Source organism: Pinus tabuliformis, chromosome 1_2 (genome assembly GCF_031772625.1).
Source record: "Pinus tabuliformis cultivar Carrire ecotype Pingquan chromosome 1_2, CPIR1, whole genome shotgun sequence".
Taxonomy (NCBI): domain Eukaryota; kingdom Viridiplantae; phylum Streptophyta; class Pinopsida; order Pinales; family Pinaceae; genus Pinus; species Pinus tabuliformis.
In genome coordinates, this window is record NC_142298.1 from 1,229,403,919 (window position 1) to 1,229,548,097 (window position 144,179).

Here is a 144,179-nt window from a genome sequence, read left to right on the forward strand (position 1 = left end):
AGTTTCTACTGCATTTATGGAAACAATCCAAAAGCTACATGGAAATCGAAAGATTATTGTAAGTGAAAAAGATCCCATTTTCATTGGAAGTTTTTGGACAGAATTATTTTCTTGTCTTGGTACTCAGTTAGCTCATAGCTCATCTTATCATCCTCAATCTGATGGGAAAACTGAGATAGTAAACAAATGTTTGGAAGGATATCTTCATTGCTTTGTATCAGATAAACATACACAATGGGTCAAATGGTTGCCTCTAGCTGAATGGTAGTATAACACTTCCTTCCATACAGCAACAAAAATGACCCCATTTATGGCACTTTATGGATATCATCCACCATCCATCACATCATATTTAAGAGGAAATTCTAAGGTTCAAGCAATGGAACATCACATCGAATATCAACAACAAGTCCTCCAACTCTTAAAGGATAACCTCGTGTTGCACATAATAGAATGAAACAATAGGCAGATCAGCATCGTTGCAAAATAAGTTTTGATGTAGGTAATTAGGTATTCCTATGGCTACAACCATATAAACAAATGTCCCTCAAGCAAGCTAAGAAGGATAATAAATTATCACCAAAGTATTATGGTTCATACAAGGTGTTGCAAAAGATTGGTACTATGGCATACAAATTGGAGCTTCCTGCAGCTTCTCGAGTGCACCCAGTTTTGCATGTTTCATGTTTAAAGAAGGTTATAGGTGACAAGCTCCCAGTTCAAACAATATTTCCAGAACTTGACAAGGAAGGAAAAATTATATTGGAACTAGAAGTAGTCACAGAAACAAGAACTCAACAGCTACGAAATCGATCAATTTCGGAGTATCTCATCAAGTGGAAGAACTTATCCGTTGAAGATTCCACATGGGAGGATGAGAATTTTATACAAAAGAATCTAGAACTACTCAAGCGTTGAGGACAACAATTTTTTGAAGGAGAGGGGCATGTTAGGTCCCTATAATACTATTGATTACCCCATTACTATTGTAGTTGTATCCCTTATTAATATTGTTGTGCCCCTACTGTCCCCATATTGTTATTACTGTGCCCCATAGAATCCCTCTATTGTTATTTTTGTGGCTTTATATTATTATTGTTAGGTCGGCTGGGTTATATTGTGGCTCCTTAGACTCCTATATATAGAAAGGAGGTTTTGTCATTTGAATCATCCAAGAATTGTTCATTTGTGTAATGTAAAGGAGGTTTCCCCCTCGAAGAGGCTGAATTCTAAGGCGTTCAACTATCTTTTCTATCTTTTGTGAGCTGGTTTCATAACACTTGAGTCTTTAAGAAATTCCTCATTCTTTCTTCCCATATATTAACATTTCCATTGAACCATGGAGCCTTCTCAAACTGATTGTCTTCTATTCAATGTTAGAGGGAGACACATCTTTAAGAGGATTGGAGAATTTCTTCCTTGGCTTCACCAATTGTGTTCTAAAGATCAACCTTCAAGCTGTTAGGCTTTGAGTGAATGCACTGGCTCTGATACCAATTGTTGGAAATACTAAGGGGGGATGAATCAGTATTCCTTTTCAATTATTATTTTTACTAGTTAAATCATTTATATTTGGAACACGAAAATTAACAATAGGAATAAATGATTTTATTAATATAATATTTACAATAAAAAAAGTACAAGGCTCCAATCTGTTGCGAAGAACCAACTTGGACCTTTTGTGACACTCCAACCTCCAGGGCACCAACCCTATCTTGTCAAGGCACCAACCTTGGATTTAGGAGCACCAAATCCAAGGACACCAATCCTTCCAATTCTGGGGCAGCAACCCCAAGGGATCCAGCCTTATCTTGTTAAGGCATGTTTGACAGTAATTCTCTACTCCCAAAATCTTCTTTACTGAATTCTGTCAATTTACAGCTTCACTATAGTCTCCATGCTACAGCATCAATGACAACATGTTGTCATATGGAGGAGTCTTCACAACTCTTCATATTGTCCACACAGAGTCTGCAAAGTTACCTCATGTTGATATCAAATAGCCATCAGTATCTCCAATAATGTCTCCACACAACTTTAGTGTGTCTACAATTAACTGCACTAAGCTCTCCACAAAGACCTGTTACACAAAAATATCGTCGCCGTGATTATTTGCAGTAAGTATGGGTGTATCATCACTTTTACTGTCCTCCTAAGCAAGTCTCAGACCTCAGCTCTTCAAGTCAAGCTTTGAAATGGAGAGAAAGACATTGAAAATCAATAAAACTCTGGTTCCACACTTTCTCTCAATAAATGAGTGCAAGGTTGAGGCTCAACATACCCCCACTACGAGGGTGTTGCATGTCCTCATGCAACCAAAATTTTATCATAATATTTCAGTTCACATGTTCAGATGCCTCTGCCAAGACATCTAACCTTCTCCTTTTCCTTCCTGTTGCCACATTTGTTCTTGGTTTCTTAACCAAGCATCTGAATTTCAAATTGACCAAGTCTCTTCTCAACTTCCTGCATTTCCTCTTCAATTTCTTGTTCTTTCTTTGCCAAAGACCCAGATGAAGCATTGTATTATCGTGGATCATCTTGTCCACGTTTCTTTGTTCTTTCAGTGTTTCATTTTCCTGTTTGATGTGACGGTTTAGGACCTCAAGCTCAAATACTTCTTGCTTCAAAGATTGAACTTGTTGTTCAAGGGGCAAGACAGTACTAGGGCCAGCAACAGATTGCTCTAATGTTTCCAAATAATCATATTCTTCCTGCTGGACAGGGTCAATGTCAGGTGTTTGTCTTGGTCTAAATTCAAATCCTTGAAAATTGCTCTCTCTCTCTTGCTGGTCAGGACTTTCCTCTCTTGGAGGACTTAGCTCAACAGCTAGCTGAATTGGAGTTTTCTCAGGTGTGCCCAAATCAATGAAATGAGACTGTTTTCCTTTAATCACACTCTTCTTCTGTATGAGTCTACTGCTTCTCCTTATTTGTAGGCTTGTACTTTTTGGTTCTTGTTGCTTTTGCTTTTGTTTCTTTTTGGAGCTGGCAGTTTCATGAAGCTGAGCAAGCCTATGAGCTAATGTTTGGGTATCTTCCTCACTTGAAGGTTTAGGTGAAGGGTATGACTCTTGCAAAATTGCTTTTCCTTTATCCTCCTTTTGTCTTTTTGTTCTGCTCCCCTTTTTCTTTTCCTTTTGAATAGTTCCTTGAACAGTTTCTTGGGCAATTTCTTGGAGAGTTTTTGTAACAGTTTCTTGGGCAGTTTCTTCAATTTCTTCAGCAGTATCTTGGGCAGCAGTCTCTTCTTGTGTGACTATTCCTTTCCCTTTTCTTCTATTTCTTTTTGGCACCCTAGGAGAGCTACTAGAGGCTTCTGCTGCTTCTTGAAAATGGTTTCTAACAAGGAATTTCTCCCATGTATCCTTTATGATTTTCAACTGCTCCTCAATCAAGATTTTAATGAGTCCATGGTGATATAGGTGGGGCTCAATGTTTCCCACATGTTTCTGAACAGTGGCACTCATTTTTTTCAACCTAGCTAGCAAGAAATAAGGAAGATTGATGGTATGTTCACCCATAAAATGCATCATTATCTTTGTGTGATAAACATACATTACACCCAATCTGCCTTCACATGTTAAAAATTTCTGAACTAGCAAAAGTAAGGCAGTCCATTCCTTTTTAATGACACTTACAGGTATTCCTTTGGTGAAAATAGTGGTATCCATACATGGATTTTTCAACATGTTCTTCCACTCCTGGCCTTCAACAGTTTGATTCTTGAACCAACGTTCCCCAGTACGAGGCAAAGCAGTTGCTTGAGCCAGGCTGCTCTCGGTGATAGTGAATTGTAGGTCTCCAATTTCTACAGCATTTGTTTTTCCATCAAACAACCGAGCAAAGGCCTTGGTGACTTCCTTGTGATATCCTTTGAACTTCTGAATGAATTTTAACCACTTGGCCTTCTGCAGGGGCACTCTTCGTTTGTGGGTAACCGTCTAAAAACTTAGAACCTTCAGACTCTGCTCTTAATAACTTGCCCATTTCGGTTACCAGCTCTTCTGTTGATCTGTCAGCGTTGTTCGAATACGGAAGAGAGAGAGCTTATATGGGAAAAACAGTGCTCAACAGTGGGTATTACGGCTACAGCAAAATGGTCAGCAGTGGTTTTACGGCTACAGCAGAATGGTCGTGATGCAATTACGAAGCTGGTGGTCAGGGTTTTGAGCGGAGAGGTGAGGAACAGAACAGAGTATGTTCACGGTGAAACAACGTGATGAATGAAACCAGAAGTGAAAATGGTGAGGGCGTAAATAAAAATGCGAGGTTGAGGTTTATGCATGCGGGAAGCAGAGTTATGGGTAGAGGATACAACGGCCGAATCCCTGAACGTCGGGTGGCTGTGTACACTTGGCTGCGGAATAACCAATTGGAGAACCGTGGTACAACAGTACACGTCACTCTGGTACGAAGAATTTATTAGAGAGAGCAGGCCGTATTAAGTTCAAATCACAACGATTAGGGAACCGTTAAGAAGGCAGTGAGGTGGATTACGCAGCGTAATGGTTGAGGATTATGAGGAGTGGACGGGGATCTTGTTAATCATTACATTACATGCCTCCTACCACAATCTGAAAAACCATACATAAATGATATGACTGTTAGTTAGAAATTTTGAAAATACCTTCGTATAATTGCATTTTGATCCCTAACCTTTGATTTATTGTTGCCTGCATATATGCCATGTGTACTTGCTCTTTCAATGATGCTGGTGCTTTTGACTGCAGATTTTTTTTTTGAAACAGAATTTGTTTTCGTTGTAGGAACAGAGTGTATTAGCTGCGGAATCTTGATGTCAGCTGCGGAATTGGCTCCTAGCTGTGGAAATTGCAGCAACACTTTTCTGCCTGCACAAAGAGGATTAAAACAACTTGATTGAATGGAATAGTCCTGAGAGGGACTTTATTGATGAAAATGAGATGGAATGGATGGACTGAAAGAAAATGAGGTGGAATGAAAATGATGACATGGATGAGATGGATGGAAAGCAAAAGAGAAAATATAAAGCGTCAGGTGACCCTGTTTTTCACTTCATATTTTCTGCATAAGACTGCCAATCCAAGATTGGTTTTCAGGCTTATACGAGAGATTTTTTTTTTTTTTCCTTTTTTCCTATTTTTTTTTTTTCTTTTTTTTTTCTTTTTTTGCTTAACTGAAAGAAACAAAGATCAGGCTGGTGGAGGAGAAGAATTCTTCTCCACTAGCCTCATTGCAGAATCTTCTTGGAATAACTTAACAAATTCCTCCCTTGAGAGTGGCTTATGATAGACTTTCAATCTATGGCCATTCACAATGAGAGGAGTCTGAAGCTCATCAATGGTCTTTACTCGAACTGCTCCATTTTTAAAGACTTCATCAATCTCATATGGCCCAAGCCAATGAGTTTGAAATTTTCCTTTGAAGTCCTTAAACTTGGAATCAAACAATAGTGCCCAATCTCCTTTCTGAAACTTTCTTTCTTTGATGTGTCGATCATGCCATTTACTTCTTTGGTGCTGAACTAGATCGGTCCTTAGAATTGCATCTTGTCTCATTTCATCTAGCTCATTTAGCTGGTCCATTCTGTGTCTTTGAGCTTCCGATAGGCTCATCCCCAATTGAACTGCCATCTTGAAGGTCTTGATTTGGAACTCAATGGGGAGCAGGACTTCCTTCCCATAAACAAGTCCATAGGGAGAATGTCCTGTTGTGTTTCTCCATGTAGTTCTATAGGCCCATAAGGCTTCAGGAAGCCTTTCCGCCCAATTTATTCTATGAAGATGAACAATCTTGGTGATAATTCCTTCAAGGACTTTATTGGTAGATTCCACTTGACCATTTGATTGCGGATGGTATGGAGTAGATGTTCTATGCTTGATCTTGTATTCCTCCATCAGCTTCTCCATCAATTTAGATGTAAATTGGCTTCCTTGATCTGTCACAATTTCTCTTGGGACACCAAAACGAGTAAAAATATCCTCAAAAAGAAATTGAACAACTGAATTTTCAGTGGCAGAAGGCAATGCCTTGGCTTCTACCCACTTAGTAACATAATCAGTTCAAACCAATATATACTTCTTTTGCTTAGATGGTGGATTAATAGGTCCAACGTAATCTAGAGCCCATTTCTCAAAGGGTTCGATGCATACCTGTGGCTGTAGTGGCATTTCATTTGAAGGAGTTAGTCTCCCAACTCTTTGGCAGTTGTAACACCTTCTAACATATTGCTTTGCATCTTTAAGGAGAGAAGGCCAATAATATCCTAAAGAAAGGATTTTATAGGCTGTCCTCTTGTCAGCAAAGTGTCCGCCGCATGGTTCATCATGACATGCCTTAAGGATGTCAGGCATTTCATCTTCCCGAACACATCTTCTGATCATACAATCTGGCCCTGTTTTGAACAATTCATTAGAAATCCAAGAATAATGTGAACTCTCCTGAATGATTTTCCTTTTCTCATTAGGAAATAAGTATGGAGGTAGCTTCCCTGTAACTAGATAATTAGCAATATCTACATACCAAGGAGTCTTGGTAGTTACTGCAAACAAGTATTCATCTGGAAACTTATCCTCTACAAGAGAATCTTCGTTAGTGTTTTGGATTCTAGACAAGAAATCAGCTACTGTGTTTTGTTTTCCTGGTCTATCTAACACAGTAATGTTGAATTCTTGTAAAAGTAAAAGCCATCTTGTAACTCTTCCATTAGTAATAGGTTTGTTCATGAGATATCTAATTGCAGAGTGATCAGTATGGAGAAAAGTTTCATAGCTGGTTATGTAGTGTCTAAACTTGTTGATTGCATGAACAACGGCTAAGAATTCTTTTTCAGTCACAGTGTAATTTAACTCAGTGGGAGTCAAATTTTTACTGGTGTAATAAATGGCATAAGGGACCAAATCTTTTTGTCCCAAAACAGCTCCTAGAGCTGTATCTGAAGCATCAGTAGAAATGTGAAAATGGAGTTTCCAATTCGGCCCTCTCAAAATGGGTGCTTCAGATATTCTAGTCTTTAAAGTTTCAAAGGCAGACTGACATTCAGGATCCCATTTGAACTCACAGTCTTTGGTAAGTAATTTGAAAAGAGGAGATGCTATCTTAGTGAAGTTTTCAATAAATCTTCTGTAATAACCAGTAAACCCAAGAAAACTTCTAACATCTCTTTGGCAATTTGGAACAGGTAACTTGGAGATGACTTCTACTTTGGATCTATCAACTTTAATTCCATCTCCTGAAATATGATGTCCTAAAACAATTCCTTCAGTAAACATCATAAAACACTTTTCATGACTTAATGAAAGATTTGTTTCTTTACATCTAATTAGAACTTTTTCCAAATTTCCTAATGCTTCTTCAAATGTATTACCATATACTGTGAAATCATCCATGTAGACCTCTACACAATCATGAATTAGATCTGAAAAAATTCCTAGCACAGCCCTTTGAAATGTAGCGGGTGCATTGCATAATCCAAAAGGAAGTACTCGGTAAGCAAAAGTTCCCCAAGGACAAGTAAATGTGGTTTTGTCTTGGTCTTCAGGTGCTACCTGAATTTGATTGTAACCACTAAAACCATCCAAAAATGAGAAAAACTTTTTACCTGCTAAAGTATCTAAAACTTGATCAATAAAAGGCAAAGGAAAGTGATCCTTCAAGGTAGCTTTGTTTAATTCTCTGTAATCAATGCAAACCCTCCTTTTACCGTTCTTTTTTGGTACTATGACCAAGGGAGAAACCCATTGGCTATCTGAAATAGGGTAAATGAAGTTTACATTGAGTAACTTCTGGAGCTCTTCTTTCACTATCTCCCTAAGATTTGGATTCATCCTCCTTTGAGGTTGTCTGATTGGTCTACTGTTTTCCTCAATGTAAATGTGATGAACGCAAGTCTTAGGGTCTATTCCTTTCATGTCGGTATACTCCCATGCAAAAGCAGTAGAATGTCTTTGTAAGACTTTGGTTAGCTCTTCCTGTTGGAATTTTTCCAAGTTTTTGTTAATGTTTAATGTTTTTCCTGGAAAGATTTCAATGGAAGAACTACCAAATTCTTCCATAGAGAAAAGAGACATTTGTCTAGATGATAGACACTCTATGTCAGAATCCAACTGAAATTGTGTAGAGTCATATTCTGAAGATGGTTCAAAATTTTCTAATGTATTCAGAATCTGACTGTCTTCACTAATCTCAGAAATGGTAAAGACAGGTTGTATAGTGTCTTCATCATCAACCCACTCATTATCTCCTATTTCTGTAATTGCTCTCACTGGAGGATACAAATTGAACTTCTTTGTTGAATTGCCATCAGAAATATACATGTCCCCGGACCTACAACTTATGAAAGCATTAGCTGTGGCCAGCCAAGGTCTTCCTAGAATAAGAGGATGCCCTCCTAGATTGTTCTTGGGAGTTAAAATCATAAAATCAACTGGATATTCCCAAGAGTATAGGGAGACTAGAATGTCTTCCAATACACCATCAGGTTTAATGATCGATCTATCTGCAAGCTGCAGTAAAGTAGGTGTAAAGAGAAGGTTAGGAAGTTTTAACTGGTCCATGGTCTGTCTACTCATAATGTTGATAGCAACCCCTAAGTCAATCAAAGTATTTGGTATTTCTACCCCATTGATATGTGTTTTGACAATTGGACTACCAAGGTCTACATATTTCTGCATGGTAATCTTTCCCATCATAATGTCTGCAATTTTTCCTACCAGGTGGATCTTTCTGGTATCTCTTGGTTTCCTTCCTGGTCTCTTAAGGCTCAACTCCTTTATTTTTTTTGCTAGAATGGGAATCTCCTTAATGGCTTGTAACAAGGGAATCTTGATACAAACATTCTTCAATTCATCTAGAAAATTATAGTCGGGCAACCAAATTTGTTTTTCCACTCCTTTATCGATTTGTAATCTTTCAGGAAAAGGAGGTGTGGCTAAAGATGTAGGTTGATCAACTATGGGAGTTGTGGGGGTTGATTCTTTTTCTTTTTCTTTTTGAATGTTTGGGCGTTGAAGGGATACTTCAGAACCCTTATTAGCTCTAAGAGATTCTTCCTCAGAAGTTCTTGGTTGTTGGACATTTATAGAAGGTTGATCTAAGATTTTACCTGATCTGAGTTGTACTTCATTGAGAGGAACAATCATATAGGTAGGGAATGGTTGACCTTCCATCATGTAAGCATTTTGAGGGTTCCTATTATTGGGGTTTGGCAATGGCTGAGATGGACGTTGATTTGGCTTTTGTTGGGATTGTAGCAAAAGTTGAGAATTTTGATTTTGTGGAGGAGGTTGTTGTTGTTGAGGGAATGGCAATGATAGTTGTTGACTTTGATTTGGAAGTTGTGGAGCTTGCTGGTTCTGAAAAGATGGAGGATATTGATAGAATTGAGCAAATCTCCCTTAAAGATTTTGCATGCTTTGCATCCATGCTTGAAAAGGATTTTGAGGTTGAGGCCAAGGTTGTTGCCAAGGATTCCAATTTGGTTGGGGTTGAAAATTCATAGAGTTGTTAAACCCTTGAGTTTGTTGCCCCTGCCATGGTCTCCTTGCAACAAAACAGAGAGATTCAAGTGTATTTGGATCTTCTTGAAAGACTGCTTTGAGTCCAGGGATTGAAGGACAGTCCTTGGTCTCATGAGTTTCTGAGCAAATTACACATGTTTCTGCAACGTGTGCATCCAAGGGACATTCCCTTAAAGCATGTTTCTTTCTACATTTCGGGCAAAAGATGGCCAAAGCTTCGGCTTCTGTTTTCTGTTTATTATGGATCTTAAGGGTGTCTAATTGTTCACTAAGACTCCCTAAGATGTCAGTTTTGAATTCATCAAGCATATTGCCAATCTCAGCCCTACTTACTGTTCCAGTTGCAGATTTATTTTCTCTGAGGAGGGAAGGATCTCTAGGCCCTTTTTGAGTTTTTGATTTTCCCCTGGAGAGATGGATACATAGCTCTGCTATATCATTGAGTGAAAGTTGAGATATATCTCCTTTCCCCATCATGTTCAAGATGTCTATCCATTCATCTCTAATGGCTTTTAGTAGGAGGGCTTTCAAGGTCTCCTCATCCAAGTTACTCATCTTTGCTCTTTTCAGGTTATATTGAAATCTTTCAAGTAAATCTTCTAAACTCTCATCTTCTTTTTTTACCATTTTAAATACCTCGTCCTTGTGATTAGTAGGAATACAATAGTCCAGGTACCTATCCAAAAATGTTTGTTTCATTTCATCCCAAGACCTGAGTAACCCCATAAACCATTTCATAGCTTGATCTTTCAATGTTGAAGGGAACAATTTGAGTTTTTGAGAGTCATCTAGATAGTCATAAGTTCGACACACGACTTCAAACTCAAATAGAAATGTTTCAGGGTCCTTAGTTCTTAACCCATGGCAGTTTGGGAGGACAGATGGTGATATGTTTTTCATAGTGGCTCGAGAATCCTCATCAACGATAGGAATCATCATCAATGGTACTAAGCCGTTGAGCATAGAAGATATTCTCATGATGTCAAGTTCTATTCCCAATCCTCAACCTCAAGGTGGCCAGTTACCGCCTGGGGGGCAGCCTCAATTATCGCCTGGGGGGCTACCTCAAGGTACCCAATTTGCATCTTGGGGGCAACCTCAAGGACAGTACATACCTACGGGACAATACGTTCATCAAGGTCAACCCTAGGCTCAATATGTACCCCAAGGTCAACCCCAGTATCAATTTATACCTCAAGGTCAACCCCAGTATCAGTACATGCCTCAAGGGTATCAACCCCAAGGTCAGTACTCGAACCAAGGTTTCGAACCACCCTCCGGTCAATCATATGTTCAAGGAATATGAAATTTACCTTTGAATTATCAATCCTACCCTAAACCCAGTTATGGTCCTCAATATTCTCAACCTGTTATGGGTCCGTACCCAGGAATGAATGTAGTGTGGGATCCACCGCAAACTCAACAGGTGTTGTAGCCAAATCTACAGTTGTCATCTCAAACTGGACAACCCTTAGTTTCTGGTACACCCCAGTAAACTATCCAGTCTAATATTCAAACTTTTGTACCTTCGGTAGTTTCTCAGCCTGGGCCTAGAACGCCTCGTACTCTGCCTCAAGCGACTGCTGCAACTGCCACAACATTTGTTCAATCTACCCCACCTACTTCTGGAGTATCGACAGCTCCGTTTTCTATTGTTCTTGTATCTACTCCTCAGACATCTTTACCGTCGTCTGGATCTACGATTCAAACTTCGGTTCAGATGCCTCTAGGACAACCTGGTTCAAGTACGGTTGTCACAAGTCAATCACAATTTACTTATCAACCGTACCAGGGACAGTACCAATTCGGTCCGGCTGTGCAACAACCAGTCTATCAGTATCAACCATACCCTGGGTACACTTATCAACAACCTCAACAACCCCAGTACGGTCTGATTAATCCTGGCTTTCCGGGAGGATACAATATCCCAAATGCAATTCCTATTCCTAGTTATCCTGGATATCCTCCTCCTGGGGATGGTCTCATGACCCAGAGTTTTAGGGACCATAATCGTCAGTTACCATTTATCGCAACTTTGGACTTGCCTGACTTGTCGCGCCTAACGAACAATCCCATTAATTATCTTCCGTTTTGGTTGCCAATGCCGAATAAGTTTCCTAGTGACATTACTAACTTCGAAAGTAAATCAGGAGAGGACTCGTTGAACCATGTGATGACTTATCACCTCTGGTGTGCATCTAACTCCATTTCAGATGATTCAATCCGTCTAAGACTTTTCCAGCGCACTCTATTTGGTCTTGCGGCCAAGTGGTACATTGAGTTACCGCGAGGCACTTTTTATAATTTTAGTCAATTAGCTACCTTGTTTTTAACTCATTTTCAATTACGAGTCCGATATGACAATGGCATGGAATTGTTAACTTCGTTAAAGCAATCGACGTCCACTTACATTTCAGATCATATTCATGAATGGAGACGTTGACGACATTTAGTGAAGGTTTTTATTCCGATCAGATTTTGGCTGAATGGTTTGTAAAGTCTTTGTTGCCATAGATCACTGAATATGTAGCTAAAGTCGGAGTTGTTACTGAGGAGCAAGCAATTTCTCAAGCACAGTACCTTGACTTGGGCTATACTCAGTCAAGTACGTTACACGAGAAAAACCGCGATCTTCCCAAGAAAAATCAAATCACTGCATCTCCTTCGGGATCTCATGCTACCGATGGTATGATTGGTACGGTTAACACTAAGAGTAAGAAGAAGTCTTCCAATAATTCTTCTCCTATCATAACCTTGCCTGATTCCCCGACAGGAGATTCTTCCGCGGAGATTTCCACCGATATTCATGTTGTAGAGTCATCTACAGCCAAATCAAAATCCGGTTGGAAGAAGAAAGGAAAGAAGAAGAATAAAACGGACAAAAATTCAAAGGAGAAACATGAAAAATCAGAATCCAATGATGAAAAACACAAACCTCATTATCCTTGTCTCATTTGTGACGATGAACATTTTACAAGAGACTGCCCTCATCGTGCAAAGGTTGGGAAGATTGTCAAAGATTCCCAAACGCCTGCTGTTTTGAAGGATCCTTTTCCAGCTCAAGACAGTAAGATGATAGGTTCTTCCTCGAGTGCCAATGAAGAACCCATACTGATGATGTCCCATGTTAGGATTGTGACTCAATCGCATGATTATGGTAGTAAAATTCATGTTGATGGTAAAGAAGCAGAATCTTCTCATTCTAATCCATCAACCTCATCTCCCGGTTCCAGTCCACTACAGATCGAGAAACCTAATCCAGACTTGGTAATCAAACCGCCCGCCAAGGGTATACTTCGAAAGTCAGCTTTCAATCCACATGCGAGAGTGGCTTAGAACTATAACATTGTTGAGGATTTAGCTGTTTCGCCCTCAGCAATATCAGCTTTGGAAGTGCTGCAATCATGTCGAGCACAGCGTAAATTATTGTTGTCGGCTATAGGAGCTTTTGACATTCAAGACTTGAACCTAATAATTTTCGATCTAGAAAATAGTACACCGTGCATACCTCATCAAATGGCTTTCCAGATTCCAGTGATAGTAAGAAACATGCCTATTCATCGGACTGTGATTGATGAGGGAGCCTCAACGTATGTCGATCCAGTGTTGGAGATCTCTTGGTTCTCCCTCACTAAATCAATCCTCGACGATTCTAAAGGCCTTTGATGGCTGTGGGTTTCATCCTTTTGGCATTCTATAGGATTTTCCTATAGGGGTTGAAGGAAAAACCATTAATCTAGATGTGGAGGTGGTTGATGCCCCTTCAGATTACAACCTTCTCTTGGGTCAAAGTTGGTCCTACGCTATTACAGCGATCGTTTCATTGGTCTTTCGGGTTATAAAATTTCCTCATAATGGAAAGATCGTAACAATAGACTAGCTAGCTTACTTTTCATTCGACCCAGCATCTTCAGAAAGTATTCAGCATGTCGGTAAAACGAATATCCCGTATAAGGATGTTCGAGTAGGACTAGATAAAGATGCCAGTTTATTGGGAACTTTTCCTTTTCCTCCGATCACCGCATCGTCTTCATTTGCAACCATTCATATGATCACTTCAGACACCATTGTTCATGATGATCCTTGGACCATTCCTTCTGAATCTAAGATAGACTCATTTGGTGATGTCATGCCTTTGAGTCCATATGAAATTGCGTATGAGGCCGTGCAATCCTTCACCGACCCATCTTCAACCGAAATTGACTTCATGAATGTGGTCTGTGAGGAATCACTTTTCACATCAAGCTCGGATTTAATCACATTTTCTGAGCTTTTTCACTCTGATGAGAAAATTCATGAAATCCTATGTGTAGATGATTTACCATGGGAAGATCTCCATCACAGATCTTCGTTTTTACCCGAGAATGATCGTTTTGAAAATGATTTTTCATCAATTTTTACGACTGAATATGTCAAGGAACCTCAGAATCCAATGAAACATCCTGATTCGAAGTTAAATTTGGGAAACATATCTCGAACTATTCTTATTGACATTTCGGTTAAGCCTGGAATTGTTGAGAACATTCATATAGGTGCCTCGTGTACAGATAGCGAAATTCAAATATATAAGGCCCTATTTCAAGAATTCCTCGACGTGTTTGCTTGGTCCTATGAGGAAATGCCAGGAATTGATCCCACGATTGTTGTTCATGAGATCAAGACTTACCCGGAAGCTAAACCCATCCGACAACGTTTGCGTCAGATTCACCCAAGAAAAGATGATGTAATTAAAGCAGAAGTTGAAAAATTACTCAAAGCAGGTTTCATTTATCCGATCCCGTTAATGGATTGGGTATCGAATATTGTTCTGGTTAACAAAAAGCAAGGGACAATAAGAATATATATCTATTATAGGGACATTAATCGAGCCTATCCAAAGGACAATTACCCAACTCCCTATATCGATCAAATCATTGATGATTGTGCCGGTAGTGAAATATTCTCCTTCATGGATGGCTTTTCCGGATACAATCAAATCAATATTCTACCTGCCGATCAACCGAAAACGGCTTTCATTTGTCCATGGGGGACATTTGCTTATTGCAAGTTACCTTTTGGACTCAAGAATGCCAGAGCAACTTTTCAAAGGGCTATGTTTTATGCGTTTCCCTCTCATTCATTACATCGAGCTGATCACCTCGTCCATTTACGAGCAATCTTTATGAGGTGTAGGCATTATCGGATTCGGTTGAATCCACACAAATGTGTCTCCTGTATAGAGACAGGTTGATTGCTAGGTTTTGTAGTTTCGAAAGCCAGCATTCACGTCGATCCCTCGAAGGTCGAAGCTATTGTCAAATTGCCTCCTCCTTCGAGTCTTCGCCAACTCCAAAGTTTGCAAGGGAAAGCAAACTTTTTACAACGATTCATTCCTAACTACGCCGAGGTTAGAAAGGGTTTTACCTGGTTGTTGAAACAGAATATTCCATTCTATTGGGATGAGATAGCTTAGAAATCTTTTGATGCACTCAAACACGCGTTGACCCATGCACCGTTATTGCATCCTCCCAACTACAACCAGGATTACTTCTTCTATCTCGCCGCCTCTCATTCCACCATTGGAATGATCTTAGTTCAGGAAGATGAATTCGGAACTGAACATGTGATATATTACCTTAGTCGAACTTTAAATCCAACTGAGCTAAAGTACTCACATGTGGAGAAATTGGCATTGGCAGTTGTTCAAGTTGTCCAACGTTTTCATCACTACATTTTACTATGTAAAACTACAGTAATTTCGGATTGCAACCCTATGATCTACATTTTGACCAAACAATTTCTAGGGGGCAAGTACTCTAAATGGATTGTTATCCTGCAGGAGTTCGACTTGGAATTTGAGAAATCTAAGTCTAAGAAATCTTTAGTTTTTGCGGAGTTAATGTGTGATTTCCCGCATACTGATACGGAAACTGTGGTGGAGGAGCCCATTGCGGATGAATCCTTGTTTCTAATCAGCACTTTAGATCCGTGGTATGGGGATATCATCGTTTATCTCCAGACCCAATCCTTTCGGCCAGAAATTTCAAGGTCAGAACGTCGGAAAATACAATTCCAGTCCCAACAATTCAGGATTATTGGAGATACTCTTTATCGTCGTGGGGCGGACTCTGTTTTTCAACGTTGTTTAACTCATGAGGAAGCTGAAAGAGTTCTAAATGACTGTCACTCTGGATTGTGTGGCGGTCATATGTCTGGGTATGCCACAGCCGAAAAGATATTGCGCACTGGCTATTTCTGGCCGTCTTTGTTTAAAGATTGTATTACTGCGGTCCGAAAATGCCACAACTACCAAATTTTTGATCGAAAGATGCGCACTCCACCCGCTCCTCTCCACCCTATAATTTTCGTTGGTCCTTTTTCCAAATGGGGTATCAACTTTATTACATGTAACCCTCACTTGGCCAGGGGGCATGCATATATCATCCTTGCGGTAGATTATTTTACCAAGTGGGCCAAGGTGATGCCTACATTTGAGTCAGACGGCAAGACAACTGCAATTTTCGTGTTCAATCATATATTTGCTAGGTTTGGTGTCCCACAAGCGATAATCACTGATCATGGGCGTCATTTTCGAAACGTTATGATGACCGAACTTACAGGCCAGCTTGGTTTGCGTCACGATAGTTCAACCCCTTATTATCGACAAGCTAATGGTTTGGTTGAATCCATCAACAAAGTTTTAGTCATCATGATCCGATGAATCTTTGGGATTCATCGGTCGAATTGGCATAACATGCTATTTTCAGCACTTTGGGCATATCGTACCTCAGTAAAAACATCAACAGGGTTCACTCCTTTCGAACTAGTTTATGGTCTGGAAGCTGTGTTACCCATTGAATGCGAAATCCCGTCATTACAAATGACCATCGAGTTACTTCCAGCCACTTCCGAAGAGGAAAAGCGTTTGTTATACTTGGCTCAATTAGATGAGAATCGACGTGATGCTGCATTGGCGACTAGACTCACGCAAAACGTATGAAAGCTCAGTATGATCGAAATGTGACTGTTATGAAACCAACTCAAGAAAAGATAGAAAAGATAGGTCAACGCCTTAGAATTCAGCCTCTTCGAGGGGGCAACCTCCTTTACATTACATAAATGAACAATTCTTGGATGATACAAATGAAAAGACCTCCTTTCTATATATAGGAGTCTAAGGGGTTATAACATAATCAGAGCCAACATAACAATAATAATGTAAGGGCATAATAATAACAATAGTGGGCTTCTATGGGGCACAATAGTGACAATATGGGCACTACATGGGTACATCAATATAATAAGTGGGTTATACTAATAGCAATAAGGGGTTACACTAGTAGTATAGGGGCCTAACATGCCCCTCCCCTTCAAAAAGCGTTGTCCTCAATGCTTGAGTAGTTCTTGATGCTTCTGTATAAAATTCTTGTCCTCCCATGTGGAATCTTCAGTGGGTAAGTTCTTCCACTTGATGAGATACTCTGAAATTGATCGATTTTGTAGCTGTCGAGTTCTTGTTTCTGTGATTTCTCCAGGTTCCAATATGATTTTTCCTTCCTCTTCAATTTCTGGCAATATTGTTTGAATTGGGATCTTTTGCAACTTTTGAATAAGTGGCCATACTTCTTCGTCCTTCTTCCATTCATCCCTTGCTTCATTTATCCAATCTCGTTGGATAATATAAATAGCACAAAACAATGCTTCCACATCCTCATCCTTTAAGAGTCTTCCCGTTCGGTAGGGTCGCCATTTTTTAAGTGCATGTAGTATTGCCAACATTTCCTTCTCATAAATAGCTTGCTTGAGATGTAGCAGTAAAAATACCCAATCACCTACATCAAAACATTTTTCACTACAATGTTTATCTACCTATTGTTTCATTTGATTTTGCACCGAAGTGGCGTTATCCTTTAAAAGTTGGAGAACTTGTTGTTGATGCTCGATGTGATCTTTCATTGCTTGAACCTTTTTATTCTTGATATGTCCTTCTATCTCTAGAGTTTTAGGAGTGGTAATTTCTTCCAATCCTTTACAAGATATGGTCGGATTCATTTCTTGATGCTCGATGTGATCTTTCACTTCTTGAACATTTTTCTTCTTGATATGTCCTTCTATCTTGATAGTTTGAGGAGTGGTAATTTCAAACAATGAATTACAAGATATGGTTGGATTCATTTCTTCTTTCTCGATGTGATCTTTCACTTCTTGCACATTTTTCTTCTTGATATGTCCTTCTATCTTGAGAGTTTGAGGAGTGGTAATTCTTGCCAATGCTTTACAAGATATGGTCTGATTCATTTCTTCTTTCTCTGGGGTGGGGTCCTAGCGTATATCTTCTTCTTTTGATGTTTCTTGATCCTTTTCTTCCTCCTCGTCATATTCTATGTAAAATAATTTCTTCTCAGCACACTTATGACCTTTAGTGCATTTTCTATCACAATTGTAACAAAGCCTTTTTTCTCTTTTTTCTTCCAATTGTTGTGGTGTAACCCTTGTAGGTTGTGGAACACTTCCATCTTTACAGTTGTGAGGGGTACGCTTCCTGGTTTCCATAATTTTTCTTTCCACTATGTCACAAAGCCCTTTTACTCTTTCCAATTGTTGTGGTGTTTCTCTAAAGAAGGTGTTTCTCTTTGTATCCTCATAATGTGCTATTATTTCCTCCGTGAAAATTGACGATGTAACAAGTTTTTTACGAGAACAAAGCCCTTTGTACCATAAAAGTTGATCTGGTTCTAAATATGAAGATGCAATACATACCTTTTGTAATAGTTGTAAACCATGTAGATCAAAATATTGCTCCATCTGAAGTATCCAATTTACCGGATCCTTTCCATCAAACTTCCTCATCTTGCTTTTTCTTGATTTTAGGAGCTCGACCTTGAAATGACTATAACTTTGTACTTTAAGATCTTTGAGTTCTAAAATGGCAACCTATAGTGGCCCTCTGTGTCCTCTTTCCAATGCCACTAGTCTGATCCAAATTGGATTCTCTAAGAAATAGTTATGCACAATCTCCCAAGATGACCTGATTATAGACCTTTCCAGAACGGCGAACTTGTATGAAGTGCCACGTGTCACTGTTTTGACCTTTGGATCTGAAAAAGATACAAAAAAACTACAATCCGTCCTCTTTCTGTACCTTCTTACAAAATTTCAATCTGATCCCCAGAGAGAAAGTTATGACGAGTTTCCCCAGGTCACCTATTTTGAATGTAATTGAGGAGTCTGCAAAAAGACCAACTTCCTCAGATCATATCTCCGCAAAAATCGCGCAAAACGCTCTGAAATTTGGACCCAAGGTTCAGCGCAACTTCTTCTCAAATGGGTTTTTCGTGTGACTTCTGAAACATCACAGAAAAAAAGTTATAGTGAAAATGCCACGATGACCTGTTTGGAGCAGCGAAACCCTAGAATCGAAAGCTCTGATACCAAATGTTATGAAACCAGCTCAAGAAAAGATAGAAAAGATAGATCAACACCTTAGAATTCAGCCTCTTCGAGGGGGAAACCTCCTTTACATTACATAAATGAACAATTCTCGGATGATACAAATTAAAAGACCTCCTTTCTATATATAGGAGTCTAAGGGGTTATAACATAATCAGAGCCAACATAACAATAATAATGTAAGGGCATAATAATAACAATAGTGGGCTTCTATGGGGCACAATAGTAACAATATGGGCACTACATGGGTACATCAATATAATAAGTGGGTTATACTAATAACAATAAGGGGTTACACTAGTAGTATAGGGGCCTAACAGTGACCCCTCGAAATTTTTCGGAAGGAGATCTAGTCTTAGTTTACGATCAAGCTAATGATAAATTAGGCACTGGAAAATTCGTTCCTATGTGGCATGGTACCTATGTTTTCAAGCGAAAGCTAGCAAAAAGGGCCTATGAATTGGTAGACTTTGACGGGGACTTTTTACGTAAACCCAAAAATGTTCTTTACCTGAAGAGGTATTACGCTTAAAGAATGGGTATGGAGATTTTTAGTAGATTTTTAGTTAGGATATCTTTTCTTTCTAGCTGGTGTGTTTTAGTTTAAAAAGTGTGCTTAGCTTAGAGAGTGTTTTTCGTCATTATTCCCACTTATCTTGGTTTTACTCTTGATATTGCAGATGTCGATGCCTCTCCAAACATACATTGGTTTCGCTGATGGTGCTTGTCGTAATACATGGAACATTTCTTCCGCAGCCTGGGTTATCTATTCGCCCTCTAACGAGTTAATATCTATGCATGGGGTAAGCCTCGGTCAAACAACGAACAACATTGCCGAGTATAGTGTAGTGATTGAGTTATTATCTGAATCTATTTCATTTGGGATTCGGAGTTTGATAGTGAGGTTAGATTCTGAACTCATTGTATTACAGCTTAATAGAGTGTATTACATTAGAAATCCAGTGTTATTAAGATTATTTTTGAGAGTGCGTCTCTTGGAACGTGAATTTGATTATATTGAATATCAACATATTCCAAGATCTTTAAATACATTAGCAGATGCAATTGCTTCTCGAATGTTAAGTAGACATTTGCAATAATCATACATGTAAATTTAAAACCATTCCATAACATGATTTACAAGATAAGCCGGTAATAGTGATATATATATATATATATATATATATATATATATATATATATATATATATATATATATATATATAGGAGTGTGTCAAAAAATACATCGTCCTCGATCATAGGTTAAAAAACACCTTATGATTGGCAAAAATGATAAGTGCAAAAAACAAAAATGTCATATGTGCCCGCAATAGGCGATCATCCTATCACTGGTGATGATCTCGATAAGAAACCACTGCACGGGCCACCTTGCAAAGGAACCTCCTAAAAGGTCCTAGGACCCCAATCACACAGCGCTGAAGTCGACGAGGAATGTCATCTATAGTGGTCTCCGGAATATCCCCTGTCAAGCGCTCGAGATGACCCTCCAACTCGGCCAAAACCTCTGTTGATTCGTCCTGTGGGGCGCGGCTGCAACTAGCTGTTTCCTCTCATAAGGCCGGAGAGCGACTGGTCCCTGTGGACCCACAACTGCATTTGAAACTTTTACTATCAGTTTTGGGACGATGGAAAAATAATAAAAAAAGTTAAAGTAGGAAAAATGTTGAAAATGGTTTTACCTGAGTCATCCCATTGCTCTCCTGGTGGAAGAGCCATGTCTGGGTCACCACGAAAATCTACCCCAGCGTAAGGGAAATCCTGAATAGAAAAAACCTGGTTTTCCAACCATTGGAAACACTCAGGTTTGAATCGAGAAACCTTTGTCCCCTTGTACGGATGACGGGCCATAACTGTGACCCATCGCATCAGTTTGGGCTCTCGAGGAAACCCAACTCCAATAGTAAGGTGATGCGGGATAAACATGGGAACCCTCTCCATACCAAAGCTGACAACCAAAGCCCCATAACCAAAGGTCTTTAGTTGTCCGTTCTTGGCTCTGGTCAGTTGGCCTTTCACATTGGCCAATACAGCATCGCACCAGTTGAAGATGGTGCCTCGAAAGCAATCAACTGCCATACGCATCTGGGATCCAGTGGCAACATGCAATGCAGCACTCCCGCAAAGTTTGGTGACAGTAAACGCGATCACCATGAGTTCAAGAAGGGATATGGTTTTTATGTCTATCCCTTTGTCTCTAGCCTGGCTGTTGCAGAACTCTAGCTGGAGGCTATCGACAGACTGTCCAGCTGGCCTAGCCCCGAATAGAGTCAATTCTTCACCTCTCTTAGGCAAACCAGTCAAGAAATATATATTTGCCAGCTCAATTTCGAGCTGGTGGCCACTAATGAAGAAGCACTAGTCCTGTATGCTCCATCTGTCAACCAACCACTATAAGAAATCCAGCTGGGCCCTCATGCCAGGAATGGCCTAGAATTTGTACAAGACGCAGACCTTCAATGCATCGATTGAAGGTTGGTGATTCAATGCGGCAGCATCCACGTCCTCATGCTCTCATTCACACCAATCTAGCATGATGTACTCTCTGCATCAAGTAAAAAGATAAATCAGAATGCTAGAAATTAATTTGTTTGGGTCAAATTTGAGAATTTTTGGGTTAAAAACCCTTGCAGCGGGGACCGCACCCTGTGGGTTAGACATATTGCGTGGGTCCGCACCTTGCCTACATGGAAGGTGTGGACCCCTGACTTTTTCCACATTGATAAAAAGTCAGGGTCTACGGGCTGGCATTGGTACACCTACGGGGCCCCACGCGTGGGTTTTAAGCCTAAAAACCCTCCAAAAAATAAAATGAAAGCCTAAAACAAGAAATGAAACAACTAGAAATGAAGAGTGGGATGATGTGGATTACCTGGAGAAGACAGTGCTCGATTCCGACGGTTGGATTTTCCGCAATCTTCACGGGAAGTTTTCTGAACAAAAGCACTATTTTCTCACCCAAAACTCAAACGGTAAAAATGAATTGACGAAGGCCCTTTTTATAAGTTTTTTGAGTAAATAAATTGAAAATTTGTTTATGTTTCACTTTGGAAAGGTGTTTTTGCAACATTTTTATTCATTTCAAACAGGTATGAGTAATGTTTACGTTTTTGTTCAGGATAACGGATTATTCAGGCAAAATCTATCATTTTCGATGAAAAAATATTTAGATTCATCTTTAACCTCTTTTCTGATTCCTAAAATATGAAAAGATTGCCGAGTTTTTCTTTTAAACTCATTAAAACGGAACTAAAAGACGGTCCACTTACAACTCTTTTCTGACCGTAAAAACATGAAACGAATTCTGGATTTTTTTCGTTTCAAATTCGATATTGGTTATAAAATGACATGTCGTTGATCGCTTTTTTACTTTTTCGGATCAAGGACACTAATTATGAAAAGTACTCCTTGGTCGTAAAGATCAAGCGGTTCTCTCAAGTATTATTTAATACCTTTTTGGGCTTGGGAGACACAAATTTACGAAAAAGGTCAACCCTGGAGTCTTCTTAAGTTTTTTCAAACTCTCTAAAATTGAAAAACATCGAGTTTCTCCTATACTGCACTCGTTAAAATTTCACAGTAAAGGACCTGTTCAATTACAAACAGGAACGAACCACTCCTTCTTAGGGTTCGAATTTAAACAAAGTTGGACTCATCTTAAGGATGAGCTTATAATCAAGCAAATGTTATCCTCCTCAAGCTTGTCAAAAATAAAGAGGTACTTGCCAGAAATGGTGGGGGAAAAGAGAGAAAAATGAGCCTGTTTGTCATACTTTATAACCACTCTTGAACACGACACTTTTATTCACCGGGGTTGGGAAATCCTTCGCCTAACATTTGATCAAACCACATTGAAAGTCTTCAGCCGGTTTCTAGGTATTAACTTTGGGTCAATTGTCACCAAGCCATCTGTCGTGTCGTTATGTGCTCAAGAGGTCATTGCCAATAAGCCATTCATCTGCAAAATATCTGTCATCCATCTTGACCATCCCTGAGTCAGTCCTTGCGACTAAATTTCTTCAACCTGATCTATGATTTCGTGTTGTGGGCTTGCCTGCAACGAATCGCTTTCGATCGACTTCAGTTCATTACCTAGAAGATGATCTAGAAATCGTCAGTACCTTGGGATCTGCATGCCTCAATGGCAGGCTTCTCGCCTTTGACAACAGGTTGTATCATTGACCTTTGATCAAAGGATTCCGTGATATGTTCGACATCAACACATTTATTCACATCTCATGGATTGTACTGGGTACTTTGAGAGCCATTGACATCACTGCTGGTTTCTCTCACACTTGTTAACAATTTACATCATTGACTGGTAATCAAGTGGTTTCTACCATGTTCGACTCCAACACATTCATTCGCATGGATAGAATCGTACTGTTTCGGGAAGTAGAAATGAAGACCCTGGATCTAGTTTCCACAATCCAGGCTGCCACGAATTTTGTATTCATTATATAATGGAATATTCATAAACAGATGGCTGTGCCCATACTGTGTCCACATGAGTCTATACTTGTGATGTATTACAATATCATTCCTGTGTCAGAGTAGTAGTTAGTTTTCTAATTCAATTTTGATCTGAGTATGGGAATGCCTACCTCAGCGATGATATGATCTCATATATATATCTTGAATTGAATGTTTTTATAGGTTCCGACCGGGCTCTCCACAAGATGATCCTCGAAATGATAAAGTACTTCACTCTTCCTAAATGATAAATGAAATCCTCATCTACTATAGACTTCACACTTTAGGGGGAAATTTGTTACACAAAAATATCGTCGCCATGATTATTTGCAGTCAGTATGGGTCTATCATCACTTGTACTCTCCCCCTAAGCAAGTCTCAGACCTCAGATCTTCAAGTCAAGCTTTGAAATTGAGAGAAAGACATTGAAAATCAATAAAACTCTAGTTCCGCACTTTCTCTCACTGTTACCTGTAGTCCCGCACCTTCTGTTTACAAAAACTGCAGACCTACCCGCTCTCTCCCTAAAGGTGTCGGTGAGGACCCCTGTAAAAGTCAAAAAGGCACAAGTTTATTCTAAAAAAAACTCACTTTGGGTTAATTCTATATGATTCTAGAAGGAATTTTGATGTGGATTGGCTGCTCTTAGGTGGTTCATGCATCCCAAAATAAAAGGAGATAATCCCTTGATGACAGGAGCTATCCCTTTGAAGGAGGGCTTTATCCCTTTGAAGGAGGACCTAGTAACTTCCCTCCATTGCACTATAAATTCAGGCATTAGGCTAGTTGTTGAGGAGGTTAGAAGCTGAACATTTTTTAGGGTAAATTCTGGTGAAATTAAGACTTCCTAGTTGAGCTTAAGAGGAGAGATCACATACCTTTTTGGCTTCATTGGGAATAGATTGAAACTTGTCAAAGTAGAGGAGACTTCTTGTTGGATCCTTGGAGGAGCTTGTACAGCGTCAAGGCACAGGTTGTAAAGTTCTTCTTGATTTGAATTAATACAATCAAACTCATTTTTCTCAACAAATTGTCTCATGTCGTTTGTTTCATGAATTCCTTGACTTTCATGTTAAATATGTTTTATGATATTGGCTTTTCAGGTGCTGTTTAATTTGTTTGCTTGTTTGTGTTTGCAGATTCGCGACAAAGGAGCTCATTTGTATCAAAGGAGTGAAGGCTTCCACAAACTTGCGTTGGACCTAAGGTAGGACTAAAAAACTTGTTTGCCCTTGTTTATAAAAGCATATTTAGAAAAATATAGTGTGTGATTGTTTTGCTTGTCATTAGGTCTTTTTTAGATTCTAGGAAGGTCTATCTTGTCCACAAGATCAACTTATTCTGTGTGACTGTTATAGACATTTTTGTGCCTTACAACATTGAGCATGAAATGTCCATAATCTAAGGGATCCAAAGTCCCTAAACATGTTGTTCCTACCCCTAGAGGAACAAGGCTAACAAACCACAACAATTCACAGAAGTTCTCCACCATAAACTGCTCAAAAACAAGTCAATTCAGGATCATGTCAATGGCTCCACTGACTATCTGCGCTGAATGTCAAAGCCAACACTGGCTACCTGCGCTGAATGTCAAAGCCAACACTGGCTACTTGCACTGAGCGAGAGTGGACATGTGGCAAGCTCATTTCTCAAGGTGTCAAAACCCAGGAAGCTTCCAAAATGACACTTGCCTCAGGGAATTCGACTGGTGATGAGTAAGAGGTTCCAAATCTCCAAGTGGAAGCAAGAACCTCCAAGTGGAATCAAGAACTGACAGAGGGAGAGGACACTAGTCAGATCTCAAGCTGACTCATCCTCTCTCCAAACATCTATATATGGATCTCTCCTCCATGAGATCTAGAGGCTGGAATTTTGTTGTTGCAAAGAATTGTTGTTGCTTTGAGACTGGAATCATTGGGTGCTTAATGCTTTGAAGGGAGGTGAAGATATGAATTCCATTTTGCTGGGAAGGAGATGCTGGAGTGGAGCCCTCTGGGTTGTATCTCTTCCTAAACCTTGTTATTCATCAATAAAGCTATCTTGGTTTCTCCTATATACTGATGTATCTTTGATGTATGATTGCATTAGTATGTTTAGTTTACTTCTAATCCTGAACTAGTTATGTTTATGAATCTATGTCTTTGTGTAGTGTTCTTCTCTTGTAATCTTGCAGAGACCTGTTGAAGCCGGGCGAGCAAGAAGACAAGTAGCTGTGAACTCCCAAAGAGAAGAGGAACCGGATCGAGGGACAAACGGAAGACACCGGTTAGTCCATCCATCTCTCTTCATTCTTAATTCATAAAGGAAGAATACTAGAATAGCTGTCTCTGTTTGTTGCTAAGGCACAGTCACACCCTAGGTGGATAGGATCGTCCTGCATAGGCATTTCTCCCCACAACAAATTGGCGACTCTGCTGGGGAGATTTGTTTTAGTCATTTTATTTGTGTCTCTATCATTGTTTGTTTCATACTCAACAGCAACAATCGAACTGCTTCTGCTATTCTCAGTTGCAAAGTAGACAGTTGCTGCCTTGATCCAATCACTGGATTTGTCTATGATCTGAACAATGGACTCACAAATGATTTGATGATCCTTTGTGATAGATATTAGTACCCCCTCAAAGCATCCCTTTGATTATACCTTGCTTGTTGCTTTTATTTGGCCTGAAACCCTTGATTAATTAGCAATCTGTGACCCAGAACCCAGTGAGAAACTCTCGTTTCTCCTTCAGCGTGACCACTGTGAAGGCATTCTGCATTTCAACGCAGGTCCCATGAAGGCTACCTGCGCTGAATGTCAAAACCCCAGTGTTGAGGTTACGTTGATCCAGTTTTTCCTTGTGCAGCTGGGGTTCTCTGCTCTCTGTTGCCCTATTTTGATATCTGATTTTTGCAGCCTGTAACCAGCATAGGTACCAGTCTGATAACTCCTTTTCTCTGCTTAAATTCCGCCTCCTTTTGTACAAAAATACTGTGAGTGTTTTTATGTGTTTGTGGCGTCATTTACAGTTTTCCTTTGCGTGAGTGAAATAATCATCCTGTAGCCCTTGACTCAGATCTGTTGATTGTGATCTTAGGAGAGAGTTCATTGGCTGTTTACAGTTCATTATACATTTGCTTTTGCTTATTGGTTTGAGTTTGTCTCTTTTAAGTGTCGAAAAAAGTGTTCATTTCGAAAGTCACAAAGTGTTGTAATCTCTTCTACCCTTTCTCATTTCGAAAAAGTAAACTTGTTTGTATTTGTCATTTGAAAGCAAATTCAAAGTTGTACAAAAAGCTTTCTTTGTAGGCATCAATACTAAGAAAGCGGAAAACAAACATCTTAGACGTCATTTAGGAATTGTATCATACATCTCATGGTGATCCAGAAAGGCAAACTTCTAAAAAGATCAACATAAAATAAACTGAATTAACTTAACAACGCTTTGCAACATAATGCACAACATAGAGGTCTAGGCTAGAGACGTGTTCCGGCGTCGTTAAGCCTGGTGACTGTCGATCTCGTGGAAGGTGGGTGATTCCTCCTGAGGGACGATAGCGCCAGTACGGATTGTGCTCCCACGTACCGTCATGTATATATTGGGAGACCCCTATAGGAATATAACCTTTATCCTTAGGAAGTCGTGTCGACCGCCCTACTGATCGCAATGCACTGAACACAGCATTCAGGAAGATTGACCGCCCGTACCTTATAAAGTATTCTGCGGTTTTGCGAAAAGTTTGGCACACCCTCTGCCTAGAACTCCAGAGCAGTTTCTTTTGGCCTTTTTCAGACTCTATAACAAAAAAAGTCCATCCGAGCATTTGTCACTTCGGGCTCGTTAAAACATCGAAGGAGACTAGAGTCATCTTTAGCTTTTTCTCGACTCTTTAAAATCGAAAAAGCAAGTTGTGTCTAAAGCTTCGTTAACAATTTATTTTAAACGGAACAATCACCCTTTATTCCCGCGTTGATCTTTAAGTTGAAAAGATGGAGCCCACCAACCAAGGAATTCCCCTTGGTTGAAATCCTAGTCCCTTCTCCTCTTGGGGAGATGTTGGTGCACCCCACATGGCCACTTTGTCACTTCTAGGATTGACAATTGGCCTGCCGGTCTGGCTCTTTTCAACCAATGTCATTCAGAACACCACTATTCCTGAACAGTCGAGTCAACAGTTAGACCAGACCAGAGTTGCCCACCAGCCTTCGACTTCGTATAATTCTTCCTCTCCTCCTTCCTCTTCTCTTGACGGAACTGGTAGAACAAAAAACCGAGTTCCTAAGGAGAAGAAGAAGAAGAAGAAAGAGAAGAAGAAGAAGGAGCCAAAGGCGACTGGGGGCAAACAAGTGTCGTCTGACAAAAATCCACACACAGCACTGACCAGGCCTAAATCGCCATGCGTCATATGCAAGGGAGACCACTTCCACAGAGATTGTCCCTGCATCCCTCGGATACTAAGGGACTGGTCTCCCCATTTGTACAATTCGGTAGCGTCGACCTCTGATAGCCATGTTGACTGCTCATCGTCAACTAGCGGGAGTGAAGCCCCAGGATAGAGAGGGAAAGCTAAGTTTCCCTGCAGACTGTGTGAAGGCGATCATGCCATCCACCATTGTCCCTTCTTAGACGAGGCAAAAAGAGTTCTGGAAGATCGCCCGATTTTATGAGCGCAACTTCCTCCTGGATATCAAAGACTCCTGCCAAGTCCTTCGCTAGTTAAGAACCCGGCTGGCCTGCTCAGTTGGTCAGCCGAAGCGCCTATCATTGAAGATGAACCGTCTGAATCCATACCTGACGAAATTCAAAAGGTTGAGGCGGCAGTTGACCCGGTTTTGCCTTCAGAGGCTCTATCTTCGAATGATACTATCACAGAGGAGAATAAAGAAGACACCGTCCAAATTCTCTTCATCAACACTGACTCTGATGAACAAGGGGGTAATGCCCCCATTCCTTTATCGCAGGAAGGAAGTTCGTCAGATCGATACCCGGCCGTCTATTCGGTCCCACCACCAAGCAACCTAGTTATCTCGTTCGACTGGAACCAATTAGGCAGACCCCGGTTGCCAGCCAGTATACCATTCAGAATTATCGTTCAAATATACAGAATGGTAATGGCTGGCACAATTATTGATGAAGGGGCATTTGTGAGTATCCTTTCCTCTATTTCTTGGAAAGCGCTTGGTTCACCAGCGCTTTTGCCTGAAATGAGAAATCTATCAGGCTTTGATAAAGGAACCAGTCGACCTTTAGGGATCCTCCCCAATGTGCCCGTAACATTGAAAGGGAAGATCGTTCAAATGAACGTGATGGTCAGGCAAGGACCCTTGGATTATAACCTACTCCTTGGACGAGACTATATATATCACATGGGAGCCATCGTCTCCTCACTCTTTAGAGTAATGTTTTTTCCGCATGAAGGAAGAGTGGTCAAGCTCGTGGACCAACTTTCATTCCCCGAATCACGCATCGCAAATAGTCATGTACCATCCCTAAATGGTCTCTTAACACAAGAAGTGTCTCAACCCATGGTCCGTCCTCCTGATGAGCGCGAGTAATCCGGGAGGATATGACTGGAACCCAGGGGACCTGCATCCTGGTTTGCTTCGGCAGGAAAACTTTGGGTATAGGGTAGGTTTCCGCGGGAGAATATGACTAGTCCGTACCCCGTCCGGCACGGAAGAGGGGTTGTTCTAGAATAAGATTCTTTTGTCAAAGTTATGTGTTTGGCACTCGTTGTCACTCACCTTTGTCTATTTCGGTAGACATCGCCGAAGAAGTGTTTTATTCGTGGCCGCGAATGGAGCAATCTTTGGTAACCTGAAAGAGGTAGGCCTTTCCTGCTTAAACAAATGTTTTGGCGGACGAAGTAAGGGTAACCTTGAAATCATACTTTATGCCTGGGGGCATGCAAACCTTTTGGAGTGCAAGCAAGGGGCGGTTATTTATTTTTTAAATTTTTAGGTCCTCCCTTTAAACCTGTAGGTCTAACCCTTTAAACTCGTAGGATTAGTCGTTTCCAAACTTGCATAACGAAAGGATTCGGAGCAAAGCTTTGTAAGATCTAAACTCCATAAAAAATAGCATCTTCAATGAGACATTCTTATCATATGACTGGGTAATCGAGCAGTTTTAGCACACAGTTCATGCTCGTTAAAAAATAAACGCAAGATCCGAACAGTTTTAGCGCATAGTTCATGCTCGTTAAAAAATAAACATAAGATTGAGCAGTGTTTTTCCGCGTTCAAGCTCGTTAAAAAATGAACTATGTTCTGGTAAATAACCACTATGAATGTAACCTTATCAGCCATTAAAGCCTTGGCCGTGTTTGCACCGTCACCTCCACTTTTCATTTGGCCGATCGTCCACTTCCATATGATTATTTACCCGTTTTGAGGAACAGATGCGAAGAGTGATTTCACCTAGCCATCCTTGTGACACTGCCGTGATTGGAAAATTCCAACCTGCACCTGGAATCAGCTGCTAACCCTATTTATCACTCGTTCCTCAAAAGACGAGTCTTCTTTAAGCTCTTTTCAACTGACTCGTAAAATATGAAAAGATTGCCGAGTTTTGGCCTTCCAGCTCGTTAAAGCGACCGGAAGTGCTATCCCTCCTCTAGATTTTAATCTTTTTGGACCTGAGGGATTATTGCACAAAAAGATCGAGCGCTTGTTTTGTTTGGCTTGCTAAAACTATCGAAAACTCATCCCTTCTGTATTGTTTTATACTTTTTCGGACTTAAGGGATTAGATGACGAAAAAGGACTTTTGGAGTTAACTTTATGTACCTTTTCAGACTCTCTAAAAATGAAAAGGACCGAGTTATCTTTGTCGTTAGACTCGTTAAAATCACTAAATAGCGACAAACTTGTCTTTAGACGAGAATGAGTTTCACTATCGCTAGGCTCGTTAAAACATAGCGATGGGCTTGCCCGAAGGGCAGGTTATAGAACAAGCATATTTTATCCTCCTCAAGCTTGACAAAAATAAAGAGGTACTGGTCAGCAATGACTGGGGAAAAATTGGGAGAAACTCAAGAAAACTTTGATGGTAGCAAGTCGCTCTTGAACATGACACTTTTCCTCCGTACCACAATCAGGTTGGGTTGTTTCATTCACCAGTCACATCACCATGGTCTCGCCATACCATCATTAATTGGGGTAATGCTACCGATCCATCGCATCAGTGTCGCCATATGTTCAAGAGAAGTCGTTCAGAAAGAGTCGACCGTGTCCCATCCACTGCCATACATTATCCTTCATCCGTTCATGACCGCCACCCTCAATCATATGTCACAGATCATTTTCACCTCCATCAAAATCATTAGCTCCATCCGTGTCACTGATGTGGGATTCATTAAGGCCCTCCTTTGACGGATCGCTTCTTGTCGACATCAGCTCATTATCCAAGAAGTTGATCTAGGAACAACCCCTTCAGTACTTTGAAGCTTGCATGCCTCAATGGCAAGTTTCTCACTTCCGGCGACAGGTATACATCAATGACCTTCGACCAGAAGATTTTGCGTGGTGTTCGACACCAAGTCCTTTATTCACACCACGTGAATTGTATTGCAGTACCTTGAGGGTCATTATCATTATCGGTGATTCCTCTCGCGCTTGTTAACGGTTTACCTCATTGACCGGTAATCAAGCGATGTCTTTCCATGTTCGACTTCAGAACAATTCTCACATGGATCGACTTGTACTTAGAGTGAAGATCGAACGAGTTTGAAGACCCCGGATCTAGTTTCATCCATCCGGGCTGCGATATATATTAAGGAAAGATAAACACATTTGACATGTACATCATTGCAGCAGATGATCATCCTACTCAAAGGATGATAATTTCATCAAAATTATCAGTCTACCATCAGACGGTTGTTTGTTCTATGTACAGAAAATGAATTTATAAAGTTGAGCATGGGAATGCCCGCCTCAGCTAGATCATGAAAGAAGTATGAAAAATAATGTATTGTATTGTATCTTATTATAGGTCTCCTCCCAGCATTGGATGAACTTCGGACCCTCCTGGATAAAGCATTTCACCCGATAAACGGCCTCATACTTTAGGGGGCAACTGTTATAGACATTTTTGTGCCTTACAGCATTGAGCATGAAATGTCCATAATCTAAGGGATCCAAAGTCCCTAAACATGTTTTTCCTACCCCTAGAGGAACAAGGCTAACAAACCACAACAATTCATAGAAGTTATCCACCAGAAACTGCTTAGAAACAAGTCAATTCACGATCATGTCAATGGCTCTGCTGACTATCTACGCTGAATGTCAAAGCCAACACTGGATACCTGCGCTGAATGTCAAAGCCAACACTGGCTACCTGCGCTGAGCGAGAGTGGACATGTGGCAAGCTCATTTCTCAAGGTGTCAAAACCCAGGAAGCTTCCAAAATGACACTTGCCTCAGGGAATTCGACTGGTGATGAGTAAGAGGTTGTGATGAGTAAGAGGTTCCAAATCTCCAAGTGGAAGCAAGAACCTCCAAGTGGAATCAAGAACTGACAGAGGGAGAGGACACTAGTGAGATCTCAAGATGACTCATCCTCTCTCCAAACATCTATATATGGATCTCTCCTCCATGAGATCTAGAGGCTGGAATTTTGTTATTGCAAAGAATTGTTGTTGCTTTGAGATTGGAATCATTGGGTGCTTAATGCTTTGAAGGGAGGTGAAGATAGGAATTCCATTTTGATGGGAAGGAGATGCTAGATTGGAGCCCTCTGGGTTGTATCTCTTCCTGAACCTTGTTATTCATCAATAAATCTATCTTGGTTTCTCCTATATACTGATGTATCTTTGATGTATGATTGCATTAGTATGTTTAGTTTACTTCTAATCCTGAACTAGTTATGTTTATGAATCTATGTCTTTGTGTAGTGTTCTTCTCTTGTAATCTTGCAGAGACCTGTTGAAGCCGGGTGAGCAGGAAGACAAGTAGCTGTGAACTCCCAAAGAGAAGAGGAACCGGATCGAGGGACAAACGGAAGACACCAGTTAGTCCATCCATCTCTCTTCATTCTTAATTCATAAAGGAAGAATACTAGAATAGTTGTCTCTGTTTGTTGCTAAGGCACTGTCACACCTTAGGTGGATAGGATCATCCTGCATAAGCATTTTTCCCCACAACAGTGACAAGACCAAATCTCTATTCCAAGCCTCTGTTCTCACTATCATGGTAAATGCTTCTGGCATGACTGCTTCTCACTATTCTTGCTGTTGCAATCTCTTCCTTCCCAGAAAAAAAATCACATACGCTTCAATGCGCGGGCTGGCTACTACTCCCTTCAAGTGATGTCAGATGAAACTTTAGTTTTCCCTTCACAAAATTGTTCTTCAAGTTGTGTTATAAACCTGATGAATTTATCATTGGTATGAGCCTTTCAAAGGTTAACTCGATCAATAAAGTTTCCCGTCCTTTGGCTTCCTCCCATCCTGCTGGACCTTTGGCTTCCTCTTGTGTTTTTGGACCTACCACTTGCTCTCTTTCTTCCAGTTCACCTATTTTGAACTTTCCTTGTTCTCTGTTATAGATTCTTGATACACATGAACTTTGGTTTCCTTTTTCGCTCACTTGATCTTCGGCTTCCTCTGCTCTCGCTCGACCTTTTGGTTTCCTTATTTGATCTCTTGATCTTCGGCTGCCTCTACACTCACTCGAATTTCTTCACTCACTTGATCTTTGGCTTCCTGATCTTCGACTTCCCCTGTCTCTTTGAGTTCACCAATACTCAAAAGAAACGTTCATTTGGAAGAGAGGCCAAATTACAATAGTGTTGCATATTAAAATTATATCAGAGAGGCCCTTTTCAATATTCATACAATAGACTCATTATTTATGGAGGATTTCATAGGAAAGGCTATACCCACAGGGAGGTCCCACATGCCAAATGGGAAGGTCAATCTGCAAGGTGGAGGATCATGGAATCTTCCAGAAACTTCTCCTGTGACACTTGCCTCTCTGCATTCACCTAGGGATGAGTAAAAGATCATAAATCTCCAAGTGGAGTCAAGAACTATCAAAGAGAGGACACTAATCAAATCTCAAAAGCTGACTCACCCCCTTTGCAAACATCTATATATGGATCCCTCATCCCAGAGATCCGGAGGCTGGAATTTTGTATCTTGTAAGGAAGTGTTGCTGGTTTCTTGGTGTAACATCATAGTGTTGGGTGATCTAAGCTTTTCATGAGGTGAAGAAGGGCTTTCTTGCTGAGAGGATGACACTGGGTCAGAACAATTGGTCGTAATCCTCTTTGCTATTCTTGATTATTAATAAATCTATTCAAGTTTTCCTCCACATTCTTGTACGATTGATGATATATGAATTTGTGTGGTCAATATATATCTGGTCCTATATTATTTATGATAGTAGATCTCTGTTCTTGGATAGTGTTATGCTGCTTTGATTCTACAGGTACTCTTTGAAGCTGGGTAAACGAAGAAGAAAGTGGCAAAGTTCTATGAGAAGGGAGAGGAATCAAGAAAGGAACCAAGCGCAGGACAGAGGTTGGTCTCCTTCTTTCTCTTCTTATCTACTTCTCATAAAGGAAAATGAAAGTGGCTTTAGTTTGTTTGTTTCTAAGGTAGATACCAGCCTTAGTGGGACTAGCAGCTCTGCATAGACACTAGATTTCCCAATAACAAAATGGCGACTCCACTGGGGAGAAAATAGATTGTTTGTCTGTCTATATTTGTTTGCTTTATAAACTTACAGACGGAGCCTGAAGTCAAGCTAGCGTGCCTTCGAACTGCATTTTCTATGCAAGTGCAAAGTAGATCAATGCTGCTTCAATCTATCTCCAGGTTTTGTTTATGAACTGAACAATTGATTTACAAACTCTCTAATTGCCCTTGTGGTGGCTCTAGTAACCTCCTTAGATCTACCCCTATGATTTATTTACTGATTACCACTTGCTCGACCTAAATCCCTGAACTGAGCTACAAACTATGACCAGGAACCCATTTGAAGTCTCGTCCCTAGACCATCGCATTGTCTCTTCTTTGGAATCTGGATGCATCGCACTTCCCATGTGTAGTAGGTGCACTGTATCTCACTTTCCCTGTGTTTCAGGTGCATTGATCAGACAAGACCTCTTCTGCTCTTAGATTTTGGCTTCTGTGTTCACTCTTTTCAGCTCTATTAAGGAGTTTTGTTGTCTGTAGTCAGTATACTTCTATTGGAACCCCCTTCCTTACCATTATTCTACCTCCATTGTGCAAAGAACTGTAAATGTTTTATGTATTGTGATCCATTTTCATTTCTCTTTTACAAAGAAGTAGCGTAATTGAATTGTCATTTCTTGATTTGGAAGTGTCACAAGTGTCGTTTTCAATCATAGAAGAGAATCCAATTGTTCTTGATAGTCGATTACACTGTTACTCTTGTATTTGATTTGAATTAGTAGTTTTTCAAGTGTTGAAAGCAAGTTTTCAATTCCAAATTGCGAAGTGTCATCATTATCTTCATTTTGTCTTGAAAATAAACTTGTTAGTAATGTTGCTTTGAAAAATAATTCAGATTTGCTCTTAACTTTCTTTTTATCATTCACACATTAATAAGGATGAAAACAAATACATGCATGTGAATTTGCATTTATACTGTTTGTTGGTTTGATTTAGGACAGTGCATATAGTGTGTGCTCTCTGCTCTATGTTGAAAGAATATCATCTCTCTTTCCTTAGTAGCTAGGATTTTCATTGCAAAAAGAAGATTAAACAATTGTTTATCATCTTAGATTGCATTTTAGGAATTGTACATCTACATCACGCGGTGAACCTGAAAGCCAAATTTCTTAAGCAAGATCAACTGTAAAATAAATTTAATGAATCTAAAAATGCTTTGGAACCGAATGCACAACATTTAGAAGTCTAGGCTAGAGACATATTCCGGCATCGTAAAGCCTGGTAACTATTGTTTTCATTGCTGGTTGGGTGATTCCTCCACTTTGAGACGATAAGTGCTAGTACGGACTTGTGCTCCCACGTACCGTCGAGTATATATTTGGAGACCACAATAGGCTTTATCCTTTATCCATAGGAAGCCGTGTCTGCCACCCTATTGATCGCAATGCACTGAACACAGCATACGGGAAGATTGACTACCGTACCGTAAAAAGTATTATGTAGCTTTGTGATTGGTTTGGTAATCTCTCTGTCTAGATTTTCAGAGCAGTCTCTTTCGTTCCTTTTCAGACTGCTTAAAGGAAAAGGTCCATCTGAGCACTTGTCACTTCAAGCTAATTAAAAATAGAAGGTGACTAGAGTCATCTTTTGTTTTTTCTCGACTCTTAAAAATTGAAAAAGCAAGTTGTGTCAAAGCATCTAAAATTAATTTAATTCATAAACATATTTCCCCTTGATTTTTAGTTGATCGAGTAATCCATAATCGTGGAAGAAAGTCAATTGAAACCCCGTCGTTCGCGGAGACTTACGAGTCAACTGTCTTTGTCTCTAGAATCAAAACTGTTACGGACGAAGCGAACTCATTTAACCAGTTCCAAATCCGTTGGTAAAGTTAGAACAAGTGTTCCAACACCATCAGAAACTCCGGTTACTCCAACCATTTCTGGTATCCCTACCTTTACAGAAGAAGTTCCGCTACCACCAAAGGACAGTAGAGTTGATCCTAGTGTGAAGGTAAACACTTGTATTACTGAACTAGCTCCACCTACAGCTGATTCAGAAGGTGTTATTCCCCAAACATCTGTTGTTGTAGATTCTATACCTTCTTCGGCACCAAAAATATTTTACGGACCTGACGGTCTTCCTCTTCCACCTAGTCTGGTTTCTATAGAAGAGATTGTGGAGGATCCTCCATCTAGTACTCCATCGCAATTTGGAGTTGGGATTACTCTATATCCTTATTCTTCAGAAATTAGTCTACCGTTATCAGAAGCTCCTGTAGAATCGCTAGGAAATCTTTTGGATAGACTAGAAATGTCTGAACAACCGTCGACATCTAGGACTGTGTCATTCGACACAACAACGGCAGAACTTCCTGTTGTCACTCCAACAATGTTCGTCGACATACCATATGTCCCAACTAGCTCTCAATCGCTAAATGGGGCCCACTCAGGGGCTATTTCGATAGTATGGTCCGTTCCAGTTTGTTCATCCGGAATAATATCCGAGAACTCTTATGTTGAGTCTCATCAAATTGATCCTTCACGGTGTCAATTTGGGCAGTCCATTCCTCAAAGAAAAACAATTCCTTTGAGTACCGGATTATCGCCGTATGGGGGGCAATATACCCTTTCATTTCCTCCTCCAGGAGGACAACCATACGAGAGTTCACAAAAAAATTCAGGTTATGTTGGAATTACATCTAGCGGTTGGGTGCCAATATTGCCTCAACAACCAAGAGTTGTATATTCAATGCAACAATGTTTACCTATTTCAACCATACCAACTAAGCCGGCTATTGTGACGATGTCACAAGTACAAGCGTTTCCTGTTGTGTGCCAACCTCAGGTTTCTCAAGTTGTAATGCAACAGCCTCTTGTCCCTGCGACTCAACCACAATCGCCAACTAGTGGAATGACACAGGCCCAAACGGGTACAATTACCCCTCATCTTGGTCAAATGGCCAGTATTAGATAACAACACATGGCTTCACAACCATCGCTGGTGCAATACCAACAACCGAAATTCCAACAAGTATACCAAGGATTTGAGCAACAAATCTTTGTGAATAATGGGCAGCAGTATATTCAAAACGGTCAAAATCAACCATTCTACAATGGTTATGCCCATCATCCTTACCAAACTTCCCAGCATCAAATGCATTATGTCAGTATGCAAAGACCAACTGCTCAGGAAATTCCATCATATCCTGGGTATGCTTCGCCGAACCTGAATCAACAGTTACCCTTCGTGGCAACTTTAGAGTTACCAGATCTAAATCGGCTAACGAACGATCCAATTGCTTATGCCCCTTGGTGGCCAGTGATTCTACATAAACTTCCATTAGATATTCCTAAATTTAATGGAAATCCAGGTGAAGACTCGTCGAATCATGTGATGACCTTTCATCTGTGGTTTTCATCAAACACCCTAAATGATGATTCGATTAGACTTCGCCTTTTTCAGAGAACGTTAACTGGTCTGGCAGCAAAATGGTATATCGAATTACCAAGAGCTTCATTTGATAACTTCAGTGCCCTAGCCACAACCTTTTTAACCCATTTTTAGTTACCCATAAGGTATGAAACGGGAACAGAACTCCTTGCCAATTTCAAGAAAATGACGGCCACTCACATATTCGATCATATTCATGAGTGGCGACATCGTCGTAGAATGGTAAAAATGTATGTTCCTGATCAGATTTTAGCTTCATGGTTTATTAATTCATTATTACCTTCCATTACAAAAGATGTGGCAAAGGGAGGAGTTGTCACTGAAGAGCAAGTTATTGCTCGTGCACAATATTTAGACTTGATTTATACTCAGTCTGGTACGCTCTACGATAAAATCCCTGATGCTCCTAGGCTGGGATTTTCCGTTCCTCCTCCTAAATTGAACAATGAATCTCATGACAACGATGGCGTGATTGGTATGACAGACACGAAATCGAAAAAGGCCACATCTAAAAAGGCCCATAAGGTTTCTAGTCAAAATTCAAAAGAAGAACTTATCGCCTCGGAAGTAAATTCCGTCTCAACTGATAAAGGCAAAGAAACCAAGAAACCAGGAGGCAAGAAGAAAAACAAAGGGAAGAAGAAGAAACAGGAGGGATCATCACCTGAAAAATCTTCTGCAAACCCTTCTGGAGATAAGAAACCAAATCGTCCATGTCTTATATGTGATAAGGATCATTGGACAAGAGATTGTCCATATAAAGCTGAGCTTAGAAAATTCTTCAAGAATTCGAAAACCTCGGCAGTATGAACTGATCCATTTCCAAATCCGGGAACAAATCTGGTTGCCAATGATAATGCTTCCCCATCCCAAGTGCTGATGTTGTCGGTTTCGAAACAACCAAATGATTCTTTGATAACGACAAGGAATAAAGATTACAGGAATCCACAACTGTCAAACAACAAGGATAAAGATTAACCTAGTAGTTCGATAACAACTTCGACAGAAGTTGCAGCACCCATCATTCCAGAGCTAACAATAAAACCACCAAAGGGAGTAGTACACAAGTCGACATTTAATCCTCATGCCAAAGCAGCATAGCATTATAATATAGTGGGAGATCTGGCCCAATCACCATCCGCTATGTCGACACTTGAGGTATTGCAAAATTGCCCCTCCCAAAAGCAGGCTTTATTATCAGCAATAGGTGGGATTGACCCAAAGGATTCTAATCTTGTGTCCTTTAATCACAAAGGATATGATCCTCAGTTACCAACTCAACTAGCTTTCCTCATTCAAGTGAAAGCCCTCAACAAAACTGTTCGTCAAACAATTATTGATGAGGGGGCATCTACATGTATTATGTCGATGAGTTGCTGGAAAAATTTAGGATCTCCAACCTTGTCGCGATCTTCGACGACATTAAAAGCATTTGATGGACGAACATATACCCCATATGGGATTCTAAGTAACTTGCAAGTTGAACTGGGGGGGAAATAGTAGAAATAGATGTTGAAGTAATCAATGGAAACCTTGATTACAACGTCCTACTGGGAAGGCCCTGGCTATATGCTATGGCTGCGGTTGTGTCGACCTACTTTAGGAAGGTTGCATTTCCTTTTCAAGGAGGAATTACAATCGTCGAACAACAAACATTTCTCCCCAATAGTTCCCAAGTTACGGGAAGCATTCTGATGATCCATGGAAGCCCCCATTCGCTTCAAAATATCGGAGTAGGCCTACTAAAAGACCCTATATTAATGGTAACTTTTTCTCTCCCACCTCCAATCAATATGGCAGAAGTGGTGACAGTAGGAACCTGCAATATGATATCTTCCATAGAAAAGATATTAGAAAACGATATTAACATGGATCATATGCAGGTATTGCCTCCAAGTTCAATAGAAATATTGTAGCAATAAATGTTTTTGGCATGGGAGGCAAAACCAGATCAACGGTCATCAAGTGTTTGGATAGATAGGTCTAAGGAATATAGCACCCCTTCGGATCCTTGGTCGCAAGTGCATTTCACCGACGAAGGAATTGTTCAGTCAATGAAAATTGATGGTGCACCATGGGAAAATTACCACCATCGTTCCCATCTTCCAGATTGTCAAGAAGATACTCCTCATGACCTTCATCATCCTTCAGTTTTTTATTTCCTATCAAATACTGTAAACACGGTGGATTACGAGTGAAACTTGTCCAATATTGAAGAGGCTATCGCCATAGATATCTCGACCAAAATAGATGTTGTAGAGAATATTTATGTTGGCAAATGTTGTTCTCCTTCAGAACTGGAAATATATAATGCTCTTTTTCGCAAATTCAGAGATGTCTTTGCTTGGTCATATGATGAAATGCCAGGCATTGACTCGAGCATAGTTGAACACGAAATAAAGATGTATCCAGATGTCAAACCAGTACGACAACGGCTACTGCAGGTACACCCCAAGATAGTCGCTGCCATCAAGGCAGAAGTTGAAAAACTTCTCCATGCTGGTTTTATTTACCCGGTTCCTCTAACCGATTGGGTATCAAACATTGTTCCTGTAATGAAAAAACAAGGAACGATTAGAGTGTGTGTCGATTATAGGGATGTAAATCAAGCTTGTCCAAAAGACAACTACCCTACACCCTTTATTGACCAGATAATTGATGAATGCACTGGATGTGAAATCTTTTCATTTATGGATGGATTCTACGGGTATAATAAAATACATATCTGCCCACAGGACCAGTCAAAGACTACATTTGTTTGTCTGTGGGGCACATTTGCATATCGAAAATTACCCTTTGGTTTAAAGAACGCAGTGTCAACATTTCAGAGGGCAGTGAATTATGCCTTCCATGACATCAAAAATATCGTTCAACCACATCTCGACGACGTTCTGGCTCATTTGCAAAAGCGGACCGATCATCCGTAGCATTTGAGAGCAATATTTCTAAGTTGCCGACACTACAAGATACGACTCAATCCACACAAATGTGTGTTCTGTGTCAGTTCTAGTCATTTTCTTGGCTTTGTAGTCTCGAAGGATGGGATCCATCTCGACCCCTGTAAGGTTCAGGTAATCATAAATTTGCCTCCACATTCAAATTTTCTTCAGATTCAGAAACTCCAAGGGAAAGCAAACTTTCTAAGGAGGTTCATTCCAAATTACGCCGAACTTGCTAAAGGTTATACACATCTATTGAAAAAGGATGTGCCCTTCGTCCAGCATCAGGTCGTGCAAGCTTCCTTTGATGCTTTAAAAGAATCCCTAATGAAAGCATCATTAATGTACGCTCCTGATTATCAAAAATACTTTAACCTGTATCTGGTTGTAGCGGATACAACCATCGCAATGGTTTTAGTTCAAGAAGACAACGGAATTGAACACCGTATATATTATTTGAGTAGAAACTTAAACGATACATAAATTAAGTATTCCTATGTTGAAACGCTAGCTCTCGCAGCTGTTCAAGAGATACAAAGATTTTGACACTATGTCCTCTTTTGAAAAACTACCATTTTATCATATTGCAACCCCATGACTTATATATTGTCGCGACAGTTGTTGGGGGGAAAATATTCAAAATGGATAACAATTCTTCAAGAGTTTGATCTGGAATTTGTAAAATCCAAATCAAATAAATCCCTGGTTTTCGCAGAATTACTATGCGATCTCCCATCATCGTCCAACGATGAAACATCCGCAGAAATTAGCGTGGATGAATCTTTATTTCTGATCTCTTCAAGCAATCCATGGTATGGAGATATAATCATATATCTCCAAACAGAAAAATATAGTTCTGATACCTCTCTCTCAGAAAAAAAACGTATTTGATACCAATCAAAAGACTACATGATCGTTGGTGATACACTTTACCGTCGTGGTGTCAAAACAGTTCTAAGGAGGTGCCTCACCCATGAGGAGGCCGAAAAAGTCCTGAATGATTGCCATTCAGGCGCATGTGGGGAGCATCAATCTGGTTATGCTATGGCACAAAAAAATTTACGAGCAGGATACTTCTTGCCAACAATGTTCAAAGATTGCATAACCATAGTCAGAAGTTTCCATGCATGTCAAATTTTCGATAGCAAAATCAGAAAACCACCCGCACCCCTGCAACCGATAGTTGCTGTTGGGCCATTCGCCAAATGGGACATTGATTTCATGACATGTAACACCACCTCGACCGGGGGGCATGGATATAACATAGTCGCAGTAGACTATTTCACCAAATGGACGGAGGCGATGCCTACATTAGATAACACCGGTGAAACAGCTGCCCTTTTCTTTTTCAATCATGTAGTCACCAGATTCAGCGTTCCACAGGCTATAGTCACAGATCATGGATCGCATTTTCGCAATCACATGATGGTTGAATTGGCTGCCAAATTGGAGTTGTACCATGACAGCTCTACTCCATGTTACCCGCAGACCAATGGACAAGTTGAAGCAAGCAACAAAGTCCTAAAGTGGATGCTGCAAAGGATGATTGGAGTCCACAAAAGCAGTTGGCACCTGATCCTATACTCAGCCTTGTGGGCATACCGAAAATCGATAAGGAATGTAACCGGGTTTACACCTTTTCAACTGGTGTATGGCCTAGAAGCAATCTTATCAGTTCAGTGTAAAATCTCGTCCCTCAAAGTCGCAGTCGACCTTCTCCCCGGAACTTCAGAAGAGGAGGCATGTTTCTTGGAACTAATCCAATCAGATGAAACCTATCGTGATTCCGCTTTGGCTAACGAAGCCCATAAGAAACTAGTCAAGGCGTAGTTTGACAAAAATTTCAAACCCCGTGTCTTCTCAGAAGGTGACTTGGTCTTACTTTACGACCAAGAATCTGATAAATTCGGAGCAGGTAAGTTCAAGTCTTCGTGGATGGGCCCCTATATTGTTAATCGTGTATTAGCAAAAGTAGCCTATGAGTTAATGGATTATGACGGGATTCCACTGGCACCACCCCGTAACAGTTTGTACCTTAAGTGTTACTACGCATGATTCAGTGTGGTAACCCATATGCTTTTGTTACATTTTTGTTTTCGCTAAGGATAATTGTTTTGGTCAAGTAATCCACTTTTTACATTTATCGCAGATGTCAAACCTATTGGAATCTTTTGTTGGATATGTCGACGGAGCGAGTCGTAGTTCGCAGAACCTATCTTTTGCGGCCTGGCCCATTTTTGATCCAAGCGGCGAGTTAGTAAGTTTCAGAGGGGTATGTACTGGTCGGTCAACAAATAACATTGCTGAATATAGCGCGTTGATAGAACTTCTCTATGATGCCATCACACATGGCATAAGACGACTTGTCGTCAGGCTAGATTCACAGCTCATCATCCTACAACTCATTGGTATCTACTCCGTACGAAATCCAGCAATCTATCACATGTTCCTAAGGGTCAAGATTTTGGAAAGGCAATTTGATTTTATTCAATATCAGCATATTTCCAAAAACGTAAACACATAACAGACTCATTGGCAAATTATGTGTTAGATAGACATTTGCAACATTTATAAAAAAGAAGCATTTCATCAGTATTTGCATCAGGAAACCAAAATAAAGCTCCGAAAATAAAATATGTATACATACATATATATATATATATATCTATATATATATCTATATATATATATATATATATATATATATATATATATATAACTGTTTATGGTTTACACATGATGTTTTGTAACCAAGACAAAATTGGTCAGATGACCCAAAACTAAAAATCTATGGGGCACCGTAGCCTAATGATGTTGGTGATAACAAGTCACCACCTGTGCAATCATGCATAAAAGCCTAGTCCATCGACTCGGCACGCCAGTAGTATGTCACTACAACCTCAGAGGAAGCTAGTCAGTCCTCACGTCCGGAATACCAAGAGTGAGGCCTTTGACCTGGTCCTGCAATGCTGAAAGAGTCTCGACCACATCAAGGTCTCGAAGGATAGCCCTTCCCACAGCCTCTCCTGCTGGAGCGGTAGCTGGCACTCCCAGGCATACTACTGATCAAACTGGTCCAACATATGCATGAGCACATGAGTTTTGATTAGTCCCGATAGAAGAAAGTACAAGAACATTATAAAAGAAACTATAAATAGAGATATGGTTAGAGGATTTACCGATGACACCCCACTACTCGCCAGCCGGCAGTACCAAATCCGGATCACCCTAGAAATTCATACCAGCATATGGATACTTGGAAAAAAACATCTCCTGACGATTGAACCACTCGAAAAAGGTATCAGAAAAGGAAACCTAGGACTGACCAGCATGTCTGGCCATAAGGTTGACCCATCTCTGCATCTGTGGCTCAGTCGGTGGAGGTAAACTAAGTGAAACATAATGCGGTTGCATCAGCGAGATATTTGCCAAGGCGAAAGTAGTCAAGATAGAACCATATCCAAAGTTCTTCAATCTTCTATTTTTCACCTTGGTCAGTTTTTCCTTCATCACAGAGAGTACTGCATCACACCAGTTGAACACCTTTGGTTCAAGGCATTCCAAGGCATACTACATATAAGACCTGTTGGCCACATGAAGAGCCACACTACCAGCCAGTCTAAAAAAAGTGAATAGAATGGTCCTTAGGGACCTGTCAGTGACATTTCGGATATTGATCTTGACATCCTTACTCGCCTGAGATCCATCTCTACAATACCTACGAATGTAATCTCTCACAGATTCACCCCCACGGGCCGAACCTGATAATGAGATAGGGGCACCCCGCCTCGATAAGCCGGTCAAAAAATAGATGTCCATGACAGTCAAGGGGATGGACTTGCCCCTAATCTGGAACACTTGGGTGGTAGGATCCCGTGCATCGAGAAAATATTGCAACAAGTTGATTTGTTGCCTCATGCTAGAGATGCGGAAAAACTTGAACAGGCCACAGTTCCACAGTACATTTACCATAACCGGATGATGTAAAGCAAGCATGTCCTCTTCTTCATGCTCACGTTCTCGCCATGTAACAGGAATTTTTCTCCAATGAATATCTAAAACAAACAAGAGAAGAGTCAAGATCCTGATTTAGTGAAAAAACAGGCAAAAATTTCCATGAAAAACTATGCATAAATTCCCCTCTTTGCGCCCATCACACCCCCAACAATGTTCTAGGTGGGATGCATGCTGACTGGCCAATGGCCAAGCTAGCATGCATCACACCTTTCGATATAGAAGAGGTGCGATGGAGCCAGGGCGAGTTTTTCAAACCCTAGAGGCTCAGAAAAGCCACCAAACATGCTCAGAATTCAAAAAGGAAAGGATGAAACTGAAGAGCTTAGGTTTAGCTCCTACCTGGTCCAGACGGTGTCGAGAATCGTCCATAGAATCTCTTGGAATCAGCTAGTGAAAATCAAGGGGGAAAGCACCTCCAAAGCTCCAACAAACCAAAGTTCAAATGAAATGGTAAAATGAGAGGTAAAAAACCACTTTTAAATTACTTTTCACGCAATTCAAGTAAAATATTAGTGTTTTGACTCATTTTTCAAGCATATGTTATTCGTTTCTAACTAGTTTGATGAAGCAATTGAAGAAGTAGTACAACTGTTGAAGGAACAAAAGTTGTCAATGGTAAAATCAAGATAATCAATGACCATTATATTGAGCAGTTTTAATGCAGAATTCAAGCTCGTTAAAAAATAAACATAAGCAATGAGAAAATGTTCCCCCAAAGTTTAGGTTCACTAAAAATGAACCAATTTCCAGTAAATAGCCATCGTGAATGTATTATCATCAGCCTTTGAAGCCTTGGTCGTGTTCTCATCATCACCTCCACTCTGTATTGGCCGATCATTCACCTCCATTTGATTGTTTACCCTTTTTGAGGAATAGCTACGAAGAGTGATCCTGTTAGCCATCCTTATGACACTGCCGTGATTGGAAAATTCCAAACCTTACCTAGAATTAGCTGCTACCCAAATTTATCACTCGTTCCTAAAAACACAAGTCTCCTTTAAGCTCTTTTCAACTGACTCGTAAAATATGAAAAGATTACCGAGTAATTGGTCTCTCCAGCTCGTTAAAGTGACCGGAAGTGCTATCCCTCTAGATTTTAATCTTTTTGGACTTGAGGGATTATTACACAAAAAGATCGAGCGCTTATTTTGTTTGGCTCATTAAAAGTACCGAAAATTCATCCCTTTTGTATTGTTTTATACTTTTTCAGACTCAAGGGATTATATGAAGAAAAAGGATTATTGGAGTTTTCTTTACATCCCTTTTCAGACTCTCTAAAATTGAAGAGGACCGAGTTATCTTTGTCGTTAAACTCGTTAAAACTGAATAGCGACAAACTTGTCCATACAGACAAGAACAAGTTTCACTATCGCTAGTCTCGTTAAAACATAGTGATGGGTTTGCCCGAAGGGAAAATTATAGAACAAGCATATGTTATCCTCCTCAAGCTTGAAAAAAATAAAGAGGTACTAGTCAGCAATGACTGGGGAAAAATTGGGAAGAAAAATTGAAGAAACTTTATTGATAGGAAGTCACTCTTGAACATGACACTTTCACTCCACATCCGGGTCGGGTTGGGTTGTTCCGTTCACTGGTCATATCACCATAGTTCCGTCACACCATCCATATTTGGGGTTAATGCTACCAATCCATCATGTCAGTGTCGCCGGTATGTTCAAGAGGAGTCGCTCAAAGAATTCACTTGTGTCTCATCCACTGCAATACATTTATGCTCCATTCTTTCATGACCGCCACCCTGAACCTTATGTCATCAGATCGTTTTCGCCTCCATTAAAATCATTTGCTCCATTCCATGTCATTGATGTGGGATTCACTAAGGCCCTCCTATGACGGATCGCTTCTTGTCGAAATCAGCTCATTATCCAAGAAGTTGATCTAGGAACAACCCTTTTAGTACTTTGAAGCTTGCATGCCTCAATGGCAAGTTTCTCATTCTGACGATAGGTTTACATCAATGGCCTTCGACCAAAAGATTTTGCATGGTGTTTGACGCCAAGTCCCTTATTCACACCACGTGAATTGTACTGTAGCACCTAGAGGGTCATCATCATTATCGGTGATTCCTCTCATGCCTATTAATAGCTTACATCATTGGCTGGTAATCAGGCAATGTCTTTCCATGTTCGACTCCAGAACATCTCTCACATGGATCGACTTGTACTTTGAGTGAAGATCGAACGAGATTAAAGACCCCGGATCTAATTTCATCCATCCGAGCTGCAATATATATTCAGGAAAATAAAGACATCAAATGTACATCATTACTGCACATATCACCATCCAATCCAAGGGATGATGGCTCTACCAGAATCATTAGTTTGCACCCAGGCGATTGTCTGTCTTATGTACATGAAAATGGATTTATAAAGATGAGCATGGGAATGCTCGTCTTAGCTAGATCATGAAAATATTATGAAGATAATGTATTGTATTGTATCTTATTACAGATCGCCTTCCAGCTTGAAAAAAACTTTGGATCCTCATGATAAAGCATTTCACCTGACATCAAAAGATTAACGACCTCATGCTTTAGGGGGTAACTATTATAGAAATTTTTGGGCACTGAAACCACAATCATAAATGTCCATAAACCAAGGGCTCTTAAGTCCCTAAAAGTGTTGTTCCAACCCCTAAAAGAACAAGGTCAACTGATTACATCATCTCCCAAAAGTTCTCCATGAAAAACTACTCAGAACTGGTCAAAATTGGACCATCTCACCTGCTCCATGGTCAAAGTGCGCTGCATGCCACCTAAATGCACATGGGAGGTGTGATGCATATTGAAAAGCCCTTCTATGGGGTGCGATGGGTGAGAGTGGACAAATTGCAAGGTCAATCTGCAAGGTGGAGGATCATGAAATCTTCCAGAAACTTCTCCTGTGACACTTGCCTCTCTGCATTCGCCCAGGGATGAGTAAGAGATCATCAATCTCCAAGTGGAATCAAGAACTATCAGAAAGGACACTAATCAAATCTCAAAAGCTGACTCACCCCCCTTGCAAAAATCTCTATATGGATCACTCATCCTAGAGATCCGGAGGCTGGAATTTTGTATCTTGTAAGGAAGTGCTGCTGTTTTCTTGGTGTAACATCATAGTGTTGGGTGATCTAAGCTTTTCATGAAGTGAAGAAGGGCTTTCTTACTGAGAGGATGACACTGGGTCAGATCAATTGGTTGTAATCCTCTTTTCTATTCTTGATTATTAATAAAGCTATTCAAGTTTTCCTCCACATTCTCCTACGATTGATGATATATGCATTTGTGTGGTCAATATATATCTGGTCCTATATTGTTTATGATAGTAGATCTCTGTTCTTGGATAGTGTTATGCTGCTTTGATTCTACAGGTACTCTTTGAAGATGGGTAAATGAGGAAGCAAGTGGCAAAGGTCTATCAGAAGGGAGATGAATCAAGCAAGGAACCAAGCGCAAGACAGAGGTTGGTCTCCTTCTTTCCCCTCTTATCTACTTCTCATAAAGGAAAACGAAAGTGGTTTTAGTTTGTTTGTTTCTAAGGTAGCTACTAGCCTTAGTGGGACTAGCAGCTTTGCATAGACACTAGATTTCCCGATAACAAAGAGCCTCACCTGCCACTCTCCTTCTGGGGGCTTCTTTTTGGCCTTCTTACGTTGAAAATTTGAAGCAAAATGTCCTTGCTCGTGACAATGAAAGTACTTGACTTTTGACATGTCATTCTTCTTGCCTCTATGACAAGAATATGATCTCGAATTGGACACCTTCCCTTTCCCTTTCTTTTCCTTACCCACTAAGGCAAAATTTTCCTCAACATCGATCTTTGATGAGGATCTATCTCTAGTTTTCCTCCAAATCTCTTCTTATACCAAATCTGACCACATCCATTCCCAATCTAGCAACTTATCCCTCCCATAGGCAAAGTCTTGATAACTGTGTGAACTATTGGGAAGTCTTAAAAGGGCTAGGCTCACCATATCGTAATGGCAACAGTAATCCCAACACTTCCAAGCTCATCATGACAATGACTGAAATTGGTCAGTTATTTCACAATTGCATCACCCTTCTCCATCATGATCTTCTGAGTTTTCCCTTTAGTACCAACTTCCTATGGTCACTTCTATTCTAAAACAGTTCTGTCAATTCCTTCTACATTGAGTATGGAGTTTCCTTGCCTTAGAGACTCGAGACAATGTGATCTCAAACTCCCTTAAGGATAATCCTCCTCACCTTTTCCACACACTTTCTTCATTCGACCAGATATTTAACATCGGATGTTGAAGGCTTAGGAATGTCTTGATCAATGAATTCCTTGAGGCCATTGTTTTTCATCACTGCTTCCATCCTACCCTTACATGTTATTTAATTCGAGTTGCCTTCCATGGCATATTCAAGTCTGAAACCGTAGAAAGCCATATTTCCAAATCTGAAGTATGAACTACAAATTCGATTTTCACCTACATAACAAACTTGAAATCTCCTCTTATATATTGTGTTCTGCTCCGATATCATGTAGATGTTTCTGTAGATTCAAGAGCTCATGTGATATACTAAAACATAGGACAAGAATCTACTCTACTCTTCTCAGCGGAGACCAAAAATTATCGATGAAAACAATAAGAAGAAAGAGGAAGAATATTAATCTCACATAACATAACATTTCTCTAGGGATAGAAACTATTCAAAACCATAACTATCTATATTGCATTAACCAAAATATCTAAGAAGAAAATACAATTCTTGTTCTCACTAGAACAATTCCTACACAAGTACAATCTATCTCTCTGCCTCACAAGCTTGCTCTAGCCAACACTTAGCCAATTTTTCTACCTGCTAAGAATACTTCCTTGCACAATTCCTAGGGGAATTAGCTCATATTTAATTGGGAAATCCTTCGACCATAAATGTGCAATCCAAAATTAGGTCCTCAACTGATTGCATGCACCATATGTACAACTTAGAAAATCATACAACTGATAGTACACTATCCATACACTCTAGTCTAAACTGAGTCTTCCTTTGGTATGACGTGCATGAGTTATTTATGAGTGAATATTTAGTTAACTGGTGTGGTACTAGGGACGCACTGGTGCACTATCCACTACTAGACCTCTACTAGTTCCTCCAATAGTTAGGATTAGTTTAACTGACTATACGTTAGTTAGACTAAGTTATCTAATTACAAATCCAATGAACTCAATCCAGTCTCCTAAAATTTAGGGATCACTCTACATGACTCCAGATAGACTTCCAACTCAATTTTCCTAAGTCAATTAAGTAAATTTAACTTAATTAACTATTACGAGTTGCTATGAGAATAAAATTTCAATTTTAATTCAAGGACAAATTAAATTGGATTTTCATGTTTCTATTTTCAACATGATGAACCAAAGATCCTTAAGTGTGCCACATCTACTTTCTTATCTGAGAAATCTTATTCTGGTGTACTCATCCTAAGAATTTGATGAGGAATTATGTTCTGCAGAGAAACAGTTATGTTGCATGCTTTCGACCACAAGTGCAATGGTCGGCCTTAATCATGTAACGTCACATGTGCAGCTCTCACAATAATCATTTTCTTGCTTTTTTCCACCCCATTCTATTATGGGTTATGAGATGTTATTAACTCATATCAAATTCCTTCTTATGAACATAATTTTCTTGAATTCATTCGACACATATTATCCACCATTATCACTTCTAAGATCTTTAACTTTCCATCCATTATCCTTCTCGACAAGTGTTGTAAATTCACAAAATTTAACAAACGTCTGATCTTTCTTCTACATGAAGAAAATCCAGCACTTATGAGAAAAATTCTCAAAAAATATCACATAATACATGTTCTTGGGCGTGGAGGCTGTCTATAGCGGTCCACACACATTTGAGTGAACTCTATCAAGGATCACTTCCGCTTGACTGTCTTTACCATAAAGGAATCCTAGGTGTAGTGCCCCAATGTACACCCTTTGCATGTGTCTCTTTGCTCTAGTGTACCCTTGGGAAGTCCTATAGAAATTTTTTACATGATCTTCAAAGCTCTATGGTGCATTGTGACCCTATCTTCTTCTCACAACTCATTCATGTCTCAATTCTACAACTTCTCTGCTTTCGTTCTGAAAGAAACAAAATCTTCTACATCCAATTTGTAGAGGTTCTTCGCCCCAATCATGATCCACTTCACTTGTCTTCAGGCTATGTGACAAAGCAAATTCTTTCCCTTACTAAATATTACAACCTAGCCAATTTCCTCCAACATGGCAACTGAAACAAAATTCTTCTTCAAACTAGGAACATACATGACATATTTTAATGTGAGAGGATAACCAAACTCCCATTTGAAGGTAATAGTATTGATGCTATTTATGTTATACCTCCCATCATCTCCCATCTCGATGTGCATCTGGAGGTTCTTCTCCTCCAAGTCATTGAAGAAGCCTTTGTTTCTGGTCACATGGAATGAGGCTCCACTATCAAGGTACCACACACTACCCAACACCAACATCACCATGCAAGTGATGAGGGTGAAATCCAACTCGAATTTTTAAGCAAGAGCTTCAGCTACTACTCCTCCTGATGGCTTCTTACCGATCCTTTTGTGCAGACACTTTGTGGCATAGTGTCTCAACTCATGACAATGAAAACATTTAATCTTCAACAAGTGCTTCTCCTTGTCGCCCTTACTAGAATCTGATTTGGAATAGGATGACTTCCCCTTCCCTTCTTTTGCCATTCCAGGTAAGGCACAATTCTCCTCATCGTCATGCTTCGATGAGTGATCTGGGTTCGAGTGTGACAAAGGACCCTCCCAAGACCTTTTACTTTTGTGATGTGTTAAATTGCATTTTTAAAGGAACATAAATGAATACATTTTCATGTTGTAAACAAGAGAAACAAGACAATCATCAGCACATGAAAACATAAGTCATTGATAACAGAGTTCGTCCAGGAGGGACTACGTCTCCGGGCCTCAGTGTCAAGATGGTGTAGTTCGTTGCATTTAGTGTTGTCGATAGTGATGATGTACATAAGAGGTGATGTTTCTATCATAGAAGAAAAATTCCCTCATGCAGTACTAGCTCCAAGAGATGTTCCACTATAGGAACTCTCAGTCCAAAGGACTCCTATCAATATGACACAAACTCATGCATGATGATCAAGAGCATCCTGCCAACATGGCATAAAATGGATCTCAATGCAAACATGTATGACGAAAACATGAGTATCCCATTAACATAAAACAAAGTGATCTCAAAACACAACATGACAAATCGTGAAAATAAGTACATCACATAGATGATTTCGCATCACATCAAGCAAGAATCATGAAAATGAGTAAGAACCAGGATCCCACATCAAACATAAAACAGGGATCTGTGAAGTGCAATTCATATCAAAAGAAGTACGTGAACATACTTCATATACGTCACATCCTGGGGTCATCTGAGGAAGTGGATGTCAAACTGCTGAAGTTGTTCGGACCATCGATCTCACGGCATCGAATCGCATGGAAATGACTGTTGCTCATGAATGGTGACACTTGCACTCCACTTAGAAAAGTGGCCAAAAAATAGAATGAGGAAATGGAAAATATGAATGCACCATAAAAATTTTGGCATTGAATAGTGTCAAATCGACTGTCAAATTTCTGAATTCTAAGAGAGAATCTAGGGCTCAAGGATTCTTTTAGATCCCCCTACATTCCTCAAAGATTCCGACCTCCGGGTCCTCTACAAATTGGCTACTTAGATAAAGTAATTGACTGCGCCATTAGGTTCGTGTCACTGAGAGGTGTAAGATCGACATAAATATTGTCCAATTTGGACACTGCAAAAATTTCACCCTCCTGGAAATTTTGCTCAATCATGGTTCCACCTGGATAAAAATTAATTAAAAATTAACTCTCCCTCATTTTCCGTGCCTACTCCTGGTTCCTCCATCTCCTTGGCGCACTAAAAAAATGAGTATATATATATAAAATTTTGGGTAGATTCATCAAGAAAGTCATTTGGCATTGTGGTTACAAATCCGAATTTGGTGGAGCTCGGTGGTCAAACCCTGCCTCCTCCATGTTTAAACTTTTTCTTGTTTTAAGAAAACTGCATTGATGTGTTTTTTGGGCAGGGTCGGCTCTGCATTTGGTGGCTCTCCCCTTAACTCCCATGATGATTTGTATTATTGGTTGGCGCATTTATTTTAGAAGGTTTGGCATTCAAGCGTGGTTCAAGGGGCTGCCTGGTGGGGGCCGACCCACGCGTGCTAGGCGGGTTCAATCCCTGCTGGCCCTGCATCAAATTTTGTGACATACTATTAGTGTTTGAGCGTGTGGAGAGCCGTGGGGTGGTGGGGGTGGTGGCCCACCACCCGCCTTTATCTATATCTATATATATATATATAGATATATATATATATATATATATATATATATATATATATATATATATATATATATATATATATATATATATATATATATATATATATATATATATATATAGATATATATATATATATCTATATATATATATATATATTATTTTTTAATAATAATAACGCATTTTCGAAAAATTCAAAATTTGGCTGAAGGAGTCAAATTAAATAGGCCATAAATTCACTTGGAATCTAGCCCAAGTTGGCCGGGTTTTTTCCAAATTGCAGCCTCCTTAAGCCTGTCCAATTAGCAAAAGTCAATCAAAAACTTGACTGCCTATATCTTCCTCATCTGGACTCGGATTGAAAAACACTTTGATTTTTTACCCTTCTTCTGCATGTGTCTGGAGCCCCCTGGATCAATCCTCACCACTGAGGAGATTTTGGTCCTCCAAAAGCATGAAAAATAACTCGCAACTTCTTTGTACCTTGTCTGGATCACAAGCATCCTAAAAGGCCTCACTTCCATATCTGTCACCTTTGTTCTTCAAAGTCTTAAGCAATGAGCCAACACCTACAACCTTTGCAACCTGTAGTACATTTTTTTTCAAATTACTTGCTTGACTTACATGACCAACTAATGACCCAATCATCCCATACTTACCATGAGTTTACAACACATACTCGGTGGTCAAGTTTACATCGAAATGGAAACAATATCCCAGCTACGAAAACAAGGCCAACACATCACTATTGCTTCAACAAATAATGGAAAAACACATCATCACTACAACACACGATGTACAAAGATAAGGCCAAACACTATTTTTTCTTTGACAAGTGATGGAAACATGACATCACTTTCATAGTTTATCATGCAACACAAAACAAGACCAGACATCATTGTTGCTTAACAAGTGATAGAAACACATCATCACTTTTACATTTTAAAATGTGACAAATGTTTTACAAAAACACGACCATGACAAGATAACATCTCCAGAAACCAATTTTCACTTATAAATGTGAATGGGTCACCTCCTTGTGGTGGTTTCGCTTATTGAACAACTGCTTCATCAGGTTCAGGCACCGACACTTTTTCTTTAAGGAATTGCTCTAGATGGAGCCTCCAACATGTGTCTCTTTAATGGCCACTTCTGTCGCAATGACAACAATAGGTCTTCTTCTTCTAGATCCTCTTAACATGTTTCTTCACATGCTGTTGAGAGGGTCTCTCATGCCTCATCCTTTTGTGTGCTACCATTCTTTTCCAAAGCTTAGAAAATGTATGGCTATGTAATCCACAAAAGGTACATGTTTTTCGATGCCATGTTTTATGCTCATCATTAAAACAATGATTATAATCGAAACGAACATTTGAATGTCGAGAGTGATTATACCTTTCCCTGCTATCTCTGGTGTAAGTACAGTGATGAGACCTTGCCTCAACTCTTTCCTTGCAATGGAAACAATGGGATGATGGGGATGTGCTCCCATCATTCTCTTTCCTTGATGATTTCAAAAATGTCTCAAAAGAATTTGACACCTTCAAGCATTCTCCTTTGGTGTTTCTCAAGCTTGAAAATTAAGGTCTCTGCACAACCTCCAATGGTTCAGTTCTGCCTTGGTTATTAACACCAAGTTATTCTTCCTTCTCATGCTTCATCCTTCCAAGGAGCCTCATGTTTTTCCCTATAATTGGGATCTCCACATCTACAACAGAAACCATACTATGTGACGATGAAACTGAAAGGAAATCAACATCTTTTACCTCCTCTGTTGATTTGGAAAGATCTAATGAGGGCCTCTCATAATCTCTTGTTGGTGGTTTGCTAGCTATCTCAGCGCATTCCCCAACTTCCTTTCTGACATACCCAACTCCTATCTGATAAGGTAATTCCTCCACTTTGATGGGGTTGACAATGCCTTGCCCATTAATGCCCAAGAATTTTCCTTCATACCCATTCTCTTCAATATTTTGGAGCCAATTCCTGTGGTATGATTTTCAAAAAATAGCGAAATCATCATCAAGACACATACATGAATTCATAGAATTACTTTTTACCTCACATGGGCCACGTTGCATCTTTTCCAAGACCTTGTCCTTTTCTTGTAGCTGTTGTAGCAAACTATGTTTCTCCTCTTTCTCTTCATGTAGACACGTCTTCAACTCAACATTCTCTATTTGAAGGTTTTGGTTGTTGTACTTCAGTTCTTCCAGGGCCTCTTCTGTGGCTTGCAAATGAAGTTGCAATTGCTCCTTTTCCTCTGTCTATTTCTGTAGAGTTTTGTACATTATTTCCATCCTTTTGGAAAATTTGAGCATGGTCTCGTACATCACTTTTTCATCCTTTGTCGTTGCACGTTCCATTGTGCACGCTTGCAATTCACATCCACACAAAGACCGCTCTGATACCACTTGATCTGGGTCTGGGTGTGACGAAGGACCCTTCCAAGACCTTTTACTTTCATGATGTGTTAAATTGCATTTTTAAAGGAACATAAATGAATACATCTGCATGATGTAAAGAAGAGGAACAAGACAATCATCAACACATGAAAACATAAGCCGTTGATAACGAAGTTTGTTTAGGAGGGACTACTTCTCCAAGCCCCAGTGTCAAGATGGTGTAGGCCACTACATTAAGTGTTGTCAATAGTGATGATGTACATAAGAGGTGATGTCGCTATCATACAAGGAAAATTCCCTCATGCAGGAGTGGCTCCAAGATATTTTCTGTTACAGGAACTCTCAGTCAAAAGGACCCCTATCAGTATGACACAAACTCATGCATGATGATCAAAAGCTTCTCGCCAACATGGCATAAAATGGATCTCAATGCAAACATGTATAATGACAACATGAGTACTATATCAACATACAACAAAGGTATCTCAAAACAAAACATGATGAATCATGACAACAAGTACATCACATAGATGATTCCGCATCACATCAAGCAAGAATCATGAAAATGAGTAAGAACCAGGATCCCACATCAAACATCAAATAGGGATCTGTGCAGCATAATGCATAGCAAAAGAAGTACATGAACATACTTCTTATACCTCACATCCTGGGCCATCTGAAGAAGTGGATGTCAAACTGCTGAAGTTGTTCTGACCATCGATCTCACAACATTGAATCACATGGAAATGGTTGCTCGCTCATGAACGCTAATACCTACACTCCACCTAGAAATGTGGCAAAAAAATAGAATGACCAAATGAAAAATATAAATGCACCATCAGATTTGTGGCGTCGAATAGTGCATAATTGACTGTCAATTTTCTAAATTCTGAGAAAGTGAGAATGTGGGGCTAATGAATCTTTTAGATTCCCCCTAGATTCCTTAAAGATTTCCTCCTCCGAGTCCTCTACAATCGGCTGTTCAGATCAAGAAATTGACTACTCCATCAGTTTTATGTCGCTAAGAGGTGTAAGATCGACATAAAGTTTGTCCAATTTGGACACTGCGAAAATTTCACTTTCCTAGATATTTTGCTAAATCATGGTTCCACCTGCATAAAAATTAATTAAAAATTAACTCTACATCATTTTACGTGCCCTCTCCTGGTTCCTCCATCTCCTTGGCACACTAACTAAATGAGTATGTATATAAAGTTTTAGGCAGATTCATCAAGAAAGTAGTTTGGCATTGTGGTTACAAATTCAAATTTGGTGGAGGAGGTCAAGTGGTCAAACCCTGCCTCCTCCATGTTTAAAATTTTTCTTGTTTTAAGAAAACCGCATTGATGTATTTTTTGGGTGGTGTCGGATCTGCATTGGGTGGCCCACCCCTTAACTCCTGCGGCGATTTGTATTATTGGTTGGCGCATTTATTTTATAAGGTTTGGCATTCAAACGTGGTTCATGGGGCTGCCTGGTGGGGGCCGGCCCACGTGGCCCGGGAGAGTTCAATCCCCGCTGGCCCCACATCAGTTTTTGTGCCATACGGATAGTGTTTGAGGGTGTGGAGAGGCGTGTGGTGGCCCACCACCCCCCTTTATATATATATATATATATATATATATATATATATATATATATATATATATTTAATTTTTTAATAATAATAATGCATTTTCGAAAACTTCGAAATTTGGTCAAATGAGTCAAATTAAACAGTCCACAAATTCGCCTAGAATCTCGCCCAGGTTGGCTAGAATCCAATGGCCGGGTTTTGTCCAAATTGTGGCCTCATTAAGCCTATCTAGTTAGCAAAAGTCCATGAAAACTTTGACCACCTCTATCTTCCTCATCCGTACTCAGATTGACAAACTGTTCACACCACCACGATTAAGATGATGAGATATTTAACATGAACTTGGTTTGAGCATAATCCAAACACTTTGATTTTTGAGCCTTCCTGAGTCCTCCTGGACTTCTACATGTGTCTGGAGCCACCTAGATCAATGAGGATCCATATTTGGTGTTCTTCTAAATCCCTTCTTGTACCAAATCAAATTACAACCACTCCCACTTTGGTATCTTTTCTCTCCCATTAACTAAGTCTTAGTAACTGTGCCAGCTCTTGGGAAGGCCTAGAAGTGATATGCTCACCATATCGCCTTTAGAAACTATAACGTTGACACTTCCAAGCTCATCCTGACATTGGGTGAACTTGGTCAAATACTTCAGTATTGTGTCACCCTTCTCCATCTTGATCTTTCTGAGCCTGTCCTTCGGTTCCAACTTCATGTGGTCGTTGTTTTTTTGAAACAAGTATGTGAAGGCCTTCAACATTTCAAATGGATTTTCTTTACTATGGAGGTTTGAGACAATATGATCTCAAACTCGTTCTAGGATAATCCTTCTACCCTTTCCCACACACTTTCTCCATTCTTCTAGATCTCGAGCATCAACTGGCTTAGGAATATCCTTGTCTATGAACTCCTTAAGCCTATTGTCTTCCACCACTTCCTCCATCCCATCCTTCCAAGAAATATAGTTCGAACTACCATCAAGGGCATACTTGAGTCTAAATTTGTAGAATGACATCTTGCAGGGTCTAAAGTATGATACTGTAAATTCCATTCTCTTGAAAAAGACAAACTTGTATTCTCCTCTTCTATAGTGATTTCAATTGAGATACCATGTACAAACTACTTGTAGATTCAAACTGTAGATTGTAATATGATAAAACAATTAACTTGAACCTACTCTACTCATCAGTGAAAACAATAAACGATCGATTAAATCACAAAGCATATAAGAGAAATAATTCAATCACACATAACACAATGATTTTATGGGGAAAGCCACAGCTAAAAACCCTCACTATCTATATATTTCAATAATCAGAAAATTTGAGAAGATTACAATGTTTTTATCAAGCCTGAGTAACCTCTGCACTATCTCTATCTATCTCACTGCTTCCTAGATAAGCTCAAGATAATACTTAGCCAATTGTGTTGCCTGCCAAGCTCCTATTTTCTTGTCTTGTTCCCTTGGGAATCATGCCATATTTAATTGGTAAATTCTACAATTATGAGTTGTGCAATCCTCATAGGCCTCGCTCTGATTGCATGCACCACATATATAATTCAAATGCTTATACAAATAATAGTGCATCATCCCTGAACTCCAATATCAACTAAGTAACTCTAATATCTGACATGCATGATTTATTTATGATTGAATCATCCATTAACTGGTTGAACACATGAAGCATCACCCCACTATCTGACCTCCTACTAGTTCCCCCATAAGTTGGAACTATTTTAAACAAATTTAACTAAGTTAAACTAAATTAATTAATTACAACTCAAAATAAACTCAACCGGGGTTCCTATAAAGTAGGAGACACTCGACATGACTCAAGTTAGACCCTCAACTCAAATTAACTAAGCCAACTATGTCAAAATAACTTAGTTAACTATTACAAGTTGTCATGGGACGTGGGATTACAATTTAATTCCTAATTTAATTCAAGGACAATATAAAATTAGGTTTTTCTTGTTTCATCTTCAACAACTAATATTTCTTTTCTAAATACCACATATCAACCATGTATTTATAATCAGAGGAATTTCACTTCTCCTTATAGTGGGTTTTACTATTGATATTTATGTTTGTATTGAATATATTTTTGTTATTGTTATTTTATTTATTTTCGTGTAATGCTATGAGAAAACATATCTCCCAAACTAAGTTTCACCTCTTTGTGTAAAAGTTAAATTTGAAACATTATATTTATTAATGATTTGTGTAAATTCATTTTAAATTCAAATTTATCAAATTTTGACAAATTTATTTTTTTGATAGATTTAATTTTTTAATGTGTATATTTCTCTCTCTCCCCCTCTCCCCCTCCCACCCCCTCGCTCGCTCTCTCACTCTCTTACTCTCTCTCGCTCTCTCTCTCTCTCTCTCTGTCTCTCTCTCTCTTGACATGACTCAAGTTAGACCCTCAACTCGAACTAACTAAGCCAACTATGTTAAAATAACTTAGTTAACTATTACAAGTTGTCATGAGATGTGGAATTACAATTTAATTCATAATTTAATTCAAGGACAATATAAAATTATGATTTTCTTGTTTCATCTTCAACAACTAATATTTCTTTTCTAAATACCACATATCAACCATGTGTTTATAATCAGAGGAATTTCAGATCTCCTTATAATGGGTTTTACTATTGATATTTATGTTTGTATTGAATATATTTTTGTTATTATTATTTTATTTCTTTTAATGTAATCCTATGAGAAAACTTCTCTCCCAAACTAAGTTTCACCTCTTTGTGTAAATGTTAAATTTGAAACATTATATTTATTAATGTTTTGTGTAAATTCATTTTAAATTCAAATTTATCAAATTTTGACAGATTTAATTTTTAATGTGTAGATTTCTCTCCCTCCCTCTCCCTCCCTCCCTCCCTCCCCATCTGCCTCCCCCTCCCTCCCTCCCTCCCTCCCTCTGCCTCCCCCTCCCTCCCTCCCTCTGCCTCCCCCTCCCTCCCTCCCTCTGCCTCCCCCTCCTTCCCTCCCTCCCTCTCTCCCTCCCTCCCTCCCTCCCTCCCTCCCTCTCTCTCTCTCTCTCTCTCTCTCTCTCTCTCTCTCTCTCTCTCTCTCTCCTCTCTCTCTCCCACTCTCTCCCTCTCTCCCTCTCCCGCCTCCCCCCCCCCCCCCCCCCCCCGCTCTCTCTCTCTCTCTCTCTCTCTCTCTCTCTCTAGATATATATATATATATATAATTTACAACATCTCTGAAAGAAACACCTCAATAGAGGACAACCTTTTTGTCAACCAATAGAATAAAATAAATATTTTTCTAATTTTCTTAGTAACCTCTAGTTCAATCTCCTTAAGAAAACATTTTTTCTCTTTCCATGACGACCTCACAATCAGAAGAAAATGTTTTTGAAAAAGTACCTCAATACAGGCCAACCTTTTTTTCAACTAATAGAAAAAACCAAACAATTCTCTAAATTAATTATCAACTAATATAAAAAATGAATTATTTTTCAAATTTTCTTAGTTCAAACTAATTATGAAAACATTTTTTTCTCCTTCTGTGACTAGCGCATAATCAAAACAAAATGTTTTTTGCTACTATTATTTTCATGTAGTAAAATTACTATGTAGTTCACATATCGAGAGAACTTAACACCTTTGAATAGAAATTGTGATTTAACAATTGGGACTTAATTAAGCTAACCCTCGAAACTCTTCTATTCCTAGTTCTACATATATTTTTTCTACTTTAAACTTTACTTGTATGTTACAAAATTTCCTCATCCATGTTACATTTTAATATTTTTAAATGTAATATAATGTGAAAATATCTCCCATTAAGGCTATCTTGGTTGAACCCAATTTTTTATTATTGTTTATGATCATATGGGGCCATTTGAACAAGTCTATATATGTAGGTACAATTAAAAATAAACACCACTACTTTTGAGCAACTAGAATTTTATACTGGAGGAATGTTAAGCACCTTTTTTTGTGAAAGTTTTGTCAGTGATATAAATGAAGAAATTTGTGCTCACATATTAATGTCTCACCCTAAGATGTGGCTTGATTATACTCATAGAGCCAAGGAAGCATAATAGGTGGTCATCACTTGAATTAAATAATTATTTTTAATTCCCCATTCCCACTTCACTAATCCCATTGTTCACTTTCCTCCTCTTAGGATCCACAAATTACAAAAATGGGAAATTGTTGAGTGACAACTTAAAGGCCTTTTCTACAATTGTGATGAAAAAATACTTTGTGAGGCACAAAAACAAGGAGCATAAACCCTTTTTGTGTCAAATTTCAAGGGCATTGTTCATGACAAGGGTGATGTCAAACTTTCACAATGGTTTCCTTATCCAAATAATGGTATTTGTAACACCCTCCATCCATATTTACCCAAGCTAACTGGTCCAATGTGGTAAACATATGACGAAGAGTTACTATGATTTTATTCAACTCACCATGTATAGTTATGGAAGTAGAAATGACAAAACAAAACCAATCTAACCTTTCTCAGGAGCTAAAGAACCTTCAAGAGACAACCAACCCTTCTTAATGCCCAACCTTAAGACAAATTTTCATTTTGATGAGCTAGACCCATAGTGTTGGCTTGAGGGGCTTAGGACCAGGTTCAAAGTTAGTTATGCTAACCAACAAAATTGTATAGCACCAGCCCTTTTGGCAACAACACGCTCGCACAGACTATAGTCTCACTTGAGGTGATATTGGGGGATGCTAGAACTAGGTTTTTGCATCCAAAAGGATTATATAGTGTGGTTGTAATTGTAGAAAATACTGTAGATTCACAAGCTCATGTAATCTACTAAAACAAGACAAAATAATTTGCTTCTACTCTTTATAGCGGAAGCCCATAAAAATTGAGCAAACAATAATCAATAGAGGAAGAGAATCAAAGGCACATAACACAATAAATATGCAGGGAAATCCATAGCTTAAAGCCCCACTATGTGTTTTTTATTAATTAGGAAAATTAAGATGAAATTACAATTCTTGTTCTCTCTAGAACAATCCCAACACTCAGCAAATTCAATCTCCAACTCATAAGCAAGCTCAAGCCCAAATCTTAGCCTCTTCATAAGATCTCCAAGGCTCTATTCCAATTTGTAATTCCTATGAAGGATGCCTAGTATTTAAATGGAAATAAAGCCTCTAACGATAGCACAATACCTAAAGGATCAGTTTCTGATTGCATGCACTGTCAGTGCAACTCATAAAAATCTAAAATAAATAGTACATTGTCCCTACACTCTAGTCTCAATTGGGCCTTTCTAAAAATCAACATGCATGATTTTCGGATGGTGTAATCTTCAGCTAACTGTTAGGATTCTGGACACCACATATCTCCACAATGGTATGATATTGTCCACTTTGGGCCTAAGCCCTCATGGATTTGCTTTTGGAATTACCCCAAAAGGCCTCATACCAATGGAGATATTTGTCCATCCTTATATACCCATGATCCTCCCCACTTCTAGTCAATGTGGGACTATTTGGTCGTATACCCAACAATCCTCCCCTCGAACAAAGGACCATCAAGCCTCCCCTCAAACGATTATCCATCCGTCCACTCTCTACCAACCAGGATTCTCTGCTCCAATGCGTTGGAAGCACACGCCTTACATGGAAGCACCACCTACCTCGAGAGCTTGCTCTATCCCAGGTCAACTCCTCTTCACCGTGTTGGGACCAGGACACGTCCATGAAGAATCTGGAGCACACCGCCTGTCTAACCGAGCTCATCCACGAATCCCATCGTGATATTACCGGGGCCCACCACCTTCGTTCGGTATTTCGAGGATTCATCCACTTGGCTAACTTCGGGGCATGGCTCTGATACCACTTGTTAGGACTCTGGACACCACATATCTCCACAATGGTATGATATTGTCCACTTTGGGCCTAAGCCCTCATGGATTTGCTTTTGGACTTACCCCAAAAGGCCTCATACCAATGGAGATATTTGTCCATCCTTATATACCCATGATCCTCCCCACTTCTAGTCAATGTGGGACTATTTGGTCGTATACCCAACACTAACTAGAGTAGCACTAATTAGGTCATTAGTGTCCCAAATGACTATTTACTCACTATTAGTTCTTGAAACTTATTGGAACTAATTTAACTAGACTTAACTCAATAGACTGAGTTAACTAATTACAGCTCATTCATAACTCATCCTGAACTCCTATAAATTAGGGAGAACATATACATGTCTTCTAAAACACTTCCAATTCAAATTTCCTAAATTAATTAAGTTAATTAAACTTAATTAAATATTTTCAAATTTCTATGAGAAAAGAATTCTATTTTAATTCACAGTTTAATTCAAGGACCAATTAAACTAGAATTTCTTGTTGCCATTTCTCAACACTACCTCTCAACAAGAAAGGGATTATCCACTACCCTGATATTGTCTCTGTGAAACTCAAATTTACATCTTGGCAATGCCTTTGTCTAGATGCCAACATCTTGCTCCTCTATGGGAATATAATCTAACAACATGGTCTACCTCAATACACAATCTCTGAGATGATGATACCAGATATCTATATGCTTGGAACGATCATGAAAAACTGGATTTTTAGAGAGTTTGATACAACTTTGATTATCGCAATAAATCATTGTCGAATCCATCTACTAACCAAACAAGCCAACTACGATCTTCCTCATCCAGATAGCCTCACATGATGCTAGACTTGCAATCATGTACTATCCCTCTTCCGAAATGAGTGCAATCGTTCTTTGTTTCCTGTTGTACCAAGAAACTGTAGCCAGTCTAATACTAAAGATCCATCCTGATGTTCTCTTCCTGTATGATGGACTCCCCAAACAATATGCATGGGTGAAGCCTTGAAGCTTCACTCCCTATGTCCATCTATACCACAACTCAAACTGAGTAGTGCCTTTGTGGTATCTTAGTACATGCTTTTCATCCTTCTAATACATCTTGGTAGGCCTAACGATCTCTTAGTTAAGCTGGTTAACTACATAACACATATCTGTTCATGTGTTCACCAAATACATGAGTGAACCTACAAGTTTCTTGTAAAAAGTAGCTTCCACTACTTCTCCTGAAGTAGCATCCTCCTTCCTCCAGTTACTAGCTAGAGGAGTCTCCATGAGTTTACTTCTCTCCATGTGGAATCTCCTGAGTATCTCATTGTCATACTTGCCTTGAGAAACAAACAACTCCCCATCTCCCTCCCATACCTCCATGCCAAGAAAGTAATGCATGAGCCCCATGTCCCTCATCTCAACCTCTCTTGCAAGGTCCTCCTTGCAATATTTGATGTGCTTCAGGCTTCTCATCACCTATCACTATGAGATCGTCTACATAAAGTAAAATGACCAAAATCTTACCTTCCACCACTATGTGATACAGGTTCACATCTACTTCACTCTTCGTGAAGCCCAACCCAATAAAGTAGCCATCTATCCTAGTGTACCAAGCATGGGCTACTTACTTCAGCCCATACAACACTCTCTTGAGTCAGCACACATGAGACTCACAATCCAAGGTTTCAAAACCTTTGGGTTTCTCTATGTACACTTCTTCCTCAATCATGCCATCGAGGAAAGCAGTCTTCACATCCATATGATGGATACTCCAACCCATCTGTGCAAATAGATCCAAAATAGATCTGATAGATGAGTACCTTGCAACAGGAGCAAAGGTCTCATCATAGTCAATCCCCTCTACCTGTGAAAAGGCAGGGGCCACAAATCTAGCATTATTCTTCTCCACACTACCATCTGTAGCTTTCTTTACCTTGTAAGCCAAATGGGTGCTCACCACTAACTTGTCCTCTAGCCTCGGGACCACATCCCAAACACTTCGAACTATGGAGTCATACTCCTCCACCATCGTATCAACCCAAATTGGATGTTGCACTATTTCCTAAAAGAAAGATGGCTCTGTCACAACACATTCACCTGTAGGTGCCATGTATCCAGTGTACCTCTCTGGTGACCTTATTTATCTGCGCTGAGAAGAGGTTGCTCCCACATTCTCCCATGCATCATCCAATAATCTATCAGCCTCTCTTGTGTGCTTTCTTCCCTCTATGGAAGACTCTACCTGAGTGGATATCTCCACTCTAAGAACCTTTGCATGTGGCTGCTCCACATAAATGTGAGGCTCCTCAACCTTAGGAACTAAAACTTTCTCCTCCAAATGTAGCTCAAGCTCCCTCTCAAGGGATATTCATATGGGTTTCTCCTCATCAAACTTGACATCCCTACAAACCACTATCATCCAACTGGTTTGCATGTACACTAGATAGTTATGGGGAGTATCAGTGTACCACACAAATATCCCCGACTCTTCTGTTGGCCCAATCTTCTTCCGTGAATCTTTGGTCACATGGTAATAAGACGATGACCCAAAAATCCTAAAGTGACAAACATCTAGCCTCTTACCAGAATAAGCTTCCTCTGGTGTTTTACTCTCAAGTATCTGATGATGGCCATGGTTCTGAACATAAACTTCTATGTTGCATGCGTCAGCCCAAAAGTGTAGTGGTAGGTCATGATAATGCAAAATTACCCTTTCTTCCCCTACTATTCTCCTGTTCTTCCTCTCGGTAACCCCATTATCTCGAGGGTTATGAGGTGCGTAAACTCTCGTTTAATCCCTTCCGCTGTAAAGAAATTCTTAAACTCATTGGATATATATTCTCCACTGTTATCACTCTGTAGAGCTTTAACGTTCTTGCTTGACTCTTTCTCGACTAATGCTTTGAATTCATAGAACTTTGTAATGTATGATCCTTTCTCTACATGAAAAATATCCAGCATTTATAAGAATAGTCATCTACAAATATAACATAATACTTATGTTTGGTGGTGGATACTATCAAGAATGGTCCACAAACATCTTAATGGACTCTCTCTAGAATAGACTCTACTCGAGTGTCTCTATCTCCAAAGGAAGACTTGGTGTATTTTCCCAAAGTACAACCCTTGCATGTATCAACTTTCTCACGCATACCTTTGGGAAGACCGGTAGATATTTGATGAAATATCTTCAAAGCCCCATGATGCAAGTGGACCAATCGCCTATACCACAATCACTGATGTCTCGGGTCAACATCTTTTCTACTTTTTAACTCAAAGCAGCACAATCCTCTACCTCTATCTTATAGATATTCTGAACTCGAATCCCTATATTCTTTACTTGACCCGTGGCTATGTGTCGAAAGAATACATTTCATTTCAAAAATACCACATCGTAACCTCTATCCCCAACCATGGCAATGGATACCAAGTTCTTCATTAGTTTGGGTACATGCATAACCTTCTTCAAGGTGAATGGAGTCACATGCTCCCTCTAAAAAGTAATAGTGCCCACACTAGTAACACTATATTTACCACCATCACCCATCTCGATATGCATCTTGAGAGATTTCTCCTCCAGTTCACTGAATAACTCTTTGTCGCCTATCATGTGGAAAGAAGTTCCATTGTCTAAGTACCAGACGCTTCCCATCATTGGAGACATCATGCATGCAATGAGGGAAAAGTCCAATTCGAATTGGGAGGCCAAAGCCTCACCCACCGCTCCTCTTGACAACCTCTCCTTAGACTTCTTCAATGGACAATTTGTAGCAAAGTGACCCATCTTGTGACAATGAAAGCATTTAAATTTTTTCATGTCCTTCTTCTTACCTCCATAATAAGAATCTGATTTGGAACAAGAAATTTTACCTTTCCCCTTCCTTGCCTTAATCAATAATGCACAATTCTTTTCATCATCGGTCTTTGATAAAGAGCCATCCCTAGTATTCCTCCTCATCTCATCCAACATCAAATCTAACCAATTTTGTTCCCAATCTGGCAACTTCTCCTGACCATTGACAAAGCCTTAATAACTATGCCAACTCTTTGGGAGTCCAAGAAGAGAAAGGCTCACCATATCCTCCTCATAAACTCTGATCCCAACAATTCCAAGTTCATCCCGACATTGAGTGAACTTGGTTAAGTACTTCAGAATCATCTCACCTTTCTCCATATTGATTTTACGAAGTTTATCCTTCAGTGCCAACTTCATTTGATGACTGCTATTATGATACAAGTCTGTCAATTTTTTCCACATAGCATGCAGATTTTACGTGCCATGGAGACTCAAGACAATGTGTTCTCAAACTCCCTCAAGGATTATCCAACTTGCCTTTACCACACACTTCTTCCATTCAACCAAGTTCTGTGCATCCGTACCTATGGCTTGGGGACTTCTTGATCAATGAATTCCTTCAAGTCATTATCTTCTAGCACAACCTCCATCATGTCCCTCCACACTATAAAATTTGAGTTGCCTTACAAGGCATACTAAAGCCTCAACCCATCGAATGCCATCTACTGACCTTGAAGTATGTATGCAAATTCAACTTTCACCTATAACCAAAAAACTCAAAACTTCGAAATCTCCTCTAGATAACTAATTTTAAATCATCGACATCTCCCTGATCCGAACTCCGATTCAGCTGATTTTTTTTTTGGGGTATCATTTCCCAAGGAATCTAAATCTTCAATTTTATCCTAAAATTTTTACACATAAATTCTTAGAACTTCTTTGCAAACACTCGGACCAAAAAGAAAATGTTGTTCTGATACCATGTAGAAAATTCTATAGATTCAAAAGCTCATGTAACATACTAAAACAAGATACAAGAATCTTCTTCTACTCTTTACAGTGGAAGCCCATAAACATCAAGAAAACACTAATTAATAGAGGAAGAGAATCAAAGGAACATAACACAATAAATATCCAAGGAAAGCCACAACTCAAAACACCACTATTTGTTTTGAATTAATCAAGAAAATCAAGATGAAATTACAATGCTTGTTTTCTCTAGAACAATCCCAATACTTAACAAATTCAATACCCAACTTATAAGTAAGCTAAAGGACAAATATTAGCCTCTTCACAAGATCTCCATGTCTCTATTCCAATGTTTAATTCCTATTAAGGATAGCTTGTATTTAAAGGGAAATAAAGCCTCTCACATTAGCGCAATCCCTTAAGGATCAGTTCCTGATTGCATGCATTGTTAGTGCAACTTAGACAAATCTTAAACAAATAGTACCCTATCCGTGCACTCTAGTCTCAATTAGGTATTGCTCAGAATATACATGCATGATTTTCTGATGGTGGAATCTTCAGTTAACTAGAGTAGCACTACTTAGGTCACCAGTGTCCCAACTAACTGTTTACTCACTGTTAGTTCTTGAAACTGATTGGAAATAATTTAACTGGACTTAACTCAATAAATTGTGTTAACTAATTACAACTCATTCATAACTCATCTTGAACCCCTATATATTATGGAGAACATATAAATGTATTACAAAAGACTTCCAATTCGAATTTCCTTAATTAATTAAGTTAATTAAACTTAATTACTTATTTTCAAATTGCTATGAGAAAATAATTCTATTTTAATTCACAGTTTAATTCAAGGACAAATTAAACTAGAATTTCTTGTTTCCATTTCTCAACAGTAAATTTTTTAACAACTTAGGGCTTAATCTAACCTTCGTGAACCATTAACCTTATTATTACAGTCGTAAAACATTTTTCTACTTAACATATTAGCGAACTGTACGAAACTAATCTAACATGTATTATTCATCATACAAAATAGATTCTGGACCTTTGTGATGCAATTGTAGAAGAAATATATAAAACAAACCATAAATAGGTGTCGGCCAGATAAGTCATTCTTGCGGACAAGACCGACCTCCCTAGTATCTAATGATATCTAGCGACAAGCAAACCAAACAAATTCTATCTTTCTGTAAATATGCAATTTATAAATAAAGGAAAATAGGTGTTTTAGGCCTACCTTGGGTCCAGTGCTAGTTTGTGGAAGCCACACTCCGTTGATCCAAATTAGCTCCCTTTTAAAGAATCTAGAAACACAAACAGGCACACATATCAAATATCACTTGAAAAGCCAATATAACAAAGCATATTTATCATGATGATCAAGGAATTCATGAAACAAACCATATAAGACAATTATTGAGAAAAATGAATTTGATTGTATTAACTTTAATCAAAGAGGCGCTTTACAACATTGGTGCCTTGATGCTGTACAAGCTCCTCCCAGGGTCTAGCAAGAATCTCCTCTACTTTGACAAGTTTCACTCTCTTCCCAATGAAGCCAAAAGGTGTGTAACCTCTCTTCTCAAGCTTAACTAGGAAGTCTCAATTCCAACAACATTTACCCTAAAAAATGTTCAGTTTCTAACCTCTCTAGCAACTAGCCCAATGTCTTAATTTGTAGTGCAATGGAGGGAAGTTACTAGGTCCACCTTCAAAGGGATAAAGCCCTCCTTCAAAGGGATAAGCTCCTCGCATCAAGGGATTAGTTCCTTTAGTTTTGGGATGCATGAACCACCTAGGAGAGAACCATCCATGTCAATATTCCTTCTAGAAGCATCCAGAATTAACCCAAAGTGAGTTTTTAAGAATAAACGTGTGCCTTTTTGACTTTCGCAAGGGTCCGCACCCACTCCTTTAGAGACAGAGCAGGCAGGTCCGCAGGTAACATGACCAAAGGGTGCGGGACCGCAAGTAACAGTAAGAGAAAGTGCAGAACTAGAGCTTTATTGATTTTCAAAGACTTTCTCTCATTTTTAAAGCTTGACATGAAGAGTTGAGGTTTGAGACTTGCATAGGAGGTCAGTATGAGTGATGAGGTCCCTGCATAGGAGTTCAGTATGAGTGATGACTTGCATAGGAGGTCCCTGCAGAATAGGTTTCCAAACATAAAATTTTCAAATTTCACCCAAAAATTTTGATTTTAAATATTCTAATCCGCCTTTTTATTCAATGTAGGGTATACATCATGCTTGACTGGCAGGAATGGGAGCACGAGGATGTGGATCTCGCCGCGATTAATCATCAACCTTCGATTGATGCATTAAAGGCATGCGATTTATAAAAATTCTGGGCCATACCTGGCATGAGGGCCTAGGTGGACTTTTTGCAGTGGCTGGTAGACAGGTGGAACATACAGGACCAATGTTTCTTTATTGGTGGCCACCAGCTTGAAATGGAGCCGAAAGACATTTACTTTCTGACTGGTTTGCCTAAGAGAGGTGAATATTTGACTCTATTCGGGACTAGGCCAGGTGGCCAGTCTGTCGATAGCCTCCGACTATAGTTCTCTAACGACCAAACTAGAGACAAAGGGATAGATATCAAAACCATCTCCCGTCCTAAACTCAAAGTGATTGCATTTACTGTTACCAGGCTCTGCTTTAGTGATTGAACTCAAAGTGATTGCATTTACTGTTACCAGGGACAACTAAAGACCTTTGGATATGGTGCTTTAGTTATGAGCTTTTGTCTAGAGAGGGTCCCAATGTTGGTCCCACAACATCTTACCGTTGGAGCTGGACTTCCCCGAGAGCCCAAACTGATGCGTTGGGTTGCAGTTATGGCCCGTCATCGTAAGGAGGGAACAAAAGTCGTTCGATTTACTCCTGAGTATTTTCATTGGTTGGAGAACCAAGTATTTGCTATTCAAGATTTTCCTTATGCTGGGATAGATTATCGTGGTGACCCAGACATGGCTCTTCCACTAGGAGAGCAATGGGATGACTCAGGTAAAATTATTTTCAACATTTTCTAATTTAATTTTTTTTTTTAAACCGTTCGAAAATTGATATTAAAAAGTTTCAAATGCAGATATAGGTCCACAGAAACCAGCCACTCTCCGACCCTATGATAGGAAATAGCCAGCTGCATCAGCACCAACTCCACACGACGAATCTACAGAGACCTTGGCTGAATTGGAAAGCCATTTAGAGCGTTTGACAACAGACATTCCAGAGACCAGCATAGATGACATTCCTCTTAGGCTACAACCCTATGTGATTGGGGTCCCAAGACCTTTCAGGTGGTTCCTTTGTAGGGTGGCCCGTATAGTGGTTTCTTATCGTGATCATCACCAGTGATAGGATGATCGCTTGTTGTGGACTCATATGACATTTTTTTATTTTTTTACTATCATTTTTGCCGATCATACGGTGTTTTTCAACCTATGATCGAAGACGATGTATATTTGACACACTTCTATGCTATACTATATTACTATTACCGACTTATCTTGTAAAACATGTTATGGAATGTTTTTAAATTTACTTGTATGATTAGTGCAAATGTCTACTTAACATTCGAGAAGCAATTGCATCTACTAATGTACTTAAATATCTTGGAATATGCTGATATTCAATATAGTCAAATTCACGTTCCAAGAGACGAACTCTAAAAAATAATCTCAATAACACTGGATTTATAATGGCAGATACTCTATTAAGTTGTAACACAACGAGTTTAGAATCTAACCTCACAATCAAACTCCGAATCCCAAATGAGATGGATTCAGATAATAACTCAATCACTGCACTATACTCTGCAATGTTGTTCATTGTTTGACAGAGGCTTACCCCATATATAGATACCAACTCATGAGAGGGTGAATAGATAACCCAAGTTGTGGAAGAAATGTTCTATGTATCATGACAAGCACCATCAACAAAACCAATGTATGTTTGGAGAGACGTCGACATCTGCAATATCAAGAGTAAAATCAAAATAAGCAGGAATAATGACAAAAACACTCTCTAAGCTAAGTACACTTTTTAACCTAAAAAACACCAGCTAGAAAGAAAACTAACCTAACTAAAAATCTCCACACCCATATTTAAGCATAATACCTCTTCAGGTAAATGCCATTTATGGGTTTACCTAAAGAGACCCCGTCAAAGTCTACCAATTCATAGGCCCCTTTTTCCAGCTTTCGCTTAACAACATAAGGACGATGCCACATGGGTACGAATTTTCTAGCACCTAATTTATCATTTTCTTGATCATACAGTAAGACTAGGTCTCCTTCCGAAAAAGTATGAGGTGTAACATTTCAATCATACTGAGCTTTAATACGTTTGGCATGAGCTTCAATTGCTAGTGCAGCATCATGTCGATTCTCATCTAGCTGAGCCAAGTACAACAAATGTTTTTCCTCTTCGGAAGTGGCTGGAAGTAATTCTATAGCCATTTGCAATGACGGGATTTCACATTCAATGGGTAACACAACTTCCAAACCATAAACTAGTTGGAAAGGAGTTAAACCAGTTGACGTTTTTACTGAGGTTCAGTACACCCAAAGTGCTGAAAATAGTATGTTATGCCAATTCGACCTATGAATCCCAATGATTCATCAGATCATGATGACTAGAACTTTGTTGATGGCTTCAACCAGACCATTAGCATGTGGATAATATGGAGTTGAACTATCGTGATGCAGGCCAAGTTGGTCTGTTAGTTTAGTCATCATAATGTTTCGAAAATGACACCCATGATCAGTGATAATCGCTTGTGTAACACGAAACCTAGGAATTATATGATTGAACATGAAAATCGCAACAGTTTTGCCGTCTTCCTCAAATGTAGGCATCGCCTCGGCGCACTTGGTAAAATAATCTACCGCAAGGATGATATACGCATGCCCCTCGGCCGAGTGAGGGTTACATGTAATAAAATCGATACCGCATTTCGCAAAAGGTCTGACGACAATTATAGGGTGGAGAGGAGCAGGTGGAGCATGCATCTTTCGATCAAAAATTTGGCAATTGTGGCATTTTCGGACCGCGCTAATACAGTCTTTAAACAAAGACGGCTAGAAATAGCCAACGCACAATATCTTTTGGGCTATGGGAAACCTAGACATATGACCGCCACATGCTCCAGAGTGACAGTCATTTAGAACCCTTTCATCTTCCTCATGAGTTAAACAATGTCAGAATACAGAGTCCCCCCCACGACGATAAAGTGCATCTCCAATAATTTTGAATTTTTGGGACTGGAATCATATTTTTCGACGCTCTGATCTTGAAATTTCTAGCCGAAAGGATTGGGTTTGAAGATAAATGATGATATATCCATACCATGGATCTAAAGTGCTGATTAGAAACAAGGATTCGTCTGCAATGGGCTCCTTCGCCATAGTTTCAATGTCAACACGCGGGAAGTCACACATCAACTCTGCAAAAACTAAAGATTTCTTTGACTTAGACTTTTCAAATTCCAAGTCAAACTCCTGCAGGATCACAATCCATTTGGAGTACTCACCCCCTAGCAATTGTTTGGTCAAAATATAGATCATAGGGTTGCAATCGGAAATTACCGTAGTTTTGCGTAGTAAAATGTAATGACGAAAACACTTGAAAACTTGAACAGATGCCAGAGCCAATTTCTCCACATGTGAATATTTTAGCTCAGTTGGATTTAAGGTTCGACTAAGGTAATATATCACATGTTCACTACCGAATTCATTTTCCTGAACTAATACCATTTCGATGGTGGAATGCAAGGTGGCGAGATATAAGAAGTAGTCCTGGTTGTAGTTGGGAGGATGCAATAACGGTGCATGGGTCGACGCTTGTTTTAATGTGTTAGCTACCTATATCAATAGGTTTCATATTTCATGATTGGTTATGAAAGGGCCAAATATGCTCTGCTTTGATGGTACAAAAGCTCCCATATTTTCAATAAGACAAGGTGTGTAAATAGTTTCATGTTATCTTAGAGTTTGATGGATGGTCCAACAACCTAATCTGGATCATGCCATGTTTGAATTTTCTGTTGTAGAATAGAGAAACAAGTCTGTCCAAACTGTTTAATCTTGGCAGACAAGTAGTGTAGGTAGAGAAGTAAGGTTCCCAACTGCTTAATCTGGGGCCTTGGAAGGAATAAGGGCAGTCTTAGATAGATAATCAAAAGAAAAGCCAATGAAAAGAAAAGGCAAGTAAGGGTCTGCAAGCCTAAGTGCACCCTCCAAGAAGAAACAAAAAATGCTAGGCAAAGTAGCTGGGTAAGTAGATGGGGTTGCAGAAGTGGTATTCATTTCAGATTGAATCTTGTTGGTTTAGATAAGAAAAGCAAGGCAAAGGAGCATGTCTAATTCCCCAAATTCCCCTTCCACTCTTATTACTAACATCCCTTCATCCATGGAGATTGATGAGAAATTTCTAAGGTTTTATGATGGTTCTTGTTCATTTAAAAGCCACATTTCCTGTGTAAAATTATTTTCATTTTGATCTACTCCCTAAACTAAGTAAGTTTCAAATAAACTTAGTGATTTTCCCCTTCATCCTCATTTTCCCCCATACTAACTCTAACTCTACTATGTAAATCCCCTATGTTACCTTTCCCCTACTAATATTAACACCATGGTGTATAAACCCCAAATTTTGTATAAATATCCCTCCCCTTGGCATTATAGCCAAGAAGTTCTCTATCAGGGATCAAATGGCATTTGGTCACTTTAATGAACCTAAATTTAACCCCCTCCCATCTTCTGAGTTCATTTGGCCCCTACAAAGCTTCATTTGCCTAAGAAAATCTCATAAATGACCTTGTTTTACCTATACCCGCTTCATTTGCAAAATAACCCAAACACCCACTTTATTCGCTTATCCTAAGTATCGGGGCCGCATTATTGTGCATTGAAAAACCTTATAAGACCCCCTCCTACCCATAAACCCTTTCGAAATGGTGAAATAACCCAAAAACCCACCTTTTGCCGCTTAAACCAAAGTTCCGCCCGTGTTGTGCATTTCCGAAATACATTGAAAAAACATTTGGAAATACCCTATCCTAATGTTTTCCGCCTAGCGCTGATCCCGAAAATAATTATTAAATAATACTGCCCCCTTGTCATATCCGCCGATCATCTCATTAACCCGATAGCCGTCCGATCAAGCGCTCCAAATCCAACAGTCCTTATCCATATCGGACGGGCCCCGACGTCTGACAGATACCTTCCGATATCTGTCAGAAGGTGACGTCAGGCGCCCACCACGCGCCTCCCCCACAATGCATCGGAGGTACGCCTGACACATTCCGCCTTCGTACCTATAGCGGTGCGATATGAAACCGCTAACCGCGTATGGTTTTGGACAATCCGCCCGACAAACGTCAAACCCACGTCATTGCCACCCTGCCGTCGCGTCAGCATCTTTGTCCGCCATTGCGCCAACGTGTCTGCCACCGCATCATCCCTGTGGACCAATCCTAGCTCGCCACGTCACCTGATGACATCATGAAGACGTCATCCGGCCCTGACCCCACCTATGACGTCATGCCACGTCATCATAAAAACGCGCCAAATTTCCAAAAATCAATATTATAGCCAAAATTTCACGTTTTTTGCACTTTTCTACAAAAAATGACTGTTGCTCCTGCATAAAATTTCTACGTCCAACCGCGCACCAACCTGCAGAACTCGACCTGGAGACCACCGGCGCACTATTCCCACCTGCATTCCTCTCCATTGCTCTCTGAAAACCAGGTATTTATCTTTGAGAATCCTTCCTTCACCTGGTTTGTCTGTAAATTGCCAAGAAAGCTTAAATCTGTGAAAACACATACAATTCACCGGTAATTCTACTGTGCCTGCTCTCCATCTACACCTAGAACGACGAAATTCACCAGCTAAGCCTCATTTTCCAAAGAAACCACAGAAAAACCGCACTCTGTTCGCGTAGTCGCGAATTGGTAATTCGATTTATACCTTTTGACTGAGAGAACGTTATTTAGGACAGATAGTTGCCCTATTCACACTTCAAAGCAGTATTTCAATTGCTGCAGTTGTCTCACTTACCCTATGTTCCATACAATTCATATTCCTTCCTTAAAAGAAAACTTTTTGGGTTGCTCTGCATAGCAACTCCATCCAAAAATCCTACAAGAAATCATGGACCCACCAGTGGCTCCCATAGCCCTTAATGTTGCCCCTTTGAACGCTCCCCACAGAGAATTAGAGTGGAAGGCATTAGCAGACTTAGATTATAAAATCTCAGAAGAAATGCTAAGCCAGAGCAAGTTCCATATTCATCTGTTAAATGAATTAAAAATCAAACATGAGACTGGAACAGACATCTTGGGTATTTGGGATTCCTTCCTCCCAATTTTCAAGATCCCTCAGGTGAATCAATTTCCTGACCTGATTCACTTATGTGCTGATAAGTATGATGCCACCGAGAGGGTTGTTCTTGACCCTTCAGGCACAGTTCTGTTCTACATTACCCCTGAGGCCATCAAAGAGATGTTGCAATTCAAAACAAACAAGAAATTGGTTCCTCTATCCCTGGTTGATTTGATAAGGCAGGGGGCCAGAATGACAGGTGCCCAAATTACAAAACTCAACCAGCTGTTTATTAATTCTGATACTGTGATAAACCCTCCCATCAGTCATGTTTATCTCAACCAATTGGGCAGGGACCTTGTAGATATGATCAGTCCCATTCTGGGGTATGACTCAATTGAGTATATAGATGAAACTGTGCTGCTGATGATGCTCATGTTCTCTCCTGGCAAAAATCCAGTCTGCTATGACTATGCCACTTACATTTCAGAGAAAATGCATGAGCAGTTGATGAACCTGTCAAGGGAAAGGGTGTTCAAATACACCTCCTACATTTACCACTTGATCTTATACTATCAACATGAGAAATTCTCTTTTCCTATGAGAAGAGAGGATGCACAGGGCAACCTCAGATCAATAGTGTATTGGACCTCTGCTTTCCACTGCAGTTTCTATTCTCCATACACCTACTGTGAGTTCATAGATCTCTTCATTCATCCAGCCATGACTCTGCTGCTGGGCTCACCTCCTCCAAGATTGACAGATGAGATGCAAAGACTCCTTCACTTGTCAAAAGCATACAGCATCGAGGATTGGTATTTTTACCAACATCACACAGTCATTAGAATTTATGGCTGTGAGTTACCCCCATTCAGACTGCCCAGATATGTGCCCATGAGGCTCTTTGCCCTTGAATACTTCAGGCAGTTTGGCAATGTTGATGTGCTTCACTTTTCAGGAAAGGGCAAGAAGGAACAATTGAAAGTAAGGAACCAACTTGGCCACCTGGTCTATAATATAAGGGAGGAAGGCTGGATAGAGGCAGATAGAATGTTACAAGACCTTGGTTTGAAGACCAGTTTCCTCTGGAAGCCTTATGACCCCAACCACTTCATCTCTTTGAGGAGGCTTAAATATAAGCTATCTCGCTATGATCATATCAAGATTCCTCACATTGAACAACCTGCAAACCAAATTAAATGGAGGAGAGGAACCCTATAAGAAGCTATTACACAAGAAGAGCTGAATGAAAGAGCACGTAGAAATCTTCTAAAGATGGCTGACTTGGAGCTTTCTGCACAGGTGTTCACTCTTCCAAACATCCAAGTGGGAACAGCTGCATCTTCCTCCACAACAAATCAGCAAGTGGCCAGAGCTACTGAGCAAGCCTCTGCCAAAGGAAAGGAGAAAGAAATGGAATCAGAACAGCCACCTCAGGAGGAGGTACAACAACAGCAGCAGGCAGAACAACAACAGCAACAGGGTACACAGCAAAGAGAAGGGCAGCAGGAAAAGGAGCAGCCCACACAGCAAGAAGGGGCAGTTGAGGCCCAAAATCTCACTAACCAGCAGGCTCAAAGCAGTGTGCCTCCTAGGCAAGAAGCTGCCAATGAAACCTCAGTCCTCCAAACTCCACAAAGGGAGGATGTGAACAGAAAAAGGGATAGAGAGACTCCCTTGACCACATCAGCAAGTCATGGGGAGAAGAGACAGAGAATAAATCCATTCTCTGAGGAAGAGATGCCTAGAGGGCAATCTTTGGGTATGGGCATACCCAGTATGGAGGCATCTGCAAGTTCCTTCCAGCAGGAACAAGAGAGAACAATGGGAGGGAAGGTCAGCTCCTCCAGCCAGTAGAGAGAGGGTGAACTGAGCATTAAGCAGCAGTTCATAGACATAAAGAGGAGAAGTGACCCCATTAAGATACAACTCTACAACCATTTATTGAAAATGGCTCCCTCCAACCAGCAGCGTCTAATGTCTGCCTTTGATGTAAGTGAAGGCAAGATGATCATGAGCCACTTCACGCCAACCACTCTGCAGCCACAGTCCTCTTCAGATTACTTGAGGACTAATCTTGAAATCATGGCCAAGGACATCCAGCCAATGGATAAGATTCAACTACACAAACAAACAGGTGAGATGGTCTATGCTTCATTGGCAGACAAGACCTTGGAAAACTACAGGCTAGAGAATAGCCTAAATAATACAGCTTCTCAGCTTGAGTTGGAGAGGGCCTCCTCTCAAGCAAAGGACAACAGGATCAGGGCCCTAGAAGACATAATCATAGAGATTGGGCATGATCCCAAAGATATCAAGGGCATACAAGAGATATTGAAGTTGAGGGATGCAGATATGGCAGCTCTAAGGAGAAAGATCAAGCTCCCAGCCAAAATTCACCCCCAGACAGATGAAGTGGCCCAACAAAGGCATGATAAAGATGCCACAGATCTGCTCATATCTCTCTACAAGCAGCTCCTCCAAACACAAGAACAACTGGGAGAATCAGAGGCTGCACAGGCAGCATTACAAGCATCTCTAAAGCAGAGAGAAGAAGGGCAGACCTCTCAGCCTCCTCCTCAAATCATAAACCTTGAGGAAGCTGCCCCAACCACTGCTCCTCCCCCTCAACAGACTGATCAAACTTCACCATCTACTTCAGCACCTCCACCTACAGAGCAGGCCCCTAGCTTGGACATGCAAAAGCTAAAAAATGAGATTCAAGCCCTGGAAGCTCAAATGGCAGAGCTGAATGATACCAGGGATAAATTGGCCAACGTGAATGACAGATATGATAAATCCAAGCAAGCTGTAGCAGAGAAGGGCAGGGAGATGAAAGCCCTCAAAGACAGGATAAAAGAGCTGGAAAATGAGCTCAAATTAGATAAAGTTATAGCTGGGCTTAAGGGAATGCTATGGGCCAACATTGGCCAGTCTATTACTGACCAATGGCAGTATATAGAGACAATCCATGAGCAGCTAGAGCTCATCCCAAAAGCACAAGCTGAAATTCACAAGTCAAGGGCTGCTCTAGGCAACATGCCTGAAGTTGCCACCAGAATGATCAATGTGCTGAATAATAGAACAAGTACTCAGCTGGCAAACATGGGAATTGCCAATAGAACTGAGACCATTCAGTTGATCAAAAGGGTTCTCACATTGAGAAATTTGGTGCAGACCTTGGAGAGGAGAACCCAGGACATGCAGACCGAGGTAAAAAGTTTCATGGATAAATTCCTGGTGCTGCAAAACAGAGGACTCCCTAGCTTACTGAACAATGCAGGGAGACTGCTCATTCATGAGCAGTATGCCAAAAGAGTAAATACATTTTCCACAAGCGAAATCAATGAGAAGCCCAGCAGATCAGAAGAAACAGGGCCAGGTACAGGACAGACTATCTACAACAAGGTAGAAAATCTATTTTTTATAATGAATGAGATCAATCACCTGTTTGAGGTGGCTCCCAATTTTCACAAGTATACAGAGACAGAGGAGACTATGGATGCAATTCTCAGGCATCAACTCCCTACACAAGACTGGTGGGCAAATGCAATACAGAAAATTTTATAGACAGTAAGCCATTCACCAAATTTTGTTTCTGAAAATATGAATTGTTATGCAAAGCACAGTTTAACAAAATCAACATGCATTAAAGATTAAAGCTAAGCCAACTCAGCAGAAGTTTCGGCCAGAGAAGCAAAAGTAGAGAACCACAGGTGGCAGGGCCGAGAAGATACAGCACATTAAACATAAAGGCACATTTTTCAGCATTTAAGCAAAGCGTTCCAACCGACTCAGTGACCTCCAAAGGTCAAAATATCCTCTGACAGAATTAAAGAGCATTTATGTTGTATTCAAAGCTGCAATAACTTCTTTTCTACTTTTCTGTACGAAGTAATGAAGATATTTCTCTCTAAGATGACTCAATGCCTGAGATATTTTGTATAATTATTTCTATAAAGTCCCCTTCGCATGAGTTTGCAAGGGTTGTTGTTGATTTCTCCTGAAGAAGTTCTTATGCTGTAATCCTTTCAGAAGTTTAATAAAGAAAGTGATGGAATTTCTCGTATTTCTGAAGTGTTGAACACGTCCTGGTGTCTGTTGAAAACTGCTGGATTCCTGTGTATTACACAATACAATAAGTCTCTGTAACTCTCTCTGTTATGTATTTTTTATTTTTTAAAATCCATATATGTTTCTAATTTCAAAGTGTTTGACAACAAAGAAAAAGAATAACTTTCAGGACTTATTCAAGGAATACCCTGAGTTCAATCTGTGTTGTTAATAAATGTTTTCTTCAGCTGTAATTTTGATAAGTGTAATTCTTAATTGCTGCACTATTGGAATACATCTTTCACAGTGACCTTTGTCTCAGGAATTCAAGTTTGCTCCTGTGCAAGGTGTTTCACTTTCACATCACCAGCTTAATAGAGAATTCTTAATTGCTTTCTGTTGGCTGACATGCTTCACCATTTAAGTTAAATTTGTTTGTCTGAGATACACAATCGGCCCTGGAGTTTGCACACCACCAATCCTGCGTTTCAAAGCATTTCACAACTCCAGACTCCATTGCCCAATGATATATTACTTTCTAAACACTACACCTTAAGCCCTGAAAGAAGTCCTTCAACCAAAACATAAACCAAAACCTGAGCATAATACCTAGCCTAAAAACACCATCATAACAGAGACAAATCATAAAGAGAGAGCCCTCTCTGATTACAGTTTGGCTAGAAACTGTGATCCAAAGATTGGTTAGTGGTTACCCCGACCGTATTCCCTTGGGAGTCATAGGGAACAACCTGGGTGTTAACATAATTGGCGACTCCACTGGGGACTGCTTGAGATTTTTCAATTACTATCTATCTTCCATAGCTACTATCAAGCCTGAAATCAGTCAAGAGGCCTTTAATCTGTTTCTGTATCACATTGACAGCTTTAGGGAGGAGATTTTTTAGGGAATCTTCATCTTAGTTTTGAAATATATATAGCCATTCCAAAATCTTCATCCAGTCCTTGCAGATATAAAAACTTCCTGTAAAATCCTGAAAAACAGTTAGAAACTGGCTCCTAAGAAAAATCCACGGAACACTAGGGAAAATCCTGACCCTAATCCACCCATCATTGTTGATAATCCAAATACCATCCCAAGAAACATTAGGAGGCAGCAAAAGCAGTAGCAGCCTGCTGATCTAACCTCAGATTCAGATCATCCTAGCCTTATCTCTACCCCATGCAAGGTCCTTTTCCGGTCTACCCCTAATTCCCCTAGTTCACCATCCACATCTCAAAGTCCTCCTCTCACATCTTCATCCACTGCACATATCCCCTTGACCAACACTCTAGGTTCACCCCTATTTGTCACCCATGTGGTACCCACTATTCCTATTATCCCAGCTACCCCTGTTAATCCTCTAAACCCTGTAAATATGGCTAACAGATATGCACCTTTGCAGATACCAGCTAATGCTGCAGCTCTACCCCAAGATTACCAAACCAAAATCTCATATTTTGACTCCAATGGCCCTCTGACAGCTGTCCAGCATGCTAAGAGGATGCAAGACCATTTTGAGACCTATGAAATAGATGATGATAGTGTCAGAATGAGGATGTTTGTTCAAAGCCTAACTGGGGATGTAAGAACTTGGTTTAGATCCCTGAATGCAAATTCTAATACAACTCCCGATGAATTGTATCAAGCCTTCACTAGTAGATGGGAGAAGAAGAAAGATCCTCCGCACATACTTGGGGAATATGACACTATCAAAAGAGGTCCCCAAGAGACTGTTTTGGAGTATTGTGCAAGATTTAACAATGTATATAATGCGATTCCACAAAATTTAAGACCTCCTCCTGATTTAGCCTTGTACAAATTCCCTGATGGTTTTGACCCTGACATGGCCTATCAGTTGAAGGAAAGAGATCCTCAATCCCTTGCAGAGGCCCAAAGGGTTGCTGTCACAGTGGAAGCCAACCTAATTGCCAAAAGGAACAGGGCAAGGTTGGAAAAGAGGACTGCTTTCAAAGAGGAACCCTCTGCCTTTGATCAGAAGCTGGATGTAATACTCAATGGAATGAAAAGATTAGGGGACAGAGTGGAATCGGTTGAGAGAAAATCATCATGGGAAACACCACAAAACAAACCTCCTAGGAATCCAAATTTTAGGATTCAAAACCCAAATGTTGGCAAGACCAGTGCTGAGCAAGACATAAGACCCCCTTTCCAAGAAAATTATGCAGAAACTTCCACATCAATAGAGCCCAATGAAGATCCTGAGATTAATTTAATGGGTCTAGATGGTGAAAGTCAAGTTTTCTTAACACAAGAAGATCATGAGGATGATGAAATCAAACTGTTCCAAACTAAATCAGGTGAATCCTTTGACTTCAAACAAGGCTATGACACTGCTATTTATGAAGTCCATAAACAATACAAGCTGAGAAGCAGAACTGTGAATGTAAACCAGCCTGAAAAGATAAAGGATAATCAGCAACCTGAAAGAGTCATAGTCACACAACCTAATGACAAAACAAATTCACCTACAGAAGAAGTGATTATTGAAGAGATCACTGAACCTCTGTCCTTAAAACAGCAGCCTATGGCCACTTCACCTTCTCATCCTAATTTAAATGTTACTCCCCAAGAGATGAGTAAAAGAGGCAAGTCCCAAAGTCAAGACAAAAATCAAGAAGAAGATTTAATGAACAAGGAAAGGTCTGTCACCTATAACCCCAAGGCCCAATCTGAAAAACCCTTTGACTTAGAAACTGAAATTGGCAAAATAAAGATAGCTATTCCTCTCTTGGAACTAGCCAAGCATGACATCTATAAACTACAGATCAAAAAGTCCCTTCAACTCACTAGCAACAAAGATGATGTCAATGTGCTGGATGACACCCCAGAATTACTGTTCGGCCCAGAAGTGGATGGAAAAACGGTAGTAACAGGGGTATTACCTTTCTATGTCAGTTTACATATTCATGATAAAATATTACATAATGCAATGTTTGATTTAGGTGCCTCTCACAATCTCATGCCAAAAGCGGTCATGGGAAGATTGAATCTAGACATAACAAGACCATACAAGGACCTGTTTTCCTTTGACTCCAGCCAAGTCAAGTGTCTAGGTCTCATAAAAGATTTATGTGTGTCTTTGGTTCAATACCCAAATAAGACAATCCTAATGGATGTGGTAGTTGCTGATATTCCACCTAAGTATGGGATGCTATTATCAAGATCTTGGGGAGCTAAACTCCAAGGTTCCCTACAACTAGACATGTCATATGCCACCATCTCAGTTTTTGGGCAACCAAAAAGACTGTACAGAGAAACACTCATGAAATACATGGTAAGCAGTGAAGAAAAGTCTCAAAACTTTCCCATATATGCTGTCCATTCAGACATAGACTCATATATTCTCTTCAATAACAGCACAACTCCTTTACAAGGTGAGATTGACACCAAGCTACTCATACAGGAGGAAGACTCAAATGAAAGAATTATCACCCATGAGATAACAGTCAATCAAATACTAGATACTGCTGCTGTTCTAAATATCAAGCATACACAATCAAATGATGAAACTGTCCTAGAAGACAAGCTAGATAAAAAACCACAGCTTCTACTCACATTGCCAGCCCATGAACAGATCATTAAATCTCCTTCCCAACAGGATATTCTATGGTTTCTTGAATTTGATGACTCGGTCAACAAGTTAGGGGCAGAAGCTGGAGTTTGGGTACACAACAAAGAAAATAGTCATGCAGAAGGCAGAGCCTATAGATTAAACTTCAGATGTACTAATAACATGGCAGAATATGCAGCTCTTTTACTAGGCCTCAAGTTAGTAAAGTTCTTACAAGCTGCCAGAGTTTCAATCGTGGGTGATTCAGATTTAGTTATTCAACAAGTGAAGGGAAATTTTGTCACCAATGACAAAAGACTAAGGACTTATAGGTCTACTGTTGCTGAGGTACTAAACTTTTTCTCTGAGTTCCAAATTACTAAAATTTCTAGAACCCACCATCTACATGCTCATAGTTTAGCCACCTTTGCAAGTACCTGCAAGCTGCCTTTTGAGCCCCATCACTGTTTTACAGCTGAGGTAAAACACAGACCCTCCATTCCAAACAATGTTAATGATTGGCAAGTATTTGAGGATGACAAGCAAATAAACCATTTTTTAACTCTGCAGCAAGAATTTGCAGGATTAAATATTGACACTGATACAGCAAGTCAATCACAAATACTTGATACAGCAAGTCAATCACAAATACTGGAAAGAGCAAGTCCATCACAAATACAGTTTCAACAGATTACTCACCCAATATCACCTAGAACAGCGAAACAAATTCTAAATCCAACTATTTTCAATAAGGAAAATATGCAGCAAATTCAATCAATCAATTGTGAGGAAGTGGCCAATGCTGAAACTGAAATCATAGAGCTGAAAGACAATTTTCTACCAACAGGCCTAACTCCACTAGAGGACATCTTTGATTCAAATGATATCCCCAGAAAACCAAAAATTCAGCCCTTAAATGCAGCCATTGAAGAATGTAACATAGGTACAATTGAAAAACCCAAAATAATTAAATTGTCGGCTTCTTTACCTCCTGACCAAAAGCCTAAGTACATTGACCTCTTCAAAGCATTCCAAGATGTTTTTGCATGGAGTTATGAGGACCTAAAATCCTATGACACCTCTGTTATCCAGCATACAATCCCTCTCAAACCTGATCAAAAGCCCTTTAAACAAAAAATGAGGAGAATTAATCCTATGCTTCTCCCAGCAATGGAACAAGAGGTACAAAAGATGTTCAAGGCAGGCATCATAGCACCAATCAGATTCTCTGAATGGATCTCCAACTTAGTCCCTACAAGAAAGAAGACTGGTGAAATTAGGTTGTGTGTGGACTTAAGGAATCTGAACCAAATATCCCTCAAAGACAACTATCCTTTACCCAAGATGGATCACATTCTCCAAAGGGTGGTAGGGGCCTCAAGGATCTCATTACTGGATGGATTTTCAGGCTTCAATCAAATCCTGGTGCACCCTGATGATCAAGATAAAACAACATTCACTACCCCATGGGGAACTTTTAAATATGTAAAGATGCCTTTTGGGTTAAAAAATGCAGGGGCAACTTTTCAAAGAGCCATGGATATTGCTTTTGCCCAGGAGATTCATGAATTTTTAGTCATTTACCTAGATGACCTTACACCTTTCTCAAAATCAGACCAAGAACATATAAAACATTTGAGACAGATCTTCCTAAAATGCAGAAAATATGGAATTTCCCTGAATCCCAAGAAATCCCTGTTTGGTTTATAGGAAGGCAAGCTGTTGGGCCACATCATTTCTAAAGATGGCATTAGAATTGACCCAGATAGGATACATGCTATCCTACAAATGCCACACCCAAGAAATGTCAAAGAGTTGCAAGGATTCTTGGGAAAAATCAATTTCTTAAGAAGGTTTATCCAAAACTTAGCAGAACTAATCAGATTGTTAAATAACATGCTAGAAAAGGATTCAAAAGTGAAATGGACAGTTGAAGCAAACCAAGCCTTTGAAGGAATAAAACTGGCCCTCACTCAAACCCCTGTCCTAACAAATCCTAAATTTGATAGGGAATTCATCATATTTTCTTTTGCTTCCCAACACACAATTGTTGTTGTCCTGTTACAGAAAGATGACCAAGGAAATGAGAAGCCAATTGCTTTCTTTAGCAGAGCTCTTAGAGATGCACCTTTAAAATATCAAATCATGGAAAAACAAGCTTATGCTTTGGTCAAAGCCATTAAAGACTTTAGGATTTACATCCTTTATTCGCATGTAATAGCTTATGTACCAAGCCCTATTGTGAAGGACATACTCACTCAAGAAAACTTAGAGGGCAGAAGAGGAAAGTGGATTGCCAACATCTTGGAATTTGACATTGAGATAAAACCTAAAAAACTAATAAAAGGGCAGGGCTTGGCCAAATTAATGACAGAAGCAAATTTCCAAGCCTTAGACATTAACCAGCTGGACAGTGAACTGGAGTTGGCGACTCCAAAGATCAATGTAGCCTTTGAACACTCCCCTTGGTACTCTGATATATGTTATGTATTGCAAAACCTGTGTGCTCCCCCAGGATTGTCCAGAACTAAATGTAGGTTCCTAAAAATGAAAGCTTCTAAATTTTGTGTTATGGATGGGAATTTACTGTGGAAAAACCATGAAGGAATATTGCTAAACTGCCTAATTGAGAATGAAACTGACAATGTCATAAAGGAATTTCATGCAGGTGACTATGGTGGAGACTTGTACTGGAAGTCCACTGTGGATAAAATACTAAGGGCTGGGTACTACTGGCCCACCATGTTCTCTGATGTCAAGAAATTCACCACCTCATGTCATAAATGTCAAGTGTTTGAGGGAAAGAGACAGTTGCTGCCACTTCCCTTAAGGCCTATTGCAACAGAGAGACCTTTTCAACAATGGGGCCTGGATTTCATTGGGGAAATTCATCCCTCATCTTCAGGCCAACATAGATGGATCTTAACAGCCACAGAGTACTTCACCAAGTGGATTGAAGTTGTTCCATGCAGACAAGCAAATGATTCCACTATCATTCAGTTCTTGGAGAACAACATATTGGCTAGATTTGGTTGTCCTGACAAAATAATAACAGACAATGCTGCTGCTTTTAGATCCAAGAAAATGGTGAACTTCTGCCATAAATTTCACATCACCTTGGGCCATTCTACTGCATACTATCCCCAAGGAAATGGCCTTGCTAAATCATCAAACAAAAGCCTAGTAAACATCATAAAGAAGGTACTGGAAGAAAACAAGAAGAATTGGCACAAGAAGCTGGTCAATGCCTTATGGGAAGATAGACTAACAACCAAGAGATCAATTGGAACCAGCCCATATGAGTTGGTTTATGGACTAGAAGCCAAGTTTCCTTCATCACTAGGGGTGCCTGTTATGAAACTTCTTCAAGAAAGCCAAGCAGAACCAAATGATATGCAAAGAAGGATCAATCAAATAATTTGTTTACAGCAAACTAGGGACCAAGTTTTCAGCAGAGTCCAAGTTTTACAAGAGAAATTAAAGAAGGCCTTTGACAGAAGGACCAAGGCAGAAGACTTCAACATTGGTGACAAAGTCCTTAAGTGGGATTCAAGGAGAGAGGATAAGGGAAAACATGGAAAATTTGATTCCCTTTGGAGAGGACCATTTGCTGTCCAAGCAGTACAAGGACACAACACTTATTTCCTTAAGAGTCTCAATGAAACTGATTTGGATGAGGGTCCTATGAATGGCAGGATGCTGAAGCACTATTTTGAATATCACCCATGAGTGCAGCTTGAGTTTTCCCTTGTACATATCCAGATGTATATATTACTTTCTGTTAACATGTAAATATGAAATTTCTCAAAGTTTTCTTAAAACTGCCAGCAAAAGGTAAATAGAATCAGAGGTCTACCAAGAAGAGAAGCACACAATTTTGGCATTTCAAAGTAGCAAACTTCAAGATTGGAAAGAGAAATCAAGGGCCAAGGCATTCTGACCTGCTGTTCTTGGTCTTTCAAATGAAAAACCATCGCCATGTGGAGCCACTGTTAGCTACCTATATCAATAGGTTTCATATTTCATGATTGGTTATGAAAGGGCAAAATATGCTCTGCTTTGATGGTACAAAAGCTCCCATATTTCCAAGAATACAAGGTGTGTAAATAGTTTCATGTTATCTTAGAGTTTGATGGATGGTCCAACAGCCTAATCTGGATCATGCCATGTTTGAATTTTCTGTTGTAGAATAGAGAAACAAGTCTGTCCAAACTGTTTAATCTTTGCAGACAAGTAGTGCAGGTAGAGAAGTAAGGTTCCCAACTGCTTAATCTGGGGCCTTGGAAGGAATAAGGGCAGTCTTAGATAGATAATCAAAAGAAAAGCCAATGAAAAGAAAAGGCAAGTAGGGGTCTGCAAGCCTAAGTGCACCCTCCAAGAAGAAACAAAAAATGCTAGGCAAAGTAGCTAGGTAAGTAGATGGGGTTGCAGAAGTGGTATTCATTTCAGGTTGAATCTTGCTGGTTTAGATAAGAAAAGCAAGGCAAAAGAGCATGCCTAATTCCCCAAATTACCCTTCCACTCTTATTACTAACATCCCTTCATCCATGGAGATTGATGAGAAATTTCTAAGGTTTTATGATGGTTCTTGTTCATTTAAAAGCCACATTTCCTATGTAAAATTCTTTTCATTTTGATCTACTCCCTAAACTAAGTAAGTTTCAAATAAACTTAGTGATTTTCCCCTTCATCCTCATTTTCCCCCATACTAACTCTAACTCTACTATGTAAATCCCCTATGTTACCTTTCCCCTACTAGTATTAACACCATGGTGTATAAACCCCAAATTTTGTATAAATATCCCTCCCCTTGGCATTATAGCCAATAAGTTCTCTATCAGGGATCAAATGGCATCTGGTCACTTTGATGAACCTAAATTTAACCCCCTCCCCTCTTCTGAGTTCATTTGGCCCCTACAAAGCTTCATTTTCTAAGAAAATCTCATAAATGACCTTGTTTTACCTATACCCGCTTCATTTGCAAAATAACCCAAACACCCACTTTATTCGCTTATCCTAAGTATTGGGGCCGCATTATTGTGCATTGAAAAACCTTATAAGACCCCCTCCTACCCATAAACCCTTTCGAAATGGTGAAATAACCCAAAAACCCACCTTTTTCCGCTTAAACCAAAGTTCCGCCCGTGTTGTGCATTTCCGAAATACATTGAAAAAACATTTGGAAATACCCTATCCTAATGTTTTCCGCCTAGCGCTGATCCTGAAAATAATTATTAAATAATACTGCCCTCTTTTCATATCCGCCGATCATCTCATTAACCCGATAGCCGTCCGATCAAGCGCTCCAAATCCAACGGTCCTTATCCATATCGGACGGGCCCCGACGTCCGACAGATACCTTCCGATATCTGTCAGAAGGTGACGTCAGGCGCCTGCCACGCGCCTCCCCCACAATGCATCGGAGGTACGCCTGACACATTCCGCCTCCGTACCTATAGCGGTGCGATATGAAACCGCTAACCACGTATGGTTTTGGACAATCCGCCCGACAAACGTCAGACCCACGTCATTGCCACCCTGCCGTCGCGTCAGCAACTTTGTCTGCCATTGCGCCAACGTGTCTGCCACCACATCATCCCTGTGGACCAATCCTAGCTCGCCACGTCACCTGATGACGTCATGCTGATGTCATCCGGCCCTGACCCCACCTATGACGTAATGCCACGTCATCATAAAAACGCGCCAAATTTCCAAAAATCAATATTATAGCCAAAATTTCACGTTTTTTGCACTTTTCTACAAAAAACCTGCATGCAATTTCTACGTCCAACCGTGCACCAACCTGCAGAACTCGACCTGGAGACCACCGGCGCACTATTCCCACCTGCATTCCTCTCCATTGCTCTCTGAAAACCAGGTATTTATCTTTGAGAATCCTTCCTTCACTTGGTTTGTCTGTAAATTGCCAAGAAAGCTTAAATCTGTGAAAACACATACAATTCACCGGTAATTCTACCGTGCCTGCTCTCCATCTACACCTAGAACGACGAAATTCACCAGCTAAGCCTCATTTTCCAAAGAAACCACAGAAAAACCGCACTCTGTTCGCGTAGTCGCGAACTGGTAATTCGATTTATACCTTTTGACTGAGAGAAAGTTATTTAGGACAGATAGTTGCCCTATTCACACTTCAAAGCAGTATTTCAATTGCTGCAGTTGTCTCACTTACCCTCTGTTCCATACAATTCATATTCCTTCCTCAAAGAAAACTTTTTGGGTTGCTCTGCATAGCAACTCCATCCAAAAATCCTACAAGAAATCATGGACCCACCAGTGGCTCCCATAGCCCTTAATGTTGCCCCTTTGAACGCTCCCCACAGAGAATTAGAGTGGAAGGCATTAGCAGACTTAGATTATAAAATCTCAGAAGAAATGCTAAGCCAGAGCAAGTTCCATATTCATCTGTTAAATGAATTAAAAATCAAACATGAGACTGGAACAGACATCTTGGGTATTTGGGATTCCTTCCTCCCAATTTTCAAGCTCCCTCAGGTGAATCAATTTCCTAACCTGATTCACTTATGTGTTGATAAGTATGATGCCACCCAGAGGGATGTGCTTGACCCTTCATGCACAGTTCTGTTCTACATTAACCCTGAGGCCATTAAAGAGATGTTGCAATTCAAAACAAGCAAGAAATTAGTTCCTCTATCCCTAGTTGATTTGATAAGGCAGGGGGCCAGAATGACAGGTGCCCAAATTACAAAACTCAACCAGCTGTTTATTAATTCTGATACTGTGATAAACCCTTCCATCAGTCATGTTTATCTCAACCAATTGGGCAGGGACCTTGTAGATATGATCAGTCCCATTCTGGGGTATGACTCAATTGAGTATATAGATGAAATTGTGCTGCTGATGATGCTCATGTTCTCTCCTGGCAAAAATCCAGTCTGCTATGACTATGCCACTTACATTTCAGAGAAAGTGCATGAGCAGTTGATGAACCTGTCAAGGGAAAGGGTGTTCAAATACACCTCCTACATTTACCACTTGATCTTATATTATCAACAAGAGAAATTCTCTTTTCCTATGAGAAGAGAGGATGCACAGGGCAACCTCAGATCAATAGTGTATTGGACCTCTGCTTTCCACTACAGTTTCTATTCTCCATACACCTACTGTGAGTTCATAGATCTCTTCATTCATCCAGCCATGACTCTGCTGCTGGGCTCACCTCCTCCAAGATTGACAGATGAGATGCAAAGACTCCTTCACTTGTCAAAAGCATACAGCATCGGGGATTGGTATTTTTACCAACATCACACAGTCATTAGAATTTATGGCTGTGAGTTACCCCCATTCAGACTGCCCAGATATGTGCCCATGAGGCTCTTTGCCCTAGAATACTTCAGGCAGTTTGGCAATGTTGATGTGCTTCACTTTTCAGGAAAGGGCAAGAAGGCACAATTGAAAGTAAGGAACCAACTTGGCCACCTGGTCTATAATATAAGGGAGGAAGGCTGGATAGAGGCAGATAGAATGTTACAAGACCTTGGTTTGAAGACCAGTTTCCTCTGGAAGCCTTATGACCCCAACCACTTCATCTCTTTGAGGAGGCTTAAATATAAGCTATCTCGCTATGATCATCTCAAGATTCCTCACATTGAACAACATGCAAACCAAATTAAATGGAGGAGAGGAACCCTAGAAGAAGCTATTACACAAGAACAGCTGAATGAAAGAGCACGTAGAAATCTTCTAAAGATGGCTGACTTGGAGCTTTCTACACAGGTGTTCACTCTTCCAAACATCCAAGTGGGAACAGCTGCATCTTCCTCCACAGCAAATCAGCAAGTGGCCAGAGCTATTGAGCAAGCCTTTGCCAAAGGAAAGGAGAAAGAAATGGAATCAGAACAGCCACCTCAGGAGGAGGTACAGCACCAGCAGCAGGCAGAACAGCAACAGCAACAGGGTACACAGCAAAGAGAAGGGCAGCAGGAAAAGGAGCAGCCCACACAGCAAGAAGGGGCAGTTGAGGCCCAAAATCTCACTAACCAGCAGGCTCAAAGCAGTGTGCCTCCTAGGCAAGAAGCTGCCAATGAAACCTCAGTCCTCCAAACTCCACAAAGGGAGGATGTGAACAGAAAAAGGGATAGAGAGACTCCCTTGACCACATCAGCAAGTCATGGGGAGAAGAGACAGAGAATAAATCCATTCTCTAAGGAAGAGATGCCTAGAGGGCAATATTTGGGTATGGGCATACCCAGTATGGAGGCATCTGCAAGTTCCTTCGAGCAGGAACAAGAGAGAACAATGGGAGGGGAGGTCAGCTCCTCCGGCCAGTAGAGAGAGGGTGAAATGAGCATTAAGCAGCAGTTCATAGACATAAAGAGGAGAAGTGACCCCATTAAGATACAACTGTACAACCATTTATTGAAAATGGCTCCCTCCAACCAACAGCGTCTAATGTCTGCCTTTGATGTAAGTGAAGGCAAGATGATCATGAGCCACTTCACGCCAACCACTCTGCAGCCACAGTCCTCTTCAGATTACTTGAGGCCTAATCTTGAAATCATGGCCAAGGACATCCACCCAATGGATAAGATTGAACTACACAAACAAACAGGTGAGATGGTCTATGCTTCATTGGCAGATAAGACCTTGGACAACTACAGGCTAGAGAATAGCCTAAATAATACATCTTCTCAGCTTGAGTTGGAGAGGGCCTCATCTCAAGCAAAGGACAACAGGATCAGGGCCCTAGAAGACATAATCATAGAGATTGGGCATCATCCCAAAGATATCAAGGGCATACAAGAGATATTGAAGTTGAGGGATGCAGATATGGTAGCTCTAAGGAGAAAGATCAAGCTCCCAGCCACAATTCACCCCCAGACAGATGAAGTGGCCCAACAAAGTCATGATAAAGATGCCACAGATCTGCTCATATCTCTCTACAAGCAGCTCCTCCAAACACAAGAACAGCTGGGAGAATCAGAGGCTGCACAGGCAGCATTACAAGCATCTCTAAAGCAGAGAGAAGAAGGGCAGACCTCTCAGCGTCCTCCTCAAATCATAAACCTTGAGGAAGCTGCCCCAACCACTGCTCCTCCCCCTCAACAGACTGATCAAACTGCACGATCTACTTCATCACCTCCACCTACAGAGCAGGCCCCTAGCTTGAACATGCAAAAGCTAAAAAATGAGATTCAAGCCCTGGAAGCTCAAATGGCAGAGCTGAATGATACCAGGGATAAATTGGCCAAGGTGAATGACATATATGATAAATCCAAGCAAGCTGTGGCAGAGAAGGGCAGGGAGGTGAAAGCCCTCAAAGACAGGATAAAAAAGCTGGAAAATGAGCTCAAATTAGATAAAGTGATAGCTGGGCTTAAGGCAATGCTATGGGCCAACATTGGCCAGTCTATTACTGACCAATGGCAGTATATAGAGACAATCCATGAGCAGCTAGAGCTCATCCCAAAAGCACAAGCTGAAATTCACAAGTCAAGGGCTGCTCTAGGCAACATGCCTGAAGTTGCCACCAGAATGATCAATGTGCTGAATAATAGAACAAGTACTCAGCTGGCAAACATGGGAATTGCCAATAGAACTGAGACCATTCAGTTGATCAAAAGGGTTCGCACATTGAGAAATTTGGTGCAGACCTTGGAGAGGAGAACCCAGGACATGCAAACTGAGGTAAAAAGGTTCATGGATAAATTCCTGGTGCTGCAAAACAGAGGACTCCCTAGCTTACTGAACAGCGCAGGGAGACTGCTCATTCATGAGCAGTATGCCAAAAGAGTAAATACATTTGCCACAAGCAAAATCAATGAGAAGCCCAGCAGCTCAGAAGAAACAGGGCCAGCTACAGGACAGACTATCTACAACAAGGTAGAAAATCTATTTTTTATAATGAATGAGATCAATCACCTGTTTGAGGTGGATCCCAATTTTTACAAGTATACAGAGGCAGAGGAGACTATGGATGCAATTCTCAGGCATCAACTCCCTACACAAGACTGGTGGGAAAATGCAATACAGAAAATTTTATAGACAGTAAGCCATTCACCAAATTTTGTTTTTGAAAATATGAATTGTTATGCAAAGCACAGTTTAACAAAATCAGCATGCATTAAAGATTAAAGCTGAGCCAACTCAGCAGAAGTTTCGGCCAGAGAAGCAAAAGTAGAGAACCACAGGTGGCAGGGCCGAGAAGATACAACGCAACAAACATAAAGGCACATTTTTCAGCATTTAAGCAAAGCGTTCCAACCGACTCAGTGACCTCCAAAGGTCAAAATATCCTCTGACAGAATTAAAGAGCAGTTATGTTGTATTCAAAGCTGCAATAACTTCTTTTCTACTTTTCTGTACGAAGTAATGAAGATATTTCTCTCTCAGATGACTCAATGCCTGAGATATTTTGTATAATTATTTCTATAAAGTCCCCTTCGCATGAGTTTGCAAGGGTTGTTGTTGATTTCTCCTGAAGAAGTTCTTATGCTGTAATCCTTTCAGAAGTTTAATAAAGAAAGTGATGGAATTTCTCGGATTTCTGAAGTGTTGAATGCGTCCTAGTGTCTGTTGAAAACTGCTGGATTCCTGTGTATTACACAATACAATAAGTCTCTGTAACTCTCTCTGTTATGTATTTTTGATTTGTTAAAATCCATATATGTCTCTAATTTCAAAGTGTTTGACAACAACGAAAATAATAACTTTCAGGACTTATTCAAGGAATACACTGAGTTCAATCTGTGTTGTTAATATATGTTTTCTTTAGCTGTAATTTTGATAAGTGTAATTCTTAATTGTTGCACTATCGGAATACATCTTTCACAGTGACCTTTGTCTCAGGAATTCAAGTTTGCTCCTGTGCAAGGTGTTTCACTTTCACATCACCAGCTTAATAGAGAATTCTTAATTGCTTTCTGTTGGCTGACATGCTTCACCATTTAAGTTAATTTTTTTTGTCTGAGATACACAATTGGCCCTGCAGTTTTCACACCACCAATCCTGCGTTTCAAAGAATTTCACAACTCTAGACTCCATTGCCCAATGATATATTTCTTTCTAAACACTACACCTTAAGCCCTGAAAGAAGTCCTTCAACATAAACATAAACCAAAACCTGAGCATAATACCTAGCCTAAAAACACCATCATAACAGAGACAAATCATAAAGAGAGAGCCCTCTCTGATTATAGTTTGGCTAGAAACTGTGATCCAAAGATTGGTTAGTGGTTACCCCGGCCGTATTCCCTTGGGAGTCATAGGGAACAACCTGGGTGTTAACATAATGCATCAAAAGATTTGTCAGCTATCTCATCCAAAAAGAATGGAGTATTATGTTTCAACAACCGAGTAAAACCCTTTGTGATCTTAGCGTAGTTAGGAATGAACCGGCGTAAAAAGTTTTCTTTCCCTTACAAACTTTGGAGTTGGCGAAGACTCGAAGGAGGAGGCAATTTGACAATAGCTTCAACCTTCAAGGGATCGATGCGAATGCCAACTTTCGAAACAACAAACCCCAGTAACTGACCCGTTTCTATACAGAAAACACACTTGTGTGGATTCAATCGAGTTCGATAATGCCTACACCTCATAAAGATTGCTTGTAAATGGATGAGATGATCAGCTCGATGTAATGAATGAGCAGGTAAGTCATCGAGATAGGGTTGCACAATGTGCTTGATGTCATGAAACGTGTAAGACATGGCTCTTTGAAAAGTTTCCCCGGCGTTCTTGAGCCCAAAAGGTAATTTGCAATAAGAAAATGTCCCCCATGGACAAATGAAATCCATTTTTGGTTGATCAACAGGTAGAGTATTTATTTGATTGTATCCAGAAAAACCATCCATGAAGGAGAATATTTCACTGCCAGCATAATCATCAATGATTCGATCGATATAGGGAGTTGGGTAATTGTCTTTTGGACAGGCTCGATTAAGATCCCTGTAATCGATACATATTCTTATTGTTCCTTGCTTTTTGTTAACAGGAACAATATTCGATACCCAATCCCTTAACGAAATTGGATAAATGAAACCTGCTTTAAGTAATTTTTCAACTTCTGCTTTAATAGCAGCAGCTTTTCACGGGTGGATCTGACGCAAACGTTGCCGGACGGGTTTAGCATCCAGGTGAGTTTTGATTTCATGAAAAACTATTGCTATGTCAATTCCTGGCATTTCCTCATATGACCAGGCAAACACGTCACGGAATTGTTGAAATAGGGCCTTATATGTTTGAATTCAATCTTCCGTACAAGAGACACCTATATGAATGTTTTCAACAATTCCGGGCTTAACTGAAATGTCAATAGGAATAGTTTGAGAAATATTTCCCAAATTTAACTCAGAATCGGGATTTTTCATTGGATTCTGAGGTTCCTTGACATAATTATTCGTAAAAATAGATGAAAAATCATTTTTAAAGCATCAATCTCAGGTAAAAATGAAGATCTATGATGAAGATCTTCCCATGGTAAATCATCAACACACAGGATTTCACGAATTTGCTCATCAGTGTGAACAATTTCGGAAAACGTTGTTGAATCTGAGTTTGATGTTGAAAGTGATTCTTCATGGACCACATTCATTAAGTCAATTTCAGTTGAAGAAGGGTCGGAAAACGACTGTACGACCTGATACGCAATTTCATATGGACTCAAAGGCATAGCATCACCAAATGAATCTATCTCAAATTGAGAAGGTCCGAACCAAGGATCATCATAAACAATAGTGTCTAATGAAATCATATGAATGGTTGCAGTAGAAGGCGATACATCGAGAGGAGGAAAGGGAAAAGTTCCTAGTAAACCAGAATCTTTAACTAGTCCTACTCCAACATCCTTATAAGGGATAGTTGTTTTGCCGACATGTTGGATACTTTCAGAAGAGGTCGGGTCGGATGAAAAATAAGTTAGCTTGTCTATAGTGATAATCTTTCCATTATGAGGAAAATTTATAAGCCGAAAGACCGATGAAACAACAGCTGTCATAGCCTAAGACCAACTATGACCCAAGAGAAGGTTGCAATCTAGAGGGGCATCAACCACCTCCACATCTAGATTAACCGTTTTACCTTCAACCCCTATAGGTAAATCCTATAGAATGCCAAAAGGATGGAACCCACGGCCACCAAATGTCTTTAGAATTTTCGGGGATTGATTAAGTGTAGGAGAACCAAGCGATCTCCAACACTGGATCGAAATAATACACGTTGAGGCTCCCTCATCAATCACAGTCCTATAGCAAGGTCTGTTTTTGACTAACACTGGAATCTGGAAAGCCATTTGATGAGGTAAGAAAGGTGTAGTATTTTCTAGATCGAAAATTATAAGGTTCGAGTCCTGAATGAAAACAACTCTTATAGACGACAATAGCAACTTACGCTATGCTGGACATGATTGCAGCACCTCCAAAGCCGACATTGCTGAAGGTGAAATAGCCAAATCTTCAATAATGTTATAGTTATGAGCTGCTCTCCCATGTGGATTGAAAGCTGACTTTCGAAGTATACACTTGGCGGGCGGTTTGATTACTAAGTCTGGGTTAGGTTTCTCGATCTGTAGTGGATTGGAACCGGGAGCTGAAGTTGATGGGTTCAAATTAGAAGATTCTACTTCCTTACCACCAACAGGACTTTTACTTCCATAATCTTGCGATCGTGTCGCAATCCTAACATGGGACATCATCATTATGGGTTCTTCTGAGGCATTTGAGGAAGAACCTATCATCTTACTGTCTTGACTAGGAAAAGGATCCTTCAAAACAACAGGCGTTTGGGAACCTTTGACGATTTTCGCAACCTCAACGCGATGAGGGCAGTCTCTTGTAAAATGCTCTTCATCACAAATGAGACAAGGATAACGAGGTTTGCATTTCTCATCAGTAGATTCCGTTTTTTCTGGCTTCTCTTTCGAATTTTTATCTATTTTATTTTTCTTCTTCCATTTCTTTTTACCACTGGATTTTGATTTGGCTGTAGATGACTCTACAACATGAATATCGGCAAAAATTTCCACGGAAGAATCTCATGTTGGGGAATTTGGTAAAGTTATGATAGGAGAAGAATTATTGGAAGATTGCTTCTTAATTTTGGTATTAACTGTACCAATCATACCATCAGCGGCATGAGACCCTAAAGGAGCTGTAGTTATTTGATTTTGTTTAGGAAGGTTGAGGATTTTCTCATGTAACGTAACTGACTTCGTATAAACTAAGTCAAGGTACTGATCTTGAGCAATTACTTGCTCTTCAATAACGACTCCTGCCTTAGCTACATCCTCAGTGATTTTTGGTAATAAAGATTTGACAAACCATTCTGCTAAGATTTGATCTGGGATAAAAACTTTCACTAAACGCCATCGACGTCTCCATTCATGAGTGTGATCTGAAATGTAAGTGGATGTTAACTATTTTTATGGAGTTAATAATTCCGTGCCATTGTCATATCTGACTAGCAACTGAAAATGAGTTAAAAATGAAGTAGCTAACTGAATAAAGTTATAAAAAGTGGCTCGCGGTAACTCAATGTACCACTTGGCCGCAAGACCAATTAGAGTGCATTGAAAAAGCATTAAACGGATTGAATCATCTGAAATGGAGTTAGACGCACACTAGAGGTGATAAGTCATCACATGGTTTGACAGATCCTCTCCTAATTTACCTTCAAACTTAGGAATATCACTAGGCAACTTATTCGGCATTGGCGGCCAAAACAGAAGATAATTAATTGGATCATTCATAAGGCATGACAAATTAGGCAAGTCCAAAGTTGCAATGAACAATAACTAATGATTAGGGTCTCTGAAACCCTGGGTCATGAGACCAGCCCGAGGAGGAGGATATCCAGGATAACTAGGAATTGGAATTGCATTTCGGATATTATATCCTCCCGAAAAACCAGGATTAACCGGACCGTATTGAGGTTGTTGAGGCTGTTGATATGTATATCTAGGGTACAATTGATACTGATAGACTGGTTGTTGTACAGCATGACCGAATTGGTACTGTCCCTAGTATGGTTGTTAAGTAAATTGAGGTTGACTTGTGAAAACTGTACTTGGACTAGGTTGCCCTACAGGCATTTGAACCGAAGTCTAAATTGTGGGTCCAGACTGAGCTAAAGATGCTTGAGGAGTTGATACAGGAACAATAGAAATCGGAGCTGTCGATACTCTAGAAGTCGGTGGGGTAGATTGAACAGATGTTGCAGTAGTTGCAGCAGTCGTTTGAGGCAGAGTTCGAGGCGAACTAGGCCCAGGCTGAGAAACTACAGAAGGTGCAGAAGTTTGAATAGTAGACTGGACAGGTTGATGTGTTGAACTAGAAACTAAGGGTTGTCCAGATTGAGATGAAAACTACACATTCAGTTGCAAGATCTGTTGAGATTGAGATGGATCCCACACTAAGTTCATTCCGGGGTATGGACCCATAGAAGGTTGAGCATATTGAGGACCATAACCAGGTTGATGGTAGGGTTGATAATTCAAAGGTACATTTCCAGTTCCTTGGACAAATGATTTACCGGAAGGTGGTTGGAAACCTTAGATTGGGTACTGACCTTGAGGTTGATAACCTTGAGGCACGTACTGATACTGGGGTTGACCTTGAGGTACATATTGATACTGGGGTTGACCTTGAGCTATATACTGAGTCTGGGGTTGACCTTGAGGAATGTACTATCTTGTAGGTATGTACTGTCCTTGAGGTTTCCCCCCAAGCAGTAATTGGGTACCTTTAGGTTTCCCCCCAGGTGTTAATTGAGGACCTTGAGGCTGCCCCCCAGGCGGCAACTGGCCACCTTCGAGTTGTGGATTTGGAATGGTACCTGATATCATAAGAATATCTTCTACACTCAACGGCTTAGTTCCGTTATTACCAGTTAATAGGCCTTCTTCAACAGGTTGAGGAGATGCTCTCGAAAAAGTACCAGTAAGTGACTGATACCTAGAGGGAACAGAGGGACCGTCATATAAAAGGTTTCTAGAGATTGAGAAAACATGGACGACTGTCTCGACATATTTAATGGAGGATAGTAACCCCTAGGTGATGGATGAAAAGGAATGTGAGGTGGTGAAAAACTTAGTCTTGGGTTTTCCAAAAAATTGGTCAATGAAAGATACCAAGCGTCACTCCTAGGTGGACTGTAAAAGATCGATTCACGCTCCCTAAGTTCTATAGTTGGTTGATTTTTAGGGATAGGGATACCTTCTTCCAGAGTAACAAGTTCTTCAATAGCTATAAGTACAGAAGGAAGATTTTGGGTAATTAGTCTTTCTACCCTGGGTGAACCAGGACCACGGGAAGTTGGAGAGGCAAATCCTAATGTTGGAGTAGCAGCAGGTTCAGTTTCAGGTTCAGATATTTCAGGTTCCTCGGCTAAATCACTAGTAGAAGGAAAACTACCAGTAACTTCGGAAAAATAAACAGGTTCTAAAACAACCAAAGAAGACTCTCTTTCTTCAGGTGACCCAACTCTACTGTCACTAGGAGTTACAAGGGCTCGTAGCCCTTCAAGCTGGCTCAGTGAAAACTCACGAGGTTGGCCCTTAAGTCTACGGGACTTCCTCGGTAATTTAGCCACGATTAAATATTTTAAATACTTCGCACGCAAACAAAGAAAAATATCAATGAAAACCACCTAAAGTCTCTAAAGAACCAAACAATTTTGAATCACACGCCTAAAGAATCTAGGAGGTCAAACCACACACAAACAGTAACTTTCCATATCGAAAACACTAGTTGGTGATGAAATCCAACGTCGCAGAATTCAATATAGAAATGGCGGTTGGAACAGTTACCCCGACAACCTGCTTAGTGAATAGACTGGCACAAGTTTCTCCAGTAAACCATATCGAGTGAAGAGAACCCCCTAGAAAATCCAAGTGAGTCTACTTGATGTCTGCTCCAGGTATAGTGGGATCTTCCCTCCACCGTCACCTTAGGAAAGTATCCTATAGAATATGGTCACTATGGTTACCAACGGAAACAAATATACCTGGGGGAACAGTCTGTGATCTGATACACACGCAAGGGCATAGTAGCAAGCTCAATCCCCTTGAAGGCTCCTTGACATAATCCAAGGTTTACCAACAAGTGACCCCAGGCTCCTTGAAAATGGTTAATCTGAGGTTTACCGTTTTTAATACGTGTATATCTAGTATTGTTCCCAATGAGAAAGGATTGATTACCCCATTGATTCGGACATGATCACATGCCTGACTCCTATAAAAGGAGCTTCCTAGAGCATAGGTGTAACAATTGGAATTTATCTCCTCTCGCAAGATACAGCTACTTGTTTGTTTTACTATCTTGGAGAGTTAATTACTCCCTACTCCAAGATACTAGCCTAAGCTATGTTGGTGATAAAGAGCCCTAGAAATAAAAATATTACTAGATAGATTTTACTTTAAGCGTTATTTTTATTGGTCTTTTCTTAAGTAAAAAGGTGCGGAGATGAAACTTATGGTGTGAAGACTTGACTCCAAATCACTAAAAATGCACTTAAGATGAAAAAAAATCCTTTTTCTTCAATGAATTTCTAGGTAGAGAAAGAGTTGAGAATGCAAATGCTTGTAAAAACAAATCTTTCCTTAACAAACAAATAAAAAGAAGAACTTTTTGTCTTTTCCAATGAACTCAAAAATGAGACAACTAGTTATGCTCACGAAAATTTCCCTTTTTTTTCAAACACTCAAATACTACAAAAACAAACTTTTTCAAAAGAGATTTTTTAAAATTTTATAAAACACTCAAAACTATTTAAAAAACTAATATTGAGATCTATAAATTCTAAAAAGCTAATTGAAGTAAAAGCTTACAAGATTTCTTTTCAAGGATGTTTTACTTAGTTATGAGCAAACTAAGGACTAATTTGTCTAGAATCACAAATCAGTCAAAAAACAACCAGATTTTGTTTTCTTTTCTAAAAATGAAATCCAAAACTTTCAACACAAGTTCTTTTGAAGTTTCGCAAAGAGAAAAACAAAATGGATTCCTTAACAAAGGCTGATTTTACAAAATGGTCAGACTCATAAGAAGGCCAGTAAAAACAAGGTGATCTGAGGTTTCTAAGGCTTCCAACCTCTGAGTTACTACAAGACCAAAAGAAAATCAAGCCCGGCACACAAAACATCTAGGAATTTCACTTAAAACCATAATTCCAATGGAATTAACCTAAGAAACGTTCCTGACAAGATACGTGCAAATCTGGGCAGAGGCCAAAAACACATAAACAAATCCTAAGCTGACTGAAAGAGAAAATTTCAAGTTTTTCAAAATTTTGACAGGGTCCACAGGCCCCCAGTATACCCAGGTGTGGTACCGCTGTGTGTGTAAAACAAAAGTACGGGGATGTTTGCACTGTGTTACAAGCAGAGGATGCGGTCCTATTCAAAAGTACGAAAAAAAAAAAAAATTCAAGATCAACTGAACCTACCCAATCGCACACACATCAAGTTAAAAACCAGAAACAAAGACACAGTTTCTCAAGTCAAAGTAAAAGCAAGGAAAAATAAAAAATTCAGGTCCCCAGTGGAGTCGCCATTTTGTCGGTCGGATAAGTCGTTCTTGCGGACAATACTGAACTCCCTGGTATCTAATGATATCTAGAGACAAGCAAACCAAACAAATTCTATCTTTCTGTAAATATGCAATTTATAGATAAAGGAAAACAGTTGTTTTAGGCCTACCTTGGGTCCAATGCTAATTTGTGGAAGCCACGCTCTGTTGATCCAAATGAGCTCCCTTTTAAAGAATCTGCAAACACAAACAGGAACACATATCAAATAGCACCTGAAAAGCCAATATAAAAAATCATATTTATCATGATGATCAAGGAATTCATGAAACAAACCATATAAGAAAATTTATTGAGAAAAATGAATCTGATTGTATTAACTTTAATCAAAGAGGAACTTTACAACCTTGGTGCCTTGATGTTGTACAAGCTCCTCCCACGGTCCAACAAGAATCTCCTCTACTTTGACAAGTTTCACTCTCTTCCCAATGAAGCCAAATGGTGTGTAATCTCTCCTCTCAAGCTTAACTAGGAAGTATCAATTCCAACAACATTTACCCTAAAAAATGTTCAGCTTCTAACCTCTCTAGCAACCAGCCCAATGCCTTAATTTACAGTGCAATGGAGGGAAGTTACTAGGTCCACTTTCAAAGGGATAAAGCCCTCCTTCAAAGGGATAAGCTACTCTCATCAAGGGATTAGTTCCTTTAGTTTTGGGATGCATGAACCATCTAGGAGCGAACCATCCACGTCAAGATTCCTTCTAGAAGCATCCAGAATTAACCCAAAGTGAGTTTTTAAGAATAAACTTGCGCCTTTTTTACTTTCACAGGGGTCCGCATCCACTCCTTTAGAGACAGAGTGAGCAGGTCCATACGTAACATGACCAAAGGGTGCAGGACCGCAGGTAGCAGTAAGAGAAAGTGCGGAACCAGAGCTTTATTTATTTTCAAAGACTTTCTCTCATTTTTAAAGCTTGACATGAAGAGCTGAGGTTTGAGACTTGCATAAGAGGTCAGTATGGGTGATGATAGAGCCACACTTATTATAGAAAGTCATGGTGACAATATTTTGTCTAACAGATTGCCCCCTAAAGTGCAAAGTCTGTAGTAGATGAGGATTTCATTTATCATCTAGGAAGAGTGAAGTACTTTATCATTTCGAGGATCATCTTGTGGAGAGCCCGGTTGGAACCTGTAAAAACATTCAATACAAAATATATATATGAGATCATATCATCGCTGAGGTAGGCATTCCCATACTCAAATCAAAACTGACTAGAAAACTAACTAAACTGCTCTAATGTAGGAATGATCTTGTAATACATCACAAGTATAGACACATGTAGACACAGTATGGGTGCATCCATCTGTTTATGAATAGTCTACTGTATAATGAATAAAAAACTCCTCGTAGCCTGGATGGTGGAAACTAGATCCAGGGTCTTGATTTCTAGTTCCTGAAATAGCACGATTCTATCCATGTGAATGAATGTGTCGAAGTCGAACATGGTAGAAACCACTTGATTACCAGTCAATGATGTAAACTGTTAACAAGTGTGAGCGAAACCACCATTAATGTCAATGTCTCTCAGGGTACTCAATACAATCCATGAAATGTGAATAGATGTGTTGATGTCGAACATATCACGGAATCCTTTGATCAAAGGTCAATGATGCAACCTATCGTTGAAAGAGAGAAACCTGCCATTGAGGCATGTAGATCCCAAGGTACTGACGATTTCTAGATCATATTTCTAGATAATGAGTTGAAGTCGATAGAAAGCGATATGTCGTAGGAAAGCCCACAACACGAAATTATAGATCAAGTTTGAAGAAATATAGTTGCAAGGACTGACTTAGGGATGGTCAAGATGGATGACAGATATTTTGCAGATGAATGGTTTATTTTCACTGACCTCTTGAACACATAATGACACAGCAGATGGTTTGGTGACAATTGACCCAAAGTTAATACCCAGAAACGGGCTGAAGACTTTCAATATGGTTTGATCAACTGTTAGGCAAAGGATTTCCCAACCGAGGTGAATAAAAAGTGTCGTGTTCAAGAGTGGTTAAATGTTTTTCTAAGACACAAAGTATGACAAGCAGGCTCATTTTTCTCTCTTTTCCCCCACCATTTCGGGCAAGTACGTCTTTATTTTTAACAAGCTTGAGGAGGATAACATTTTCTTGATTATAATCTCATCCTTCAGATGAGTCCAACTTAGTTTAAATTCGAACCCTAAGAAGGAGCGGTCCATTGCTGTTTGTAATTGAATAGGTCATTTACTGTTAAATTTTAACGAGTCCAGTATAGAAGAAACTCAGCGTTTTTTAATTTTAGAAGGTCTAAAAAAACTTAAAAAACTCCATGGTTGTCCTTTTTCGTAAATTTGTGTCTCCCAAGCTCGAAAAAGTATAAAATAATACTTGAGAGAACCACTTGATCATTACGACCAATGAGTACTTTTCATAATTAGTGCCTCTTATCCGAAAAAGTAAAAAAGCGATCAATGACACATCATTTTATAACCAGTATCGAATTTGAAATGACAAAAACCCAACAATTTTTTCATGTTTTTACGGTCAGAAAAGAGCTGTAAGTGGACCGTCTTTTTAGTTTTGTTTTAACGAGCTTAAAAAGAAAAACTTGGCAATCTTTTCATATTTTAGGAGTCAGAAAAGAGCTTAAAGGTGACTCTAATGTTTTTCGTAAAAAATGACCAATTTTGCCTGAAAAATCCGTTATCCTGCACAAAAACTCAAACATTACTCATACCTGTTTACAATAGATAAAAATGCTTCAAAAGTTACCTCTTTAAAGTGAAAAATTAAAAAATTAAAAATTCATTTATTCAAAAAAGCTTATAAAAAGGGCTTTTGTAAATTCATTTTTACCGTTTGACTTCAGAGTGAGAAAAGTGAGCTTTTGGTCAAAAACTTCCCGTGAAGATTGCAGAAAATCCGTCCGTTGGAATCGAACGCTGTCACTTCCAGGTAATCCACATCATCATACTCTTTTTTTTCATCCATTTGAAATTTGTTTTTAAGGTTTTATTTTGCTTTTTAGGAAATTTTTAGGTTAAAAAACCGCGCGCGAGGGTTTGCAGGCATAGCATAAGAAACCTGTGGACCCCGACTTTTTCGTAAAAGGGAAAAAGTCAAGGGTCCGCACTTGCCATCAAGGCAGAGTGCGGACCTACTCACTGTCTCTAACATAGATGGTACGGTCCCCACAGAATAGGTTTTCAAGCTTAAAATTTTCAAATTTCACCCAAAATTTTGATTTTAAATATTCTAATCCGCCTTTTTATTGAACGTAGGGTATACATCATGCTTGAATGGCAGGAACAGGAGCACGAGGATGTGGATCTCGCCACGATTAATCATCAACCTATGATTGATGCATTGAAGGCATGCAATTTATACAAATTCTGGGCCATACCTGGCATGAGGGCCCAGGTGGACTTTTTGCAGTGGCTGGTAGATAGGTGGAACATACAGTACCAATGTTTCTTTATTAGTGGCCACCAGCTCGAAATGGAGCTAGAAGACATTTACTTTCTGACTAGTTTGCCTAAGAGAGGTGAACATTTGACTCTATTTGGCACTAGGAAAGGTGGCCAGTCTGTCGATAGCCTCCGACTAGAGTTCTGTAACGACCAAACTAGAGACAAAGGGATAGATATCAAAACCATCTCCCGTCCTAAACTCAAGTGATTGTATTTACTGTTACCAGGCTCAGCAGAAGTGCAGCACTACATGTGGCCACTGGATCCCAAATGCGGATGGTAGTAGACTGCTTTCAAGGCACCATCTTCAACTGGTGCGAGGCGGTGTTGGCTAATGTAAAAGGCCAACTAACTAGAGAAAAGAACGGACAACTGAAGACCTTTGGATATGGTGCTTTAGTTGTGAGCTTTGATCTAGAGAGGGTCCCAATGTTGGTCCCACAACATCTTACCGTTGGAGCTGGACTTCCCCGAGAGCCCAAACTGATACGTTGGGTTGCAATTATGGCCCGTCATCCTGAGGAGGGAACAAAAGTCGTTCTATTTACTCCTGAGTATTTTCATTGGTTGGAGAACCAATTATTTTCTATTCAGGATTTTCCTTATGCTGGGATAAATTATCGTGGTGACCTAGACATGGCTCCTCCACCAGGAGAGAAATGGGATGACTCACGTAAAATCATTTTCAAAATTTTCTAATTTTTTTTTTTTAAACCTTCCAAAAATTGATAGTAAAAAGTTTCAAATGAAAATGTAGGTCCACGGCGACCAGCCACCCTCTGGCTCTATGAGAGGAAACGACCATCTGCAACAACACCAGCCCCACATGACGAATCTATAGAGACCTTGACCGAATTGGAAAGCCATCTAGAGCGTTTGACAGCAGACATTCCAGAGACCAGCATAGATGACATTCCTCTTAGGCTACAGCACTATGTGATTGGGGTCCCAGGACCTTTCAGGTGCTTCCTTTGTAGGGTGGCCCGTATAGTGGTTTCTTATCGTGATCATCACCAATGATAGGATGATCACCTGTTGTGGACTCATATGACATTTTTTGCTTTTTGTAGTATCATTTTTGCCAATCATAAGGTGTTTTTCAACCTGTGATCGAAGACAATGTATATTTGACACCCTTCTATGCTATACTATATTACTATTACCAGCGTATCTTGTAAAACATGTTATGGAATGTTTTTAAATTTACTTGTATGATTAGTGCAAATGTCTACTTAACATTCGAGAAGCAATTGCATCTGCTAATGTATTTAAATATCTTGGAATATGTTGATATTCAATATAGTCAAATTCACATTCCAGGAGACGAACTCTCAAAAATAATCTCAATAACACTGGATTTCTAATGGCATATACTCTATTAAGTTGTAACACAACGAGTTTAGAATCTAACCTCACAATCAAACTCTGAATCCCAAATCAGATGGATTCAGATAATAACTCAATCACTGCACTATACTCTGCAATGTTGTTCGTTGTTAGACCGAGGCTTACCCCATGCATAGATACCAACTCATCAGAGGGCGAATAGATAACCCAAGCTGCGGAAGAAATGTTTCATGTATTACGACAAGCACCATCAGCAAAACCAATGTATGTTTGGAGAGATGTCTACATCTGCAATATCAAGAGTAAAATCAAAATAAGCAGGAATAATGACAAAAACACTCTCTAAGCTAAGCACTTTTTTAACCTAAAACACACCAGCTAGAAAGAAAACTAACCTAACTAAAAATCTCCACACCCAGATTTAAGCATAATATCTCTTCAGGTAAAGACCATTTCTAGGTTTACCTAAAGAGACCCCGTCAAAGTCTACCAATTCATAGGCCCCTTTTTCTAGCTTTCGCTTAACAACATAAGGACCATGCCACATGGGTATGAATTTTATAGCACCTAATTTATCATTTGCTTGATCGTACAGTAAGACTAGGTCTCCTTCTGAAAAATTACGAGGTGTAACATTTCAATCATACTGAGCTTTGATACGTTTGGCATGAGCTTCGATTGCTAGTGCAACATCACATCGATTTTCATCTACCTGAGCCAAGTACAAATAATTTTTTTTCTCTTCGGAAGTGGCTGGAAGTAATTCTATGGCCATTTTCAATGATGGGATTTCGCATTCAATGGGTAACACAGCTTCCAAACCATAAACTAGTTGGAAAGGAGTGAAACTAGTTGACGTTTTACTGAGGTTTGATACACCCAAAGCGCTGAAAATAAAATGTTATGCCAATTCGACCTATGAATCCCAATGATTTGTCAGATCATGATGACTAGAACTTTGTTGATGGATTCAACCAGACTATTAGCCTGTGGATAATATGGAGTTGAACTATCGTGACGCAGGCCAAGTTGGTCTGTTAGTTCAATCATCATAATGTTTCGAAAATGATTCCCATGATGAGTGATAATCTCTTGTGCAACACCAAACCTAGCAATTATATGATTGAACACAAAAAACGTAGCAGTTTTGTCGTCTTCCTAAAATTTAGTCATCACCTCGGCCCACTTGGTAAAATAATCTACCGCAAGGATGATATATGCATGCCCCCCGGCCGAGTGAGGGTTACATGTAATAAAATCGATACCCCATTTCATAAAAGGACCGACGACAATTATAGGGTGGAGAGGAGTAGGTGGAGCGCACATCTTTTGATCACAAATTTGGCAGTTGTGGCATTTTTGGACCGCGTTAATACATTCTTTAAACAAAGACAGCCAGAAATAGCCAGCGCGTAATATCTTTTGGGCTGTGGAAAACCCAGACATATGACCACCACATGCCTCTGAGTGACAGTCATTTAGAACCCTTTCAGCTTCCTCATGAGTTAAACAACGTTAGAAAATAGAGTCTGCCCCTTAACAATAAAGTGTATCTCCAATAATTTGAATTTGGGACTGGAATCGTATTTTTCAACGCTCTAATCTTGAAATTTCTGGCTGAAAGGATTGGGTTTGGAGATAAACGATGATATCTCCAAACCGTGGATCTAAAGTGCTGATTAGAAACAAGGATTCATCCGCAATGGACTCCTCCACCACAATTTCAGTGTCAGCACACGGGAAGTCACACATCAACTCTGCAAAAACTAAAGATTTCTTTGACTTAGACTTTTTAAATTCCAAGTCAAACTCCTGCACGATCACAATCCATTTGGAGTACTTGCCCCCCAGCAATTGTTTGGTCAAAATATAGATCATAGGGTTGCAATCAGAAATTACTGTAGTTTTGCGTGGTAAAATGTAATGACGAAAACGTTGGACAACTTGAACAGCTGCCAGAGCCGATTTCTCTACCTGTGAATATTTTAGCTCAGTTGGATTTAAGGTCCGACTAAGGTAATATATCACATGTTCACTACTGAATTCATCTTCCTGAACTAATACCGTTCCGATGGTGGAATGCGAGGCGGCGAGATATAAGAAGTAGTCCTGGTTGTAGTTGGGAGGATGCAATAATGGTGCATGGGTCAATGCGTGTTTTAATGCATAAAAATATTTGTCAGCTATCTCGTCCCAAAAGAATGGATTATTCTGTTTCAACAACCGAGTAAAACCCTTTGTGATCTCGGCGTAGTTAGGAATGAACCAATGTAAAAAGTTTGCCTTCCCTTGCAAAATTTGGAGTTGGCGAAGACTCGAAGGAGGAGGTAATTTGACAATAGCTTCAACCTTCGAGGGATCGATGCGAATGCTAGCTTTCCAAACAACAAACCCCAGTAACTGACCTGTTTCTATACAGAAAACACACTTGTGTGGATTCAAATGAATTCGATAATGCCTACACCTCATAAAGATTGCTTGTAAATGGATGAGATGATCGGCTCGATCTAATGAATGAGCAGGTAAATCATCGAGATAGAGTTGTACAATGTGCTTGATGTCATGAAACGCGTAAGACATGGCTCTTTGAAAAGTTGCCCCAACGTTCTTGAGCCCAAAAGGTAATTTTCAATAAGCAAATGTCCCCCATGGACAAATGAAAGTCATTTTTGGTTGATCAGCAGGTAGAATATTTATTTGATTGTATCCGGAAAAACCATCCATGAAGGAGAATATTTCACTGCCAGCACAATCATCAATGATTTGATCGATATAGGGAGTTGGGTAATTGTCTTTTGGACAGGCTCGATTAATATCCCTATAATCGATACATATTCTTATTGTTCCTTGCTTTTTTTTAATAGGAACAATATTCAATACCCAATCCGTTAACGGAATTGGATAAATGAAACTTGCTTTAAGTAATTTTCCAACTTCTTCTTTAATAGCAGCAGCTTTTCACGGGTGGATCTGATGTAAACGTTGCAGGACGGGTTTAGCATTCAGGTAAGTTTTGATTTCATGAACAATAATTGCTGGGTCAATTCCTGGCATTTCCTCATATGACCAGGCAAACACATCACGGAATTGTTCAAATAGGGCCTTATATGTTTGAATTTCATCTTCCGTACAAGAGGCACCTATATGAACATTTTCAACAATTTTGGGCTTAACCGAAATGTCAATAGGAATAGTTTGAGAAATATTTCCAAAATTTAACTTAGAATCAGGATTTTCCATTGGATTTTGAGGTTCCTTGACATAATTAGTCATCAAAATAGATGAAAAATCATTTTCAAAGCGATCAATCTCAGGTAAAAACGAAGATCTATGATGAAGATCTTCCCATGGTAAATCATCAACACACAAGATTTCACGAATTTTCTCATCAGTGTGAACAAGTTCAGAAAATGTTATTGAATCTGAGTTTGATGTTGAAAGTGATTCTTCATGGACCACATTCATTAAGTCAATTTCGGTTGAAGAAGGGTCGGAAAATGATTGTACAGCCTAATACGCAATTTCATATGGACTCAAAGGCATATCATCACCAAATGAATCTATCTCAGACTCAGAAGGTCCGATCCAAGGATCATCATAAACAATAGTGTCTGATGAAATCATATGAATGGTTGTAGTAGAAGGTGATAGGTTGAGAGGGGGAAAGGGAAAAATTCTTAGTAAACCAGAATCTTTAACTAGTCCTACTCCAACATCCTTATAAGGGATAGTTGTTTTGCCGACATGCTGGATACTTTCAAAAGAGGCTGGATCAGATGAAAAGTAAGTTAGCTGGTCTATAGTGACAATCTTTCCATTATGAGGAAACTTTATAAGTCGAAAGACTGATGAAACAATAGCTGTCATAGCGTAAGACCAACTACGACCCAAGAGAAGGTTGTAATCTAGAGGGGCATCAACCACCTCCACATCTAGATTAAGAGTTTTGCCTTTAACCCCTATAGGTAAATCCTGTAGAATGCCAAAAGGATGGAACCCACAGCCATCAAAGGCCTTTAGAATCAATTATTGAATTGAGGCTTCTGTGATCCATAATAGTTGTAAGTAGAACTTCGGCGAAAATCACATGAGGAAAGACCTTTGTCGACGCGTTTCGAACCAACCAGTGTGGTTCATCGTCAGGAACAAGTTGAACCACACTGGTTGGTTCGAAACGTGTCGACAAAGGTCTTTCCTCATGTGATTTTCGACGAAGTTCTGCTTACAGCCTTTAGAATCGTCGGGGATTGATTAAGTGTAGAAGAACCAAGCGATCTCCAACACTGGATCGACATAATACATGTTGAGGCTCCCTCATCAATCACAGTCATATAGCAAGGTCTGTTTTTTACTAACACTAGAATATGGAAAGCCATTTGATGAGGTAAGCGAGGTGTACTATTTTCTAGATCAAAAATTATAAGGTTCGAGTCCTGAATGTCAACAGCTCCTATAGCAGACAATAGCAATTTATGTTGTGCTGGACATGATTGCAGCACCTCCAAAGCCGACATTGCTGAAGGTGAAATAGCCAAATCTTCAACAATGTTATAGTTTTGAGCCGCTCTCGCATGTGGATTGAAATTTGACTTTCAAAGTATACCCTTGGTGAGCGGTTTGATTACTAAGTTTGGGTTAGCTTTCTCGATTTGTAGTGGATAGGAACTGGGAGTTGAAGTTGATGGGTTTGAATTAGAAGATTCTACTTCCTTACCACCAATAGGACTTTTACTTCCATAATCTTGTGATCGTGTTGCAATCCTAACATGGGACATCATCATTATGGGTTCTTCTGAGGCATTTGAGGAAGAACCTATCATCTTATTGTCTTGACTAGGAAAAGGATCCTTCAAAACAGCAGGCGTTTGGGAACCTTTGATGATTTTCGCAACCTTAACGCGATGAGAGCAGTCCCTTGTAAAATGCTCTTCGTCAAAAATGAGACAAGGATAACAAGGTTTGCGTTTCTCATCAGTAGATTCTGTTTTTTCTGTTTCTCTTTCGAATTTTTATCTATTATATTTTTCTTCTTCCCTTTCTTTCGACCGTCGGATTTTGATTTGGCTGTAGATGACTCTGCAGCATGAATATTGGTAGAAATTTCCGCGGAAGAATCTCTTGTCGGGGAATCTGGTAAAGTTATGATAGGAGAAGAATTCTTGGAAGATTTCTTTTTAATTTTGGTATTAACCGTACTAATCATACCATCAGCGGCATGAGACCCTGAAAGAGTTGCAGTTATTTGATTTTGTTTAGGAAGGTTGGGGATTTTCTCGTGTAACGTACCTGACTTCGTATAAACTAAGTCAAGGTACTGAGCTTGAGCAACTACTTGCTCTTCAGTAAAGACTCCTGCCTTAGCTACATCCTCAGTGATTTTCGGTATTAAAGATTTGACAAACCATTCTACTAAGATTTGATCTGGAATAAAAACTTTCAATAAACTTCGTCGATGTCTCCATTCATGAATGTGATCTGAAATGTAAGTGGACATTGACTATTTTAATGAAGTTAATAATTCTGTGCCATTGTCATATCTGGTTGGCAACTAAAAATGAGTTAAAAACGAAGTAGCTAACTGACTAAAGTTATAAAAAGTGGCTCGTGGTAACTTAATGTACCACTTGGCCGCAAGACCAATTAGAGTGCGTTGAAAAATCCTTAAGCAGATTGAATCATCTGAAATGGAGTTAGACACACCAGAGGTGATAAGTCATCACATGGTTCAACGGATCCTCTCTTGATTTACCTTCAAACATAGGAATATCACTAGGAAACTTATTCGGGATTGGCGGCCAAAACGGAAGATAATTAATTGGATCATTTGTAAGGCGCGACAAATCAGGCAAGTCCAAAGTTGCAATGAATGGTAATTGATGATTAGGGTCTCTGAAACCTTGGGTCATGAGACCAACCCCAAGAGGAGGATATCCAGGATAACTAGGAATTGGAATTGCATTTGGGATATTATATCCTCCCAGAAAACCAGGATTAACCGGACCGTACTGGGGTTGTTGAAGTTGTTGATATGTATATCCAAGGTACGGTTGATACTGATAGACTAGCTACTGCACAACAGGACCGAATTGGTACTGCCCCTGGTACAATTGATAAGTAAATTGAGGTTGATTTGTGACAACCGTACTTTGACCAGGTTTCCCTACAGGCATTTGAATCGAAGTCTGAATTGTGGATCCAGACTGAGGTAAATATGCTTGAGGAGTTGATACAAGAATATTAGAAACCAGAGCTATCGATACTCCAGAAGTAGGTGGGGTAGATTGAACAGATGTTGCAGTAGTTGCAGCAGTCGTTTGAGGCGGAGTTCGAGGTGAACTAGGCCCAGGCTGAGAAACTACAGAAGGTGCAGAAGTTTGAATAGTAGACTGGACAGGTTGCTGGGTTGAACCAGAAACTAAGGGTTGTCTAGATTGAGATGACAACTGCACATTCATTTGCAAGATCTGTTGAGATTGAGATGGATCCCACACTAAGTTCATTCCGGGGTATGGACCCATAGAAGGTTGAGCATATTGAGGACCATAACCGGGTTGAGGGTAGGGTTGATAATTCAAAGGTACATTTCTAGTTCCTTGGACAAATGATTGACCAGAAGGTGGTTGGAAACCTTGGGTTGGGTACTGACCTTGAGGTTGATAACCTTAAGGCATTTACTGATATTGGGGTTGACCTTAAGGTACATATTGATATTGGGGTTGACCTTGAGGTACATATTGAGTCTAGGGTTGACCTTCAGGAATGTATTGTCCCTTAGGTATGTAATGTCCTTGAGGTTGCCCCGCAGGTGGTAATTGGGAACCTTTAGGTTGCCCCCCAGGCGTTAATTGAGGACCTTGAGGCTGCCCCCCTGGCGGTAACTGGCCACCTTGGGGTTGTGGATTTGGAATGGTACCTGACATCATAAGAATATCTTCTACACTCAATGGCTTAGTTCCATTATTACTAGTTAATAACCCTTTTTCAATAGGTTGAGGAGATGCTGCTCTCGGAAAAGTACCAGTAAGTGACTCATACCCAGAGGGAACAGAAGGATTGCCGTATAAAAAGGTTTCTGGAGATTGAGAAAACATGGACGACTGTCTCGACATATTTAACGGAGGATAATAACCCTTAGGTGTTGCATGAAAAGGAATGTGAGGTGGTGAAAAACTTAGTCTTGGGTTTTCCAAAAAATTGGTCAATGAAAGATACCAAGCGTCCCTCCTAGGTGGACTGTAAAAGATCGATTCATGCTCCCTGAGTTCTATAGCTGGTTGATTTTTAGGGATAGGGATACCTTCTCTCGGAGTAACAAGTTCTTCAATAGCTATAAGTCTAGAAGGAAGATTTTGGGTAATTACTCTTTCTACCCTGGGTGAAACAGGACCACTGGAAGTTGGAGAGGCAAATCCTGATGTTGGAGTAGCAGCAGGTTTAGTTTTAGGTTCAGATATTTCAGGTTCCTCGGCTAAATCACTATTAGAAGAAAAACTACCAATAACTTCGAAAAAAGAAACAGGTTCTAAAATATACTCTGGTGCTTGAACTTGGTAATCAGGATGTACAACCAAAGAAGACTCTCCTTCTTCAGGTGACCCAACTCTACTGTCACTAGGAGTTACAAGGGTTCGTAGCCCTTCAAGTTGGCTCGGTGAAAACTCATGAGGTTGGCCCCGAAGTCTACAGGACTTCCTCAGTAATTCAGCCACGATTAAATATTTTAACTACTTCACATGCAAACAAAGAAAAATCTCAATGAAAACCACCTAAAGTCTCTAAAGAACCAAAGTATTTTGAATCACACGCCTAAAGAATCTAGGAGGTCAAACCACACACAAAAAGTAACTTTCCATACCGAAAACACTAGTTGGTGATGAAATCCGACGTCGCAGAATTCAATACAGAAATGGCGGTTGGAACGGTTACCCTAGCAACCTGCTTAATAAACAGACTGGCACAAGTTTCTCCACTAAACCGTCTCGAGTGAAGAGAACCCCCCAGAAATTCCAAGTGAGTCTAGCCGATGTCTGCTCTAGGTACAGTGGGATCTTCCCTCCACCGTCACCTTAGGAAAGAGTCCTATAGAATATGGTCACTATGGTTACCAACGGAAACAAATATACCTGGGGGAACAGTCTATGATCTGATACACACGCAAGGGCAGAGTAGCAAGCTCAATCCCCTTGAAGGCTGCTCCTTGACATAATCCAAGGTTTACCAACAAATGACCCCAGGCTCCTCGTTAATGGTTAATCCAAGGTTTACCATTTTTAATACGTGTATATCTAGTATCATTCCCAAAGAGGAAGGATTGATTACCCCACTGGTTCAGACACGATCTCGTGCTTGACTCCTATAATAGGATCTTCCCAGAGCATAGATGTAACAATTGGAATTTATCTCCTACCACAAGATACAACTACTTGTTTGTTTTACTATCTTGGAGAGTTAATTACTCCCTACTCTAAGATACTAGCCTAAGCTATGTTGGTGATAAAGAGCCCTAGAAATAAAAATATTACTAGATAGATTTTACTTTAACCGTTATTTTTATCGGTTTTTTTCTTAAGTCAAAAGGTGCAAAGATGAAACTTATGGTGTGAAGACTTGACTCCAAATCACTAAAAATGTATTTAAGATGAAAAGCAATCCTTTTTCTTCAATGAATTTCTAGCTAGAGAAAGAGTTGAGAATGCAAATGCTTGTAAAAACAAATCTTTCCTTAACAAACAAATAAAAAGAAGAACTTTTTGTCTTTTCCAGTGAACTCAAAAATGAGACAACTAGTTATGCTCACGAAAATTTCCCTTTGTTTTCAAACACTCAAACACTACAAAAGCAAACTTTTTCAAAAGAGATTTTTTAAAATTTTACAGAACACTAAAAACTATTTAAAAATCTAATCTTGAGATCTATAAATTCTAAAAAGCTAATTGAAGTAAAAGCTTACAAGATTTCTTTTCAAGGATGTTTTACTTAGTTATGAGAAAACTAAGGACTAATTTGTCCAGAATCACAAATCAGTCAAAAAACAACCAGTTTTTGTTTTCTTTTTCTAAAAATGAAATCCAAAACTTTCAACACAAATTCTTTCGAAGTATGGCAAAGAGAAAAACAAGATGGATTCCTTAACAAAGACAGATTTTACAAAACGGTCAAACTCATAAGAAGGCCAGCAAAAACAAGGTGATCTGAGGTTTCTAAGGCTTCCAAGATTTGAGTTACTACAAAACCAAATGAAAATCAAGCCCGGCACACAAAACTTCTAGGAATTTCACCTAAAACCCTAATGCCACTGGAATTAACCTAAGAAAACTTCCTGACAAGATACGTGCAGATCTGGGCAGAGGCTAAAAACACATAAACAAATCCTAAGATGACTAAAAGAGAAAATTTCAAGTTTTTCAAAATTTTGACAGGGTCCGCAGGCCCCTAGTATACCCAGGTGCGGTACCGCTTTGTGTGTAAAACAAAAGTGCAGGGATGTCGGCATTGTGTTAAAAGCAGAGGGTGCGGTCCTATTCCAAAAGTACGGAAAACAAAAAATAATTCAAGATCAACTGAACCTACCCAATCCCACACACATCAAGTTAAAAACCAGAAACAAAGACACAGTTTCTTAAGTCAAAGTAAAAACAAAGGAAAAATAAAAAATTCAAGTCCCCAGCGGAGTCGCCATTTTGTTGGCCGGATAAGTCGTTCTTGTGGACAATACCAACCTCCCTAGTATCTAATGATATCTATCGACAAGCAAACCAAACAAATTCTATCTTTCTGTAAATATGCAATTTATAAATAAAGGCAAACATAAAGCGGAACACATATCAAATAGCACTTGAAAAGCCAATATAACAAATCATATTTATCATTATGATCAAGGAATTCATGAAACAAACCATATAAGACAATTTATTGTGAAAAATGAATCTAATTGTACTAACTTTAATCAAAGAGGAACTTTACAACCTTGGTGCCTTGATGTTGTACAAGCTCCTCCCAGGGTCCAACAAGAATCTCCTCTACTTTGACAAGTTTCACTCTCTTCCCAATGAAGCCAAAAGGTGTGTAATATCTCCTCTCAAGATTAACTAGGAAGCCTCAATTCCAACAGCATTTACCCTCAAAAATGTTCAGCTTCTAACCTCTCTAGCAACCAGCCCAATGCCTTAATTTATAGTGCAATGGAGGGAAGTTACTAGGTCCACCTTCAAAGGGATAAAGCCCTCCTTCAAAGGGATAAGCTCCTCTCATTAAGGGATTAGCTCCTTTAGTTTTGGGATGCATGAACCACCTAGGAGCGAACCATCTACGTCAAGAATCCTTCTAGAAGCATCCAGAATTAACCCAAAGTGAGTTTTTAAGAACAAACTTGCGCCGTTTTTACTTTCACAGGGGTCCGCTCCCACTCCTTTAGAGACAGAGTGGGCAGGTCTACAGGTAACATGACCAAAGGGTGCAGGACCACAGGTAACAGTAAGGGAAAGTGCAGAACCATAGCTTTATTGATTTTCAAAGACTTTCTCTCATTTTTAAAGATTGACATGAAGAGCTGAGGTTTGAGACTTGCATAAGAGGTCAGTATGAGTGATGATAGACCCACACTAATTACAGAAACTCATGGTGACAATATTTTGTGTAACAATAGGCTAAAACATAGAAGCTATGGAAACTTAAGAAAATACACAGATTTGTCTCAAAATTCTTCTTTATTGGTCAACTCTTCCCAGATAAAATATTCGTAACCCTGTGCACTCAGTTGCAAACTTACCAAGGTCTTCTTGCATAGAACCATAGGATCCTTCCCCTTCACCTGATTACAGAAAGATCTCACAAAAAGAGACTCAAGGAAATTTCATCAATTGATTCCTTTCCTTAGACTTTCTAAAACATCCCTTTATATATGTTTTTACCCTTACCATAACATAGTTCACAAACCATGGATGAAGCTCAAAATCCTCTAGATAATCCCATCCCTTTACAAAAGAAGGGGATTTGACCCAACCTAAAGCCCCTTTGACTCTTATAACCTTGCTCTAATCACAATCCACTCCTCAAAATGCGAAGTCTTTACATCACTTGAACAAAACATAGACCTAGGGGACCCCACCCAACAGGCCCCTAACACAAATATCTGACTCATCCTCGAGTCACTCAGCTAGTACATGCTCGATATTTCCTTTCATGCCTCTGTATGCAATCATCAATGGATAGGAGAATTGTTATGCATTTCTCCGCAGCCTTTCAAGCTTCAACCAACAAGATTCTATGTTGTCGAGCCTTCTATAATGAGGTCAATTATCCTCGATGTTTGTTCCATACTCTTAAATTTTCCCTCTACTTCCTGTGAGAGCTGGCATGCCTCGTCTTCCCAAGGCTACCTCCACGCAAAGATGATATGTCCCTTTCTCGACATCTTGTCAATATGTCCCTATAGAAGTGTTCCTTCTTGGATACAGGCGAACCATTACACATATGCTAAGGTCCACGTTGTGGCTTTAAGCTCATCGAACTACAGTTTCTTGTCTCTAATCTCCACATATGGGTCTTCCAAGGCCCACACTTTCATTGTATCTTTAAAAAGTTGACTACAGTCCTTGACTATAGTCGCTAGCTGTGCTATAACAACTTTTATGGTAGCTTCATGCTACTCTCAAACTTATGGTGGTGTTGTAGGCTACAACTGCATCTAAAGTTGTTAATTTGCATGTGTAATTCTAATGTAACATTGCCCACCACTTCCTTCGATTCTCTAACTACTACTGCTAGTTTATAAATATTTTCTGCTGAAGCTACCTTGGCTAGGATCTAGAGCTCTGGAAGCTAATTACATACTTCTCTTATTGCCTCTTCCTGATGTTGGTTGCAAGCAGCTACCTCGTCGTGATCATACGCTGCATTACTCTTTTCTTTGAACATCTATTGGTTATTGATTTTGACTTCGTTGATGACCAACAAAGCTCGTTGATCCTATATCTTGAGCTCATTTGTGACGTCGTGATGTAGCACATGAAACGTCTGAAGGGGGAGCACGACAAGATTTACGCTCAGATTCTTTAATTTTTGGGCACTATCCCTTTCTTCTACAACCTCGATGTGTAGTGATCCTTCCGGAAAATGGACTAATCAGAGGTTCGTGGTAAGATCTGATGTTGAGGTAACCACACTCGCTTGATTCACCCTTACCTGAACCACGCTCGTGTGGATCATGCTCGTCTGAACCTCCAATTCTTTAAGGCCTTATTGGACATTTTTCAATACTACCCTGTATTGATCTTCAATATTCCCCCACATATCCTCCATTGTAGCGTAGACGATGTCCCCTATTTTGTCAAAGTACCCCTCAAAGAGGACTAAAGGTTCTGTGTTGGTGGATTTATCTTACTTCTGCTTCTTTTTGACACCACCAGCACTCTTCTTCTGCCACATGTTTATTATAGATGGGGAATCAATGTCATTCCTATCCACAATAGGGTCTCCACCACCTTGCTCCCCCTCGTCAATGTCCTATTCTACTGCAGACTCTGTAGTCATTTCCTCAAGGTCAATGGTGACCGTTGGAGGCACTTTCTTGGTATCCTTCTTGGCCGCTGATTTTTCAGCCTACATACCTATAGTGGTCTTACTTAGGATTTACTTTTCTGTCACTATTACATTTTTTGGGGTAATCCAATTACTCATCCACTTACTGATGACCATCAGGATGTCATCTTCAGAAACTAAGTATGGTAGCTCATGCAATAATTTTTTCAAATATTACTTGGCATGGATAAAGACACTGTGAAAGTCCAATTTAAAGTTGGAAATGTAACTATATTGTTGAAAGAATGCGGGTGATATCTGCGGCCTTTGGTTGATGAATGTGTGCAGATCCATCTCAAAGAGAACCCAAAATTTGTTTTTCTCCATAACATAGGTCGGTTCCTTAGATTCCCATTGTGAGGCAAACTTCACAACCTCACACACATCAGGTTCCACATTAGGGAACTATGAATCCTCTGGTGTTCTTCATGCTACCAATGATATTAAGAGTAATAGCGACGCGTAGTGGAATGCCTTCCCTTCTTCCTATGCTTTTCGGTAGTCATCCAAAAGATCCTCACTCAAATACTAGGTCTAATTAAATTGGACCAATTGCTATATTGCACATCCAAGGATATAGCTGAGATTGGCACTTCATCCAGTTGACATTTCCACATGATCTTACTAGCCAAAATGGATGTGTAAAAATGCAAAAAATCATCATTAATAGAACTAATAGTGTAGCCCCAGGACTTCTTGACTATGAAAAAGAAATTCTTCATCTGATCAACCAACTTTTTCTCTTGAGATCTCCCGATAAATGAAGCATTAGGGTTTGATCCTTAGTGAGGCAGTGTAGAGATCCTTCGGATTAGCATATCTTCAACCGGGATTAGAATTCGAAGCCATAGACACCCATCATGTACCAATGGCAATAGTTGGCGCACACAAATTATGTTTATGTTGCTACGTCCAAAATGTGGAACATAAAGCATATTCCTCAACCCAACATACTAATTATTGGCTACCCACTTCATTCACTCAATCCTTGTCACTCTAGCTTCTTCGTAATAAATAGATTGGAGGTACTCGATAGGCTCAAATTGGGTATACTTGCTGCAATCATTCAAATCCTAGTCCTCCATGTGTAGGTGTAACACCCTGGCCAACAACTCTCCAAAAATTGGCACCTCCTCTCGTCATGGGGGGTAAATAGATTATATTTGATGGAATATGGGTCCTTTGTCACCTTTTCCATTAGCTTCCTTGGCGGCATATAGGGTGGCAACCTAGAGATTGGTTCCACCTCGTCTACACTGATATCCTCAAATCCTCCAACTATTTCTTCCTCATGTAGATCTTGGGGCTCCATTGGTTTCTTCTGTGTATCTATTTTCCCTTTACTCTGTAATTCTACGGGGATTTTCCTCGGTGATTGGCTAAACAAGGTCCTTTGGGGATTCTTCTTCTTCTTGGTCGCTGCTACTACGATAGTAAGCTTAGTTCTTAGTGATCTAGGTGCAGTAGTACACACTGGATGTGAAGTGGTCATAATAGGTTCTAGCATTAACTTAGAAACTCTTGCTCAAGCTCTTTCCAACTCCAATCAGATATGCAGTAGGATGCTTGGCTCACACTTAAGTGAAAAATCTCAGAGTGAATTCTCAACAAAAAAAGTGTCTGAATCTGGAGCGGGGTGCCATATTTATATCCTTTTTGTTGGGTTGTGTTATATCCTTTCCACAACTAGGCCACGTAGTCAACCAGGGGGTTAGAAGGGGGGCGAAGCCCCACCTTCGTTGTGCCGATTGCGCAGCGTGGGGGTCACAGGGGGGTTTGAGGAGGGCGAGTAGCCACGCTCTATAGGGTCCTGGGTAGTGCCCTAGAAAAACATTTTGGGACCCTATATTGGGTTGGGTGGACCTACGCATGGTTTTTTGCATGGCTTTCACACATGGTTTCAGATGCGATATTTTTTGGTCCATGGTTTTGGACGCGATGGTTTTTGGTCCATGGTATTGGATGCTTCGGCATGTATAAATATGTATTGTAACATTGAAAGAAACATGATGAAAAATCAAGCTAGTAGTCCCGGTTTTGGGATCCAGGGGAAAATCTTTATGTATATGTGTTTTATGTGTTATGCTCTCACATTATTTATTTTCTGTGTTTTAATTCGTATGCAGGTAATTTCTGTATGGGGTTAAAACCTACATTTGGTATTGGAGTTGTTTTGGCTTCAAGGGGACGCCTTTGTTGCTGAGGGGTTTCGCTCAGGCCTGTGGTAGACCCTGTTCAGTGGGAGATCTGCGAGATCGATTCTGGTGGTGAAAGAAGATGGTGAGCAGTGGAAAGATAGAGATTGAAAAATTTAATGATTAGAGTTTTGAGTTGTGGAAAATCAAGATGGAGGATCTATTGGTGGATAAAGATCAATGGATCATGGTAGATCTAGGTACTAAACCAATAGGAGTGCCCGATGAAGAATGGAAGAAGTTGGATCGGAAGACAAAGAGCACAATACAATTCTGTGTCTCAGATTCAGTATTGCTGAATGTATCAGGGGAAGCTACGACTAAGGATTTGTGGGACAAGTTAGGGACTTTGTACCAATCTAAGTCTCTGGTGTATAAATTTTTCCTAGAGAAAAATCTGTATAAGTTGAGGATGAAGGATGGAGACTCGGTGAAAGAGCATATGAGTGCATTTAATACTGTGGTAAGTCAGTTATCATTTTTTGATATTAAAATTTCAGATGAAAATAAGTGCATCAGTTTGTTATGTTCTCTACAAGAATCATGGGATAGTCTAGTTATTACAATAGGTAGCAATGCAACTGCCTTGCAATTTGATGAAATAGTCTCATCCTTGCTGATGGAGGAGATGAGTTGGAAAAATATGGAGAGCTAGAATGGTGATGCCTTGTCTGTACGAGGACAGCCTCAGAAAAGAAACAAAAATAAGTCATTGAGTGGGAGATCTAAATCTAGAGGGAGATCTAATCTCCAGGAAAACCTGTAAAGGTGGTGTGATGGAAATGAAGAAATGAAGGGCACTACAAAAGTGACTGTAAATCCAAAGCTCCTCACAAAGGAAAGGGATCTGATGATGCTCTTTTTGCAGAGCAAAAACCTCCTCAGATGAAGGTTGGGATGTGTACTTGGCTTCTTCAAGTACGCATGTAGATCATGAGGCATGGTTGATTGACTCAGGTGCATCCTTTCACTTCACTCCCCATAGAGAGTGGTTCTGCGAGTATGAGAAATATGATGGTGGTGATGTCTTCATGGGGGATGACAAGAAGGCTAGAATCATTGGTCACAGAAAAGTAAGTTGAAGTTGCAAGGTGGCAGGGTTAGAACATTTTTGGGTGTTCTACATATTCCTGCATTGGCTAGAAATCTATTTTCCGTAAGCAATATGGATGATGCAGGTGTAAAAATAGTGTTCGAGAAGGATACTTGAAAGGTGGTTTGGGGAGCACTGGTATTTATGTGGGGAGTTCATATTGGAACTCTGTACAAGCTGCGAGGTATCATTGATGTTGATGGGTGCAACAGTTCTATGGTTCCTGAAAGTGGAGCAGAAAATCTAGTGGTCTCTGGAGAGAAGACCATGATGTGGCATCAAAGGCTTGGACATATTGGAGAGAGGGCCTTTGAATGCTTCATGGTAAAGGTATGGTATAAGATATGATAAATAGCTCTCTGGATTTTTATTTCTGTGAAAATTGTGTATATGGCAAGCATAATCGGGTAAGTTTCCCCTCTGGTGGTAAGAGGGTGAAACATATATTAGAGCTTGTGCAAATTGATATGTTTGGACCTATGAAGGTTCCATCACTAGGTAATTCCATGTACTATGTATCATTTATAGATGACTTCTCAAGGAATACATCAATATATTTCCTTAAGAAGAAATCTGAAGTCTTCGACAAGTTTAAAGAATTTAAGGCTCTAGTGGAAAACTAGACTGAGAAGAAGATAGAGGTGTTGAGGTCATATAATGGTGGAGAGTTTTGCAACAAGGAATTTGAAGAATTCTATAAGAAGTGTGGTATATCATGGTAGAAGACTACTCCATACACACTTGAGAAAAATGGAGTTGCAGAAAGAAGGAACAAGACATTTGTGGAAAGGGAAAGATGCATGCTTAGTGGTGCCGCGTTAGGACAAGAATTCTGGGTAGAGGTGGTGGCGATAGCATGTTACCTGGTCAACAGATCACCTTCATCAACATTGGAGGATAAGACTCCACAAGAGGTATGGACTGGTAAGAAACCCTCTCTTTCACATCTGATGGTATTTGGATGTGATGCATATGTACATGTTTCAAAGGAGAAAAGAACCAAGTTGGATAGTAAATCTGAAAAGTGCATCTTTATTGGGTATAAGGATGGTTTAAAGGGTTATAAGCTTTGGAACCCAATAAAAAGGAAGGTTGTTTACAACCGAGATGTGGTGTTCAAAGAGGTGAAATATGTTATTAAACATGAATTCCAACCAAAGGAACCTAAGAAGATAGATTTTGAGCTTAAGGAGGAAGAACCAGACTCTATAGCAGAGGAGGAATCGAAAGATGAAGAGCCACAAACTCTGGGTGTGAGAGGATCAGTTCGAGAGAGAAGGAAGCTAGAAAGGTATAGTCCATCTGCTTTCTATTCAAAATTTTCTTTATCTGTTACTAGTGATGATCCTAGAACTGTGAAGGAGGCAATAGATTTAGAGGATGGAAAACTCTGGAGAGAGGCCATGGTTGATGAAATGGCATCTTTGCACAAAAATGAGGCTTGGGATCTAGTGGAGTTGTTGGCTGGAAGGAAACACATTGGTGGAAAATGGGTGTTCAAGAAGAAGACAAATGCAGAAGGAAAGGTGGAGAAATACAAAGCTCCGTTGGTAGTAAAAGGTTATTCTGAGGTGTCGGGAATTGATTTTGGTGATATTTTTTCTCCTATTGCCAAGGTAGCTTTTATTAGATTACTTTTATCTATTGTTGCTGCTTTTAGTTTTGAGGTAGAATAGATGGATGTGAAGACAAAATTTCTTCATGGGGATCTGGAAGAGGAGATCTACATGAAGCTACCTGAAGGCTTTGCAGTGAAGGGTAAGAAAGAACAGGTATGCAAGTTAAATAAGTCTTTCTATGGGTTAAAAAAATCACCAAGGATGTGGTATGAGAAATGTGATACATTTATAGGGGGACTTGGCTTCACCAGAAGCAAAGAATATCATTGTGTGTATTTTAAATTAATTGGTGATCATGTTATTTATCTGGTCTTCTATGTAGATGATATGTTGCTGGCTGGAAATGACAAAGAAATTATCTAGGATTTGAAGACCCAATTGCCCTCGAAATTCGACATGAAAGATCTTGGTGCCACAAACTATATTTTGGGAATGGAAATTAAAAGAGATCAGGAAAAGAGGAAGCTCTGGTTAAACCAAGGGAAGTATGTCAAGACAATATTGTAGAGGTTTAATATGCAGGATAGTAAACCAGTGAAGGTTCTTATTCCTGTAAGTGTAGATTTATTTGTTGAATAGTGTCCCAAGACACAAGAAGAGGAAGAGGACATGCCCTGTGTTCCATATGCAAGTGCAATCAATAGCTTGATGTATGTAATGGTCTGTACTAGACCATACATTGCACATGTAGTGGGAGTATTGAGCAGGTTTATGTCAAAAATAGGAAAGGATCATTGGAGAGAAGTGAAGTGGGTTTTTAGGTATTTGTGTGGCACTAATGATTATGGCTTGTGCTACCAAGGAAGACCAGTATTGGACAGAGTGTTGGATATTCACATATTTGTTGATGTAGACTGGGATGGAGATCTGGATCAGAGAATATTTACAAGTGGGTATATCTTTAACCTATTTGGAGGTGTAGTCAGTTGGATGAGTAAGAAACAATCTATAGTGGCACTATCAACTACAGAGGCAGAATACATGGCAGCCACTCATGCAAGCAAGGAAGAATTTTGGTTGTACAGATTGTGTTCAAGTATGGAGTTAGTACAAGGAGCTATAAGGATAGACTGTGACAGCCAAAGTGCAATTTTCTTGGCAAAGAACCCTGCTTATCATTCAAAGACAAAACACAATGATGTTTAGTATCACTTTGTGAGGGATATGATAGAAGACAAAAAGGTGTTGTTGGTAAAGGTGGACACTTTGAAGAATACTACAAATGCATTGACAAAATTTGTAAGCTTTGAGAAGTTCTCTTGGTGCAGAGAAACAATGGACATTGCAGGGTTGGATAAATGACTAATCTCTCTTGTGGCCCCCTGTGGAAAGAAAACAACAAGTGGGACAATATTGGGTTCTATTATATTCTTTCCACGACTAGGCCATGTAGTTAACTGGGGTGTTAGAGGGGGGGCAGAGGCCCCCCTTCATTGCACTGATTGTGTAATGGGGGGCTCAAAGGGGGGTTTGAGGGGAGCCGGTAGCCCCCCTTTATGGGGCCTATGGTAGTGCCTAAGGGAATTTTTTTCGACCCTATATTAGGTTGGGTTGACCTACCTATGGTTTTGACCATTGTTGTTGCACATGGTTTTGGATGCGATGGCTTTCGATCCATGGTTTTAGACACGATGGCTTTCGGTCCATGGTATTGGATGCTTCAGCATGTATAAATATGTATTGTAACATTAAAAGGAACATAATGAAAAATCAAGCTAGAAGTCCCAATTTTGGGATCTAGGGAAAATCTCTGTGTATATGTGTTTTATGTGTCATGCTCTCACATTGTTTATTTTCTGTGTTTTAGAATTTGTATGCAGCTAATTTCCATATAGGGTTAAAACCTACACTTTTTCAAATTCAAACCACTAAATTCCCTCCAAATCTTCCTCATAAATGCGGATTCGGCAACAAATTTGCCAATACTTATTCGTTAAATGTGTTTCCCTCACTCCTTTTAACAACAATTTCCTTATCAAATAATCTCTAGTCATCATATTTTAAATGAACTATGTTGGTCCCCTCCCTACAACATAGTTACCCCTTCTTCGTCATAGCTTGCTCCACTTGCCTCATCCACCTTAATGCTTTGCAACCCTCCTTCTTCGACAAGGTCCTTCATTGGTAGTGTATTTTAAAGTCCCATGCTTCCTTCCAACTTCCTGTAGAACTAAGAATGTACTCCATTCATATAGTCATTGCGTAGCCCTAGAGACAGGGTCATCCCTACAGAGTTTCAACCTACTCCCATTTACTTTCCCAATAAATAGTTCTCCATTCAGCTTCGTGATTTGAACTGCGCCACCATCTGAGAAATCCCTGATAACGTATGGGCCTAGCCAATGCATCTTGATCTTACTAGGAAATTGCACGAATTTACTATCATACAGTATAACCAAGTCTCCATTCTTAAAATTTTGTGGCCTAATATGTCGACCGTGCTAGGCTTTTTACCAATCTTTCTGTACTTGTTGGTGAAATCTTGCAAGGAAGCAGTCTTCTTCTAGTGCAAGAAGTTTTTCCAGTCTTTCTTCCATAATTTCTATGTTTTCCATATTCGTGACTGTTGCGATTCTAAGACTAGGTACTATGTATTCCATCAGCATTCAATCTTCCTATCCATACATTAGCCTCAATGGAGTCTGCCTTGTTATCTTCTTGGAAGTAATCTTGTATGCCCATAACATTGTAGGGATGTGCACATCCCAATCATTATGGTTGACATTACACACCTTCATCAGAGTGTTCTCTAAAATTTTATTAAAAGCCTCAACCATGTCATTCGCTTGAGGATGATAAGGCATGCTCTTTTGGTGACGTAACTAAAACTCTTATGTTAATGCTTCAATTGTGATGTTAAGGAAGTGTGTTATTCTATCGCTCATGAGGAGATTTGGGCACCCAAACCTTGAAAATATATATTCAAATATGAAGTACGTAGAAAGGTATGCACAAAAATCCTTTAATGGTTGTGCCTCAATGCATATGTTTTGATAATCAACATCGTCACAATTTAGAGTGCACTAGTCTTCTTGCCTAGCGGATTGAAATTTTAATGACGATTTTTTTTCTTAAAGCTTAGAAACCTTTGGGAATCTAGCAAGTCTATAAATCTCTAATTTTTTTGGTAGTATTTTTGTAAAAATATTCAAACTTCTAATAATTTTATATAGTTTATAAAATTTTGGCGATTTTTAAAATAAACTAATTTTATACTATAAAATTTAGTCGAATAAATTTTAGAAAAAATGGAAATTAGCAAATATATTTTTTGGAAAAAGCATGGAAAATTAGCCCACTTGCGAATATTAGCCCCTAAAATTTTCCCTCTCAATCGCACAAAATCAATTTCCCACTTATCAAAATCTTGCAAAGTATCTTGTCGATTCAACGAGAATTCATCTCTCCACAATGGTCATTTGGTCATCTTGCAAACATCGGAAGCACTATAATAATCCTTAGAATCATTGTGCACTCTCAGCCACCATAGTCCTGCCTTCAAAAATTTATGTGCAGTTGCTTTTCTGTCATAGTTCCCTCTTGTGACACCACCATGTTCTTCTACCGAAATGTTGTGTCTTTCATGCTCAGGGAAATATCTACCCAATATTTCATCAAGGCCCATTTTATACAAAAGCCCAAGAATCAAATAAAATTTTGTCACTCTGACTACTAATTCTTTCTTCTATTGCATTTTATACTCTGCAGGGACTAGCCTAGTAGTCACAAAGTAAGTAATATATGAAAAGCGTTCATCAACAACCCTTACTACGAAGAGATGAACATAAGGAAATGCTTTTTCAATGTTGGTTGGTTCTTCATCGTTCTCAATTCGAGATAGATGATCCGACCCAACGTTTAGTCATCCTAACTTGACGATTACTTCAAAATAATATTCTTTAAACAACATTAACCATCTACAAATACCCCCCCCCCCCCCCCCAACCTTTTTCACCAAGTATTTCAACACGGAATGGTCCATGAACATCTTGAAGTGCACACCCAACAAGTAATGCTTGAACTTCTGCAGCGCGTACACCATATCCAAGCCTTCTTGTTTCGTCATGGTATAATTCCTATCCTCCTTATATAATTTGTGATTCAGAAACACAATGGGGTGATTGATACCCTCCCATGACAATGCTAAGATATATCCCAAATCTATACATGATGCATCAACATGAACGTGCAACTCCTTCTGATCCGGAAAAAAAAAGATCAGCACAATGACCATTTTCTCCTTTGAAACATCCAGGCTATTCTGACACTCATCATCACAATAGAAGGTGCCATATTTCTTTAGTAATTCCTCCATTGGCACAATGATCTATGTGTATGCCTTAATGAATTTCCAATAATAGTCCAAGAGTTTCGCGTAGCTACTTCACATTATTCGATGGATCCAAATTAATAATAATAACGGGTTTTCTAGGATCTACCATTAGCCCTTGCTTACAGACAACATGTCCTAGTAAAATTTCACAAGGTACATAAAAATTACACATATTCAAGTTTAATGAGATTTGATACTTCCTACAAATATCCAACATCAAGCATAGGTTCGATACATGCTTCTTTAACAACCCAAAGGTTGTCCAATCATCAAAGTATACCTCCAAAAGCTTATGAATACATTCTTTAAACGTTGCGATGACAACTCTAAAAAATATCATCGGTGCATTATTCCACCCAAATGACATGACTTTATATTGAAAGGATCCCCATTCAGTAGTGACGGTGGTCTTACTCCTATCTTCTAGCACTATCTTAATCTAATGGTACACATAAAACCCATTTGTAAAGGAGTAGGCCTCATGTCCTCCTACATTTTCCAAAACTTCATCTGTGAATGGTGTTTGGAACAGGTCATGTACGCATGCATCATTCAACTTCCTTAAGTTGACATAGATCCTTATTTCTCCCTTGGTATTTTTCTCCCATACTACCATTGGACTCACCCAGCTCTATTTTTCCATAGGTTCGATTAGACCAATTGCGACCATCTTCTCAAGTTCATCCTTTACCTTCTACTTATACTTTGAGTTGAGCATAGATGATCATTGTTTGATAGGCTTAGTAGCTTGCTTCAAAGTGATTTTTATGATGCCCAGGTCTCCCACGATGTCTTTTAACTCCTTAAACTTTGTTGGGAACAATTCCTGGTACTCATGTAGTAACTCGATGACCTTTCCTACTGTATCTTCATCCCAATAATCTGTTATGTCCGTGAACTTGGGCTCCACCTATGAGCCTATGTTGACCTGGCTTGTCTTAACAGGTTGTGTTACGTCAAGTATTTCAACCTCTAGTCCTGCCACTTCACGTTGTTCTTCTGACTCAGGAATATTAATTCTCTGTGGATCTTCCTCACCCTCCTTAGCGGTCATATTATATCATTCCAATGCATGCTGCAACTGCGCATTCCAGTCAAGATATACCCAAGTCATTGGCACCTTAGGTGTCTGGAAGGTTGCTGATCTAATTTCTTGAAGGGTGTTAGGGTCAGTCCTTTGGCCTTCCTTCAATGATCAAAATGGGCCTCTTATTATGTCTATTTTGTTAGATGTTTTGCACATGATCTTCAGCGCAAAACATGTCATAAGCATGTTCATTAGAAGAAGCTTGGAAAAATATTTCGAATGGTATATCACACTCCCAAAACCAGCTCCGGGATCAGAAGACATGATCGAAATGAATGATTGATCCTTGGTTATGCATGTTTTGAGGTCATTTGTTGCACACAAGGACAAGTTTACTACAAAATCAGTTTCTGAAGTTATGGACAGGGATTTTACAAAAGTGAAAGAGGGTTTTTTCAATCACATACCAAATAACATAAAACTCTTTCAGTTTATGCACATGCGTTACTATGTGGGATATCTGCAGTGATATTTGAAGTCTACATTAAAACAAAACAAATTTTGCATGTGTTTTACTATTTTAGTCATTATAGTGTGGTGCCATTTTACAACAGATGGAAAGTAATTTTAAGAAACCCAAGGAGGTTGATTTCAAGCATGAGCCATATAACAAAAATCTCTTTTGGTTTATTAACATATATCCTGAACTGTAATATTTGACTAGATCTTTTTAGCCTATTTTTAGAGATTTTAATATTTAAGGATTTCTTGTTTTAGAGATTATTTTACGACACGGATTCCGAGAAAATGGAAACGAATTTCCAAAAAGGGAGAGAGGTTTTTCTCCTAAATAACCTTATCTACAGAAACCTCTTTCAGTTTTGTAACAAGTGTTATTTTACAAGCAATACGAGTTCATCTTTGACACCCATTTTAAAACATTTGGTCCTAATTTAATGTAATTGATTCTATCTTGAGGGAGATGGTTTAGCTCAACTCCCTTAGTACAGGGATGAGCTAATTGTATATATTGTATGAATTTTGAAGCATAAGAGGTTTGATTCTTGCAAAAGGAAGAGGCATTTGGACTGTATAAATTTTTCTTTGAATATTATTTTAATAAAGCAGTTTTATGCCCTTTGGGCCTAGGATCCATCACGGTGTTAATGTCTAGTATGTTTCTCCTATAATTCACTTACATATTTTGCTTTCCTTGTTATAGCATTATCTAAGAGATGTTTTAGGGATTCATCCACTATGATGCTCCTTTCATGATGATTTTGTTGTTAGATGTAATGGTTGTCTTTGCATAATTCATCCTTTGCTAGATGCTCTATTGAGAAACCTCGTGTTTCTCTTCTGTCTAACACTACTATTGTAGATCCATCCCCTGTTTGATTCCTATAGAGCAGTAGGAGTTCTCCCCTATTCTTCTCACATTCGCAATATTCTATCTGGCTAGAGATGACACTTACTTTTCCCCAAGTTTTCCAGCAGAAACTAGCATCGACTCCATAGCCCAATCATCCTTTCTCGTGTTGTTTTCGACCCAAAAACTATTTCAAACATATCCCTGCAATCCATAGCTAGCCTAAAAATTCATTTATTGCAGCTAAATCTTGTTGGCAAAGAGAGAGCCCTCTCTGGTCTGGCAGGCTAGATGCCAAATCGAAAGCTTGGTCTGTGGTTACCTGGGAATTGCCTTTTCTCAGCCTTGAGGTACATTCTGAGAGCTAACATATTGACACCGTTGCCAGGGAAGATGTGCCAGATCTTTTCTGGGAAATATCATTCAAGTTGTAGATCTAATTGTTGATGGTGGATAGTAGTCAGACACATATGAAGGATGAAATCATCTACCTGACGACTCCATTGCTCAAAATCCTGAGTTTCAAAATATTGATGGTGGCTCTACTGGTTAAATGAAGGACTTAGATGTTGTTTGTATTTGTTCAAGGTATTCATGTATCGATTTTTCTAATATTCCTGATTTTCCTAATCAATTACTGAAAGATGCATGTTTTTTGAGCAATGGCCCTAAATTCAATGGGGAAGATTTGACTCAGACTCTTGAACATGTAGAAAATTTCAAAACATTTATAGAATCTCTTAGAGTAAAAAAAGAGGATATTTTTATCACATTGTTCTATGATTCGTTTCAAGGGAAATGTAGACAATGGATCAAAAGTTTTCCTATCAGATCTTTTAAGTCATTTGCATATTTTTTGCATATGCTTCCTAAAATATGGATGGAGAAAGAGGAAGAATTCAAAATAGAGGCCACCTCTATTCAAGTCTTTAGAGAATGGGAATATATGTGCACGGATGATGAGGTAGATGAGAACTTTTCTTCATCTCTTTCTTCTTATCTGAAGTCTTGTCAATGTAGCCATGAATTTAAGCTCAATTTTTTGCAAGATTTTACCATCAAAATTGAAGAAGACCTAACTGAATTGGAGACCCAAATATAGTCCCAGGATCTGGACTGTCAAGTCCCATTCTTTGGGGACCTTTTCCAGCAGAAGGAAGGAAAGGTAAGGATGCCCTTGGATGTTTGCATTAATAATTTGCAGTTGGAAGTATGTATTGAGGAGTTGGGGCAGCAAACATAGTTTGGTTTCTTTGATCCTGTTGTGGCATATATGGAAAAAATTCAATTTTAATAACAAGACAGATTTCCTTTTACATAGCGAGACTCATTTTTTGCATGTATGGTTGTCAACATTTTTATTTATGATTTGTTTCAAGCACTTCCAGGCAACATCCTTGTCACAGTTACTTGATTGGTTGATCTGGAATTACAACATCACTTGATCTATCAATTTTGCAGCAAAGTAGGTTAGATTTTTACATAAATAAGCTGTCTGAGGCAACATTTCAGTTTTTGGAATTTATTTTAGTATCCTAATGTACATGTTGGAGTATGTGTGTTTTTTTTGTTGGAATAAGTTATTCAAGTTTGTAGTTGTTTGACCTTATTGCCCAATGGATGAGGCACTAATTTACATGTTCCCACATATCTAAACTTCTTGGCACCTCCAAGAAGCTACCATCCCAAATAGTGCCACTGTTAGAGTCAGTCCTTTGGCCTTCCTTCAATGATCAAAATGGGCCTCTTTTTATGTCTATTTTGTTAGATGTTTGCACATGATCTTCAGTGCAAAACCATGTCATAAGCATGTTCATCAAAAGAAGCTCGGAAAAATATTTTCAATGGTGTATCACACTCCCAAAACCAGCTTCTGAATCAGAAGACATGATCGAAATGAATGATTGATTCTTGGTCATACATGTTTTGAGGTCATTTGCTGCACATAAGGGCAAGTTTACTACAAAATAAGTATATGAAGTAATGGACAGGGATTTTACAAAAGTGAAAGAGGTTTTTGTCAATTACATACCAAGTAACAAAAACCTCTTTCATTTTATGCATAAGTGTTACTATGTGGGAGATATGCAGTGATATTTGAAGTCTACAATAAAACTAAACAAATTTTGCATGTGTTTTAATGTTTTACTCATTATAGTGAAGTGCAATTTAACAACATATGGAAAGTAATTTTGAGAAACCCAAGGAGATTATTTTCAACCACAAGCCATATAACAAAAGCCTCTTTCAGTTTATTCACATCTATCCTGAACTGTAATATTTGACTATATCTTTTTAGCCTATTTTTACAGATTTTAATATTTAACAATTTCCTATTTTAGAGATTATTTTGCGACACAAATTCTAAGAAAATGGAAATGAATTCCCAAAACGTGAGCAAGGTTTTTCTCCAAAATAGCCTTATCTATAAAAAACTCTTTGAGTTTTGTAATAGGTGTTATGGTTCAAGAGATACGAGTTCATCTTTGACACCCATTTTCAGAAATTCGGTCCTAATTTAATGTAACTAATTCTATCTTGAGGGAGATGGTTGAGCTCAACTCCCTTAGTATAGGGATGAGATAATTGTATATATTGTATGAATTTCAGAGTGTAAGAGGTTTGATTTTTTCAAAAGGAAGAGGCATTTGGATTGTGTAAATTTTTCTTTGAACATTATTTTAATAAAGTAGTTTTCTGCCCTTTGGACCTGGGATCTATCACAGTGTTATTGTCTAGTATGCTTTTCTTGTAATTCACTTACATATATTGTCTTTCTACCTTGTTACAACATTGTCTAAGAGATGTGTTAGGAATCCATCCCCTATGACGCTCCTTTCATGATGATTTTTCTCTTAGATGTAATTGTTGTCTTTGTAGAATTCATCCTTTACTAGATGCTCTGTTGAGCAACCTTGTGTCTCTCTTCTGTCTAACACTACTACTGTAGATCCATCCCATATTTGATGCCTACAGAGAAACAGGATTTCTCCCCTATTCTTCTCACATATGGAATCTTCTATCTGGCTGGACATGACACTTACTTTGCCCTATGTTTTTCAGCAGAAACTAACATTGGCTCTGTTACACAGTAATTTGTCACTGCCTTCATCCCAGTCATCCTACTGTGTCATGAGTCTAAAATCATTCATGCTCGTGCTCTTAGATGTTGCCAAATGACCCACTTTGCCAAAGTTTCCACATCATCGCATCTGTTTTCCAAATAAATGCGTTGATGAGCGCTCCAAAACAGACCATATGCGTTGCCATCGCGGAAGTACACGTGATTCCCGCTATGGTCGAATTTCATGTGCCAGTGCAACTGTTGCTTGTATTTTCCCGTGATGACATGACTAGCTCCGTTATGCAATAGCGATGTAAGCGCGGCAGACCAGTTATGTACCCGCGACGATCCAGTTTGGGCGCGTTTTTCTAACTGCCGGCCTTCCAGATGACTCCAGACCTGGCTGTTGGCCTTGTTTATGTCACCCTCCTTTCTCTGGTGTGGTTGTTTCATCATTTGTGCTACCCTCCTTGGAGATAAGCTCATCCTCCCACCATTCATGGAGACTCCTCCTATTTAAGCTCTCACCATTGCTATGGGTTGCTAGTTTGGAACTCTTAGTCTCTAGGGTGTTGCTGATAGTATTGTGAGCTTGTTAGATAGATGGTGTGACTGTGACAAGTGTGGGATTGTTTGAGGGCTTGAGGAAGGTTGTGAAGTGTTTTTATCTTGTGTAAAACTTGTGAGTGAGAGAGACTTGTATTGGGAGATCCATATTCAAGGGTGAATGCTTGAGGAACATGCTGGCTAGACCCTCCTGAGAAGGCTTGTGACGTCAAGACCTGGGTTGTAAGCTTACTCTATTTTACATTTAATGCAATCATTAATGTTTTCCTATGTCTTGTATGCAATGTACTAGATAGCTCATGATGTTTCTTGACTTTATGGGTCAATAGTTCTTTTTTGTATCCGGTTACATGCTTTGTTGTATTTCCTTGCTTTGTTTCAGGTTGATTACTCATTAGGAAGCGGAAGCTGGAGTAGTGTAACGGAACTCCGTCGACCACCGGCTAAGGTAGGCCTCAAACTTGAACTATTTAAGGAGAATTCTTGTTGATCTATCCTTGTTTGTGACTAGACCCACTCTAGGGCTAGAGGGGTTGCCTCTTTCCGCAGAGGGAACAATTTCCTGCATCACAAATTGGTGACTCCGCTGGGGAGCTGGCCTTTGTTCTTTCCTTGTTCACTCTTGCCTTGAGTTTTTGTTTTTGGTCTCTTTTCAAGTTTTTGGGGATTAGTTGTCTGTTTTCTGAGTTTCCTGGCCTGAGCTGGGAAGTGTCCTTTTTTGTTTAAAGATTGACTGTTTTGGTTTGGGAGTTTTGGCTCGGCTGTGGCTGTTTTTGAACATCATCGCGCTTTTTAATTTAACAGTCGCGCTGTCATCGCGCCACCCTTTTTGTAATTTCTTGTCCATCGTGTTATTACACCTAACAGTCGTGACGGTTCTGTAAATCGGACCATCGCGGAAAAGGCGTGTACTTCCACACTGACATCGCATTGTTGCTGCGTGTAGTTCTTTATCAATGCATTGTTGCTGTGTATTACCCGCGCTGATTGCTGTAGAATTGAATTTTTCAATTCTGCCTCCTGAATCCATCAGTCTTACTAGTCCCTGTTGTTCTCACTTGGTTGATAACTTGTTTTCCACTGTCTAGAGGTTGAGGCACTCTCTTGTGAGCTTTGTTGGACGAATCTTGCCTTTTTTTCTTTGTGACCTAGTTTTATTGTTTCAAGTCTGTTGGATCAACTTTGCTTGGTTGCGTGTTTGCAAAGATTCGTTTTTTGCTTGCTGTTGGTTTGATTGAGCCTTCCCCTTTGCTTACTTTTGGTTGGTTATTTAGTGATCGTTGTTGAACCAATCTTGGCATTGTTTCGATTTCTCTTCACTACCCGGACATAGATTACAATTGTTTGGGTCAACCGGTTTTCCACATTTGTTTGTTGCTTATTGGTTTCTTTAGATTAAAGGCATCAAAATCAAAAATTGCATTTCATTTAGCATGCGAAAGTGAAAGTAAATTTGCATTTCAAGTTGCATATTGAAAAGCGAATGTTTAGATCTCTCATTAGTAGTATCCATGCATTTTAGGAATTGATGTCTGCTTGCATTGAGTGACTGTGTGTTGCCTTGGTTTTCTTGGTTTGGGAATGATCTCTCTACCCTCCCGTAGGTAGGTGTTCATCGAAGAAAAAGGATACTTCATTCATTTTAGCTGCATCTTAGGTTTTGAAATATACATACGGTAAGGCCTGAAAACTGAAACATAATTCAAGATCAACTTTAAAATGAACTGAATAAATCTAACAATGCATTGGAACATAATGCACACATTTAGAGCTCTAGGCTAGAGACATGCTCCAGCTTCGTTAAACCTAGTCACTTTTGTTTCCACTCAAGGTTGGGTGATTCCTCCTTCTGTGACTCAATAGTGGTCTAGTACGCAATTGTGCTCCCACGTACCGTCGAGTATATGGGGAGACCCCACTAGGTTATCATCCTTTATCCATAGGAAGTTGTGTCTACCGCCTTACAAGCCGTAACACACCGAAAATAGCATTCAGGAAGATTGACTGCCATACAGAAAGTCCTTGGTTTTCATATGACAGCCAAGGTGTATATGTAGTTTTACAAATTTGTCTGGTAAACCCTTTTTCCTAGTTCTCTAGAGTAGTCACTTTCGTTCCTTTTCAGACTCCCTAAAAGAAAAGGTCCATCTGAGCACTTGTCACTTCAGGCTCATTAAATATTCTAAGGCGACTATGTTGTTTGGAAAAGTATCTACTCAGAACGCCCCTATCCCACTATAAGGTGTGACAGTGCCTTAGCAACAAACAAGGAAAACTATTTTTGTATTCTTCTTTATGAAATGTAAACGAAGAGGAAGGATGAACTAACCTGTGTCTTGTGCTAGTTTGTTGATCCAATCGCTCTCCTCTTTGTTTGCTTCCCGCTACCTACTCCTTTGCTCACCCAGCTTCACCAAGTTCCTGCAAGATCACAGAAGAAGAAAACTACACAAAAACATAGATTTACATTCATAAATAGCTTAGGATCAGATTTAAGCTAAACATGCAAATATAACAAAGCATCATTGATACACAAGCATGTAGGAGAAACTCAGATAGTTTTATTGATATATTAAGAAGATCCAAGAGGAGATACAACCAAGTGAGTCTCGATCCAGCATCTACCTCCCAACAAAGGAATCCCTTCTTCACCTCCAACAAAGCATAAATCACCCAATGCACTAATCTCAATCTCAAAACCAACAGCAATTCTCTGCAAAGTACAAAATTCCAGCCTCTGGATCTCTGGGATGAGGGATCCATATATAGATGTGAGCAGAGAGGATGAGTCAGCTTATGTTTTGACTTGTGGCTTCTCTCTGTCAGTTCTTGCTTCCACTTGGAGACTGAGAGCCTCTTACTCATCACTGGTCGAATTCATTGAGGCAAGTGTCACTGGAGAAGATTCTGGAAGCTTCCATTGTCTTTCCACCTCGTTGAATGACTTTGCCATTTGTCATTTCCCGCTCAACGCACCCTGGTAGTGTATTCACCTATGTTGCAATGCACCTAGCCAGTGGAGCATCTGAATTGATCCTGATTTGACTAGTTTTGAGCAGTTTCTGGTGGAGAACTTCTGGGAGAAGCTGTAATTTGTTGACCTTGTTTCTTTAGGAGCTGGAACAACATGTTTAGGGACTTAGGATCCCTTGGTTTATGGACATTTAATGCTTATAGCTGTAAGGCACAAAAATGTCTATAACAGTTTCCCCCTAAAGTATGAGGCCGTTTATTAGGTGAAATGCTTTATTAGGAGGATCCGAAGTTCCTTCAATGCTGGGAGGAGACCTGTAATAAGATACAATACAATACATTATTTTCATACTATTTTCATGATCTAGCTGAGGCGGCCATTCCCATGCTCAGCTTTATAAATTCATTTTCATGTACATAGTGTTACACAGTATTTTATCACTGCCTTCCTGTCAGTCACCCTGCTGTGTCCAGAATTCACAATCACTAAGTGTTTGATCCCTGAACTGGCTTAAAAACCCACTTTTTCCAAAGTTTTGTGCATCAGCGCGTCTGTTCCTAAAATAACCGCGATGACAGGCGCTTCCCAGTGTATTTTGTGCGCTGCCATCGCGGAAGAACATCACTTTTCCGCGATGATGCACAGCGCGCCTTTCCCGTGTTCTTCCACGCTGACGTGACTTGTCCAGTTACTAATATGTGCTGACAGCGCGGCAGTTTCCCTATAATCCGCGTTGATCCAGTTTGGGCGAATTTGTTCAAACAGCCAGCCTTCCAGATCACTCCAGGCTTGGTTGTTAGCTTTGTGAATGTCGACTCCCTTCTATGGCATGTCTGTTCGACCCTTTGCAACAACTTCCCTTGAAGATAAGCTCATCCTTCCACCCTTATAGGAGACTCCTTCTCCTATATAAACTCTCACCATTACCATGGGCAGCGAGTTTTTGGATAGTTAGACATAGCTTGGATTGTATAGAGCTTATAGTGCTCAGATTGCTGCTACTATAGGTATTTGGTGTGCTAGGTGTGGAAGTGATTGATTGCTTAGGGAAGGTTGTGTTGTGTTGCTTGTATGTGAGAGAGAGTTGTTTGTCTTGGGAGAATCATCCTCAAAGGTGAATGCTTGATATACATGCTGACTGGCCCCTCCTGAGAAGGTTACCGACGTAAGGACATTTGGTTGTACTCTTCTCTATTCTGATTAATAATAGATGACTGCTATTATTGTTCCATTCTCATTTGTACTTGCGATGGTTAAATGTGAATTACATCTTTTCTGACTGATGTATGGTTGCTTTTACTAGATTTCACGCTTGTGTTTGTTTCCTCTTCGTGTGTGCAGGTATCTATTCGCGGAGATCGCGGAGGATCGTGACCAGCCAAAGCGAAGGAGCGAAGGCAACATCTCTTCGTCAAACGACAACGCAGGAATCCAAGTAGGTGCTCTTTACCTCTTGTTTAATTGTAATTAGGAACATGCATAGCAGCATTGTTTGATTGTTGCTAGACCCTTGCTGGGCTAGTAGGGATCGCCTCTATCCGTAGAGGGGATTTACCTCTCCAACAATTTGGCGACTCCGCTGGGGAGCAGCCTTTTTGTCTCTTGAGTCCACTTTTGTGTTTGACTTTGATTGACCTCTTTTCGAGTTTTTGGGATTGTCTTTTTGCTTATGAACTTTCTGGGCGTTTCTGGGAAGCATTTTTATTATTGAAAAGCTCCTGCCTTTGGTTTGGGAAGTTTTTATTTTGGCTTTCCATGTTTTTTGCTCTCAGCGCGTTTTATTTCGGAACAGTCGCGCTGACATCGTGACCCTGGTCTTTGGTTTTCTCTTCATCGCGCCTGTACGACTAACAGCCACGCTGACCTCGTTTTCAAGGGCAGCGTGCTTTATTCGTGTCCTTCCGCGCTGACATCGCGCCTCCTCTTCTTTATGATTTCGGTCATCGCGTCTGTGTGCTTTATATCCGCGCTGACCTCGTTTTTTTGAGACAGCGCGCTTTTTCCTTGTCTTTCCGCGCTGACGTCGCAAAGTTGCTGAAGGTCTCCCCCTGTCAGCGCCAAGTTGCTGAAGGCTACCCGCGCTGAGCCTGAAAAACTCATTTTTGACCAAATCGGCCTCCTGAACCTCTTGCTGTGACTTTCCCTTCTTCTCTCCACCTGTCTAATGACTTGTTTTTCACTGTCTGAACCTTGAACTGTTTGATTACGAAGCTTAGCCTCATAGGGTTTCGTTTTGCTTGGTTTTGAGTTTGCAAATACCTTCCCTTTTTGCTTTCGCTGCTTGGTTTGTGTTCCCACCATCACTTTTGCAATTGCTGGATTGTGTTGTGTCTCTAGTTGACTGGTTGTGACTTTCGTCCTTCGGGTGTTTGCCTTTTTCTATTGATTTCGCGCTCTAACTCTAGGACATCTAGAGGTCGCGTGTGTGTCAAGCCTACCGTAGGGAGCTTGTTTGTTTGTTCGACCAGCCAAGTTCAGATCTGTTCACGCACTTGTTCAGTGATTGTTGGAGTGCTTTGGATTGTGTTTCCAAGTGGTTTCTTTTCGCTTCCTCCTTGCTTGCAATCTTTGCTTGTTTTGCAGAGCTTAGATCACATAGCTCGTGCATTACTTTGTTTCTTTTGATTTAGGAACTTTGGTTGAGTGTTTCGGGAACTTTGTGTGCTCTCATTAAGTAGTTTACTTGATGTTCTAGTTCCTCCAAATTATTTTGGATGCTTTGTGTCACTGAAAGAAAATCAAACTAGTAGCTTTGCTTTTAAAAAAAAAAAAAAAAGGGTTGCAAAGGAAAAGAATGTTTCATTGATTTGCATTTTCAAAAGAAAAAGTTTCCTTTCCTCGCTTTTAGTTGCATTAGGCTGTTTGATTGATTGTGTTCGTTTTGTTTGATTGAAATCTCTTTACTTTTCCATAGCTAGAATTCATCGAACAAAATGGTTCTCGTTGACATGTAGTTTGCATCTAGGTAATTGTGAGAGAACATACGATAGGACCTGAAATCGAAACTTAATCTCAAGATCAACTATAAAATGAACCGAATGAATCTAAAAACGCATTGGAACTAAACGCAAATATCTGGAGGTCTAGGTTAGAGACGTGTTCCGGCGTCTTTAAACATAGTCACTGTTGTTTCACATTACGGTTGGGTGATTCCTCCTTCTGTGACTCGATAGTGGTCTAACACGGACTGTGCTCCCACGTACCATCGCGTATATAGGGAGACCCCACTAGGCTTTTATCCTTGATCCATAGGAAGCCGAGTCTGCCGCCTTACGATTCGCAATGCAGTGAACACAGCATTCACGAAGATTGACCACCCGTACCCTAAAAAGTATTCTGTGGTTTTGCGAAAAGTCTAGCACACCTTTTACCTAGAATCTCCAGAGCAGTCACTTTTGATCCTTTTCGGACTCCCTAAATGAAAAGGTGTAAGTGAGCGTCTTGTCACTTCGTGCTCATTAAATATTCGAAAGAGACTGGAGTCATCTTTTCGTTCTTTTCTCGACTCTTGAAACATGAAAAGGTCAAGTCTAATTCCAATGTCTTAAAAAATTTCGGCTACGATAACATTTCCTGTTAGATCTTGTGTGTGTTAGTTTTGAGTAGGGTTTTTATCGTTAGTTTGCTTTAGGTTTTCTAAGGGGTCTTGTCATCCTGGCTGACCCATCAACTCCCGGTCCAATTGATCAGGATTCTCCATCTTCTGTTGCTCCAGAGGCACCAGTTGTAAGCGGTACTCTTTCCGTTGTTCCGAGTATCCAGCCTATCAACGTACGTGCCCCAGGCGACGAAGATTATATAGAAGATTGGAATCCTATCTGGGAGCCCGATTATACCCCTCGTACCCCACGTACTCCTCTCGGTATGTCGTCTCCGATGTCTACTTCTCCTATGGATGAGACAGCTTCCAGCACCGGTGAGACGCCCGTGGTCACAGACATCGGGACCCCGATCCCGGCTTCCTCTCCCGTCCCTCCTCGATACCAATCACTGAGGGATAGGTATGCTGCTAGAACGACTTCTACAACTATATGGGATCCGAGTCTCGCTGCCTCCACCGGGCCTTTTGTTTCGCAGCCCCTTAGTACACCCCTTATGATAGGGCCTAACACGCCCGTCACCTCAGTTCCCACTCAACCTACTGTCTGTGTAGCACGATCGACTCCGGTCGTCAGTGCTGTACCGGTTTCTTCGTCTGAAATCCCTCAAGTTGGTTCCTTTGTTGGTGGAATTCCAGGATCAGGGCCGTATGATGCTTATGGGGAACCCATAACGGACCCGGATTACGAAGGTCCCTTCTTTTTCTATGATGAAAACGGTGAGTTCCTTGAGAGCGCCCCAGGCCTCCCTCATCGCCCTTTCGAAGAAAACGAGGAACCCTTGAATGTCACGTACGATTACGCTACTCATATGTTCAAAGGGAACCGGGATCCCCCCAGGCAGCCCATAGGACCTCCCAATCAAGGTCAGCCATTCTACGTGCAAACCCCCCAGGGGCAACCCTCGGCCATTGGAGGTCCGTCGTATTCATACCAAGGTCAACCTACTGGGTATCCAGGGCAACCTGGTGCTCAGCAAGGTTACCCGACTGGACAAACCGGGCAGCCTTACGTTCAGCAAGGCCCACCCGGTTTCCAGCAAGGGTACCCATCTGGACAAACTGGATCAGTTTATAATCCTCAAAATCAACCAGCAATCCAGCAGGGATACCCTCTTGGGCAAGGTGGGCAACCTTATGTTCAACAAGGTCAACCCACTGCTCAATCCATGAATCCTTCTGGGCAAGGGGGGCAACCTGCTATACAGCAAGGCCAACCCTCTGCTCAGCCTATGCACCAAGGAGGGCAGCCTGCTATACAACAAGCCCAGCCCTCCGTTCAGTTTGGTCACCCCGGGGGGCAAACGGGCCAACCTGCTATGCAGCAAGGTCAACCCGCTGTCCGCCCTAATCGTCCAGCTGGACAAGCTGGCCAACCTCGGCGTCAACCAGCTATCCAGCCAGCTCTGTCATCCGTTCCGCAAAGACCACCCTTGGTGGCGCATGGACAGCCTGGCACCCAGCAAGTTTATCCTGCTGGCCAACCAGGCCCATCTCAAATCCAACCAAGTCAACCTTCGGGACAGATGGTTCAACCTCAGCCGGTTCAAGTACAATACCCTGGGCCTCAAACTCAAACAGGTTATCAACCGTCTTACCAAACGCAGCCTGCCTATCAGGCTCCGTATGGGGCCCAGAAACCATATGGCTACCAGCAACCCCAGGGGCAGAATCAGTTTGCTCCTTACCAAAATTATCAGCAACCACAGGCCACTCCTTACCAAAACTATCAATACGGTGTACCTGCGGGCCAAGCTGCTAATACATGGGGTGCTGGGGGGCAGTATCAGGGTCAATCGTCTGCATATGGACAAAATCCGTATGGACAGAACCCCTCTGGACAAGGTCCTTATGCGCCTGGCCCTTTTGGGCCAGGCCCGTCGGGACAAGGTCCTTATGCGCCTGGCCCTTTTGGGCCAGGCCCGTCGGGACAGAGTTCTTATGCTCCAGGCCCTTTCGGGCCAGGTCCATCTGGACAAGATCCCTGGGGGCAACCACCATCTGGTTGGAACCCTAATACTGCTTCAAACCCTCAGCCTCGGATGTCCTTTAATCCTCAGCTGCCATTTCTAGCGACGTTGGAACTTCCGGACGTGTCCAAGTTAACAAATGATCCCATTTTGCATAATCCATATTGGCCGCCGGTCCCAACTAAAATACCTGGTGATTGTCCAAAATTTGACGGCAAGGCAGGAGAGGACCCTCAAGCGCATGTTATGACTTATCATCTTTGGTGTTCATCCAACTCATGGCTTGATGACTCTATCCGGCTTCGCCTCTTTCAGAGAACTCTCACCGGTGCAGCTGCGAAATGGTATATTGAGCTGAATCACGGTATGTTTCAAGACTTCAACTCGTTAGCTATGGCATTTTTAACCCATTTTCAGTTTCCCATTCGGTACGAGACTGGGACTAATCTCCTCATGTCTTTGAAACAGGACACGGCTACGCATATCTCCGATCATATACATGAATGGAGAAGGCGTCGTCGTTTGATCAAATTTTGGATTCCTGGTCAACTCCTGACCGACTGGTTTACAACCTCCTTTGTGCCCAAGATCGCAAAAGATATTGCCATGGGAGCGTGTGTAACTGAAGAGCAAGCGATCGCGCGAGATCAGTACCTAGACTTAGTCTATTCTCAGTCAGGTACTTTATATGAGTATTTGCCAGATGCTCCGAGGCCTGGACAGACCAAGGCTCCGCCGAAGCCATCAGTAGATGGAGTCATTGGCTCTATCAATTCGCCGTCGAAGAAATCCTCCGCAAACCCTGGAAAGCAAAAGCAACATGCTTCCAACGAAAATGCTTCTCAGGGCTCATCGAATCCTGTTAGTACCTCAGAGGTTAACGCCGTTCAGTCCACCGCGGCGGATAAATCCTCGAAAGGGAAAGGGAAGGGGAAAGGCAAACCGAAAAATGAGAATAAACAACCCAAGCAGGAACCTTCTAAAAATTCATCTGAAGATGGAGCCAAGCGAAAACCTAAGTATCCTTGCCTCATCTGTGAGGAGGATCACTATACCAAAGACTGCC